The following is a 118,890-nucleotide window of genomic DNA, read 5'->3' as shown; positions in this document are numbered from 1 at the left end:
AAAGGTGTGAAGAGACAGTTTTTCAGAAAAAAAAAATCTTTGCTAACACACTCGATCTCGACCTAATCTCTCGCTCGCATTCACTTTTGGACTTGGCCAGAAGTGCCATACAGTGCCCCTCTTGCAGGCGCACAGGTCGTGATATGAATGTGAACTTCTTGTTGACATTTCGTCATTGAACTTTCAGTCAGTCCATGTAAGATGAACTCTGCTTCTCGTGTTTTAGAGTACTGTTTGTCAAAATATTGGTTGTTTATGCTTTCTCTGTTTTATTGTGAAAGATTCTGATGGTTTAGTCTTCTTGACATTGATTTAGGTGACTTGCAGTGACTTTTGGGTCTAGATTAAGATGCAAAATTCAACGATTGTGTCTGACTTTGTTTTCTCTGTTTCAAATTCGATGACATATTATATTTCGGTCACAGAGAAGGTGGTACAGATGCGAATAAAATCTCGCTCGAATTGAGCTCAATGAGCGTTCCTTTATCAATTCTATGTTCAAGACTGAAGGTAACTGGTCATGGTGAAATGGATCATGATTGCTCACCAACGTTTAATTTGTTAATGCGCCCCCCTCTATCTTTTTAATGTAAGTCTTCTGAAGTCACGCATGACAATGCTACGAAAAGGATAACGTTAACGGTGTGAAGATCACTTGAATTGTGCTCTTTGTGATTAGTTTACCCTTGTTTACCCCTTGAAAGTACCTCAAGAATCGTATTGAAAACATGTTTGAGGAATTTTGTTTGTTCGTTCGTTCGTTCGTTTGTTCGTTCGTTCGTTCGTTCGTTCGTTCGTTCGTTCGTTCGTTCGTTCGTTCGTTTGTTCGTTTGTTTCATTTTCCATCTGAGAAGATGGTTAGATAGTCCATATTCAGCTGCGCCAGCTGGTCTTCAATGGGGTCCAGTTGGACTGTTTGGATGTGAGGCGGGACCACTTCATCGGGTTATATGCACCCTTCTCTTTACAATGAATGAATGAAGCGGGATCTTTTCCGTACATGAGTTGGACTCTCTTACACACTGTTGGCCCTACCTCCATTTTTATGTCTTATATCCGAGGGACGGAGTGTTTTGCCTATTACTACATATAGAGAGGGACGGTATATGATTACACAAAACATTGCTCAGTTAGACTCGGGGTTCGAACCCGGGTCCTTTGGATCTGGAGGCAGACGCGCCACTGGCTGAGCTAAATCACCGTCCTACATGTGATATTTTAATCATTCATTTTCAGTGCTCATCTTTCTCATTTGGCTTCACTAGAATGCAAAGAAGAGTCATTTCTCTGTAATATATATGTGTGTAGGCCTATATGTATTTATCATAATTATATATATATATATATATATATATATATATATATATATATATATATATTATTATTATTATTATTATTATTATTATTATTATTATTATTATTATTATTATTATTATTATTATTAGAGTGTCAAACAATTGCAAAATCGGAGTAAGTATTTAGATCGCCCTGACACTAAAAACAAAGAAAATTTCCATCCCATGACCACTGGCTAGATGAAGAGAATGGTTATTGAATAAAACATAATAGATAAGACGCTACCTGGATAAATAAGACCTTATTATCATTATCATTATAGGCTTTCCGGTCAATTTTCATACTTTTGTCATTCAAGTTCCTATTCCGAGCATTCAGTTTCACGCATTCCATGCTCGCAGCACTGAATCAGCAATCAAATTCAAAATCTGGTCATTCGAATTCACTATCGGAGCATTCGAATTCACTATCGGAGCATTCAAATTTAAGAAAGGAGCACGCATTCCAGCAATGAGAATTCAAATTCATGTCAATCTGGCGACGGAATCTCGTTGGTCATTCAAATTAGTAAATAGGCAACTATGTTTAAAATAGCTGCATTCAATTTAAAAAGAGTCCTGAAGTTGCCTAGTTTGGGGCAGTGTATGTGTGTCTTTTTCATTTAGCTTTGAATATATTGGGATTTATGATGAAGATTATTTATTTTTGCAGTAAAGATCCAACTGTTCATTCTAAAATTGAACTCGGGCTTCACGAGAAGGAATATACAGGCACATTATATGTACTGCATAGGCCTACGGACGAGCATACTTAACACCTTCGGAAAAAAATCGACTACTTTGAAACTGCATACACACCAATGAAGGCTTGCATAATATAGTGTAATCATGATTGTTTAAAGGTAATTCAACATAGTTCTCTGTTCATCTCTGTTCTCTGTTCTCTGTGTATAAAGTGTAATCTTTGTTTTTCATGTCAATAAATTTTAAATTGTAAGGTTTAATCAACAGTGCATCCAAACAACACAATGACAGTCTATTCATATTCGTTGATGATACTGCATGCTGACAACGCCCCAACACTAACCACATAATGACAATGCATCAATTAAAGACAAACTGACACATAACACAATGTCATAGTCCCGCAAAAGTAAACCAATAAGATAGAAATAAACAACAAACAAGACGTATACAATGTTCATGTTATTGGTTTAAATGGAGTCGATTTTTTTCCCCGAAGTTAGCTTACATATCGGAGGGGGGGGGGGGGCATTGAGAAAAGCATATAGACGCAATCTTGAGTGACGCTGTTTTGGTTATTAAATCAATTAAGATTCAAGTCTCCAATACAAAAACAAAACTTTCGACATTTCATTCAATGTATTCAAAACTAAATCAAAGGATTTTATAAAAAAATCACCAACAAAAGCATGTCGACGTAATTCTAAATGACGCTGCTTTGGTTATACTGTATCAAATCAAGATTCAAGTCTCCAATAATAAAACTATACTTTCGACATTTCATTCAATGCATTCAAAACTAAATCGAAGGATTTTATAAAAATCACCACCATTCGAAGCAGGTTTACAATACACAATTAAAATCATTATCTTGTTCTTGATGGCAACCTTGGTTTCAATGAAAAGAGATTCTACTCCATCAACAGACAATTTAACATTTTGTAAAATTTGAACAGACAGATTTCTCTCACATAATTATAATGCTACTCCTCTGCCTCGGCCTTCAATACAAGTAGCTTGAAACATATAAGTAATGAAAAATGACTTGATGTATTGCTCATTCATGTCTCAGTCACTCCTACTATAGCGGAAAAGGGGAACTTAAGAACCTGTAAATCTTTGAACACAACGTTTATCAATTTTTTTATTCAAACTTCTTGGCAATATGATTGATCAGACTAAGCTTGTTCACCGACGCATTGATAGATACTAAATCACGAAACTGTTCGAAATCATAATGGTCGCATTCAGACATGAGGTATATCTTTAAGTTTTATTGATTGCCTGTTGTTTGTTCATGTATTGTTTGTTATTGTTGTTGTAGCTCATTAGCTTGTTTGTGTTTGTCTTTTGAGTTTAGTACATGTAAATCTTGTCATTGCTTCTCTCTATCTTATTCTTGCCATGGTCTTTACTGCCTTTCTTTTTGTCTCCGTTTATGTTCTGTGATTTAAACACAATTTTTAAAATGCAAACTTGTAAGATGCAGTCCATCAAGGGTTTGACCTTTGACAGGCCAATGGCCTTTTGTCATTCCCACACATCTGCTGCAGATCTTACTGTTTTTACTGTGTTTATATATCTTATACATCACTGTAACTGTCCTTGTACTGCTTATGCTTTGTTTTGTGTATATTTCTGTGTTCTGTTCTGTACATCTTATACATACACGTATGTCTATCATTGTGGATTTTTTTTTGAAAGATGTGAAATAAATTGAACTAAATTGAATTGAATTGACATGTCAGAGGTGTAATTTTGAGAATCGGTATTCTCATTGGCATCAGAATTGACCGAAAAATCAGTGCCTAGATTCTAACGGGGAGACGCCATGGTAAGTCAGTGATAATAAAGCTTTGATGAGGATTCTTAAAGAGTCGATGTCGCGTAGAGAAGTGATTAGTTTCTTGGTTCCATTTTTTTTTTTATTGTAAAGATTCTTCCGTTAGTTGACCATGTTTGTGTCGTGTTCACGTGAGATAATGCTTTGGCGTACAATTCTCGCCTATTACGGATCTACCATACCGAGAGACAAAACTGTTAGCAGTTGAATCTACCAGAGTACTAAACTACTAAACTATACATACTACATACTAAACTACACACGAAAGAGGTCATAAAGTTAGCCGAAATCCCTCAATTTGTCTGTAGAAGTAGGTCCTACACTAGGCATATTATATATATATATATATATATATGTGTATGTATATATATAATATATACATATATACACACTTGTATATTTTTTTAGTGTTTTTCCATGTTTGTGAATATCTGTAGGCCTATTTTTTAATTGGATTTCCATTTGTGTGTAACTTGTTCAGTGGATGTTGCATATTATTTATCATTGTAGGACCTATGTGTTTGCACTTTCCCTCTATATGGGGCCTTTATTCATTCATTCATTCATTCATTCATTCATTCAGTTATTCATTCATTCATTCATTCATTCATTCATTCATTCATTCATTCATTCAATCAATCAATCAATCATTCATTCATTTATTTTTCATTTCCAACAGAAGCATGTAAATATATTACAGAAATTGAATACATAGATTTCATCATAATACAAAATAAAGGATAAGTTTACAAAAAAATGTAAGTATACGGAAATGTTAGAAATGGGGAGGAATGCTAAAATGTTGGGCTTGTAGAGTGCTTTCCCCCCACTCGTAATGCAAGCTGAGCCCCATTTAAAAAAAATGTTAGGGTGGCAACTCTTGCTAGAATAGCAACTTCTCATAGAAACAGCCAACCAGGAAGCTGGATTGATGTCATTATCATGACACACTGCCGTTTCAGAAAGAGTTGCTATCATAGCAACTTTTTATGAAACGGGGGCCTGGTGTTCAGCTGGTGAAAGCAGGCCCTTAACCCGTGTATGAATAAAATAAACTCAACTCAATTAACTCAACTCGGCAAACCGGGTAACCATTTTACCTCTATACCACAATGTATCGTAAATATGTCATTTTTGCTTCAATTTCAACAAAAGCAAAACCAGAACAGTGAAGGCCTACAATTTATAGCCTCATGTATGGCAAATGAAGTCTATAATGTACCTGTGTGTCATTGTAGGAAATATTCAAAAATTTGGTATAGTCCAGTAGACGATGTCATAGACCATGTACATGACCTGGAAAAGTTTTTAAGTACAAAGTTTTTTTTTGTTGATTCGTGTTCTAGAAGGGTATTGGAGTAAATTTAGCTTGGTTGTCACCTGGGCAACCTTGGACAACTTTTTATTAGCCTAAGTATCATAATTACGTAATCAGCATATATAAAATATGTAATATATTACTAATTTTGATACAGGGAACCAGAAACATGGGAAATAAAACTTTTTAAGGGTTTTCTATATCGAGGAATCCATTCATAACATTAAATTTTTATTTCAAATTATGTAAGTGTCTTAGATATACCGTAATTAGCATAATGAGCGTATTTGCATACATATAATGGTGAAGTATATGGTAATATATATCATTGATATGACCTGAAAATGCTGTTAAGCCCAAGGTTTTGTTGGTGTTGTGGTTGATTCATTCTTAAGATGGGTACTGAAGTTATCTGAGCTTGCTTGGTACCTTGGCAACCTTGAACAATCATTTTTATTAGTCTCATTAGCATATTATTCAGCTTATTACCGCACTATGTCATATGTTCTTAATTTCACTGCAGAAAGCCCGAAAACACGAGTATAATACGATTTTCAAGGGTTTTTCAAGACCAGGAATTCATCTGTAACACTGGTTTGTACTTCCAAATTATGTAACTGTCTGAAATATTATAATTAGCATAATTACATAATTGGCATAATTATTATGTATGTACAGTGTACAATAGTCCAGTAAATGATGTCATAGTATGCCATGTACTGTATATGACCTGGAAAAGTTGGTATGTACAAGGTCTTTGTAGACTGGGGTTTTAGATGGGTACTAACAACGCAGCCATCCTCTCAGCCTTGGGTAAATATCTTTGATTAGCCTAATAAGCATATCAATGATTTATACCTAATTAGCGTAATATGTATCCTGCTAATCTCAATCCAGGACGCCTGGCTATTGAATTTTAATACAGGAAGCCTGAAAACACGCAAATTATAGCTTGTTACTGGGAATCCATTTGTAACACCTGTTCCCAATTTAAAATGATGCAAGTATTTTAAATATCATAAATAGCATATTAACCTAATTTGCATATGTACAAAAGTAAGTTAGAACTGAAGTAGATAAATAAATACACGATATGTGAATGATTAAGTAAAGGTAAGTAATTAAGTAAAAATGTTAAGTACAAGGCTTTTTATTGCTTTATTTGTTTCAGACGAGTATTGAAGTAAGCTAAGCTTGGTTACCACCTTGGCAACCTAGTGCGATTATTATCTATTAGCCTCATTAGCATATTAAGCAAATTAGTACACTTCGTGTTTAATATGTAGTTAAATTTAATGTAGGAAGTTTAAAAACATAAAAAACCGTTTTTCAAGGTTTTAAATGAAGAGGAATTCATTATAACATTATAACCTGCCTTAGCGGCCACCTCTCTACAGCGGCCACCTGTCTATAGCGGCCACTGAAAAATCCCCCCGAGAGAAAAGCAATGTTAAAGACCCTGTGTATAGCGGCCACCTGTCTAACGCGGCCAGCGGCCACAAATTTTGTTTCCCGTGGTAGATTTTAACCTGTCTATAGCGGCCAAAAACCCGATGGAGCCGCGGAGCCGAGCCGATAATTCAGCGTGTTTTTCTGCTTGTTAGCCGTGCCAGTCATTCCTGGGCAACGTTCAGTGATCGCCACCGTTGCATTCATCACTTATTCAGTCACAATAATGCACTAGTGTTAAGCTTTCTTCATGACTGTGTGCATGCTACATGTACTGTGCAACAATTTCATAAACACCGGCATTGTTCTATGCATGATACACACATGTGCATACGTACACACATACATGTACATGTAAGTATATATAGATGTATATAACGATGATACATGTTACCTGTCTATAGCGGCCACCTGTCTATAACGGCCGCTTTTCCCGTATCCCTTGGGTGGCCGCTATAGACAGGTTTGACTGTATTTGCAAATGGTACAAAGTGTCTTTAATATCGTAATTGGGGTAATGAGATTATTTGCATATTTCCTATAGTCCATTTTACGATACTAGATACCGTTTTATGTGACCTTGAGATGTTGTTAGATTATATATATATATATATATGAAATATATATATATATATATATATATATATATATATATATATATATATATATATATTGTCATGAATATGCATTTGTACAAAGTGACTGTGACATGTTCTTCCCACGTTGGAAAAAAGATAGATCGAGACTGGGACGATGCCGCTTGAGGCGAGGGAAGAATAAAGTTTTTGTTACATCATTGGTGGTGGTGATTTGTTTTGTTGTCAGAATGTGTGACACGTGTTGTTTCTTTATTATAAAGCGTAAACAACATATTCTATTGTCATCCTAATTAGATCTTTATGCTATTAGGCTACTAAACTGTAATTGCCTGATGTTGCCAAAATGGCAACGAAGTATTATCTATCCTTGAATACAAATCTCAAAACCTCGAAAAGTCATATCATATGAGTATTCACATTCCTGGATTAAGATTAGCAACATGCGCATTGCATATTCTAATTAGGTAACATCAGGCTAATTAGCCTTATCAAAGATAATTGCCCAAGGTTGAGAGAGTGGTAACCAAGCTTAACTAGTTTACTGCATTGTTAGTTCCCATCTAACATATCTGAAACCCAAGTCTACAAAAGACCTTGTACATACCAACTTTTCCAGGTCATATACAGTACATGGCATATGACATCGTTTGCTGGACTATTACACTGTACATACATAATATGCAATAAAATTATGTAATTACGCTAATTATGATATTTAAGACAGGTACATAGTTTGGAAGTACAAACCAGTGTTACAGATGAATTCCTGGTCTTGAAAACCCCTTGAAAATCGTATTATACTCGTGTTTTCGGACTTTCTGCAGTGAAATTAAGAACATTAGCTGAATATGCCAATGAGACTAATAAAAATGATTGTTCAAGGTTGCCAAGGTATTAGGCAAGCTCAGATAACTTCAGTATATACCCATCTTAAGAATGAATCAGCCACAACACCAACAAATTCTTGGGCTTAACAGCATCTTTAGGTCATATCAATGATATATATTACCATATACTTCACCATTATACGTATGCAAATGCGCTCATTATGCTAATTACGGTATTTAAGACACTTACATAATTTGAAATAGAAAATTAATGTTATGAATAGATTCCTCGATATAGAAAACCCTTAAAAAGTTTTATTTCCCATGTTTTCTGGTTCACTGTATCAAAATTAGTAATACATTACGTATTTTATATATGCTAATTACATAATTATGCTAATTAGGCTTATAAAAAAACAAGTTGCCCAATTAAGGTTGCCCAGGTGGCAACCAAGCTAAATTTACTCCCATATCCTGCTAGAACACGAATCAACCAAAAAAAAAAAAAAAAAGAAAAAAGAAAAAAAGATTGTACTGAAAAACTTTTCCAGGTCTAAAAAGTTTCTACTCGACTAGTAGGCCTATAAAAATCTTCGTCACGCAAAAAAAAAAAAAAAAAAAAAAAAAAAATCCTTATGATACTTGCATTATGAAACTGTTCGCCTTTTGGCTTCAGAGCTACCACTGTGCAAGAATGTTTATTCTGAAAGCATAATGTCACGATGTTGACTCTGCTGTTGAAAGTTACAAGAAGCTTGGGACCATTTTTATATGCACTCGATGCACAAAAGCTGTAGGCCTATGTGTGGCACGGGGGTGGGGGGGGGGGGGATCTTTTTTAATAGTACATAATACACAGTACTGTACTAGTAATACAGCGTTCCTATCCTCCGGCCCGAAAAGCGTGCGCTTCGAACTCCCGGTACGATATTCTGTGTACAGTCGACTAGTCTCGTTCGCGTTTCAACAGACATCTTTCGTGCATGCATGGGACCAAGCAAGCAAGACTGCAAGAGAGGGTGTACAAATAGTATAATATACTGACGTGAGCGATGAGGGTGGTGGCATTGATTAGGTAAAGTAATATTTGCTGTCGGCTTTTGTGATTGACTGGAAAGCGTTGTTTCCAGGGTTACACAATTAATGCGATACGAGTTACATAGATTTAAAGAACAGCCATTGCGCTCGTTTAGTCCCACGCGTGTATTTTTATGTTACCAATTCCCTAGCTGCACGTTGAAATTGACGAGTGCACTAACGTAACTTGTGATATACAAGTATAACGACATTAACGTTATACACCGTAGTAGGGTTGCATAATCTATGTCCATCAGTATTTTGGTATAGTATATGTGTATTAAGTGTACCAATCAGTAAAGAATACAAACAAACGAAAACAAAAATGGCTGCACACTCTCACACACCACAGTGCGTAATCTAAAGTTTACAAGACAGTGCGAGTTGTGTGTCCATTTGCAAACATAAGGTTTAGCACAGTTCTTAAACTTCCCGATGGAATCCCATTTTCTTTGCTCATTTTTCCACCAACAGTTCTAACTTGTTACATGTACTGTAGTGTTCTGTTCGTGGATTGATTTAAATGGCACAAACATACAGAAAAGCCGGCAAGTTAAGAAAGGAGAAAACCTTGTAGCACTACACTGTATTAAAACTATTGACTAAGATTGTCAGAACAGAAAAGGGTTAATTTTTGTTTCTGGTACAACTGTCTGTTCATACAGCGGGGGCAAAGACAGCTGCTTCAACATGATGCAGTGTGTCGCCGAAAGTCACGACCTTGTAGCTCTGGTCAACCTATATCCACATCATGTGGGTGAGTATCGAACTACTGTATACTATTGTGCTTCAGTGAAGAATAAAAGATTACAGAGACAGTGGACTCCCTTTAAAACTTGAATATAATGAAGTCCTCAGGACCAGCAGTTTTCTTTTGTTATATTGAAATTTCGTCATAACCGAACAAATAAACAGTAATAAACAGGAATTTTTACTTCCTTTTAACTGGAATTTCATTATAACCATTATACTTATATACGGTAGTACATTATCTCTTAAGGGTGTGTGTGTGTTCCATTATATGTTTGTGGTAAGTGTTTGTGGCTGTGTATATCTGTCTGTGTGTGTGTGTTTGTGTGTGGATGTGTTCAGATTTAATTCAAAATTAATGTGTGATGTTGAAGAGTGATTGAATGTACATGAATGTGAGCATTGCAACTGATTGACCTACGATATGTACATCAATGCAAAAAAAAAATTACGTAGATGTAATTTAGGGCAATTTGTCAATCAGTTGCAATAAAAACACCTCAATGGAAGAATTTCATGAATTTGAATAATGTGAGTAACGGTATTGTATTGATTATGTATGTGTGTGAGAACTTGTGCACTGTGTATTCAAATGGAATATGATTGCTATTGATTTTTATGGAATGAAATCCAAGATTATGAAAGAAAGAAACATGTAAACAGGAGGGGTGGCGGTATGAAATAAGTGATAGCTAGTACTTGTGTAATACTCTCAAAGAACAGTCTGTAAAGAGGCCTCTTACAATGATATTGCGTCTGATCTTCATCAACTACTGCTGCTGCTACTGTACGTACGGAATATTTCTTAGTGTGACAATGCTTGAGTAAATTTTGTGTACAACTGAACTAGTGCAAAAATGATAACATGCAAATATTTGTGTGACATAATTATGAAGATAGTACACTGTATACTCTTATCCACAGAGTGAAGTTTCTTGAACTTGATCCGGAGGAAAAATGAAAACAAAGCTTTAGAAGATTGTACTTTTTTACAGAATTGGACTTGAACCAGGAACCAGAGACTGTTTGATTGGCCCTGTGAGCCACAACAAATAATCAACAGTATTTCAGCAAGAATATGAGAAAGGAATGAAGAATTGAGAACGAATCTCGTCAGCTTGCTTTAATGTTTGAGTTTTAAAGGTCATCATTCATTGAAAAAGCTCCCCTGAGATTGCTTTGATCCTTGATCTGTTGTAATGTGTTTGGGCCAGTTATCGGTGCTCACATGATACAAAGAGGAATATGAAAACGTACATCAGGCTTAACTATTTTGTTATGCCAGTCAGAAAAACAAAGTTTGAATGATGCAGTACGATCCTCAGTATCAGTAGGAGTGACTCACTTGAAAATCTGTTCAAACTACATTGTAGTATCCACTGAATAGATGTACTTCCTATGCTGGATTTTAGTGATTGATATAATGTGTAGAAAAGTGTTAAAACCTCCTAGTTTTTGTGTGCAGGTACTAACTCCACTGTACAATGTGTAGCTCTGAGAATGACATTTATAACATCTAATTCAAATGTCTTCTGATCTGATTGTATGTGATGTGCTTGCCTCTGTCCTCATGCATTGTTATCATCAATGGCATTTCCTCTTCAGATGAGCTGGACAGCTACATGTTTCAGACTGTGGGTCACCACGCCATTGACCTCTACTCACAGGCCATGGGGCTGCCCCTGTACAGGGCCCCGATCAAGGGGGGCTCTGTGGAGCAAGGGAGGGACTACCATCCCACTGCAGGAGACGAGGTGGAGGACCTCCACCAGATCCTGAAGAAAGTAAAAGTGAGTCTCTTAATCTCTATCCATCAAGTCCTTGCTCTAAGCTTAAAGGCCTAATTTACACTTGTGTAGATAAAACAAAAACCCAGCATTAATGCTTCAAAATAGTTCTAAACTGTGAGTTAGGGATAAAAACAATCGATGCAAAAGTTTGAACCATTATAATCGATGTTAGTAAATATTGTTAGATATACAAAATGTGAAAATAGTTATAATAAAAATGTTTCCAGACTAGACAAGACCATCTATGTTATGGTTTAATGAGAAAATAGTGATATCTCCTTATATTTTAGGCTTTATTGCAAAAATTTTATATGTACAGTAGCATGTTTTGTGATACAACTGACCTACACATATGCATCAAAAGTGATATCTTGAACATTTTTTAAATCACTGCTCCCAAAGGTAAACAGGACCTCGTAATTTGTGTCAGTAATACAGTGTATTGTAAACATCCTTGTTTTTGAGCATTTAGATTTTCATGCTGATTTGTTCAAGAACCTATCATGGGTTCCTAAATTCATCCTGCGCAATTTCTCACTAATACGTTTTCATCCAGGTCACACACACAAAATAGACAGAATTGGCTTTGGCATTTTCAGCAAGAAAATCAGTGTTATGCCTGATTGCTTTGAAAACGTAAATTGAACCGACAAGTAGATTAATGTTTGGAGAGGGAACAGACTTGTGAAAATCTTGTACAATGTGTGTCAATTTTTTTCTGTAGCATTGGCGACAAAGTAGTACTGTATGCGCCAAGCATTTCATGGGGTTCTTATTTTCGCGGATTTCGCAAGTCAGGTGCTATTCGCGAAATTAAAAACACGCGAAAACATTGACTCCGATCCTGATGTGATTGTGACGTATGCATGTACATGTACATTTCTCTGTTCAGTATAGAACTCCACGATCGCGAATTTAACCACTCGCGAAATCGTCGGGAATTCCCGATTCGTGAAAATTTAGACTTGCGAAATATGTGGCATATACAGTATTAGCATTGCCAGACCCAAGACCAGGGTCGTGATCAGCCATGCTTTGAACACTGAGCATCTTTAAACTGCTTCTAATCTGATTTGCTTTGATTTGATTTGATTTAATTTGATTTCTGCATTTTTCACGAAGTATATACCATGTAACAAACAATTTTCCAGTACTAATCATGTTGAATCCAACACAAAATCAATATTATACAGTATATAATATATATATATATATATATATATATATATATATATATATAAATTATATATAATCATATAATTATAATGTACCAATAATAATATATTGTAAAGGTGTCGTATAATCATATGCAAACAATTGGCAATGGAAATTATTGATTATTCAGTGAAATTATTACAAACAAAATGCAGGAGACTGTCATCTTATGGCTGAAGCATGAATTTGATGACTGCCTCTGAAATGCATTTCTATGGCTTTTATTTCATTACAGATCTGATGCAAATTCTTTACGAAATAAACACAAAATATTGATTATGTGTCAAGCAGTAAATATTGTTAAATGTTGCATGCATTACTGATGGTAGATTAAAGTTGTATTAACAAGGTGCTATTGGTTTACAAGCTGGTCATTTGTTTTTTGTTATTGGTGATGAGGGGGATTGTACTGTGTGTCATAATCAGAACAATTGTTATAATTGTTGTGATTACCAAAGTATTGCATTTTCATTGACACATGCAGGGACAAAAGGAAAGGGTGTTGTGGGGATTGCTTTAATAGATGCTTCCAGATTTGTTGTATCTCATTCCACCAGTTGATTTCATATGACATAATTTCTGTCCTGCTTTAAAGGAAGACCTGCAAATAGAGGCTGTCTCGGTCGGAGCCATCCTATCGAACTATCAGAGAGTTAGAGTGGAAAATGTGTAAGTTTCTCATTGAATGGATTGTAGAGAATGCATTTCCCCTTTTTTGTATGTCTTTCTTCTAAACTTTGCATACCATTCACTTAGTTGTCCTTGCAAAAAGATGAAGTTCCTAAGATGAATTCAAACTTTGCATCTACTCTTTACTTAGTAGTCCTTGCAAGAAGAAGAAGAAGAAGAAGAAGAAGAAGAAGAAGAAGAATGAAATGAAATAGACTTTAATGATTGAATACTTTTAAAGATTTGTTCTCAAATAGGCCAAGGGTGTACACTGCCTTGGAGTGTCTTGAAACATAACAACTGGAGTGGAATCGTTGCTTACATACCCTCCTCCAGGTCACGTGTCCAAGTTATGAATGTCACATATGGCTTCATTCATTCATTTCATCCCTTTCAAGGCATGATTTATGACATTTACAAGTTTCAGGATGAATCAACCGTACTACTTGTACATGTACATCTGAAATAGTGTGATCTTGATAAACACACAAGAGACTTGTTGGAAATGATTCCTCACAATTTGAGCAGGATGACTTTGAGTATAGTGAAATCCGAAATGACATGATGATGCCACCATGCTAAAAACTACAGATTTTGTTGTAGAACATTGTAATTACGGCAGATTTAGCATGAATGTGGAATTTGCATAGGATGAATACTGTATGTACCCTTTGCCAAGAGACATATTGACCTATTCAGATTATGACATAGGCCATACTAATACTAACTAAAAGCTGTCTGGAGGCATATGTCCATCTGATATGAAAAAGTTTTTCTAAATATTTACTGTAAATGCACAGGTCTCTATCAACAAACTATGAAGTCAGAATCAACAGTGATGGTAGAAGAGCCAATATTTGTTTTTTACCCTATGTCAGGTGTTCTCGTCTCGGTCTCACATCCCTGGCCTACCTGTGGCGACGGGACCAGACAGAGCTGCTGGGGGAGATGATTGATGCAGACATCCATGCCATCATCATCAAAGTGGCAGCTTTAGGTTTGTATGTGTGTGTGGTGTATATGTGTGTAAGTTTGTTTGAGTTCAGACTAGATTTTTTTTTTCCAAGGAACAAATGGATTTCACATTTCGTTTTTGGTCAAAATGTTAAGATTGACATGTCTCTGTACAGTGGTTGTATGTGATGATGTTTGTCTTTGTACAATGTTTTGTTTTGTTGTGTTTTTGTGAATTTCAATTTTGTGGCAATAAACAAAATTTGAATTAAGGATTAAAAAGAAATTTACAGTGTACAGCACATGCATTATGTAGTAGAGCAGTTCTGTAAGGTTAGACGTACATTTTGGACAGTATGAAGGCCTGAATTTTTATTATCAATGGGGGCATCTGTGTTTCTAAGTATGCATTTTATGTGTAAAGGTGTTGTACTATAAACTCACTTAGTATTTAAGTGGCACCTTGTTTCATTTTGCAGTGATGTGTAAAAACATACCATGGTGTCAGACGTATGTGAACGAAAGGACTTTTTCAGACTTAAAGATTCATGTTCAAAACTCTGTGATGTGTGAGGGCTTATAGAAAAACTAATGCCAGTTTTGATTGCATGAAGGACTGAACTTTGTAACATCTACCAGCATTATGTATAACTGTGTTCAAAAAGTTGAGTATATTATCAAAGTATGTCGGTGTCAGATGTACATTTTATGGTGTTGGACATACCTGTGTGAAATTTCCAGAGTGTTGAATACATTTAAAGGCAATGTTGAACTCTTCCATTTCTTAATTTCTTTTTTTTTTTTCAAATGCACATTGATGTAAATATCCCCCCAAAAGTTAAAAAAATCCACAATTTGGAAAATTTACTTGCATTATCAAAGATTAAAAAGATGATCAAAACATTGAATACATCAAGAAAACAGTCAATTTCAAAATCTGTATAATTATTTTAAAAAAAGAACTCACAATCAAAATAAAACTTGTGACATTTTGTGTTTTAAATGCCAGTATATAACAGTAAAGCTACAGTAAGTTACTTCACAAGGATCAGTGCCACTGAACAGTGAACAGTAATAATGAATTTAACATTAGGGTTTGTTCAAAATAACATGAGTTCTGAAAGGTGAAAGAATGACCAGAATGTGCAATTACTACATTACATATGTATACCTACTTAATGTTACTGTGGCCTACACAAGACATGAAGAATGATTTGAACAAGGCTACTTACCACTCATTACATGTAGCTAGATTCTATAGCATCATAGCATTCTAAAAACAAAACAAAACAAAACAATGATATGTCAACCTTTAACACATTTTTTATCATAACAATGCATACATGCTTTCTGTTTACACCAGGGCAAGTCCAAGATAAGGTCCCCTCAGAAGGCAAAATTTCATCTTTGCTCAATATTGACATGTTTGGTATCATTTTGAAGCTTATGAGTTGAAGTTTTGATTTCCATGGAGGAAAAAATTATATTACGTAAATTTATGCAAATTTCAAGGGCTTCATTTGCATAAATGTGAAACACAGCGTTACGTATGGGACATTTATAAAAATTCATATTAATTCAAAGGAAAGCAAATGATATTTGATTAATATGTGGACATAAGAAGTTCATCAAATAGTTTAACTTGGTATGAAAATTTAGGGATTATGCAAATGATTATGCAAATTAGCTCGTGTCCTATCATGAGATATCCCATACGTAACAAATTGAGGTCATTTTTTTAGGTTTTTTCTGAAATTGCTAAGGTTATGTTAATGCCCTTTCGGAAAGTTCTAATTTATTGTTTAGAGAAATCAAATACCACAGAAAAAAGAAAAAACAGTAAAAGGAATATTTTTTATAAGGCATTGAAATAATGTTACATATGGGACAAATGCGTTACGTATGGGACATCCTCATACACAATGCATGTGAATGCATGTAGCTAGCTGGGAAGGTCTCTCAGTACACAAATGGTCAATCATCCTGAAGAAAGCATCCCAACATTGTCGCTACTTTTTGAGTTATACACACTTTAAACAATACATGTACTTGACTGAACAATTTTCAGAAAGGGGGAGGGGAAAATGGCAAAATACACAATGAAAAAACAGCATTAAAGGGATGGTATAGTTTTTTGTAGAAATGGGGATTCAGTTTTCAACATTTAATGAGATGATTGGAAACCAATTATATAAATTACTAAAGAGCATACAATCCTAAGACTAGAGGAATTCAAAGTTTAGTGATGGAGATCCAATTTGAAATGGTTGTGATATAAATATTTAAAAAGAATATAAAGTAAAATGATTTTTTTTTTTTTTATTGCAAGTGATACACAAATTGTCCTTATTCAGGTTTCAATAATAGCCACGACAAAATTCATGGGTATACATACTGAGGTGTGACTCGAATCAATGACCTGACTGCTAGACAGACATCATATGTGACCGTGCACCTCAAAACGAACATAAAGTCGCACACACTGATTTTGCGTGAGGACTGAAAATAAGTGAAATGGGTCAACCTAGCCGAACTTGACTTTTTCATATTTTCTGAAAGAGCGGGTCTTCTTTTACATTATGCTAAAATTTGGTATCATAAAACGGGCAGGAAAGTGTGTTTTTTTTTTAGCAGTTTATCTCGAACATTTTGGTAGAATAGTGTGATTAGGTGTGTCTTTAGAATCCCTTTTTCATTTCTGAAAATCCTTGTCCACACTCTTCATTTTCAACTCTAATAACTTTTGAAAGGATAGTGCTACTGCTTTGATAGTTAGCATTCATTATGGACAGAATGTGTTAATGAGGCATGCCTAATTTCAGTTTAATCTGATAATCCCTTCATTGTTGTAACTCTGGTGGTTTACTTCCTGTTTTTTGTCCCATTCATCGCACAGCCAGCACGGTTTTGTAAAGATTAAGCGCTTGAATAGACACTGTACTTCAGAGCCTCTTTTCTCAGTTCACACTTTTCCTGAGTTTGTGTTTTCTTTCCAATATTCAGATAGGTTAGGAGAGTCCATTTGATTTGAGTTATACATCATTTTAAAGCTTAAAGTCTGCTCTTTTAGAATATGGTCTTAAATAAAAATTCATGTCTGGCGACTTTTTGTTTGTTTTGAGGTGCAGGGTCACATATATCTACTCGATCACAGGGGTTCCACGCAGCAGGTATTGCTTATTTATAAAAATTAATATTTCTTGTGTCAAGTTGTTTTTTATTGAAACGAAATGGCAAACTGCCCTTCATCAATGGAAGTAAACACTTTAAACTATTCAATTTTTCAGTAATAACTATCCTGATAAAAATAGGGCATACCCCATACTCAGGTTGGTCATGAAAATATAGAATATGATTAAATATGATTATGATGGTAAATATTTGGGGAATATTGTTCCCTTGTCAATCTGGATCAGTATTTGAGTAGTTTCAACTGATTCCATTTCAATAATTGTGCAAAAATTTGTTTATGGGTATTTTGCAAATATTTTGCAAAATTATTTTGCAAAATTATTTTGCAAAATACCCATAAATGTGTCTCTCCACACACTAAACGAATGGGGGACAAAGGGCATGCATACTCAGGTTGGTCATAAAAATATAAAAATATGATTGAATATGATTAGGATGGTGAATATTTGGGGAATATTGTTTCCTTGACAATCTGGATCAGTATTTGAGTAGTTTCAACTGATTTTACTTCAATAATTATGCAAAATACCCATAAACATGGTTCTTCACACACTTAATGAATGGGGGACAAACTGTCCCATACGTAACTGTCCCATACGTAACACGTCATGTCTGTCTTTAATTAGAACCTGTAATTAGAGCTTTTTACCTAATGACACGAAACTTACCTATGATAATCTTGAGTGTTGTGACTTTCATCATAGTGAGTTACAAGTTGTAGAATGAAATACTTTCAGAGAGTTTTGAGTTTGAAAAAAATGTTCAAAAAAACAAAATTTTTCTGGTCCCATACGTAACGGCACATATTTTCTCTTCTAAAATATAATTGTGAAGGTCATTTTTCTCCATTTTTTGCATGATTATACTTCTCCTAGATATCAATCACCATGATAAAGTTTGATATGATCAAAAGCCATTAACACTATTTTTCAGGTCATAAAAGTCTCTGAATGTCCCATACGTAACGCGCGTGTTATCTTGGACTTGCCCACCAATCATGAAGAAAAAAGTTTAGTACCATGATTAATTATTGGATCATGTAGCCAGGCATAACAATTTTTGTGTAAAATATTTCAAAGATTGTTCGTCGAGAAAATAAACTTCTTCAGGAATTCAATCTTCTCTGCAAATAAAGTGCTCAATTCTGCTTCCTGTTGAATACTGCTGCCCTTATTAGAATTCTAAAAAACGATGATTACATGTATCGAATATTGTAAGGATTCTTGTAGTTTGTCTGACTGGAAAGTGATGATACCTTTCAATGTAGATCAGTCTTTTCCAAACACAGTTTGCTATTGGCTTGAAACATAATTAACTGTAGCCTTTGTGGGAGAAAAACCTAGAAAGAGTTCAAGTCATCCCAGTTCAAAAGTCATTTTCCTAAATTTGAAGGATCACACAATTATCTACTGGTAGCATTATGAAATGAGTGTGCCCCAAAAGAGCTCATTCAGACAAGAATAAAAGATGATGATTAAAATGTTCAATGTAGATCAGTCTTTTCCAAACAGTTTGCTATTGGCTTGAAACATTTAATTGTGGCCTTTGTGGGAGAAAAACATAGATAGAGTTCAAGTCATACCGGTCAAAAGTAATTTCCCTTAATAATTGAAAGATCACACAATTATTTACTGTTAGCATTATGAAACGAGTAAAAGAGTTTATTTCAACAAGAAGCAAAAAATACAAATAACCTGTTTTTGGCAGTTTTGTAGTTTCTCAGTTTGACATGCCTCATCAGTTTGAACAGTTTCAACTAAAGATAAACTCCAAACTCAATCACATGGTGAAGGCCCAGATACTAATGCTAGGATCAAATACAAAGTGACCCCTACTACCAAGTGGCATGTGGGGGGGGGGGGGGTTGATATTTCTGGATGACATCTCTTTCTGAAGTGGAATACTTCATCTGTCTTATCTGGCCATTTCCTCTCAGTTGTACCAGATCTGTGCATCGCTTTGACCCTAATCTGGGGTTCTTCTTCCACAATATTTGTGATTTCTCCTGGATACATTGCATTGGAATACTGTACAACCAACTCATCGTCATCATCACTATTTCATTTTATTTCATTGAATTTTATTTATTTTATTGTCCATAAAATGGAAAGTTTTTATAATTCAAGTGGCATACATAAATACACATATATAAAGTGCACATTTTAAAATAAAACACAGAAAATAATAACACACATCATTAATTCATATAACATAACACAGAGAAACTTAACACTCAATAACAAAATATATATCCACAACATCCAATATTGCACCTGATTCTTCTATATCTAGTCTTGATAACTTTAAACCCAAGTATAATATATAACAACAGTTGCAAAATACAGCTGTAAAATGAGGCTGATACAGCACATGCAAACAAAAACATTGACATATCATCCTATAAAAATCTGAAACTACACTATCAATAAGAAACTTACTACCTGAAATAAAACTTCCCATTAATCTCAATAGAAAATTTGAACAACATCCCACGGAGAAAGTGGCTGATACAGCACACACAAGAATGTGAGTGATAAAATACACATAGAGGTGATTTGCTCATGAGACAATATACTCAGCCTTCCTAATAATTCTCTGTCTACAAATATCATCTCCATTGATATTGATCACTCAACATGGCTGTAATTGGGACCTTCACCATGGCATCTGAGGTATCTCCTACAAGCAGGGAGTATCTCTCATATGGCATATCAAAGTGCGATTTGTGGGTGTCTGGAACTGGTATGGCATCTTTCTGTCTTTCTTCCAGTAGGCCCTTGTTCTGGTGGATGAAGGTGGCATCCATGTAGTCAAGATGAATTCCTGGGTTTCTCTGCACAGCGAGCTCATAGCAATCAGCTGGGGTTGTTGCTTGGCCTTTCCCGCTGCAGCGTATCCGGGCAATTACCCCCTGAGGGCAATTACCCCCCTGGCTAAGTACTGGTTGGTGGTAAGGCTAGGGTAAAGATTAGGGTTAGGGTTAGGTTTAGGGTAAGGAGTTTGGGTTTACATAGGGTTAGGATTAGGTTCAGGATTAGGATTAGGGCAATGGGAAGGGTTCGGGGTAATTGCCCAGGAGGTAATTGCCCTAGGCCCCGCTGCGGATGTAGCACCATACAGACCTGTTGGCTGTTCCTCCAAGGCTGTCAACAACTCCCTTACCATGGGGTGTTGCGAAAAAGTGCCAGCGCAAGCCTACACCAAATTCTTGCTCCCATGGATGGAGGTTGGAAAACAGATAGCGCTGTTTGTATTGACTTCTTGCCCCATCAGAGAATATGTCTATTTGTCGGATGTTAGGGTATTTGTGTTTGAGCTCTGAGAAGATATGAGTTATGAAAGCATGTACACTGACTTTAGTGTGCTGCAAGTCGTCTGATATCAGCACAATGCTCTCATTAACTCCTGGACTGATCCATGCATGGGCTGTGAAGATTGTTTCTTGTTTGTGGCACCAATGCCCAATGGATTTTGTTTTGGTATACTAAAGAAGCATTTTCTGAGAAGTCCACTTGTACCAGGACATTGACACCATCTACAGAGTTCTTCAGCCTATCAAAGTGGGCAGCTTGTTTCTGTTTGATGTATACGTAGATTTAAAAAAAACCTTCACTTGAGATTTGAGCTCAGCAAATATTTTTTTCACTGTACACAGGATCTCTACTTTTTCTAACTGACTATCATTTTACCATTGTTGGTACTTGATGTTAACAGATCTTCATGTTCCTTATTGGGTGCAAACTTGTAAATTTTGTCCTTGCAATCAGAACATTCCATGGCCATGCACTCATTGCACCCAGTGTCACACACTATTCTTTTCAGTAAAGGATGAGATGTCAGTTGGTAAGCCTGTGTGCTCATGAAGAGCTGCCAGCAGAAGTCGTGTGTTCTCATGGTGAGGACATATGCAAACATTATGGGGAAGTTCATCGTATAGCTTCACATATTTGGGCCGGCTCTCACAGAATTTGCTGAGACTGATAATGTTCCCTTTTTTGTTGCTGAAGAAGGTGTATGCCTCTCGAAGAGACATCATCAGAAACCTTGTCTGGTAAATAACTTTCACTTTCTCTCCATCTCATCTCTCATTCGGATAATCACATGATCCTTTCTGCCAGGTGCTTGCCAAGAAATATCCTCTTTCAAGAAGAAAGATGTCACTTCCTCCACAGTTTGAGGGTCTAATCCTGGTCTGCCCTTATCTTTCCCTGGGAAATTGAATACATTCTTCAATCCAGCTGACTTTGCAACTTCAGCAGCCGCCATTTTTTGCTTTGTTGGTGCGTACGGCAAAGACTGCTGGGCTCGTTTCACTGCTTTTCCCAAAGCTTAGGCAGTCTTGTACAGTTGTGTTTGGATGATCCAATGTGCCAGTGCTGCCATCTCGAGTCTGCCTTTCAGTCTGGCCACCATTTTGCTTCGCACGCTTTGCACGACAAAGAACTCTGATCCGTCTATTTTCAAACGCACAGTGTTCATCCAATTCATTCTTTGTCATGTTTTTCATTCTTCTGGCTCTTGCCTTCCCTTTCCATTGCTTATCCTTTTGAGGATGTTGCTTGTACAAGTTTTCATCATTTCGGATCTTTTCCCTTCTCCGCTTACACTTTTCAGCGTTGGATAATGGCATTGTGCTAGAAGTAGATCGAGAGAGAGAAATTTCTGATTAATTGAAATTGTACTGAGTTACTGGTGTGACAATATGGTGTCAGACTTTCACCATGTCGGAGGTACATTCAAAGTGTAGGTCCAACATCTTAATATCTCAGTTCTGACAAATCATACAAGTGCCCTTTGATGATGGTTACATTGCCCATGACATACATTGTATGTACTTTGCATCCTAAGTGATATGCTTTATCTCTCTTCAGATTCTGGATATTAAAAAATGCATGTTTACGGTGTCGGCCGTACACCAACAAAGTGGTCGAACCTGGGAAAACTGTCAATAAAAACAAAAACAAAAAAAAAATGGAATTTTCTTTGATCAATAATTGAAAAGTGTACCTGTCAACCTTATTGGTAAGATATATGTTGTAAGAGTTGTGTAGTTTTTAATTCTTCACGAAATAAATCAAAAGTATATTTTGGCTAATTTTTAGCTGAAAATGAGAGGAAAATTAGCCTCTGACTTCAACACCCTTAATTCTTAGAATATGCATAGCAAATTGAAATTAGCAAAACTCCCTGAGAATAGAATCTATGATGATTGATACAGTATCTTACTTGCAGTGATTTAACAATTTTGACATTTTTATATTGAGGTTTACTATTTTACTGAATTGCCTAGTAATTATAAAAGTACAATATATGCAATGTCAACAGTGACTGATATTCCTTCCATAGGAAGAAAAATAAAACAAAACCAAGAACAAAAACAGATGAATCCCTCTCAGTTTCTAAAGTACATGTCTAATATGTATATTCAATTGGCATGATGACAAGATGAATAAATTTGTATAGTCTGAAAAGTAGGGTATTTCTTCCACCAAAACCTCACAAAACCTTAGTTGAATGAGGGAAGAAGTTTTGATTTCAATGTAGATTAGTTGCACCTATTGTATATCCTTATGTTGATACATATCTCATAATACACTCTTGTAATTTCTCAACAGGTTTAACAGCCAAACATCTAGGGAAGTCCATCAAAGAGATACAACCTCACATGGAAGCTATGGTAAAAGTCAACATTGACTTCTTCAATAGTTTTCCTAGATAGGGCTGCAATTAACTAGCCCTACTCCGCTATTATTCCTCAGTTTGTTTGTTTGTTTTTACATTGATGAATCCTGTTATCATATTTTATAGATCCTCCCCCCCCCCCAAGAAAAAAAAATGGATGCAAGAAGGAAATAGATGTATAGTGAAGAACTTATATCGCAACTGACTGCTTTTTTTAGCAGGCTCCGCAATCCTCTAGATATCTTGTGGAGATCTATTTCTGGAAGTCTTTTTATGCCTCCGCCACGAAGTGGTGCCGGAGGCATTATGTTTTCGGGTTGTCCGTCCGTCCGTCCGTACGTCCGTACGTACGTCCGTACGTCCGTACGTCCGTCCGCTTTCGTTTACGCGATAACTTGAGTAATATTTACTGGAATTTTACCAAACTTGGTCCAAGTATGAAGTATGATGGGGCAACGATTTGATAAGATTTTGGGTGAAATCGGCTAAAGGTCAAAGGTCAAAGGTCAAGGTCAAATCATGAAATTGTATCCGTTTACGCGATAACTCAAGACTGTATAGAGCAAATTTCACCAAACTTTGTTGGAGGATGATATTTGATGGGACAATTACTTGATTAGTTTTTCAGTGAAATCGGACAGAGGTCAAAGGTCAAAGATCAAGGTCAAATCCTAAAATTTATCTGTTTATGTGATAACTCAAAACTGGATGAAGCAGCTTTCACCAAACTTGGTCCAAGGATGATGTATGATGGGACAATTAGTTGAGTAGATTCTATTGACATTGACAAGAGGTCAAAGGTCAAAAGGTCAAGGTCAAATGCTAAAAATGTTGCTATTTCCCCCATATGCAATGCCCGCAGTTATTTTCTTGAAACTTAGTGTAGACATGTACTACTGCGTAAGGATTCTCCAGAGGGAGTTTCATGTCATAAGGTCAAAGGTCAAAAGGTCAAAGGTTAGGTGAAAATGTTGCAATATCACTTTTCTCGCAAATGGTTCAATGTATATCTTCATGGAACTTGGTACATATGCATGTACTGACTGGCAGGGATTATCTAGGGAATTTAAGGGTCATGGGTCAATAGTCAGGGGGTTCAAAGGTCAAGGTCAACTCCTCAAAATGTTACTATTTCTCTCATATACTAGTATATGCAACGATTGCATTATTAGTTTTAAAATTTAATATATGTACATGTATTACTTGATGGAGATTCTCTTGGAAATTTCCAGCCAGAAGGTCAAAGGTCAAAGGTTAAGGGTCAAAGGTCAGGTTTGAATAAAAGATATATATATTTTGTACTGTAATTACACTCTTTCTTCATACCTTGAAAATTATACTCAATGCATAAACTTATAATAAGGTCGGTCAGAAGTCAAGTAAAAATTTTCAATTCCCCAAATATGTGTACCTGCACTCTTTAATAGACAATTATAGCAAACCCAGTTCGTGGAAAGTGAACATTCAAGATATTTTTGACAAACCTGTTATTTCGATATTTTGCCAGTTATGTGAAACTGTCATCACACATTGTGAAGACATCGTACTATACACCTATTGGGAGAATCATGCATTATGGCGGAGGCATCAGTCGCCTTAGCGACATTTCTAGTTTACAAGTACATTGTATTTGATCTAGATGGAAAATACATGTGGAGATACCATGTGCATATGGCATATCACTTAAAGTGTAAATGAACGTAATTTCATGGCTGTACTTTGGGCACCTGTTAGCTCCTCTAGTTCTGATGGAGTGATCAACATTAAGAAAGTAGACGGCTAAAAGTTAACCCGTTGAGGACAAATCCCGTGTATACTCGGGCAGGTGTCTATGGGAAATGTGTGTTGTGGCAAAATCAAACCGTCCTCAACGGGTTAAGACATTATCCTGTGTGATGACGTCTTGTATTACTACTCAAGAGTGGAGTGCTATCAAAGGTAACAGCTAGGGGTACATCCCCCCCCCCCAAAAAAAAAAGAAGAAGAAAAAAAGACAAACAGAGATCATAGTATCACACATTTTTTTTTTGAACTTCCAATATTGAATGATATTGTGCAACCATCTATGCCATAACATAATGTCTTGAGTTTCATGATTTCATGCATTGAAAAGAATTGTGAATATGTACCATGACTTGAAAACATTTATTGATATTTTCAATTGTTGTTTTCCTCTGCAGAAAACCAAATACCAACTCAATGTGTGTGGGGAGGGTGGCGAGTACGAGACATTTACGTTGGACTGTCCTCTCTTCAGCAAACGCATTGTCATGTGAGTATAGGTACATTGATGTATTTACGTTTCAGTTGTGGAATACATGCGACAAAGTGTGGCACAGAAGTGTTTTTGAAAGCAACACATCAGATTGTATTATGTCCTGGATTGCAACATATCATCAACTGTTAACCCTAAAGGGGCCGGGCTTTTTTGGCTATGCTCAGACCGGGGGGGGGGGGGGGGCCATCGGTGGTGCGATCGCGATGAAATTTTGCATGCGTGAGACCCGCGTCATAATCTACAAGATTGTGTCATAAGTTTTTTTGAAACAATCAATTTCTAATTTTAATTAATTAATTATGCAAATTAAGCTCAAGATCATATTTTAGCCTAATTAAAAGCATTGAGAGTCTGATTTTTGATCTGTAAATCTGTTTTAGCATATTCAACAATTGTACATCACAAAAACTTCCAAAACTCATTTCAATTCTTATGTATTTTATTGTTTTCAGAATTTCTTATGTATTTCCTCGTTTTTCAACTTTTGTTTTTTCTTTGTTTTTTCATTGGAAATTGTCACTAACCACTTTTCTACCATAATTAGCACAAAACTAATCAATGAAAGTGATTAATTGTAAAAATAATCAGGTTTTTATGACTTCCATTACATAGCACTGTTTTCCATAGGAAATGTACACAAAATCACAAAATTGTGCCCGTTTCGGGGCGACATTCCGTTACAAAAATGGGCGTGGCTTCGCAAAAGTATGCGCGGACGTCGCAAATTTGGTCTCAAAAGTTGCGCGAGACTTGAACAAACAAAGTCAAGAAGTCTCGCGACGAGGCCTCCTCGCGTTACAGAATTATAGCGCGAAACGTCGGCCCTTTTAGGGTTAAAGTGGAAATTTTTGTGCATCGACCTGACAAGATTAAGTTTGCGTAATTTTTACTGACTGTCATGATGTTTTAGTAAGCACTTTAAACTGCTCACTGCTGCCAGAGCTGTGTAGGACTTTGGCAGCACATATTATAGACTACAGTAAAAGGTAATTGGTTTGCAGTATGTCAGCAAAGTCACTCACCCTAGAGGACTAGTGAATGTGAAAAAAAGATACAAATACCAAAACAGTCTTACCCCTACAATATACCTACTTTGAAATTGAAGATATGAAATGATATTACCTAAATGTAACAAGCAGAAATTGGGGAACGTTGGCTTTTGTCCTAGTAGTTTTATGTTGCACGAAATGCATGAAAACTTCCACTGAACAGATTTCAATTAAAGAGTGCTACCTCTCATGCTTAGACAGTACATAGATGTAATTGTACTTTGGTCAAATGTGGACTCTTTCCATGGTGATAGGTTCTAGCTCTGGTGATTTACAGTTTAACAAGTTCAATTCTTTCCCAACGATATATTTGGAACACACTGATCCCCAAACCTGTGAGTAGGTCCTTTTTGTTTAATGACCTTGTAGTATACTCATCCACAAGAAACTTTGAAACAAGATGAATTGCAAATCACTGGATCCAAGAAATTAAGATTGCCAAAGTTCAGTTGACACCATGATGAATGTACAGGGTACACTTCATTGGGCAACTAAGAGGAAAGCTACTGTACTCATCATTGCAGGCATTTGTGAAGTTTGCTTACATTTTACTATTCATGTACAGTGTTTTAATTGAATGGGTTTTCTACTTAAACATCTGTGGATGTTAACCTCTTGCCATGTTCAATGAAACTCAGTGCTGTAAATTGACAGTGATGCAGTTCATTTTCTCTCCAGTAGGGGCATATATAGCTATCTGTGGATGGAAAACAGATGTTAGTTGCAGTGTCACCATGTATTGTAATATTTGGCCTGGTATCCTTTCTTTCTGTGTCATGCTACATGTGCAGTGATGACTTTCAAGTTGTGCAACATGACGAGGATGACATTTCACCTGTCTTCTACATCCACTTCAACAAGATGCACCTTGCAGCGAAAGACAAGGTGCCACAGTGTACTGGAGATTAAAATGGAATGAAATTTATTATGGTTTTAAGTCCCTTCCAAGCCATTCTTCTTCCCCAGATGTTTAAAATGACTTTCGTGTCTATCTTATAAAGTTCAAGTTGGTAGTGTTCATCCTAATGTAAACTTGGAGACTGTTGTGAAGGTAGAGCTGATTTTCATGCTGTGTTATATGTAATGTGCAATGACATCTTCTTTTTTTTTTTGAACTGATGTTGCGAGATGCTTGCAAAGGACAGCCAGGATGCCCAGAAGAAGAAACAAAAATTCTTTATTCACAACACATCTTTAAAATCATTAGTGATGTTATGATATAATATATACTTTCATAGTTAGGTATGTTGTCAAAGTCTGGCGGTTGATAAGTAGATCAGGCACACTTTTTTTTAATCGTAAAATTAATGCTCTCTTTTTTTATTTGTCCATCTCAAACACCATAGATTGTGGAAGAGAAAAGTTTTGCGGAGAGAATCAGAGACATCAAGATGAAGCGGGGAAAGTCTCTCTGTAGTGACCTGGACATTCCTGATCTGACTCCAAGCAAAAATTCTGCTCTCGAGCATCCCATCATCAACATCAACATCAACTGCCCATTCAACGAGGGTAGGAGGAAAGCCATATTTCCTGGGTCTTGTCGCATAGAAGTTGGAGTTAAACATAAGTCAGAAAAACAAACAGAAGTCTCAGAATACTCAATCCTGATTGGCTGATACTTGACTTATGCTTTATTTTCTGTCTTATGTTTGATTGCATCGTTTTTTATACGACAGGGGCCAGATTTCCTTTGCATTTGTACTGCCATGTTGAAGGCTGATAAGTGCCCTCAAATGCTTAATGTATTTTGTCCTAAGGACACTTATATATATATATCTCTTCTCACTTCAAGCTCATGTGCCACTGTACCTTTCCATTCTCTGTGCACTGTTGTTCTTATCTGTCCTTGGTATGAATACGTATCCTTACATGTGTTTATGTCTGTCTTTGTGTATTGATGTGAGTGCATCATAAGTGAGTACACATGTGTTTTGAATTTACTCAGATGTGACTGAAGGTATTTGAAATGTGATTTATGGTCGTCCATCTCTTTTACTTATAAAAGTTCAAAGTTCATTTCTAGTTTTGCCATAATGTATGCAGAGTTGCTCAGCAAACGATCATGTTACATGTGGCATTGATTTAATCCATCTGTGAACTGAAAAGAGTTTAACCATAGATGCGTACCATGTTTCCATGTATCATGTATACAACCAGCTCGCAGTCACTCTCCATGCCCATTGACTGTGGCAGATTGCATGTTGGAATAATTCCATTTTTTAGATATTTTCCCAGGGTTTCTGTCCAACTTTTTGCATCGGCCCTTTTAGGGTAAAAGTCTTCTTCTTTTTTCCTTTTTGTTTGTCGGAGTCAAGTGCTGTTTATTCAAACTCTTTGAATGAATTTGCCATTGGTGGACAATCACATTAGCACTTTAATGCTTAAAATTTAGTTTTAGTTTTCTTTAATTCAAAGATAAAGAATTGAATGTGAAATTGAACTATTATCTTTCTATTGTGAATATTGTGGACCCTCTGAGAATAATATTTTCTGTGAACTCTTATAGCAGTCATTTTCAAATTCTGTTGTTGGATGATGACATAAAGTTTTGCCTATTGTTTCAATATGAAATGACTTCTTTGATTCAGTTTTTCTTGCCATTATGATGTCTTATTCATTGAGAGGCAGTCATTGAGTCTTCATTCTTCCGTAGCAAGAAACCATTCTGTTGACTAAAGAGTGTTGAAATGAAAAGATGCATATTCACACTGTCTACCTACATTTTCAGAATTGGAAACTTGCCAGCCCCCATTGTGTAACCATGGTAACCAGGGCTTTGCCTGGGTGTCTGGTGTGAGGGCATCCAGCGAAACAAATTGCGGTAGTGACTCCTCTGTCCTGCAGAGCACAGAGGTTGCCATGGAAACACTCAAAGGTAATTTGGGACTTAGCAAATGGTGAATTTCACACCCTGACTCATCCAAACATGTGATTTTTCTAAAAAGAAAACAACAAAATTTTTATTAATCACCTTGCTCTTGCATAAAGAAAAACATTTTATAAAGTGAATGCAAGAATATATAAAGACATGTAGCTTTTAAAAAGGACTTGAGTAAATTTATCACTCCTTGGCCAGTGTATATTAATACCTGTCTGTTGATATTGTCTTAAAAATAGTGATGCATAACAATAGTTTTAATGGAAATGATGGTACTGATAATGATGGGAGGATAGACAATAATGATAATACTTGTAGTAGTAATGTGATATTATCGTTGATTTAAAAAGAAAAGTCATAGGAAATGACATCACCTCTGTTCATTCTAACTCCCATCCAAAAAGAACAGCTCCAGAGTCAGGGATATGGTCTACAAGATGCCGTACTGATTCACCTTTATGTCAGAGACATGGCTGACTTTGCCCACATCAACTCCATTTACTGCAAATACTTCTCACTCAATCCACCAGCAAGGTAATCCATGCAGCTTGATTTTCTTAATTCTGTTACAATGTAAAATCATAGAATGATGATGCAGTTAATTGTACCCTGGGGTACCAATTTGAAACTAGCCATGTTTAAAATATTTTTATTGTTTTTTATTTCATCATTTTTTAAAATATTTTTTTCCTTCAATGCAGTTATGCTGTCATCTAATGTGTGTTCTTCCTTTGCATTCCCTCAAAGCCCTGTAGCTTTTGCAAGCTTCCTTTGCCATTATTATCAATGATATATGTAGGGAAAGATTAGAAATTACACTTCTTGCACAGATCTTATGGGGCAGCCTCACTCTTTCTACTGTATATTATTCCCTTGATAGTGATTACAATAAAAAAGGAGTACAGTATATTATTATTGTTATCATTATCATTATTGTTGTTATTATGCTAGGCAAATCATAAACAGTGCTGAATTGACACTTGGATATTTATTTGCCACTTGCTAAAATTTTGCTGCCATAATTAGAGCAATGTATAACCATACATAATTAAAGTACATTTCACAAACATAAGATGGCACTACACAACGCTGTAACCTGCTGTATGAGAATAACCTAGGGGATGGTGTGATACAGCAAATATTTATTTGAAAATAACCTGTTCCCATCAAATACTCTGTATGTTTGTATACACAGGGTGTGTGTTCAGGCCAGTTTACCAGAAGGCACAGTACTACAGCTGGACTGTCTAGCCCACCATACACCACCCCCTCAGGGGCAGGGCAGGGGTGAGGAAGATAGGGATCCTGCTCACTACAGGAACACCATGCATGTTCAGGGCTTATCGCACTGGGCTCCTGCTAACATAGGCCCTTACAGCCAGGCCGTACAGGTGGGTCAGTAAAGGTTACTTGTTTAACTTTGTTTGTAAATGTACCATTGGTAATCAGTTTTGCAGCTTAATATGATTCATTTAACCCATTTGTGTGTCATTGTAGTGATTTATATAAAAGAAATCAAAAGATATCTGTACCTGTGTGATGGTCTTAAAAAATGTCACGTCTCTTTTCTTTTTTCATTCTTTTGGGTTGATTTCGTAGATTGGGAACTTAGTGTTCTGCGCTGGTATAATCGCCCTGTGCCCTAGCTCCATGGGGATGATAGAGGGCGGTATCAATGCAGAGAGCAGACTGTCCCTACGAAGCGTAGCCAGAGTCCTAGCCGCCATGCAGCGCGGGCTAGGCCTGAGGGACGTCGTGGTGGCCACCTGCTACCTGACGCAGCTGGAACTGGAAGGCACGGCCAGAAACCACTGGCTGAGATCTCTGGAGGAAGAAACGGTTGGTAACATAACCTTTAGTCTTTAACTGTATACTCTTAGGTGCCATGACATTTGCTCCTGCGACAAAAACTCTCAGGTAGTATCTGCACACCAAGCCAAACACAAATTCTACCCACAAACATAACCCTAACCCTAATCCTAATCCTCACATCGAACAAAAGCTGAAATCCTATCACAACCCTAACCCTATTTAAACCTTAAGTCCTTGGAGAAAATAAGACCGGAGCAATTGTCACAGGCGCAAATGTTGTGTTACCATACACTTAAAAAGTCTACTTTGTTTGCAAATTGGGACTTCCTGAAAATTTCAGAAGTGGTTATAAATTTGCGATCATGGAGTACAGCAAGTAAATGGAGTAATAGGTATCAGTCACTCATTTTTGTCAAGAAGTGTACGCATCCATTCTTTCACACAGTAGGCGCACCAAGACTTCAGCCTTCTAAACTGCATTACCACGCACCATCTTTATGTACTATGTACCTGTGTACCAGTACATATAGGCATGCACATCACATTCTGGTCAGGATAAGAGTTGGTATTTTCTCATCTTGTAAAATTTGTGAAATTTGCAAGTATTTGTTATATTCGCAAGTTGCTGTTATATTGCAGTGCTGTCAGTATAAGCGAGTCAGAGACTGGTAGAGACCATCTTTATATCAGTCTTTGTTTTTGTTTTTTTAAGAGCATTCTTTGTTAAACTCTACATGCATCTGCCTAAACCATAGGGAGAGCAACTTTATTTAAGATTTTAGAATATTGTATAACATTCCATTTCCTCTTTCATTTCTTTTTTTGTGTGTTTCCATGGAAAAAAAAATCATATTTGCTCTTAGAATTATTGACATATATCAACAGTGTCTTATACATCTTGAAGATTGTCACTTCTTGGCATGAGAGAATATTTGGCTGTCAGATATCAAAACCTATACGATTACTGATACATGATCATTTTTAGGACATCTTAGTCGTCAGTCCAATTTTTGTTGTCATGTATTTGGCACATTTTCTGTGTGCATTTCATGTATGATAGACTGAAAGTCAGGTCAAAAGTATTTGACACAGATGAAACATGAATATGAGAATATGAGTGTCCATGACATTTCTCTTTGTAGGCAGCAGAAGAGCATCAGGAGTTATGCGGCGAGCATCCCAGCATTCCTTGCCTTGTGAACTACGTTGTTGTTCCGTCCCTACCCAGGGGAGCCCTGGTGGAGTGGCATGTGGTTGCTGCCACAGATAAGCACACATGGCAATGTGAGTAACTGATGGCAACATTATACAAATAATGAATGGTCACAAGTTCGATGGTGCAAGATTTTGCATGAGGTGAAAGATAGAGGCACTCTATTCAATGAGAAGATGATTGTTAAAGGTTGAAGTTGTTGATGGTAAAATGCGTGGTTGTAACTGATTTATTGTGCATGTTTATTGTGATGTCGGAAGCGTGCAATGGTGCAAAGTAAAAGCTACGAGCTGATCATGAGTTTAATATGGAAGTCAATGTAAATTGGTGACGTCACCCATGCACTACTGTAGACGTCGATATCTTCGCATGATTAATTTTTCACGCTGAGCAGCTCAAAAACATCTGCGGGTTGTTTAATTCACACTGTGCAATTGTCAACCCATTCAAACTGTCCAGAAATTTTGTAGGTTTTAGAATTCGCACTAGCCAGAAGAAGATATGAGAAAATTAATGTACCCTGAAAATTTCTGCATTTACGGTATCCATATTTGCACAAAAAAGAATTGCCCAGCTTAACAGCGGCAGTGCGCTTTCAACTGCAAGTCACAAGATGAGCTATCAGCCAATTTGACAGGTAGAATGTCTTCAGGTATTGTATGAAATATGCTACTCTGCGGTACGTAAGAGCTCCATTTCACCCTGTTATGTGAGGCAGAGTGTGACTGTTTGGCATCCACTGCAAAGTTGTATGCTAATGAAGATTTCTGTAATCCTTTGATCACTGTGTCACAGGTGTTTAAGTGACCTGTTGTGTGGAATGTTACAGCAGTATTCCATGTAACATGAGAAAGAAGCATAAAATGTCCATCAAATTCTTACTCTCTAGATGTCACATACACTTTTGCTTGTTCTGACATAATACTGACACTGCAATACGTTGATAAAATTTATTTGTTTACACTGGTTACTGGTAACAGCTCTGCCTACAGATGCATTATATTTTCATGTGTCAAATTGATCAAATGAAAACACACATAGACAGCATATTTTTCTGCAACACAGTTCTTTAAGAAATCATTGAGAAAACTCTGTGGATTGAATGGTTCACTCAAAAGTACCTGATCAGTGTGGTAGACTTCATCATGGAACTTCAAATCTTTCACCACTAATAATTTGGTAGAATTGGCAGCCTATTTGGTTGTCCTTATTTTTCACTTGATTTCTCCTCAGCAATGGATGTAAACTTCTCTTTGAATAACATCAGTTATAGATTGTTGCTTTTCACACTCAATTTGTGTATCATATGTATGGTGTGAATATTACCTCCATAAGGTTAAAACTTTGTATATAATTGTTATCAAATTGTCTTGTACTGATGTTCCCCAGTACACATTGTACCTCAAGAATGTGCCATAGATCAATGTTGTTACTACAATTGTACCACTGCTACTCAAGTATTGCTGCTACTACTACGTGTATGATTGCTATTATTACTGTTACTACTACTACTTTTACTACTACTACTAGACTACTACTACTGCTATCTGTACTACTGCTACTACTACTACTACTACTACTACTACTACTACTACTACCACTACTACTACTACTACTACTACTACTACTACTACTACTACTACTACTACTACCACTACTACTACTACTACCACTACTACTACTACTACTATATACTACCACTACTACTACTACTACCACTACTACTACTACTACCACTACTACTACTACTACTACTACTTCTACTACCACCACTACGACTACTACTACTACTGCTGCTTCTACTACTACTACTACTACTGCTACTACTACTACTACTACTACTACTACTACTACTACTATATACTACTACTACTACTACTACTACTACTACTACCACTACTACTACTATCACTACTACTACTATTACTACCACCACTGCTACTACTCCCGTGTGTTATTACTACTACTACTACTACTACTACTACTTCTACTACCACCACCACTACTACTACTACTGCTTCTACTATTACTAACACTTTTTCCTGCTACTTCTCCATTTGATTTATCAATTAATTGTCCATTGATTTTATCTTATCATCCTATGTCAAGATTCTGAGGCTGTATCTTCCGAAGAAAGTGTTACCGTGGAGCTGAAAGTGGCATGGTGCAGTCAGTCTGGAGTGGCCTTCATCTCTGCAATAGTTGGTGAGATGTGTTCACTATTTTTCTGTTTATCTTTTGAATCTTTTTTGCTTGATTCAGACTGAAGCTCCTTGTATGCAAAAAAAAAAAAAAATTAACAAAAATGTTGACTCTGCTGGAACTCTTCAGGAGTACTCATGATGATTTTCATTTGACAGGAAAGTAAAATGATGACAGAGATTATATAAATTTTACAATTCTAAAATGGCAGTTAACATAATGAGAATCATGCTTTGAAGAAACTTTTCTTTCCTCATCTGAATAGCATGTGCTATCAATAATGCTGCAGCATATAATTCGTGTTTAGAATGTGTAAATAGAAAGCCTTAAGCAGTTTTATCTGAAATCATTGCAAAGTACACTGTAGATGTAAATCTTTATGCAGTATTAGTTTTGATGGACTGGTCATGTGTGTAAACAAAGCAGCAAAAACTGTATGAGGGGAAAACATAAAATTGCATGTGATACCTAATCCTTTTAATGAATTTCTTACACAGGTGAAGGCTAGAGTGTACTCTCAATGGCTACCATATTTTTGTACTTTAGATATTAACTAACCACATTAAAAAGTACCTTAGTGCCGACAACTGTTTAATGGAAGAATGAAATAGTTTACTTGTAGTATTGTGTGGAGCTCCTTTGGGAGAGTTGCTTCTCATCCTGAGATGGATGGATGGATGGATGGATGGAGGGAGAGACAGGTGGATAGATTGATAGATCGGTAGATAAATTCGTATATGATTATTCACATATTCATTTCATTTATCTTTGAATGTATGTCTTGGTAGTCATCAATTTTAATAGTCAGAGACACACCCTCTTGGCTCCTTCACAGACCCCCAGCCAAATACCACTGAGATCAACCTCCACTCTGCCGTGAAGGCGCTTGTCTCTGCAGTCTCCATGGAGATGAACAGCCGAGGATGGGACACCGGCGACATCCTGTCCTTTAAGGTCTTCCACGACCAGAGTCAAATACCTCAGTCGAGAATCAGCGCAGGTGTGCTTTAACACTATCTTAACTGGGGGGGGGGGGGGGGGGGGGGAAGAAGGGTCAAATTCCTTGACATTTCATGTGATGATCCCACAACACGCAAAGATTTTGCAGTGTCATTTCATGACTTTATTCTTTGAAGTCTCCCGCATATTGTGAGACCAAAGTTGCGACATCCGGGTACACCGCTCTGAAGTTACGTAATGTTTTGTGCATGCATGTCAAATTGACCCCCCTCCCCCAAATAAAAATTGATCTCAAATAGCCCAATTAGAATAGGGTTAAGTGCTCTCCATCTCTCTCCCTCTCCCCTTCCTCATCGCTCTTTTGCCCTTTTTTCTCTCTCCCCTTGCCCCTCTCCCTCTCCCCTGCCCCTCTTTCTTCCACCCCCTCTCTGCCCCCTGTTTCCCTCCCTGTCTCTCCTCTACCTCCCTCTCTCTCCTTCTCTTGGCTCTCTAGAGCTTAATTTTTTCCTCTTTCAGGCTTTAAGGCAAATCAGAATCCCCCGGGAGCATTCGACCAGGCACCAGACTTCATTGTAGTGAGTGGGGTTCTTTGGATTCATGCGTTAAGGAGGCATTTTATTGTCCATATTTTTCAAATGACCGCATTAGTGAATTTGATGTCTTGCACACTATCATTATGTATGTAAACTGCAGGAAAGGTAGGTCAACCTATCCATATGCGATAGAGCCTGCAAGGTCCGAAGGATACATCCAAGATTCTTGATAGCGGGTGCCAGGTTTAGGTGGAATTTAAAAAAAAGTACCATTAGCTGTGTGATCACCAGCAACAAGTTTTCTTCTTAGAACTAACCTGCCAAGGTAGGAACTGTATGTATGTGCACCAGACATTGGATGAACTGTGCATCCTGTATGATCCACTCATTACACCTCGTGTTATTGTGGTAATTGTGTGACTACTGCAAATTTATTGAACTTTATAAAAAGGATTAATTCTACTCTGTTTTCAAGCCAAAACCTTCAGAATATCAACTGCTATGAAAGCAAGCACAAAAGAAAGAAAGATGATGAGCACTGGATGTATTTGTTGTGTTGTTGCAAGAGAGCAGATAGCAAGAGAGCAAGGAATGGAGGATGATGATCAGATGTCGAAGAAATAACATTTATCTTGAATATTGTCCTTCCCCTTTAATGCCTCCCACAGCTTTACGCGCTGAGCTGACACAGGGTCGAGACAGGCCAGTCAACTTCACAAGTCTCCCTGTGAAGTCACTGCCACCACCTTGCATCTTGGATGTGTGTGTTTGGGTCCAGGCCCGCCCCTACCCTACCAACGACGATGCCGACTTATGATGCCCAGAAGCATGGAGATCGATTAACCCCTTGCAGTGCTGTATGTGCTGGTCAGTGCATTCCCTTGCAGATATGCTGAAGAGCAATGTTGTCCTAAAACTACTTGTGCATGAATAAAGTGTACATGATTCCATTTATCTCTGTTGAATTACACTGGCCTCTGTGTGTGGGACTGTTGCAATGTCATACTCAGCGATATTGACTGGTATTTATTCCATACAAGTTCAAATCCGATAAACCTTAAGTTGATTTAGCCCAGCAAGTATATGGATGCATTAGGGGTGAACTTTACAGTGCAGTGCATGTGTAATGTTCTTAATTAAAGTCACTCTTTACTGTCTGTGCTTTATCTGTTATGGAGTTTTTAAGTGATGGGGGGATTGGGTCAGGAGGGGGGATCACATTGTGATTCTGCAATGTTTTCTGCACTGATAGACAATATCACAAATGTTAAAGCTTACATTTCAGTTATATCAGTTGTGCAAGTAATGAATTAAAATAATGTACATGATTGTAGTGTACAGTGTAATAGCATTTGTACAAGAGGGGGTATGCATTGATTGCATAAACAAAAATTGCAACTTTGATTGAATATAAGCAAGTACAACTGTACCTGAAAGACCATCAAAATGAACTACATTGTACCTAAAAGTACTTTTTTAAGGGCTGTGAACATGAATGTGTATCGACTCTATCTAGGTACTCCCGACTTTCCCCCATACCAGTCCGCTATGAAGTGACGTCAGTTTCCTCCAGCTCTAACAACTACCCTTGTGCCGAATTGTTGATGAAGTAAAAATAAGGGGGCCCTCACAATAAGGACCCGACATCATGACAGTTACTTGGCTATAATAGGTTTCTCTATTACAAAGTACAATTGTAGTAAAGAGAATCCGAATGGAGACCTGCACAATCACCCTCTTATGAAGAGGTTTTGTTGTATGTGTCAGGCCCATTTTATATCGAGTTTCCACTGTATGTTGCTCTCCAAAGCCTTCAGTCAATTTTAGTAGACCAAAATTTCCCTCCCAGAGTTAACACCATGCCTTGCTTTGTGAGGGGACTTCTGAAGTATTTGGTGCCATTCTAATATTAAAGGTCCTGTTTACCTTTGGGGGCAGTGATTTAACAAATGTTCAAGATATCACATTTGATGCATATGCGTAGGTCTGTTGTACCACAAAACATCCTACCATATAAAATTTTCACAATAAGGCCTAAAATATAAGGAGATATCAGCATTGTTCTCAATAAACCGTAACTGTAGACGGTTTAGTCTGGAAACATTATTATAACTATTGTTCACATTTTATGTATTTTGCAATACTTATCATTGATTTTTACTGATTCAAATTTTTACAGTGGTTTTTTTTCTATCCCTAACTCATACTTTAGAACTATCTTAAAGCACTTATCCTGTGTTTTTGTTTCATATGCAAATGGTAAATTATGCCTTTCCTGAAATTTTTTTGGTGAGATAATGAAAAACTTCTTATGAAATATGAAAGAGCAGATAATTCCAAGAGGATTCAACATTTTTTTATGAAAAGTGGTTATGAAATGGCTGAGATATCCCAAACAGAGCAATCAGCTTTTATTACGATCGCTTTGTTTTACTTTGTTTTTGATGTCTCGGCCATTCCAAACCCGATTTTCATCAAATAAAGTTTGAATTCCTCTTAAAATGGTATGCTCTGTACTATACATATTTCATAAGTGGTTTCTTGGTATCTCACAAAAAGTTAGAAGCCTTATCCTCATCTCCATCAATACTATACCGTCCCTTTTTGTACAGGAGATGGAAATTGTTTGTGCCACAGTGAGAGAGAATTTGAAAGCCTCTGTCACCAGTAGTAAGTCTGTGCGGAGTCATTGTAAACAAATGAGTTCTCTGATTTGGGAAGTTTGCCTCGTCCAGCGTCTGGAAAAAATTAATAAATTCTGGTCCTGTCAGGGCTGATGACCCCGTTATGGCCGACACCCTGGCCTTGCACTCCAAAACCTTGACCTCATTAGCACAACAAGCAAGCATGAAGATTGTATGTGTATTTGGCAAGTCTGAGCAATACATGTGTCCAATGTGCAAGGATCTTGCAAGATAGTACACTATAAAGTTTGCAGCTACACCTATGCCTGGATGGCCGTGGCCGAATTACTAAAAATTGTTCCAAGTGACCCAAATTTTTCTTGCCTGAATCGATTGTTTATTGCATTATCAATATCATCATTTGTGTGTGTGTGTGTGGGGGGGGGGGGGGGGGGGGGGAATCATTCATTTTTTTTCCCCCTAGAAAGTCTGGTTTTGTTCAGTATGTTAAACTGAGCCTTCACCTTGGCAGTAGAGTGGGCCGAGAGAATAATCATGAACCGTGTAAGAGGGAAGTGCCAGACAAATTTTACATTTCAGCAAAGCAACACATTCACACACATAGTCACACCCAGCCACACACACCCAAGCTAGCAGATAGTAATGTGGTGATAGTGTGTTTTGGTAGGCCAGAAATTGAATAAAGGAGACACAGAAAGTAGACGGCATAAAGTTATTTCCACTTGTAATTTATTGACAATAGTGGAAAAAAAAAAGTTGAAGGGAAAAAAGTTGTATCACACAAAGCAAAACTGAAGTGGATAATTGAAATCACGTCAAAACACCCGCAAAACTGTTCCAAGAGAAGAGAGCACACTAGGAGACATAGAGAAAAAAACAACAAAGGTTCATGGAGAAACGGGATTGTGTGAGACTTAGAGAAGAATTCAATGTCAACATACAAGATCAGAAACCATATTTAGATTCCTCCAACCTATCAATGGCTGTACTGATGAAACAATAAATACAAGCTTGTTTCTCTTTTGCGTTATTTCCTAGTGCAGCGTGCAGTACATGAATAAGTCAAATTCCAAGCACTAAACTAATGTGCTTCTACATTTTTTTTTCGTCTGTCATGAACATCTCATAAAATATACTTGCCACTATTCTACTTGTCCTATTGTTTTAATTAATTGAAATACAATGTTTTATTTAGATAAATTTGAAGTATATACGTGCTTGTGTTGTGGTCTATTTACAGATTTGTCAGTGCGAGATTTTTTTTTCTTTTGTTATGTTTTTTGTATTTTGCAGCACGTTGGTTTGCGTGAAGACTACTGCCATTGGGCAATTTTTGGAAATGAATCGTCTGAATCTGTATCTCTGCTGCGTTGAATCTTGCGAGCAGCGACACTGACGTTTCTCAGACAGCGCAGAGAGAAGAAAATTGTCCAATTTAAAACAGCCTACCATTTACAATCCTACACACTGCCGTCATTCCTTCGTATAATTAATAATGTTCACATACATACACAAGTCTGGTATTGTCAGAGTTTGCTGGTATTATACCTCCCTCCTGCTAATCTGTGTCTATACATTGGAAAAAAAGAAAGAAATGTCTGCTTACCATTGCTTTTAGTAACATCCAAATATATATTCATCAAATACATTCCCACTCTGAATTGGCTATACAGGAGTGATCCTAAGTATATCAGCTTAATACATATCCTATCGTAGAAAAAAGTTTTACATTTCAAAGTCAAATATGTATACATGGTACACGTACAATAAACATCTTGATTACCCATCCACATATTATTATTTTTCTGTCCTATTTCTGTTTGAAAACGGCTAACTTGCTATAAATAGGCCGCGTCGGAGACAGGAATTTCAGAAGATGCGGCTAAGATTCTGCTAGCTATGCCTTGATCAGAAGACTAGCAGAGTTTGATTTTTCTTTTCTTTTCAGAGACTATTCAGTTCTAAAGGAAGTTGATACAAAATGAGAGCTGTAGAGTAATTATTATTGCTCAGCCTGGTTTCATTGAGGGTCTAAAAGTTAATATGCAAATTTTCCTTGCCAACAAGCCCAAAGAAAAAGCATTTAGAAAATAAAAGGCAATCACCTTCACTTTTGACATTTGTTCACTCTTTGGCTAAAGTAGTCATAATGGGTGGCATCCCTAGGAAAGCAAATTTGACCTTGCATCACAAAACCAACACATAGAGACTGGAAGATACTTTTGAGTCTGGGTGAAGAAGGCATTCTTGGTCTTAAAAATAACTTATAACTTGTCCAAACTGGACAGCTGTCCACCTGCTTAGTTTTTACGAGAAAGAAAGACCAAACTACACATGTACTAGAATGTTTCTGAGAGGATTCGAAGTCCAGGATTTTACTGAAGCCTACTATCCCATACATTGGGCAGAAAAGGGATTTAGAACTATATGCTAATGATTTAAGGACTGTATTACCATAGGCAGTGGCAGATCCAGAGGGGGGCGCAACCGGCGCACGCCCCCCTTTATTTTTTGTTAAAAAAAAAAAAAAAAAATGAAATGAAACCCGGAAGTGGCATCAGAAATATTAGTTGTGCCTCCCCTTTACAGAATTCCTGGATCCGCCCCTGATAGGGATTGTCAGATAATCCTGAATCCTTTTGTACTTGTTAAGCACAGTCTATTCATGATCATATTAGAGTGTCAGAGCTACCACTGTTTATTTTACTTAGTTTTTGTGAGTTTTCATTAACACTTTAATGCACCATGACCGTAGAAAACAAGGAGGAAAAAGTTCAACCCTAAAACATGGCATTGCAGAACAGTGACTGGTGAAAAAAACTTTCCATGTTTCCGAACATCAGATGCAAGTAAGGAAGGGTTACCCTTAAAGAAAAAACAACTAAAAACTAAAACTGAAAATGGACATTGAAAAATGGACACTGTTGACCCAAAGTACGGCCATTCTCAAGCCGACTTGAAAATCAACCTTTGTCACTTTTTGTGGGTTTTGTGATGCACGGCCACTATTACGGTTGTAAAGTAAAGCAGGCATGTTAGCTTCTTCACTGAACATGACCGATGAATTTGAAAATCGTCACTTGCAATGAATCATGTAGATGACATTACACACACAATATAAGTAATGAAACTGTAAAATTTTTTGTAATATTGACCAAAGCCCTTGCATACCTTCACACATCCATCATTAATCGTGCTCACGTCAGCTGTATCAAAATAATGAGAACATCAAGATGTGAGAACAAGTCACAACAGGCGAGTGTCAATATATATATACCCCTTGTAAAGTTAAACAATAATTATCTGATCCAGGTTTCCCACCCCACCCTCCTTCCCAATATTTTTACAAGAGCATGTTCAGCAACTTCAAGCCAGAAAATAACCCCAAAGGATCTTGTTTCACGGCATCATACACACTCGCAACTACCGGGATAAGCAACCAGAAATGGCACACCCATTCCGCATACCAGCCACAAATGTTGTGGGGGGGGGGGGGGGGGGGGGAGGAGAACAATTTGAAAAAGCCAAAGTACCCCCCTATAAGGCATAGGGCACATCTGTTACTACTGCTGTCAATGGTCTTAATGGTTTTGCTGATGTGTTCAGTGAGAGATAACTTGTTATTCTTTGCCTCCTTTCTCTCTTACTTTGTTCATGGAGACATACTGCAGCGTAATTGTGACGTGCATTTCATGGACCTATCGTGAGCATTATCGTTTGGGAAACTTTATCTACCAAAGACCCCATTTTGTTCTACTACGTAGCTACTTTTGACGCAGATCCCCCATGCATTACTAGCGATAATGATGATACAGTTTGAAACGCAACAGAGCTGCAAATGGCGAGGACGCCATGCTGCATGCGATAGATACATCTGAAGGTACTACTAATGCAGAGCTACCAAACACTCATGAAGTGATTAATGAATTAACAAATCAATCTATCAATCTGTACTTCTGCCATAGTGGTGGCTGTAACTGCTTCACAATGTTGGACCTAGAAGCAGCTACCACTTCCACAACTGCACCGAGTGTCAAAACTTGCTACTGGCTGAGCCGAAAAAGAAAAAAAAAAGGTCGGCGAATGCATAAAAAAGAACAACCTGAAGAAAAAAAAAAGATGAATAAATAAGAATACCATAATATCCCTCAGTTGAGATGGCTGAACAGAGGTAGTAATTTGTACACCAGCCCTTCTCATGTCCACTAAAAAAAGGAACACTTTGTGCTCTCACCAATTTACATTTAGTACATGCTGTCGGAAGAGAGAAAAGCACATGTTGCTTCCCACGTGATTTTCCAAAAATGATCTTACATATGGAAAAATTAAACAAGGATAACCTGAACATGTTTCAACAAACAAACAAACAAAGAAAAAAAAAACAGGTCAGATGAAACATGCCTCTGGCATACTTGTCATTGGATACAACATGAAACACATAAAGTAAGTATGAGTAGTGAACATATCATATCACTGCAATTCAAATAGATACAGTACCAAAACATTTTACCCTTAAATTGCAACTACAACATTCTGGATGTGTTGTCTGAAAACAAATCCAGAGTCCGCAACATACTTGATATTAATTTCCACAGTGTTCAGGTCGTTTTCATGAGACCCCCTTTCATCTCTTTGATATGTTTTCTGCGCATGCCAGAATGTGACTCCTCTTGGATTTATCTTGTCAATTCCATCACCAAAAAGGAAAAAATGAAAAAAATATGCCGGTACATAATCTGGGTCTGGCCATGCTCTTGCTGCAGCTAAACTTGATTGGACTGTGATCGCTGGATGCTGTGCAATTTTTGTTTTTCTAAAGACCGGAATGATACCCTTGTCAAAAGCTGCCAATTGTTTCTCACTGGAAGATGCCTGAAGTGCGAAAGCAAAATGTCTAGATTCTTTGCATGCTCATCATGCTTCAACATTGTGTTGCTTAAAGCTCACTGATAGAATTGCTTGCCTTTTTCCTTTGGTAAACAGAGAAGCTGATGTAGTTAGGCATAAACTCGGCTTTATGTCAGAGATAATTGATATTATGAAACTCTCGGTGAAACGGTAAAATCACAAATCATTAGTGTCATTGGTGATTGTGGTGGGTGATAATTTCTCAGCACTTTTTCCCCCATATTCATGGAATGCATCCAATAAGTGTGTTTTCTGTACAATGAAAAGAAGGAAAATACATCCTATTTTTTTTCTCAAGGCTTCTACACGAGCAACTGCTTGACGCAGTTGGCATGTGTGTATCATTCATCTTTGCCTACGATTTTCTTTTCATCGCTCACATCCTGCTTGTTTTCACTGAAATTTTTGAATATTTTTATCAAACAGAAAGTAACACTCCGACTTACCTAAACTTTCATGTCATCCCTAGTGCCTGGGATTGTATGTACATTTGATGCATGGGAATACAGCTATTTACACAATGCAAGTACACATATGCACACACATACACACACGCACACACACACACAAAAAAACGAAAAAAAGAATACAAATCAATCATGTACGATTCGCTCATCTTTTCCCCACAAAAAATATAATGAAAGAAATGTCAATTATGAGGGAAATTCACACAAGAATTGGACAATCTTTCAGTGCACACGACATGAACAGAACAGATAGTCTGGTAATAATTACAGTCCAATATGGAAAAGAAAAAAATAACAGAAGTATTGACAATGTATAAGTTACATAGTATATCACTATTTTTCATGTGGTACGTTATAAGAGTATAAATTGCTAGAAATATCTTTCATCCAACTGCCACTATTGAACCAGATCATTACATTTTTGAAAAAAAAAATGCAAATACATTGTATGTCAACATCCAACCAAAGTATATTGTGGTGTTAAAGGGCAAGAGCAAGTTTGGACAGTGCAATAACTCGACATGCCTTCTCCTTCCCTTGCAAACTCTTTGGATGTATATAGAAAAGACAAAACACTCCTCACATTTTAAGTGAGGCCAGTCAATAGCAATTCCACACCTCTCTTTAAATCACAGTACGCTTTGAGCAGCACACATCACGAAAACCCTGAATATGGCAGTTACCTGGTACAAAAAGCACTACCATGTTTGTACATTCAACTGCTGGAAATCTAAAGATTATGTTGGCATACTCACTAAAAAAGAAAAAATAAATTGCACTTCAAAGAAAATGTTAGACCCACCTACAAAGGCCGAATACTTAAAATATTCCATTATAATAAATAACAATATATTATGTCAATAAATAATTGCTGAAACTGCATGTACACTGGCATTAATACTTATATTGCAAACCAAGCACTGAAAATTTGGTACTGATATAATTTTTTTTCCCCTGTTGAACCATTAAAAACAGTCCATAGTTACAGAAAATAAAACATCCAACTTTAATACCCGAAGTCACTTATTTGTCAACCATAACTCCCCAAAAGTGATTGTAATGCATTTGGCAGGAAAAGATTTAATGTATTAAAATCTAAATTGAAACACATGTTGATCCAAAAACTGTGGGTTTACTGTAATATTTCACTCTGTTAAAGGACAATATGATGAGGGTCAACAGATTGCTTGTAGAAATACCTAGAACCATCCTGTCCATTGCTGTGGGTTTTTTTTTTTTTCAGGTTTGCATATTTGTTACCTCTGCTAAGGAGGTTATGTTTTTGCCGGCACTGGTTTGTTTGTTCGTCTGTTTGCATAATAATTTAAGCTGGTTTATTCGTCTGTTTGTTTGTTTGCACAAAAACTCAAAAATTTATGGACGAATTGGGAGGAAATTTTCAAAATTATTTGATAGTGACAAAAGGAATCAGATGAATAAATTGTGGCAGTGATCCAGATCATGGTCTTGATCCAGAAATTTTTTGTACATCAAAATGGGGAATGGACTGTTTATCACTACAATCCTTGATTGATGCCTGGAAACACAGTGCGTAATTCCTGTCCGAATTGCCATGGCAACATCTGATGCAAATCATGGACGACTGCAACAATCTTTATTGGGATGGTTTCCGTGCCAAAGAACTTATAATTATGGTGGTACAGACATGAATCACAGTAGGGGTTGCCGTTTCTGTGAGAATACTTCTAAAGCCACATATGATACCTTTCCCTAAAGAGTCAAGTGAGTGGAGCGCAGGCTTTTGAAAAGTAAGGTGAACCTGCCGGCAGTATTTATTCATTAAATGATGTAAAGTTAAAAAGTATGCGGTGCAGAGAAAGTGACAATACAGGTACACATGAATCTAGCAACTTGTGTCTCTGTTATTTCCATGGTACACAATGGCTAGACACAGTAATGTCTGCATTGTTCCCTGTGAACACAAGCCTTATGGATTTTTACTTTGTCCCCGTATCCTTTCTACTGTTGGTGCATTAGCTTTCGTGCGTACTTGTTCATGCATTCCCAGCTATATTCGCTAAACACAGATATAAAATTGTTCCACTCGGTACAAAATGTTACTTTTGCCTATACTTCCAGCAAAAAATCACACTACAATACGAAATCAGAGAATGGGGATGAGCAACTATGCTCCATTTCCGGAGAGATGTAAAATTTTGAAAGGGACAACAGTGGAATTCAATGGAATTACCAATTTTGCCTTTCGCTGTGACAGAAAGAATGCTTACATTATCAAAAACTTGTATACCATACGGCACCTGGTATCTCTGTTCAGTAGCAGACTGGTCTGTAATAAACTCTTATCTAGTGCAGTCAAAACTGGTTACTGGGATACTTGTGGTACTATGAGCAATCGATATTCTAATTATTCAGGTCTGCCACCTGTTCCAGCATGGCCTAGCTGTCTATCTGATCTAATCCTAATATACTTCTTCTACAGGCATTCTATAAATGTCTTAGACTTCCGATAGGTATTGATTTCTGAAGCGGGGTGAACCAGTGTATGCCTGCCCTTGAGATAAAGATAACATCCACCTGTCCTTTCCCTTTGCTAGTCAGATTTAATTTTGTCTCACACATCGAGCGTCCTGGTTCCCAAAGCAAAACTTGGTTACCATGACACCATGTCTCTCCTGGCGAGACTTTCATCTCGCACTGACCACTCCTGCCCACCACTCCCGCTTCAGGTTTTCCCAATATGCATAGATCTTGATTCCGTTTTTCGGTTGCTCCACCTGCCTTGCACCAAAACACAGGCCCATCAGACCACACATGGAGTCTTTTTTTTGTGGGATCACATTCTCCATGTTCCAAATCAGTCTTCTTCATCTGCAAGTAATGGTTAAGGATGCTGGGGCTGTTGTCATGGTGACCGCATCAACCTGTCCAAAGAAAGGTGGCAGAGAGACAGGCTATACCCAGCGCTTTCCCCACCGGCTGGCATACTGTGCATTATTGTGCCAGTCAAAGCACATCCAGTCTGTGCGAGCATGTCTTTTTCTGTAGAGCGACGGAGAAGGAATCGGAGGCTGGCAGGAGCTCAGAAGCCCTTGATGAACCCATACGCTTCCAGACTGGACAGGATTAAGTACAGCAGCCACAGAGTCACAAAGATCGCCGACGACACAATCTTCGGGGTGCGGGATCCCCCGAGCTCGCCTCCTATGCCGGGCAACCGCCGCCGGAGCAGCAGGATCGCTATGGCTATGATTGCAAACACTGAGAATATTGTCACAGAGAACCCCAGCGAGCCAGGTTCCACTTTGAAGGTTTTATTGTTTACAGCGTGGTATATGGCAGCAATGGTCCACGCCACACCAATACCCAAAAACACATTCACTGCATTGCTCCCCGTCACGTTGCCTACACTTGCATCTGCGTATTTGTCTCCAACAGCTGCTGTCTTGCTGGCAAAGGTATCTATGCACAGAAAAACAAAAACAAAAACAAAAGTAAAACTGAGAACAGTTATGCTATATTAATCTTTACATAAAACAATGGCCAGGGTGAGAAAAGGGCAATACACCTAATGGACGATATGTTGTGAGCTTGTTAAATCGTTAGAAAGAGGAGTCACTACTGTGGACATCACTGTAAAACTTGATATATTCGCGGCATGAAATTTTCATGAATTGGAGCTGACAGCCTTTTTCATGGCATGAAATTTCCGAGAATTGCCATTGGCGTTCAATGCAAACAGTGTAGACAAGAATTTTCGTGTGCATTTTATTTTTGCGAATCTTGGCACTTGCAAAATTTGCAAAATTAAAATGCACACGAACATTCCTCATTTTACAGTAAAGCCCACCAGAGGTGAGGGGAGACTAAGGGATCGCCTGCGGCGTCTGTCCGTCCGTCGTCTGTCCGTAACGCTACAAAAACTTCAATAACTCTTTACTCTGGGCTTCAATTGCAATCAAACTTTGAGGGAAGAGGGGTCATACAAAGTTTCACATTTTACCATATATGAAGGTCACCTCAAGGTCAAAAGTCACAGGCAAGGGTCAACGACCTTTTAGAGCCCAATGTTAAGTTTTTACGGCGCGTTTCTATTATGGGTCATAGCTTTTGATCCATAACTCCATTTGTGACCAAACTTGGATGGTAGATGTCCCTTGGGGAGTGGATGATCACCACAAGGTCAAAGGTCACAAGTAGGGGTCAACGAACTTTTAGAGCCCAATGTTAAGTTTTTGTGGCGTGTTTCTATTATGGGTCATAACTTTTGATCCATAACTCCGTTTGTGACCAAACTTGGATGGTAGATGTCTCTTGGGGAGTGGATGGTCACCACAAGGTCAAAGGTCACAGGCAGGGGTCAACGAACTTTTAGAGCCCAATGTTAAGTTTTTATGGCGCGTTTCTATTTATGGGTCGTAACTTTTGATCCATAACTCTATTTGTGACCAAACTTGGATGGTAGATGTCCCTTGGGGAGTGGATGGTCACCACAAGCTCAAAGGTCACAGGCAGGGGTCAACAAACTTTTAGAGCGCAATGTTAAGTTTTTGTGGCGCGTTTCTATTATGGGTCATAACTTTTGATCCATAACTCCATTTGTGACTAAACTTGGATGGTAGATGTCCCTTGGGGAGTGGATGGTCATTACAAGGTCAAAGGTCACAAGCATGGGTCAACAAACTTTTAGAGCCCAATGTTAAGTTTTTATGGTGTGTTTCTATTATGGGTCATAACTTTTGATCCGAAGGTCCGTTTTTGACCAAACTTGGATGGTAGATGTCCCTTGGCCAGTGGATGGTCTCCACAAGGTCAAAGGTCACAGGCAGGGGTCGTCGAATTTTAAGGGCCCAATGTTAAGTTTTTATGGCACGTTTCTTTTTTGCCTTGAATTTTTACCCTTTTATATCTCTTTTTTGAATCTGTTATATCCCATTTGCTTACAATTTCTTGTACGCAAATGGGCGAGACACATTATGGCACTTGCCTTGTTGGATAAATCATATGGTGGGAGTATCAAAGCAGCATCTCTGATTGCAAACTTCCTTCAGCCAAAGCTAGAATGATGACCTTTGATATTTTTTTCTCTGTTAATCTCAGAAATATTACTGCGTATTGCTTTGATAGCTGGAATGTATTAGGAAGAGAGTTTTATGTACGGACTGTGGCGGCAAGGTCGATCATGAATAAAAGAAACTTGGCAAAGGCTTCTCCTACAGGAATCAATGGCTTTACAACTTTGATATGTGCCATGCACTCCATATTTCAAAATAAACTCTGAATTCCAGATTTCAGATTCTGGATTGCAGGTTCCAGATTCTGTGAAAACTCTTTGCTTGCCTTTGTGACAAAATACAGGTCTAGATCCTCAGATCCCCCAGATGGTTTAGAAAGAAGGGGGATCCTGGTCCGTCACCAAACAACAAAGCAAGTTCATTGTACAATGTGTGAATTAGGCTGTGCTAGCCTCACTGCTGAAGGGAGCGATATCACGCAATGCATGTCTCACTACATAAACAGTCATACTAAAGTACTGCAAGCTAATGAAGGTGCATTTTCACCACACAGCCCACTTTTTAATGATTGATTTGTGTGTGTGTGTGTGTGTGTGTGTGTGTGTGTGAATGTTGTTCTAGAATGCCCCATCAATGCATGAGAATACACGGCTGTTGACTTTTGCTGGACCTTTTGTAAAAAGGGGGGGGGGGGAAACAAGAGATTTGTGAATTACCATTCCAGCTTGCTACCTTTGAATTTCTTTCCAAGTCATGATTTACATAAACCAAAGAAATTGGAAGTGAAGGGGTCAGTGTTTCCTGTAACAAACCCTCCGTAACTCCCAGAATCATCTGTTCCCTTCTATTTTCTATAAGTGAATGAGTGTATATTCCATTCCCTCCTTTCCAAAGAGTACACTTTTTACGCTATAACAAAACAAAATGCCACTTAGCTTGGAAATTGCACTCTCTAGATTGACAAACAACTACAGGTTTGATTGGAAGTCCCCCATTTTTGTATCTCTCTCTATGACCTGTGGCAGGTATATTAGGGAATAAGGTTTAATCTGTTCCCCCCTTATGTATTGTTTCCTCTACCCTCTAACTTCTTCATGCTATGAGACTCTACATTTGGCAGCCTTCAGGATTTTTTGCATTTGTGCAAGGCTTGGGATATGATTCAACGATACTGTCAGCAACAAGCATTTGTAATTATAGGCATTTGTACAAAGCAGAGAACAAAATGAAATACAAAGAGTCAAATTGTCCACTAATGTCCAATAGAGGACACCGTACGCTGGCTCATTCGATCAGGGAGCTAACCTGGCACGCTCGTTCCCAGGGCGACGAACGAGATGGCCGTCACGCTGTCCTTCAGGCCGATGGTGCAGCCGAAGTGCGAGGCGAGGTCACCGATGACGGCGGTCAGGCCGCCGATGATAAGGATGGAAACGACGAAGCACGCCCAGCCACCGCCGATGTCGGTCGGCGGGACGAACGCGAACAGGATCTTCCAGAAGATGGTCAAGAAGTGCATCACGTAGTCACCGCAGGACGGCAGCTTCTCCTCCCCATCTGCATCATCGTCACCTGGTTTCCGGGGGCAACAACAGGTACATCATGAGAGTGAGGGAAAAGATTCAGACAAAGTTCAACAAAAGTTCAAACACTACCATGCACTGGATCAAAGTGACAGACTGAAAAAATGGCTATACTCAAAGAGGGCACCTAATTACACACATACACACACACACGCACCATTATTGTTCTGGACATAATTTCTGTTACCCTTGCTGTTTAACAGGCTTTGATGCACCTACGGTAACTGGAATGGACTGAGGATCAACACAGAAAGATGCTAGACCAATTGCAGACTAGTTTTTCTGTGCTGTAGTTTCCTTCGTTGCATTTGAATAGCTGCAAATCTTTAGAGACTAAAATTTCAATCTGGACTGTAAAAGTACATGGCATAATATTGGACCCTTCTCCTTGAATTCATCATGCCACAGAGAAAAGCAGAGATTGCAAACAACAAAATAAATCATGAACAGAGGTTCTTGCTGTAGCTCATGCCAGTGAGATCACATGTTTGATCTGAATTTGATAAAAGATCTATTGAGAAAGGAGAAACAAGCCTGGAATTTACACCAATCATGTTCTGCTCACTAAACATGTCTCTCTGGGCACTCATGAATTATCAATTGTGACTGTGCATCACAAAACAAACAAAAAGTCGCACCCCTTGATTTTACGTGAGGAGTCAAAAAAGGTGAAATGGTTCAACCGAGTCAATCTCGAATTGTTCATATTTTCTGAAAGAGCTCTCCTTCTTCTACATTATTCTTTAGTTTGGGATCTTAACATGAATGGGAAAGAGTGTTTTCAGCAGTTTTTCTACAACCTCTTTTCGGGGGAGAGTAGAATAATCAGGTATGTCTTACAGGCTGCTTTTCATTTCTTGAACTCCTTTGCACACTCTTCACTTTCAAGTCTAATAACTTTTGAAATGCTTTGAAAGTTAGCATTAATCATGGATAGAATGCATTTATAGAACATGCTCAATTTTAGCAAAATCTGATAATAACTTTATTGTTGTTGCTCCGGTGGTTTACAACCTGTGTTTTGTCCCTTTCATGGCACAGCTAGCACAGCTTGGTAAAGATTATTAAGCGCTTGAATAGACCCTGTACTTCAGAGCCTCTTTTCTCAATTCACACTTTTCCAGAGTGTGTGCTTTTTTTCCGGTATTTACGTAGGTTAGGGGAGTCCATTTGAATAGAGTTATACATCATTTTAAAACTTAGAGTCTGCTCTTTCAGAATCTGCCCGTAACTAAAAATCCATGTCTGGCGACTTTTTGTTGGCTTTGTGATGCACGGTCACAATTAGACCAAAGAGGAAACAGAAAAATGGTGGAGGCATTGGTTATTTGTTTCCAGTTCTTCATGCCACTACCACCAACTGGCTTCAGCTAAGAAGGTAGCACCACAGCCTAGCAAGCAGTAGGTGACAGGCTCAAATTTTCCAAGCTGTTTCCTCCTTTTCTAATTTGTCATGTGAGAATGATAAGGGTGTTAAGTAGCCACTAAACCCATAGTGTTCAAGACAACTGAACGCCCTTCTCATTCTCAACCGACGAATTAATCTAAGGCAAACACAGAATGAAGAGGCGATCTTGCTCATGGAGAATTGAGTACAGCAGAAACCTCTCTTTGTGTTTACACAAGCTCTTTGTGAAAATAATTCTCTGTTCATCTACATGCCAAAAACAACAGGAGATTCAGGCTTCTACCAACCTTTAGTGTACAGGGGTGGTATTCTGAACACCGTTTTATCTCTGTTGTAACTTGTGTTGTAACTTGTGTTGTAAGTCTGTGAGTTACAACACCGCTAAAACAGTTGTAAATCGGTATTCTGAAAACTGTTTTAACGGTGTTGTAAGTCATGATAACCACGCCCATCGCAATAATCATATCCAATAGGAAATATTGTTAGAAGTAGCATCTAAGACATTTCAACCAATAAGATTGCTCCCTTGGGCAAATGCGCCTTGCTTAACTCTGCGCGTTTTAACAAGCGCTCATTCTTTGGCGTGCGCACAAATAGGACAATAGTATGCGCAGGTAAAGAGAGCCAGAAATAGAATAAAGTTACAACAGAAGCTTGATCATTATGCCTTCTTACCGGTTTTGACGTATAGTTGGTGCGGTAGGGGATTCGCAAAGCTATCTCAGATTGAGTCTTTTTATTTGAAATTTTGTTGAAAAATAAGAAGATATCTGGCGTTCATAAGAGGAACCCAAATTTCATGGTTTATGGGGAACTAGACGCTTCTAAATTAAGTTAAGCCCTTGCAATGCCATGTTATTATTATCATTATTATTATTGTTGTTGTTGTCACTATCTTCACAAGATATCTCTTGGAGATCATTATCACGTAAAGTTCCATCATGGAACCTTAGACTTCTAATACTTTTCTCAGAATTCGCGCCATCTCTAGCAATAAATATTTTTGAAACACCCAAAGGTACTGATAATGAATTCCTATTGGTGAAGATAATGAAATCATATTAAAAAAAAATCTAATATTTCGAAAGATATTTTTGAAATGAATAGTGCTTAAAACAAGATACTGCCGACAGTGCCGGTAACCTTTCTGTTCATGTGTTTGTGTTTTTATCTATGTGCATAATTATGCTACGCGTATGTACTTGCAATGTTACTGTTACCAAATTTGTATTGTGGAATGAGTTTACATTTTGTCAAACTGCTATATCATTTGCCCTTCTGTACATACATTGTTTTTATTTTTTGTATATCTTTTTTATTTTGAACTCGCATACCACAATATTCAGTTGATGAATAATCTCACTATCTAACATCAGTTAAAACGAAAGTTACAACGGAGTTATAACACCCTCCACCCTGTTTTATCTCAGAAGCATAAATTTGCACGGGGCATGACTTACAACAGAAGATAAAACAGTTTTCAGAATACCGTGTAATCTAATGGGTGTTCAGGTTTGCGCCCACTGTTACGCGCGTGCGCATACCCTAAGACAATGGTATGCGCAGGCAAAGAGTGCGCAAGATAATTCACTAGTTACAACAGAAGTTACAACAGAAGTTACAACAGAGATAAAACGGTGTTCAGAATACCGATTTGTTACAACAGACTTACAACAGAGATAAAACGGTCTCAGAATACCACCCCAGGTTGGTAGAAGCCTGAATCTCCTATTGTATGATCTCCCCAACTGATGAAAGTTTTCTGCATGTCAAAAACAACAACAGCCACAACAACCACAACAACAACAACAACAACAACAACAACAACAGCCACAACAACCACAACAACAACCACAACAACAACAACAACAACAACAACAACAACAACAACAACAAATCGTATAATCTCTTGGCCAAATATCACAGATAACAAAGAAAAGAAAGAGCACCTGTACCAGTACATGCCTTCTTCTAACCAAAATGACTACTTAAACATCATTTTCATCTTTGTTTTGTTTAGTTGTACTTTCCTAAAGTATACTCCTAAATTCTGCAAAGGGAAATAAGAATAGGGATCACTAGCTGATAGACAGCTCAGACATAAAACAGAGAAAGAAAGAGGAAGAAGAGATAAAAAAAGGGCAAGATATTAAAATCATCAGGTGTCTTTACAGAAACGCATGCCATTGACAACTTGTCTTCTCAATAATCACAGTCCCCCCCCAAAAAATATTTTCAATGCACATTCCATGGGTTAACATGTTTCTTTAAGAGCAGGAGAACAGCTACCACGGTAACATCAACCTCAATTTCTACATCTCGACAAGCCGCATCTACATGCGAATCGAACGACCCCATCACACCGGTACGCTCAGACGTTCATAAATTTTCAAATTGCCAATTTCAATCTGCTCTCCCTCCAATTGACCTGGAAAAAAAAAAGAAGAAGGGAGGGCCGATTTTGATACTGGGCTGGTTGTAAGGGGCAGGATGGGGGGAACGAAGAGACAATAACATGTGGTTCAGATACGATCTTCCAGCCGAGATTGGATGTAATTTAATAGGGGGCCAAAGCCCTCTGACATTTGTGTAGAAATAGATGCTAGAGAGGACTCCGATACATATTTGTCTGTCCACATCTAGAAACCAAGTGTTGAACAATACCCTCACTAGAGCACATGACGCTTGATTTCGAGTGATTGCATATATATACATGTAAATGTTGTACTGCACTGGTATACACTTGCAGTCACATTCTCCTACTTCCTACTCTTCCTGGTTACCCTCTCCCTTTTCTTTCATGACCTGTTTGCGAAAACTTATGTAATACTCCTCACCCTGGTGTGAGTAGAGCATCCACTACAGGTAAAGGGTTTATGTTATTCCTCCCCCCCCCCCCCCCCCCCCAAAAAAAAAAAAAAAAAAAAATGATGATAATGAATTTAAAAAAAGAGAAAAGAAATATTGGCAGTACATGCATGGTAACTGTCACTGTGAAGTACACATTGATTTGTTATCCAACAGGAAGCTATGTTCAAAAAAAAAAATCATCAACACTCAATATTTGCCTATATCATGGAGTTTCCAGCAGGTGACAAGTGGTGGCAATTGCATAGATCTGATATTTCACATCTAGTTATGATGAGTTAATCATTAATGTGTGAATCTAGATCTGACCGTTCAGCATCATTTGCATTGCTACACTGTACTAGCATGGCTCTGCCCTCGTGTGCAACTTTTGGGGTCCTTTCAAATGAGGCATGACTTGTTGGTGCAAAGGAAAGCAAGCTCAGTATTGGCAATGCCATTATATTTTACATCAACCAGGGGGGGGGGGGGCAACTGACTGTCCCATTTTCTAGAACATTTTCCCTATAATCCACAGATTGCCTTTATTTATCATTCATGTGTTTATTTATTCATTTATTTATTTATTTATTTATTTATGTATTTATATATGTATTTATGCATGTATAATTCATGTATTCATATATTTATTTATGTATGTATTTATATATGTATTTATGCATGTATTCATGTATTCATTTATCTATTTACTTATTTATTCATATTTATAGTTATTTATTTATTCATTTTTGAGAGAGGTAAAAGTGGCTTGATGACAAGAACAGTTGAAGGTCAAAGTAGAGAAATATGACTTCATCAGACACCATTCTGGACTGGGCAGCAAGACAAATAGAGATGTGTGGACAATTTTCATTGGTCTGTCAAAATGTCAGGTGACATTGAACCTTAACCTTATGCCTCCTTGATTACATTTCCATCCAATTGCACATTACAGAAATGTGTTCTATGACGTACAGTCCATATCTTCCCCAAAATCAGGTATTCCCCCCCCCCCTCCCATTTTAAAGCTAAAACCTAGTTTTCAGAAGGGCTCAAAATTTATCTTCCACTATCCAGAATTTGCCTGCAATATACCGGTATTGAAAGACTCTGCCAAAAAATGTGTCTGGATGATGAAATTTTCCAGGTTTACCTTCACATGGTCACTTTTAATCCTTAAAGAAACAAGGAAAAGTAGAAATTACGCGGTGCGTAATATATGTCCCCGCCGGAAGTAGCATTTTGTAACAAAATGTGCAATATAGGTAAAAAATCAAGGTCAAAGGTCAAAGAAGTCAAAGGTCAAAATTCTCTGTACAAGTTTTGAAGCCCTAACCTAGTGCCATCACATAAAGCAAATGGAATCGAAATTGGGTTAGAAATGGCGAAGGAGTAGCATTTTGTAGCCAATGTACAATATAGGTCAAAAATCAAGGTCAAAGGTCAAAGACAAACGTCAAAATTCTGTGTAGAAGTTTTGAAGCCCTCACCTAGTGCTATCACATAAAGCAAACGGAATCGAAATCGGGTTAGAAATGGCGAAGGAGTAGCATTTTGTAGCAAAATGCACAATATAGGTCAAAAATCAAGGTCAAAGGTCAAAGAAGTCAAAGGTCAAAATTCTGTGTAGAAGTTTTGAAGCCCTCAACTAGTGCCATCACATAAAGCAAACGGAATCAAAATCGGTTTAGAAATGGCGAAGGAGTAGCATTTTGTAGCAAAATGTACAATATAGGTCAAAAATCAAGGTCAAAGGTCAAAGAAGTCAAAGGTCAAAATTCTGTGTAGAAGTTTTGAAGCCCTCACCTAGTGCCATCACATAAAGCAAACGGAATTGAAATCGGGTTAGAAATGGCGAAGGAGTAGCATTTTGTAGCAAAATGTACAATATAGGTCAAAGGTCAAGGTCAAAGGTCACAACTGAAATTCTGTGTAGAAGTTTTAAAGCTCCCATGTAGTGCTATCATATAAAGCAAACAGAATCAAAATTGGCTCATAAATGACAGAGAAGTAGCAAATTGAACATTTTGATCACACACGGACGCACACACGGACGCACGGACGGACGGACGCACGGACGGACGCACAGACACACACACGTACGGAGCCCGTTTCATAGTCCCCTGCTCGAACTCGTTCGGCGGGGACAAAAAAGAGAAAAAAAGGAAAAGATGTGTGACATCATTTGCTGAAGAGAAATTAATCTCTTCATGTGCACTGTGTATATGAAAGTATGTCTTTTCCTTTTCTCTAACATATTCCACTCCTCCTCCACCCTAGCCCCCTTCCCAGACCAGCCCTCCCTTTCCTTGTGGCGCACATGCAGATTACCCTACTCTATGCAGTGTGAATGCTGTCCTCCACACTTGGGGTGCGTTCGAGAGCTCTCCTGAAGCGAACTGACCTGTACCAATCCTGCGCCAAAGGAGCGCTCAAACTGAACCAAGCCAAAAGTGGACCACTTTCCAAAGTGCTCCAAAAGTGTACCCAAACTTAGTGTGTGAAGAATGTGCTGAATATGCACATACGTTATAATGCACAGAGTTCATTCTCTTTGTTCAGGACAACTAGTTTAAGCACGCCAGGTGAATGACCCTCTTGCTACAAACTGCATGACCCCCTCTAAAAATAACTCATGAGGTACGCTTTCTCAACAGAGTGCTTGAACGCTCCACCACTGGCACAGTACATCAGTTCGGTACGGTTTGGTTCGGTTCACTTTGGTTTGCTTTAGAGTGTTCAAATGCACCCTTGACCTCTATGTTTCCACCTCGGATGTTGGAGGAAGAAACTCCCACATTCCAGTTTCTCCTTACATACGTACCTGCACTAACGGTGAGTGCTTCAGCAAACTGTTCCCTCCAAGATGAAGTACCCACCACTGATGAGACATTGGTCTTCTTGATCAACTTGTCAACCGTGTTCTGCAGATAGAGTGAGAGACAGGAGTCGTTAATTTGCATTAATTAAGTATTCCATAGAAGGCGCCATCCGTGAAAAACTACACTTTATGCTCTATATAACATTAAAAAAGATATTGCACATACATGTACATTTTACATATAGACCAATCTGACCAGGCAGTAAAATCAGCCATATGATGTCCCATTCACACACGCGTACTCTGAATCAACGATATATGTTGCAAAGGGCGCCAGCCAGTTGCAATACATATCATGCATTTGCATACACATGTGTACATGGGACAACTCAGTAATGGCGAATAACACTGCCAGGTTGAATCGGTCTATGATATCTTTGATTTTACTTGATTCAAACAGTCAACTTGAACTTGGGAGTGGAGCATCCCCGTACATTGTATATATGTCAAAACCCGTATCCGGGCAATTATCCCCAGAGGGCAATTACCCACCGGCTAAATACTGGTTAGTGGTAAGGTTAGAGTTAAAACTAGGGTTAGGGTTAGGTTTAGTGTTAGGAGTTTGGGTTAGGGTTAGGATTAGGTTCAGGATTAGGATTAGGGCCAGGGGAAGGGCCCGGGGTAATTGCCCAGGGGGTAATTGCCCTAGACCCGTCAAAACCATCAAAACCACACACAACTTTGTGGCATAATGTGTCAATGAGTCCTGGAAAGGTTGAGGCTGCTCAAAAGCAACAGATCAAGCACATACACACACACACACACACACACACACACACACACACACATACATACATACATACATACAGAATCCTAGTGAAAGAGAGATATTAGTTTCCATCTGAGCATGGCACCGATTCGCATTCTGCTTCTGCTAAACATAAAAGACAAAAGTTTTCTCGTCAGCTTCATCCTCCTACATGAAGGTATGTATCGGGCACAGCTGTTATGATAATCAGTCCATACTCCAGAGATGGCATGGATGGAAAGAGAGGGAGAGAGAGTGGGAGGGAGAGAGATAGGAGATACATGAGTCAGAGATAGATAAATAAACAGATAGAGAAAGGAGAGATAGAAATATATAGAGAGAAGGAGAGAGAGAGAGAGAAAGAGATACTGGAGTAAGAGATAGATAGATATATAGATAGATAGATAGATAGATAGATAGATAGATAGAGAAGGAAGATAGATAAATAGAAAGAGACAGTGAGACAGACACACACAGACACAGGAGTTAATGACAGGCAAAAAAAAAGGAAGAGACACAGGAGTCAGAGATAGATAGACAGGTAGATAGATAGACAGATAGATAGATACATAGATAGATAGATAGATAGATAGATAGACAGACAAACAGATAGATCTATAGAAAAATAGAGAAAGAGGAGAGATAGCTACATGTATAAAGAGAGGGAGAGAAAGACACATAAAATACATACTTAGATGCAAGAATTAATGCTGGGCAAAGAGCATCGTGAAGAGACAAAGAGAGAGATGGGGGAGGGGGATACGGAAGGGGAGGGATGCTGAGAGAGAGAGAGAATGATCGAGTGGAAGAAGTATTAAGGCCCCACTGCCCACTCTCAACAGAACAACGGCAGGAGTCGGCATGCTAAAGCCCCAGCATTACACTATGGGACACACCTTATTTGGTTAAGATGATGAACAAGCAGGAGATAGCTTGGGTCATGGGACGCTCAAGCGCACAACTGGGCACAAACTCATCAATGAATTGCAGTATGCCACAGTGCATGGAAAGCATCATAGCCATATGTAGCTTTGTCATGAAATTTACATCACAGGAAAGCTTGCAAATTTTCTCGACAACTTTGCCGTACTGGATTTCCAGCACAACTGCTTCGAGAAAAAGTTAGACGACTTTGGAAAAACAAAATGTTTTCCAAAAGTGCCCATGCCCTGTGGCTTCAGAATAATGTGGCATACGGGGAGTTTACATTGTGATGCAGAAAGAGTTAAGGGTATCTCATATTGTCAACTTATTCTCATCCCCCCTCCCCCCACTGTCACACAAACATGCCCTTCTTTCCATGTAATTTCATTGATGAGATAGCTTTTGGCAAAACAAAACAATACCAAAGTCTCTACAATGGTGTTTCTCGGTTTTGATTAGAAATGTACAAACATTAATCAACTCAAACTTGGGAAGCAAAAACATAACATGTCTCTTAAAGCAGAAAATTTCAGTTATTCATCCAAGTGTTTGTGTTTTTCAAAGTAACTGAGCACAAGCAACATTGAAAAAAATTATGACAAAGGACATTCATTTTTCTTTTATAAAATTTAACTTTTACTGAGATGACTGTATATGATAGAAACTTAGTCAACCTGGAAAGCACTAGGTGCATCTAAATGCACCCCCAAAAAGCTATGTGGATTATATAATCATGTTATCAAAAAGGCAGAACTTTCTAATCAATTTCCTCCTGAATAACACTTTCATTTGTAGATATCAGATGAGATTATTACTTTGAGAAATGACTAAGAGGCAACAAAATAATCAAAAGTTTTGGTGACACCAGGCCAGTGCCTTTAAAGTGAAGACACATTTGAATGTCAGAACACAACACAAAGGAACCTCAATGAACACCTCTAAAAAAGTACTATAAATCACATGATTGTGGCATTCCCCATTTAGCATGGGCCCCCAGCAGGCTTGGTGTATCAAAGGACCAAACTAAACAGCTTGTCTTTCTTCACTTGGAAAAAGAAATTCACTTCTATTGCCTTGAATGATGACTCAAAGTACAGTGAACTTGATGAAGAGTTAGTAGATCTATGAATGGCTCACTGAACTCCTACACATAAATGGTCTATATGTGCCACTTGGAAGTCTTCTTTTTCATTCTAAATTGAATAAATTGTCTTTCTGATTTGAATGAGTAAATACAACTTGTTTTTATTAAGAAGAGGAATAATGACGGCTTCATCTCATGTCTGGCATAGTGCAGGGAGGGCGCTATTTACTTCAGGAAGTCTGGGACAGTATTGTCCCCTGGCATAGACAGCTTAAGTTAATGATAATAGTAATAGTAATAAAGATAATAATAATGATGATAATGATAATAATAATAATAATAATAATAATAATAATAATAACAATGATAATAATGATAATAATAATAATAATAATGATAATAATAACAATAACAATGATAATAATAATGATAATAATAACAATAACAATGATAATAATAATAATAATAATAATAATAATAATAATAATAATAATAATCATGATAATGATAATAATGGTAATGATAATAATAATGATAATAATAATAATAACAACAACAACAACAACAACAACAACAACAACAACAACAACAACAACAACAATAATAATAATAATAATAATAATAATAAGGTCTTATTTACCCAGGGTAGCCTCTTCAGTGTTGCCACTGCTCCACCAGAGGACCCTGCTATTATCATTACCCCAGTGTTGCCAGGTACCCATTTATATACCTGGGTCGAGAGGGACACAGTGGAAAAAAAAATCTTGTCCAAGGACGTAAGCACTGGGCGGGATTTGAACTCGGGTCCTCCGATCGGGAGTTGGGAGTCTTATCCACTATGCCAAAATGCCCCCCAAAAAGTTGTGAATACCTTATTCATATTTTATTCTGACCACATGCTTTACCCCCTCCCCCCCCCCCCCCACTTTAACCGTACACTAATCCCCTAGCCCTCCCTGCTCCCATCCCCACCCCCACCCCCACCCTCTCGTCACTCTGCCATCACACAATTGGTAGTCGGACCCAACACAAATACTCCCACACATGTAAACATTCTACCTACAGGCATTTTGTGCCTACTTCCTCGGGCAAACCCCAGGGCCCCAGCGTTTACAACCCCAGCAGGCACCATAGAAAAAGGGCCATGCTTTGCCATGCTTTAGTAGAGATATAAGACTAGCTGATGAGTCTTTGCAAAGTTTTTGTGGCATGGAACAACAAAACAAACCATATAGAGAGATATATACTGACAATAAAATGGATTGACACAATTTTTTTCTTTCTTATTTTTCAATTGGATGCCATGCTGATTATGCGGTAAGAATTCAGATGTATTATTTCTATTCCACACTAGTCACCTTCCATATGAAAATACTTAGTAGTATCAGGACTGGCTTGCAAAAAGGATGGGAAGCTGTATTGGTATAAACATGCTTTATGTTCCTTTGCTGCAGGTGGTCCAAAAAAGCTACCTTTGGGCATCCATGATTGTGCACTGTATAGGGGTGTGTGTGTGTGTGTGTGTGTGTGTGTGTGTGTATATATATATATATATATATATATATATATATATATATATATATATATATATATATATGTGTGTGTGTGTGTGTGTGTGTGTGTGTGTGTGTGTGTGTGTGTGTGCGTGCTCTCGTTAACAGCTTCAATCAGGGATATTGTAGTGTTTCACTCCAGGCAACCGGGTATACATTGCACAAGGGGCATATATGAGTATCTAAAAACAAATGAAAAAGTGCCCTCTTAAGGTCCTAGAGGTACCTTAGGCGTATACAATGGACCTGCCCCATTCTGCATATTTCGGACCTGTATTTAGGTGAATAGATTTCATACCATTCAAATGGGGAAATTGTAAAATATTTACATGTATCCTCAATCACTGTGTTTGCACCTAAACTACATGAAGCCTGATTTTTTACTTATTAGACTGAATTCAAAAATTATTTTTTCTTTATTGGTTTAAATTTCAATCAGTCAATTTATCAGAAAAAAAAATAAAAATGATTTTTGTCACAAACAAATAATGGAATACTGTAAAACACGATATTTACGCGGCATGAAATTTTTGTGAGCTGCCTCTAACATTCAATGCATATAGCGTAGACAAGAACTTTCATGTGCATTTTAATTTTGCGTATCTTGGCTTTCGCAAAATTCGCAAAATCAAAATGCACGTGAACATTCCTCGTTTTACAGTATGCCCAGTTACCTTGAGTAACTATCATGTCCCTGGTGGAAGCATCTTACGAGAATGTGTTCGTGTGTGTGTTTTTTTTTTTTGTGTGTGTGTGAGTGTGTGTGTGTGTAAGTGAAGGGGGAACGAAAAAAAAAATTGGGTGGGGTACGGGGAAGAGGAACATATCATGCATACCCCCTTGAGGCAATCGCTCATTAGATATTCACAGTATGCTCCGCGCATTTGTGGTTTCGCCACCAAGAATTCCACATCCGTTGGATAATATCCTGTTTTCCGTTTGAGCACTGCTCACCCATTCACACTGGTCTGCTGTACAGACCTCTGGTGAAACATGTAAAATACGTATACAGGCATGGACATACTAAAACACATAGAAAAAACAAACAAACCCAGAGTATTTGAAAGGGAGGGAGGGTGATAGAGGAGTGTGGGTTGACATCATCCATACCTTCAGTGCAATGTGATGAAAAATTCCACTTAATTTCCATCTACAGTGAGACATCAAAGGAATCTGTATGCTGTCTCCGCTCTATACGCTCCCCCGTAGAGGGGGATGGCAGTTTTTTGGGGGGCTTTTTTTCTCTTTCAAATGCCGATGCAATAAGTCATCTGTCATGCATTTTTCACAAAGTGCATCGCATAACAAGCGAACCTCAGCTGTGAGAAGGGATAAGCTGAGATTTACTTATTATAATACATACTCGAAGTACAGCTACACCCTCCCAGGCTCAAGTACGCATGCTTAACCCGTTGAGGATGAGTCCCGAGTATACTCGGGCAGGTGTCTAAGGGAAATGTGTGTTGTAGCAAAATCAGTCCGTCCTCGACGGGTTTAAAACACAGAACGTTGTGTTACTGTGTATACTTATGACTATCTTTCTATAATGTCTGTCATCCATCTTTTTTTTGTCCCTCACTTTTCAATGAAACATATTTAATGTGTGTGAATACGCATGTCATTTTTTCCTAAATACCTCATTCACTTCATATATCAATTTATTTGCATTCCTATCTGTGTACGTGTTTGCCTTTTAATAGACATTTTGCTATCAAACCAACACAATTCTCTGTAGTGATATACTAGTATTGTACAAGCTGAAATTTTTCGTGTAAAGACATACTCGCGAATTGCTACTTGAGGACATTTTCGCGTGTTGTTAATTTCGCGGTTGCGAGGTTCTAACTGAACTTACTATTTGCGCGTTGTTATTTTCACGTGTTGTTATTTTCGCGGTTCAAAGGCGATTTGCAAAATTCACGAAAATAAAACCACCGTGAAAATTTCAGATCCTTCAGTAGTTTGTTCAATAATGAGTACAAAAAGTGCATGAGCAAAGTGCAAATATGACCATTGTATGTGGAAAAAAAAGTGTGCTAAATTGTAGGGCAGTTCTTCATATCTTCGCATTCACAAAGTCATATCAAAATATTACAAGGTTTGCCTGTGACAAGATCAGCATCTTGCTCCTCACTTCCCTCCACCCCTCCCCTTACCCCCCCCCCCCCCCAATCCTCCCGCCACCCTGTCAAAGATGAGTCATACAAAACTCGTAATCATGCCTTTTTTTCTGGATGGACAATTCCTACAAACCTTTCACTAGCCTCAATGCTGTCTACAGCCAAATAAATCGGCTATACAGAGACTTCCAGCAGTGAAAGGAAATATTCATGACTGAAGTTCACATTTGATGAATTGCTCCAGGAGAAGGCTGGTCTGTTCCGCCTCATACTGCAACATCACTTCCTCCAAATTAGTATGCCAGCTTGGAAAATCAGACAGGTGTTTGTTACGCCACGACACATGAGTCACTGCTTGCACTTGCATCAGTATCATTCATTGTACCGTATGTCCCCCCCAAAAAAATTACAACGGGACCCTCCACAATGATAACTTTAAAAATAGTGAATCAATCCAACTACAATTTAACGGTATGAAACTATGACTTATCACCCACATCTTACAGAAAACCCCATCTGATTTGCTTCAGTGGTCAAAGAGAAATGAGGATCTTTGTAGAGCACGTCAGGAATCCCTTCCTTCCAAGTTCTGTCCATTGTGTTCACACATTAATATGCAATTCCAAGAGCATCCAAGTGCTAAACTTGGAAGAAACAGACCCATGACATGCTTTACAATGATCCACACTTCTCTGTAACCACTTAACCAAATTGAATGGGGTTTTCTGCAAAATATAGGTAAGATGTTATAGTTTTAGACCCTGAAATAGCATTCAGACAGTTTAATCATATTCAAAGTTCATGCTACAGAGGCTTCAAAATGTGGCAGCATGCATCATCACACTATCCAAGAAGCACACTCATATCACCCCTATTTTGAGATCACTTCATTGGTTACCAGTCAAAGATCGCATTATTTTTAAGATTTTACTTCTGACTTTTCATTGCATTCAGGGTGCTGCTCCTCAGTATAACATTGACTTACTCCATAAATACATCCCTGCTAGATCTCTACGCTCATCCAACTCCGGTTCTCTGATAATTCCAAGATTCACTACAATATGGGGCACACGTGCCTTTGGCCATGCTGCTCCCACCTTATGGAATAATTTACCTTCAGCCGTAAAAAATTGTTGTTCTTCATCAGACTCCTTTAAAAGCAGTCTAAAAACTCACTTGTTTAAAGCCTCAATTTGATTACTCATTACATGTACTTGATATTTGTATGTCCTTTATCTCCTTCACTTTCTCTTCCTTCCGCACCTAGAGCACTCTGCAGAGTGGATTTGGCACTATATAAATCATATCAATTATTATTATTATCATTAAAGTTATCAATGCGGAAATCCGGTTGTAATTTTTTTGGGACATAGTGTACACTGGCTGAACTTGGCAGTATGTATGTACGTACCATCTCACTGAGCTCTGGGCATACCTGCAGGAGGACTCAATCACCACCCCACCCCCTCCCCCCCCCCCCCCATCCCATATATTTACATTAACCTGTCAAAGCAAACTCTGCAAATCTATCAATACATTCATATCAACGTATTCTTCCATTCCCTGGTTTGTATTCCAAATCTACAGACTTTGTAGTTCTCAAGTACTGACCATATTTGTATGTTTCTCTCATCTCTCTTTATCTTCTCTTTAGATGTATTTATCTCTCCATCCAAGAATGCATTACTGGATAATTTTGGTACATCGTTGTTAGATATCAATAATAATAATAATGATAATAATAAATAACACTTATAAAGCGCTTAATACTGATGCTTCCAAGCGCATTAATACAGAAAAAATACGAGTCACTTAGCAAAATTGTACAATCTGTATATATCGTATGTGTGCTGTATAAAATTCATGCTTGATGCAATCATGCATAGACCTCATAAAGTCTGCCATTCAGAGGCAGATGTAATTTCTAAAGTAATGACACACTACAACGTTAAGTGCCACTAACCCTATGGCGTTAGTGGCACCTTAACGCCCTTATCTTTCTCAACCAACGACATCATGAAAATGAGTATTCTCCAGTTATTGTCAAATCGGTATTCACGTTTATCTCTCACTAGAAATATTCTAGTCAGATTTCCATTTCAGCCGTGCTAAATATAAAGATTCATAAACGTCATGAGTGTCTGAGAGTCTGTTTTCCCTATGGCCTTAAATCATTTCAACATCTTGTAATTTTGATTGGATTTATTTTCCCCTATTACTTTCCCAGAAAATGCCTTTATTTAGAGAAGTAATACCTCTTTGTCTTGATGCATATGCCCTGAGGGACCTATCAAAAGCTTATTACCTTTTGAGTAGGTCCCCCACTAAGAAACGTAAGATCTTGTAATTGCAAAGAAACTTCATTCTTTTTTTTTTTCATCTCCTGCACTATTATGTCATATTAGGCGCGGTCAGACTGGCAAAAGATTGAGAAGTTTAAGATCGTGAAGTTTGGGCCATTCGTACGCGCACAAGAAAGAGTGTGCCGTCCGATGGCTAGTGATTGTGATGTAACAATGCACATCTGTACATGACAATGGCCTCGCACTTCGGAGACACCGCCCGCAAACAGATCGAGAAGTTTCGCGAGAAGTTTCGCGGGAAGTTTGCGGTCACACTGGCAAAACTTCGAGATCTTAAAGATCGCGATCTTAAACTTCGCGATCTTTTGCCAGTCTGACCGCACATATTGAGTATCATATACCTTCACACTGTATCTATTACATCGTGTACTTTTATACTGACTTTAAACTTATAATCTCTACTTGTAATTGTCTGGTGTACAACTGCATTAACAAATAGTTTGTAAGCATTATTCATTACCAGTTACTTTGAACAACAATTTGTTTAGTTTGTGTCATGTGCATAAGTGAGGGATATAAATGTGCATTTTGATACTTGATTTGCATTTTTTATGCTAGTGCGATGGAAGTAGGTCCCCCTATACCTCATTGAAGGCATGTACAGGTACTTGTCGCAGATGTCATTAGAAACACTACTTTCATAGTTTATCTCCACTATCTTGCTGGCCTTCCCTATCTGGACCTTGCCTCACATGATTCGCAGGTGCATAAGTTGGGCAGAAGGTACTCTACCAAGGCGTGCAAAGAGGGGTGCCCATTTTTACAGATCAAAAAAAAAAAAAACAGCTTTAAAAGTGAAAATAAGGAAACTGCATAAATTTAACACACTGATTCACATTTCATAAAAAGAACAAAAAGATAACTTTTAAAAATATATCATTTTAAATTTCCTATACGCAAGCTACTGGGGAGCTTTGTTGATGCATGAATTACTTCAACTCATGTAGTATATTTAAGGAATTTGCGATCTTGTGCAATCACTGTGCATTTCATCAGTTATTATAGAGGTTTGGTAAAAATCATGTTTGTTGCCAAAACTACAGAAGTGTTGAGACAGGGAAGCATTATTTGAATCTCATCTTGAATCTCATGTTGTTCCCTTTCGACACTTTGGCATCTCCATGTCACTTTGGCTTACAAAGTGAATTTGAGCATAGCCAGTTGTATAACTGTAGAACTGTGTTTGACAAATCTACACTGACCTGCAAGGAGTGATACAAACATTTCATTCCTTAAACATGACTGATGAGATGCCACGAAAGAGCCAGTCATACCATTCTACACCCACGACTCATTTCCCTTCCCTTCCCTTCCCCCTTCTTTAAGCCCTCCCCATCCACCTCCTATTCCCCTTTCCTCCCCTTCCTGCTCCTCTAACCCCTCCCCATTCTCCTCCAATGTCCCTCCCTTCCCCCTCCCCCTCCCCCATTCACCTAACTGACAAAGAGTGAGATTGTCAACAGCTACTGTAGCAGCTCTTTTGACAGCCACAGCAGTAACAGTCAGTAAACGTGCAGAGTCAACAGAAGTTGCCGGGCAAACAGCTGGTGTGAAGAGTCAAGGCAAAGCTTATCGTTATCTCTGGTAGATGTGGAAGTCTCAGGGAAGAGAAAGAAGGAGGAGGAGGAGGAGGAGGAGGAGGTGGACGGGTTATCATCCAGTCTTTGGGTGTCCTGCCCACACTGTCTATCACTTCAACATCATGTGCATGGAAGAGTGGTGCTGGACTCACAGGATCCAACGCTGTACTTCTGCACACTTGAAAACAATATTAACCATTTTTGGGTGAGCATTTCCAGCTGTCCTGCGCATTCAGCAAAGGGGCATTTGCAGATATCGGCTGGCTCCCAATAATGCGACGTACACGTACATCTCAGCACATAAAGTGACCTAGTATGCAATGCATTTGCACAGGTGGCCAAGTCTAGACATTGGTGTATCTAGCAAAGGGCATGGGATTTGGAGGCATGGCCGGTGGGGAGGTTTACGGCCGGTGGGGAGGCCTAAATGCACTGCACCACATTCATGATTCTAACACCTTTAACATCAATCTACATGATTGTTTCTTCTTTCTGTTGAGCCAGCTGCATTGATTTCCTGGAAATGAGAGTGACAGAAACCATACTGCTACACACACACACACACACACACACACACACACACACACATGCACACACACACACATATACACACACACACATGCACACGCACACACACACGATATCTTGAGGATTCAAACGAAAGACAGCATGTCTGGTCATACCTCCTGTCCCCCCCCCCCTTCATTCATCCCTCCATCAAAGCCACCTGCCCACCTGCTTTTAGCTTGTTTCCCCAGTAGAGACCTCATTGATCAATTTCGATAACAGACTCTGTAAGCAGCCGAGTCAATAAGAAGAAAAAAAAGATGGGCACAACATTCCTGGCTCCCTAATGATTCCTATGCTAACTCCCTTTTCTTGAATGTCCCAATGTTGGAAAGAAGACTCCAAGTCTATAACATTGAAATGGAGGGCATGTATCACATAATGACTGCAAGTACAGTTGAACCTCTCTTATCCGGCCTCCCTTTATCCGGATCTCTCTATTATCCGGACGCAATCTCGCCGTGATTTTTTTTTATAATTACGGGAGGAAAGGGGGATTCCCAACTCCTTGACAACTCCTACACAAACACACATGAATTACATATTACTTCCAACATGATTAACATACATTATATCAAATTTCCTCCCAAATTGCTTACCTTCAGACATTTTAACATCCCCAAACATCCCCAAATGTAACAATGAAAAGGTTGCAGTATACACATCACTACATGTGGTACTACAGTGGGCTACATCAGTACATGTGTATGTATATGTACATGTATAAAACATTGAGTCTCCAGTATCCGGCCAAATCCCTTATCCGGATGAGCCCCGGTCCCGACTTGTCCGGATACGAGAGGTTCAACTGTACAATGAACCCTACATAGGCATTTAACAAATGCATAAATATGCCATGGCTGTGGTGATACACAAAACTCTGCTAACAATGCAATTCCATATAAATCCCATACACAATCGTAAACCCAATTGGAGAAATGCAACTGCAAGAGTTCTGCTTCGCATTGTCCCATATGGACACAAATGACATACTACCATAACCATAATAATAACCTAGGTTTATGGAGTAAATGCATACGGCTCCCATTCTTATCGGTCATTCTCACATTGCAATTCTACAATACCTATCCACAGAGCCTGGCCTACACACACACACACACACAAACAAACAAAAACCGAAAAAGAAACGAAAACAAATCCAAGCCATCAAAGACTGCTCCCGCAGCCGCCTCTTGTTCGGGAAGCAACACAGCTTCCATATTCCGCTGGCATTTTGCACAACCGACAATTTCGCTTTTGAACGTGACGAGGCGTGCTCCATTTTGGCGATTAATCATTGATCAAGTCAATGAATTTGCAAACATGTTGACCTTAAGCTGCTTATTACCGACGGGGGAACCGAGGGGGAATGTGGGAGTGTGTCTGAAAACTGGAGTCGATTACCACGGATACAGGCCTTTCCGGACCAGTCTGCAACTCATCTGAATATGACAGAAACATGTCTCACTCTTGATTCTCTATGCTGCTTTATTTCATTTGTTAATGGGGGGTGGGGCGATGGAGTGAGATCCAGGAGGTGGGTGGGAAAACATGGACATGTGTCATGGATTCTTTGCTCTTACTTGTGTGCGCTATCATCTGGGTTATGACTGGCAGGGAGGGAACATTACAGAATATTAAATGGTCTGCATCAATGCTGGCTGGTGATTCGTCTTAATGCAATAACGTGACAAACGCAGCGAGGATCGAAATCATTACATTGCAAGTAGTGACATCATATATTCCACAATTTGACTGGCTGCCAACAGGACTAGAATAAAATTATGTGTAATTAAAGACCATACAAGATAATATATTGCCTTGTTTATCATCGTAATATCATACATGTACTTGACAGTCCCCTTGGGAGTTGTATTTTCTCCTCAAGGCAGTATTTTTTCTACGCGCTGCATGCTTCCAGGAGATGTAATCTCTTGAGGGGGGGGGGGGGGAATGGAACTACTGGAGCAAAGTCAAGTGTTTTATTGCATCTCCAAAAAGACAATATCTGTATCATGTTCAATCATAATGGTTTGAAGGGCTATTGATGGAGGTTGTAGCTCCCCAAATTAGCATCTGAAACCTTTGAGATTGGAATATTCCATATATTTCCGGTCAATGGAAGTCATTGTCTGTCATACATCTCGTGCAATTTTATCAGGATGTGGAAATAAATGATCTAAAAAAAGAATATTACTTGGAATATGTCAAAGAGCTTGAGAATGCACAACTTCACCTTAAATTTTCCTTGAGAGCCAACACTGCAGCATCTACAGCACCAAAGCAAAAAAATGCACTCAGAGCAGGTGTTTTTGCCTCAAACATGAAGTGTGCACCCAATTTTATTATGCAATGCTTCCCGTAATAGAAATCATACTGGGAACATTTCACAAACTAGTTTTTAGAATGCAAATTCACCCCATTAATTGCGCTAAATGTATGATTATTCTTCTCACTGGTATCAGTTGCCACGGACAACAAAGCAAAGGTAGGGTATAATAAATTAAAAGTGGTGCATGTTTTGCTCATGTTTTCATTGGCTTTTCAGATCACATACATGCCCATGCACACTCACACACACAAACATATTCTTTCAGAGGCATTTTGACACAGCCATGCCTGCGAATCAAAGTGACTACACTAATCCCGACACACTAGTCAGTTTCGGCAAGCCCACTGAAACAGTCGGCCACTCTTGAAATAACAATTTTTGCCAATTCAGCACTAGTACATCCAATAATCCAATATCAACCAGCAAACTGTAATCAACATCTCAGCTAGACAGGGCGTCATTTGATGAACTGCATTCTCTCAATACTTCATGTATACATTTGTGTGTGCTGCACAATACAGCTTCATGTTTTGCTCAATTACACTGTTTTTCTTTCCCACTGTTCTGTGCAAATATTTTTATCTGTAAATGAAGTGTTTCTGTACATCTTGAAGGTATCGGCAAGTAGGATTCTACAGCAGATGCTGCATACAGGTCATAAGCATGACATTGTTTACTGGTATACATTTGGTGGAAAACCTTGTAGTCCCATACATAGTGCTGTGTGTTGGTAACCCTCTCCCCCATTGCTCACTGGCATACGGAAATACAAGGAGGAAGAGGTGGAGCAAATGAGGTATAAATAACTGGATCATGCTCAAAAACATGTCACGTCCATACACCATCTCTATGAACAGTCTCAATGAGACTTACGAAATATGATGATCATTTTGATCCACTTTGAATCACGTGATTTTTTTTTGGGGGGGGGAGGCAAAGCCACTGAGGAGGTCGTGACCTATATTTCTTTCTCTTTCATTTTTGCCCCGGCACGTTTCCCAGGTCATAATTAAACATAACACCTAAATACCCTTTAGGTGAATACTCCAATGACAAGATAACACCTACACTTGCTAATAATTGGCAACAGTGTGGATCACGTAAATGACAGACGGTGTTATCTCCGCAGCATCTCTCTTGCCATACGACAGATGAGGGAGGTCACATGACCGACACACTACCCCCTGTGATTGCTAAACATACACCGCATGTACTAGAGGGTGCGGCGCTGTAACTGTTCCAATTACCTTTCCCAACAGTCAAAGGGCTGCGGACTACACAAACTCTGTACTTCATTTCTGCTTCTTCTCTTTCAACTGTAGAAACTAGATATGGCAACTTCTGTTTCTTAAATATGAATACTTTTAATGAGTGAAATATCCATGTACAAAAAAAAAAACAATAATGGCCAACTGTTACTGAACTTCTCATTTTGTGAAAGGAAAGGTCTTTAACATAATCATTTGGACAATTATACTTTGCTTAATTTTAAATGCTTTTTTTTCTTTATCCACATTCATACTGCTGATTAAAGCCTTTCACTTTAAAATACGGCCATAATGCGTTTTCCAATGCATTGCAGAAAGAGTTCTGTGAGATATTAAACTGACTTTGCATTCTGTCCTGCACAACAGAGAAATGAATGCGGCAAACCTGTTACGTCTTGCGCACTTAAGTGTTTGATGGGCTTCATTTTTTTGTACGACAGTTCACACCTGAGGAAGGTGAATGCTCGGCACGATGCTCATTACTTACATTACCCTGACATGAGTGTGGTGTATGAGAAATTACCAAATTACAAGTGCAGCATTAATGCCTAATAGAGCTTGTTCCCAAAGACCACAGCTCGCTGTCAACCCCGTAAATGGCTGCAATTTAGGGTACATTATTCAGCTGTGACAGTGACTTTAATGGCCACGTTTTGACGTCAGCTAGGATTGGCCAACACACAAGGCAGTTCACATGCATCGGTCTGCAAGAACCTCGACATCCATAGATATTTTTTGTCCCTTGATTGCAGCGCAGAATTAAAGGTGCATAGTCCCGGTAGTGTAGAGGGCGGTGTTGATGATACTGCCGATCACCACTAGCATTGATACGAAGACTACCGAAGTTGAGCTGTCATCAAGAGTAAAGTGCGTAGGTGTTGCTAAGTAACGTTGCCTTCATTTTCTTCTCTGCGCATCGCGCAGTCTGTAGTAATGCCAGGGTGTGTGCATATGTGCTTGCTATTATGACATCACAGAAGAAGTTTGCTAAAGCTGTCACCCCCCTCAGCCGAATCATGAGCCGAACTGTGATCGGACCACTGACAACAGTGAATCGGACTTCTTCAGACTCGGGGAGGTGGGCCAAAGCATAAGCGCCAAAGAGGAGTCGATAGCATAGGTCTCTTTGGGAAACTTGCGCCGTGCGCCCGCGTACGCATTTGACTAAAACACCGGGACCATGCACCTTTAAAGTGTAATTCCACCCCACTTTCAAGATGGCTTTCTTGGTTAACCCTTTGAGTGCTCTGGATGCTAACTGGCACAGAAACCCCATAGAATTCTACACTCTGTCCAAAGTCCCTGGTACAGAAAGGGTTGATGAATGTGAGTGACATCAAACTGAGAGAATCACAGACATATATTCCTCATAAGTAGATCTGAAAATGAGACATTTCTGCTTTTTCAAAGTTTCACACAATTTTAGGTATCAGGTGATCATACTAGAAACAATGTTGTGGTGATGAAGTAATGGCCTAACAAGTCTTCGCTTAACAGATCTGCAAATTTTCACTTCAGAAATTTTCTTCTTTGATAAAAGTCACAAAGAAAAAGCATGCATCCCTCACATCTCATTTTGTGTTTGTTGCTATCAGGTAGCAATGTCTTAACCCATTAAGGATTAGCTGATTTTACTATAACATGCCTTTCCCATGGACACCTGCCCAAGAATACTTGGGACTACATTGCAGTCTTCAAAAGGTTAAGGGAAAGATACATTGTAGCTGCCACTTTCACATCACTGATTTGCATGATTTGAATGACCTTTTTGAGCACAAGCCAAAGACAGAGTTTTGAGATGATGACATCAAAACCTAAATTTATATGCAGTGGAAGGGTAGCATGTAAGTGGATATGAAATGCTTTATTTTTGGTGAAACGTTTCTTCTTAAAGAGACTTTGTCTATGTATAAGTATATCTGCTAAATATCCAAGCAATATTCTGCATACGTATCTTGTCTTCTATCTGACATTGGAAAAAAATAAAAAACGACTCACAAGTAAAACTGTGTTCCAACAAGTCTATTTGCTAAGAAATATAATATAGTATGCCTTGCTAAAAGGAAAAAAAAAGACAACAATTGTAGTGCTGTAAATTTGTGTCAGAAGAGGGCAGCAAATATTGACCAAGATGAGACAGCAACCAATGAAAAATAATGACATTAATTATTTCAACAATATGTCTTAGCTAATAATGAAGTGTTCAAACACATTATGTGCTGGCAAAATTGTTCATGCAGCATTGCTGAAAATTATTCTCCCTCGTATCCGAGTCAATCCAGAAATGGGAGGGGGTGGGATTTCTAGAGTTATAAATATTGTAGGATAAGTGTTCTATTCCATTTTTTGTGTGGTGCTTGAGAAGGAGGTAAACTGCTTTTCTGATCACTTTTTGCTCTGGCGCCGATGCACCTGCTGTTATCTAGCCCCCGGGATAGAAAGTAAACACAGGGTCGTGGGGATGGGGTTCGGGCCAGCAGGACACCCTTAATGAAAAATCTGTTCAGATTGCTCCCCGAGTGTCAATTACATATTAGATTATTGACGAAGAGCAATAAAGAAAGAAAACCGACATTATGAGTCAATATCAATCGGCGTCGTGGAGAGAAAGAGATGGGGAGAGTGCTTCGCCGCAACGCACTTCAAGAAAATTAAACAGAGCGTGAACTGTGACTCGCAAAATATGTCCTGTAATCTTTTCCCGGGGAGAGGGGATACTAAAGAATGATGGTGATGTACAAGAAAGCTTCGACTGTACTGCCGCTACAGATGGAGTGAAATGCAAATCAAGACCAAGCATCACAGAACTGAATGTGTACGCATACTGTGATTATGAAAGCAAAAAGTAAACATTTTCTGCTGACTGTTTTTGTAGTTCTGCTGGGAGCCTGAAAGTGAGGCTATACTTGCAATCAAATGGATATATGCACCATGTGAGTTCCACGCTCAGAGATTTTCAGCTTCTATCGGCCTCCTCTAAATTGGCCTTTTCAATCTGACAATACACTGTATATATACATCACATAAGCTGAACTTAACCTAGCATGTCCATATAAGTTTCTATCATTTTTTCATTTTTCTCTTTTTTTTTTTGAGGGGGAGGGGGGAGCGGGAGGGACACATCTCAATACCACTTGTATAATTTGACGCATTGTATTCAAGAGTATGTAGAAAAGTGCATGGCTTTGGGGTGCTCATTAGGTCAGGTAATTGATAGCCATCGAAACGACTAGACTCCCAGAAAGAGGGAATTGCCAACTATCCCATTTGAAAGTCCAAGTGGCCACTGATGAATGAGCAGACCTGAAGGACCCTGCGATGTCACGGGACTCCACCGCGCTTGTCACCCCTGCTCATAAAGAAGATGCGTTGAGCCGGCGGCCATGTACACAACCGGCAGGACGGATGACCACCCCCTGCTTTCATCACGTCCCATAATCAGGGTCAGAAATCTCTGTGTAGTCTCCTTCACATCCACTACTCCTCACGCGTTGGTCTGCTCTTGCGAGAGGCACCCGGTACCAGCAAATGTTCGTCGACTCGTGGTTCTGTCTCGCGGAAAAGCGAATATCTCCCTTTATTTCTACATTCTCACTTGCTGTTTGCCCGGGGCCAATCATGCATCACACTGTACCCCGGGGTGCCATCATATTCCACGTTGCTGCATTGTGTAGCGCCATCTTGTGGTTCGTAAGGTGTACAGTTAGATACCGCCATCAAGGCAGCCAAATTTCAGCAGTCAGCAATAATGAATGATCTCAATGCCAACCCTGTCATGCTATGACTTCTTTTTTTACCACAGTAACAATGATAATAATAACGAGACTTAGAAATTTGTCAAGAATGACAAATTAGGTGATGTGTTCAATTCGTGATTGGGGGCGATCGGAGAATGAGATGCAATTTTTGAGATGTTCATCAGAGGACAGTGCTTCAAATATGACAGCAATTCAAATTTAACATCTTGTGGAATATAACCTACAGGTTTTGACCTTACAAGATGTTCATTTTACAAAATTTCCACACACAAAAAAAAACCACCCAAGTTTTAAATTGAACCCTATTTTCAGACATAATTGCAACATGCAATCAACAATCAATGGTCATGTGACAATAGCCAAAAGTATCAGCTACAACATATTGAAATCTGAGAGAAATTTAGCCAAGGATAAGTGAGTTACTGCTCAGTAAATAAAGTCATGTCAATTGGCATTTTAACTCCCCCCCCCCCCAAGAAAATGATTCCTATATACCCCCTTCAAACTTCGTTTGGCGGGGGTATAAAAAAAAACACACCAAAAAACACACACAAAAAAAAACCCAACAACAACATGATTGCTATAGGATAACATGTAAAATGGTCAAATTTTCCAAGAGATTTAGTATTTCATACTTTTTGAAACATATTTTTACAATTTCAGTCGTTAATTAAGAATGGCATCATATTAATCCCTACACTTGTCAACTGATTTTGTCTTCCATGGATAGTAATCATGCACGGTGCGGTGCTGCTGTTTGTGTGTGACACTGAGATCACTGGTATAGTGTGTGTCATGAGAGCTAATGTTACGATGCTGCTGCACTGCTGAGCTCATTGTCGCAACACAATTTTCTTCCATAAGGCACTAAAAATTATTTTCATGGAATTTTTTTACATCCTGGGATACTATGCTGGAAGGAAAAAAAAATTAACAAAATGGCAGATTTTTATTTGGTACCCCAGGGCACCCAAAACCACATCGAATTAACCCGTTCCTTACGGGAACTTGTTGGCCTGTATATTAAGTCTATGGAAATTTCAGAATTCAGTATAAAATGGGTTAAGATTACTGACAGGCCAGACATAGTAACTGACCACTTATCAGTAAGAAGGGTGGGTGGTCCTTACCAGAATGCCCATTCAGGAAGAGTGCGCAATAGTCATTTTGTAATGCCCTGCTATTAAAGTCTTAGGTTTGCACATGGTTGTTGTTGTTGTTTTTTTCCTGTACAATACAATGCACACCCATGACGAGGCATCTTTGCCTGTTGAAAGGGTGAGTGGAGAAGATCAGAAGAAAGATGGTGATGTATTAATGAAGCATTATTGCTCAACCACAATACTCTCAGCAGGATACAGCGCAGATAAGGACTGGTGAAAGATTTTTTAGCTGCGAGCTGGCGCATAAATAAATGAACGGTGAGTGGGCTCCAGCATCAATTTATGATCAGCTAGTTCTTGAGAAAGGTCTCTAACACACACACAAAAACAGGAATGTATATGCACCACCCCCCCCCCCCCCGAAAAACATTTGGGTGGATGGATTGATGGATTAATGGCTGAATGGGAGGATGAGAAGTACGGAGAGACAGAAGGAAAGAAGTGAAAAACGAGTGAGTGAACTGAAGTGGTTGGTAGACAAGACAGATTGATGCATTGTAGAGTACTCAGTATTACAACAGCATGCAAGTATATGAATATAAGACCTTGGTTAGATGAATGAATGGATGAATGAATAAATGGATGAATGGATGGATAAAGGAATGAATGAGAGATGTTTAAACAAAAATTTGAAGCAAAATCTATCAAGAAAATGTTTATGGTAGGGCACACACAAGAAATATAACATGGCAGTGGCTTTGACACAATAAAAGGCAAAATATGGAGGCAGCACGGCCAAAACTGCAACAGGTCAAGATTTTATAATGGTACACCTCTGTTAACAAAAAAATGATTGAAATCAGTCAAGGACACCCTATAAAATCAACCATTTTGTGTATAAAGATGGAACAGGGTGCTAACACTAATGGATACAGGTGGCCAGATTTTCAAATAACACACTACTTATAGAATTTGAATAAAATCCATCAAGAAACATAGTTCAGAGGGCACACACAAGACACTTACCAAAATATAATGTTTTACCCTGTGAAACATGGAATACACGGGGTAGCATCATAAAAAACATACAAACAAACAAACAAACAAACAAACAAAAAAGGTCTAAAGCTTCATCATGATGCACCTCAATACAAGCTTTGAAGAAGATCAAAGAAATTAATAAGTGAAAGAGAAAAAATAAACTGGCACTACACTTAACTATCATATGATTTGTAATCTCTGGTAGATGTGGAATTGTTCCCATAATCATCTGCATGGTTTATACAACACTCTGGCTTTTAGCATCTGGTGATTTTGTACTTGTCATGTGAAACACAATCTGAACATTGAAAAGAAAGTTGTTTTTTTTTTTTTCATTTCAAGGGTCTCTTTTACATATTGATATTTAATACCTAAGATGAAGAAAGGTAACTTCTCTACTTTTAAGTACCAAAATTGATGAAAAAGATTGTACATTGTAAATCAACATTTTGACATCACTCAACCCCCCTCAATCCCACCCCAAAAAGATAAAAGAAAATTACATCCTGATATGACACACTCTGTATGAAAATAAAAATTAGTGAAATTTTGTAATACAAATCAAAAGAAGAGCTGCTCAACACCTATATCATACAGAGCTGCCAATTTGTCTTACTCTCTAAAAGAAAAAAAAAATCATAACTTTTCCTTGTGTCTGAATTTTCTCCCAATTTTTCATGATTTACTTTTCTGACTTTTCAGTTTTCATACAAAGCAACATAATCGCACGATGGAATTTTCCCTTTAAAGTCCCTGCTACTTGCACCAGTACCGGCAAGGGGGGGGGGGGGGGGGGGAAGGAAGAAGACAAAATTGCCCACAACACATCATTACCCTATTCACAATCCATAACTCAACAGCTACGGGGAAAACATTTGGTGGCAGCGGAATATAAACATTCATGAGGAGACTGATCAGTCCAGGATGTAGTCTTGAGACGTGAGAGGGAAGACATTAATCACACCATCTCACTGGGCTGTTTAACCCCTCGAGTCCCAGAAACCAAATTTCAGATTGCTTGGTGCTGTATCTCTGTATTACAACATACAAATAAAGGGTTTGATCGCAAAACATGTTAAGTGCATTTCTACAGAAATTCTAAAGTAAGGCTATTATCAGAGGCCTATCTGCTACATGTATCTGCTATTGTGCATCCTCAAGCACCTGCACACACATTTACCACCACCACCATCACACACCAGAGTTTATTTTCCCCTGCTACCTTCGCAGCAGAATTTATATTGTTACGAATTTAGTACGTCCTTATCTTTTCCACGGGCCGGCCATCTTTTCAAGCAATGCTTATAATGGCGGCCCTCTGCATAATCATTTCTTAACTATAAATGTTATTCTTATCACTGCTGCATAGACATGCATACTGTATATCAAATTTCTTTCATATCGTTTATGCAAGCAAAAAGACTGTGTTAAATTCATTTTACATATATCCTACATGTTCATGATTATGTACTTATATGTATCGTGGTTTATGCAAGTCAAACGACTTTGCGTTGAATTTACTTTGTATATTTCCTGCATTTTCATGATTATGTAACTTATGTATATTGATTTGCAGAAAATAAAGTATCTATCAAACAAAACAAACAGATGGAGCAAAATAAAAGCATTAAAATACCCAACTTGTTTAATAACAAGGAATACTCTTGATGTCATGATAGAAATATCCCATAGTTTCCTATATTGTTTTCTTCTTTTTTTTTAAAGCAGATTTAATCGCAAATATCTCAGACTGACAGTAATGGACTTATCTCATTTTGCAATGAAACACTTGAAATGTACTTTCCCTTGATAGTTTCTGGTTAAAACTATGTGCCAATGTGACTCCAAATAGTACTACTGGAGGCACAGAGGCCCATAGTTTTAATCAGAAACTCAAAATCAGGCAGAGTTTATTTGTTTTAGATTTTGGAGCAAAGCTTAAACAACAGAAAGAACAATATTTCAGGGCCTGGTACGAAGTAGGGTTATAAGACTGTGTCGGCACAAATATAGGACAACAGAAGATGACACGGTGGGGGGGGGGGGGGGGGGGGGAGGACAGCAAGCTTGCTCTTGCTTGCAATGGAATCAACCGGCATAGAATGCAAGCACACAGTATTTACCGGGTGGGACGGAGCAAGAGAAATGAAAAAAGTGGGTTTATTGATGTCATGCAAGCGTGGCTACGGCAATGACTGAGAGGCACGGCAATGGCCCTTGCTGGGGCTGACTCTTCATGCGCCGTTTCAATTTAGCTTTCTAGAGGGGCACAGCTGGTTTTTGATTTGGACCCATTCAACATTGATGTGCAAGGGACTACCATCTTGCATTTAGAAAAAAAAAAGAAGAAGGAAGAAAAAGGCAGCTCTTCTTTGGCATAACCACACAATTCCCATTCCAGTTCACCCTGAAGACGGCATCAAATATCAAGACGGCATGTCTTCAATTTCAGGTAGGATCACTGGATCATTTAGCTGCATGATATCTTAATGCATTCTTTGATCATTTTTCTATTTCATATTGAAGTAAATGTATTCATCTATTTTGTTTTGTCATCAGTTCATGTAAGCTCATTTCAGAGAAGATTTTCCACAATGTTTTGCCAATAGAGTCCGCAGCTTTTAACCTTCACCACCCACATTGTCAGATCAATAAGAAAAGCCTTCCTGACCTTTCTGGGTATAAGCCCCGATTCGAGACTCAATGTGAGAATTGAAAATACAAGAAGTCTTCTTACAACTATACAAAAGCAGCAAATTAGTAACAAATCCAGCACCGTATCATACAGTCCCCGGTCCCAGTGTAGTATGTGGTATACACAGTGAATTTCTCCTCTCTCTCTCTCTCTCTCTCTCTCTCTCTCTCTCTCTCTGAATTCTTGTGGTTGGAAGAAATACAAGGTAATTTGCTGGCTGCTTCAAGAAAAACTCAGCTGTATCTTGATAGGAAAAAAAAAGATAACTTCTGCAAAACTAAATACATGGCCAAGCCAATATATGACAGCAGTGTGCATCATACAGTTGTGGTTTACACAGAATGAAGGACTGGAGTTGAGGAACACATAAATAATTGTTGTTGTTGTTGTTGTTGTTGTTGTTGTTGTTGTTGTTGTTGTTGTTGTTGTTGTTGTTGTTGTTGTTGTTGTTGTTGTTGTTGTTGTTGTTGTTGTTGTTGTTGTTGTTGTTGTTGTTGTTGTTGCCCTCTGTCTGCAACAGGTGTTCTCTATACATCATTTAAGTCATACTCTTGCACAATTCATTGTTGTCAAAGCATCGTTCCTCCTGGAGCCTTCTCTCAAAAAGTTTCACAAAGTTTCACAGCTTGCAGAAACAATCAGAGATGGACAGCCTTGGACAAATCTCAAATGCTCTCGTAAGCAGGTATATACTTTACTTTGCTATTCAAGCTCTTCTCAGTAAATGCCACAAATAGTCCCAAGAAAACTTCACTTTACTCACACATACACACAAAAGACCTGACCACAGAATGTCATGTGTACTAATATGCAATACAAGAGAGTAATGAATATATGCCATGATTAAGACAGATTTCTCTTGTCTATCAAAGTGGAGTTCATTCCATATTGTTCACATTATCTTCCACATACTGGACTGAGCAGTCTCGACATAGAAATAAACAAATTAATAAACTAAGGTGGTGCGGATATACATAATACACACATAGACATGGTAATTGACTATAAAAGATTTCAAGGAGATTCGTTTTTTAATGTCATATCTCAACGGTGACACATTTTGGAAAATGAGAACAGTTTTTTTATCATTCACAATAACCATCAAAGAACATATTGGTTTTACATGCATTATTTCCTCCAAGACCGAAGATTTAAAAAAGAAAGAAAGACAAGATTATATCTTTTCAGCCTAGAGGTCAGCATGCTGAAAGAGAAAAAAAAAATCAATGAAAATTATACTTTGGAGGTAGGGGCAAACATCCAATCCCTTCCCCCCCCCCCCCCCCCAAAAAAAAAAGGGGGGGGGCAAGAAGGAAAAGTCATAAATGCATGTGACACTCATATAATAGAAATAGCAGTGCTTTCTTCTCTGTATCTCTCTTTTCCAATTGCACTCATGTTTGAAATTGAATATGATTTGCTTTTAAGTACGTTGGATGAGTATGTAATGTGAATGAATTTTATGGGGGGGGGGTAGGAGAACGGCGTACGGTAGTGTTGTCCCTACCTTGAACTCCGTGCTTTCATGGACGATGACCTCCAGCGTTCGAATTTCACCCAGTTGCGGCTTGCCCATGTCGGCGATGCGCTGCTCCTCCTCCGACATCAGTAGTTTGATCTTCTCGTCCTTCTCGCTGGTGATGGACTCATCGTCGCTTCCTGTGGATGGGAGGGGTGCGAGGAAGGTGAGAGGGGGATGGAGGGGAGAGACGGAAATGATGAACGTCAGTTGAGCAAACTTTCTGCAACAGGTGATTACTATTGGCAGAATAAATGTACATCCTGAGCCAAGTATAACACCAAGAAATGAAAGCACATGGTCAAGTCTTTATTGCAACTGATAGACAAATAATTGCCCGACATCCAACACAAATAAGCACTGAAGTAAATCAGTGTTTTTTTAGTAGCCATGATAAAAAAAAAAAAAATCATGGGCATACATACTTGGGCAGGATTTGAACCTATGACCTCCTGATCACTGGACAGACATCTCATCCACTAGACCACCAAGCTCCCAGCCGATAGCCTATATGTTGGTTCTAAATCCTTACAACATGCAGTGTGTACTGCATATTTATTTAAATTACTGAAATTCTTGCATCGATCAGTCAATCGGTTGCAATACAAACAACCCCACGCAAGAATTTCATTAATTTGAAATGGTCACGTTCTTGTTACAAGCATCACTTAAACTTCAGATTCTCTGCCAATGTGATTTAATCAGCCTGTGTATAGGCCTACTCTCCTTTTTGTGGTAATACAATATACATCACAGTGTGGAAGGTGAGGCATGTACTTTAAGTGCAACTCTGGGCCAGTCAAAAGTTTGTTCCACAAGAGAGAGTTAAATTTTATTAGCACAGCAGTGAAAATTTGATCAAAATCGGATAAGAATTATGGAAGTTATGAATCAGATTAGAATTAGGGAACTTATGAAATTGTGAAGTTTTGCTTGTTTTCACAAAAACAGTCCTTGAACAATCAATATGAATATGCAAATAGTGAGTTAATGGTGTCATCACCTCACACCTTGCCATATACTTTGTCCATAAAATCTTGAAATTTTCAAATTTTTGTTTGAACACGATTATTCCACAGTCTCAAATAATATTGTCTAACTAAGCATTATTTTGAAATCATCTGCATCTAGGAATAACATGATGTTGTACATTTCTATGGCAGAAAAATTGAACTTTTATCATATTTGTGTACATGATCAATGAAAAGATGCGAGGTGATGACATCATCAGCTCACTCATTTGCATATTCATATCAATTCTTCAAGAACTGTTTTGCAAAATTTAGTTAATCTTTCAACTTTCATAACTTCTTTACCTTTAATCCAGTTCTACACAAATTTTCACTCCGACTAACTTGTAGCTGGCACGGAATTCCAATTTAAGGCTTCCCCTTCTTGCATACATCAATGCCAGGTACCATTTTAGTTGGCTCAATGTTGTTGTTTTTCTTTGTTTTCTATTCCTGACTGAACATTCCATGGGATGAATTAACAAAAATATGCTTCCTATAGCTTTACAAGGACAACTGATAATGCTAGTGGAGTATAAGGTCAGTTTCATTGTCAGTACATCTTAATTAACCAACGAGCTGCACATATCATTTCTAGGCAAACTGGCACAAGCCTCAAAGACTTCAAGAGAAGAAAGGAGATGCACATTGTGACATATTTATCTATCTTTATATCATGCTGCTGAGTATTAGTTGCTTGGGCTAAGTTGAATCCAATGCTTTTCTTATTCAAATCGTTGTGGACGAGTCCCGGGTATACTCGGGCAGGTGTCTATGGGAAATGCATGTTGTAGCAAACTCAGTCCGTCCTCAACGGGTTAAAGTCCAGCATCCACAAATCACACAAGAGAGAAAGAAACTTTTAATGCACGTCTGTCGTCATTGAAGTTGATAGATATACATGGACACTTTGAGAAACGGAGGAACAAATTGCCCATGTCGCACTGGCCGAAACTCAGCCGACCGTCACACAGTGTCTGAAGCTGAAAGACTGTCTCGGCATATTTTCAAAGTGGTGCATTACCATATTCAGATCTTGTGAAGTAGATTATACTGCAAGGAGAAAAGACTGTGTGGGTTGGTCTCAGAGAGTCAGTAACGGTAATTGAAATCTTCAGTTTCCTCTCTGAGTATTTTTGGCAAGGTCTGATGTCTTGTTTCAAGTAAAGTGAGCAATCCTCCCTAAGAGCAGATCAAACAGAAAATTACAAAAAAAAAAAAAAATGCCCTAGAAGAAATGTATGTGCATGTGAGGACTGTGAACATCTTGGAAATAGGAGAAAAACCAACAACACTTAATTCAGAAGAGTAATCCCAAGTGATGGTTGACTATACAATTAGCCTGCCCCCCCCCCCCCCAAAAAAAAAAAAAAATAATAAATAAATAAATAAAAAATAGATAAATAAATAAATAAAAAATAAAATAAAATAAAAAAAAATATGTACACTCTTTTGGGGTAACATTTAAAATCAAATCAAGTATATCTTTGTACATTTCCATGTACAAAAGTAGAGGAAGGGTATAAAGAATCTATCTTCAGAGAATTTGGCATGATTTTGTTCACAATAGCTGCTTGCAATTTCATCATATCCCTATCACCCTATCAAAGTTGCACCGATTCATGAAAACAAGAGAGATGTTTAACATGTTATCATTCTGTTCTTGAGTCTTAAATTTCATTGTAAATTGCTTATAAATATCATTGTCATTTTGACTTCTTAAGTTATGTTCAGATGGTGATTCTTAACTTTGAGGATGAGCTCTATGGTGCACCAAGTGTTGGACTGTCAGTATTGTTATGAAATCAGTCATTTTGTTGACATAATGGCCGTTTCATCACAAATCGACTGTGCAACACTTGGCACCCCATAGAGCTTATCCTCAAAGTAAGCTTATCCTCGAGGTTAACCCGCTGAGGACGGTTTGATTTTGCTACAACACGCATTTGCCATAGACGCCTGCCCGAGTATACTCGGGACTCGTCCTCAACAGGTTAAGGATCATCGTCTGAACATAACTATTCTCTCTTTATCAATGTCAACTCAAACACAGCATGAAATTCCTCTCTTAATATCCCAACTGCAGGTGCTATGCTGATATCATGGACGATAAAGAATACACGTAAGTTAAAACAAAGATGTGTTTTTACTCGAACACCTGACCGGCACAGGGGACAGACCAAATTACAATGCAGGATTCTCGTAAGATTACACCGACAGTTTTGGGCTTAAAGGAATCATGACATCAGCAAAGACACACACACCCAAGTTCACAACCTTAGTGAAGGACCTTTTTCCCATCCATAATTGATAGCTGCAGTGCCTTTCACTCACATGACTAGAGCTTGATGGAAGTTCATCACCCTACCAATATGTCATACTCTTCTTCAGTTCAGGTAAACACATATACGCAAACATTTGCAGTCACATTCACAGCAGCCCACCCCGACTGTTGACGGAGAGGAAGGCATCCAACTCTTGTGTATTGAAATATTGATCTCCAGCAGGAAAAACATTGCGCCTTTTGATTGATTTTATTGGAGCGATAGGAACGTCTAAACATCAGGCAAACAAATGCTTTTTTCCCCTCTTTCCCCAGTGGCGTGAATGATATTGAATTTGGTTTCATCCAGCAGGTGGCTGACTCTCTACAACTTCCTGCAGGTGTAGGGGTAATGCGAACAGAACAATGAGCGACAGATTTTATGTGGACTTCGCTGACTTGCGGAAACGGTTGCCATAGTGATGCTGGAAGGCAAGATGACATCCTGTGCACTTACCCCCCCCCCCCCCCCAAAAAAAAAAAAATGAAAGAAAAAAAGAATCAAATGCTCTCAGAGGGCATCCATAAATTGTTGAGGGACATCTAAAATCAGCATTCGCCAACAATTCAACGTGCTGGAACAGAATAGTCAAGTGTATCTGAGGGCTCATCGCTTCTGTGGAAAACCCCCCTGCCCCGTCACTTCCTGTTTATTCAATTCAGCAGCGACGACAGAACAAGCCATCCACATGTAATATGGCTGTCTGTTGTGATGACAACGCCAATTTACAGAAAGAGAAATAATGCTACAGACAAATAGTCTTTGACGTAGCTTGCCTGCGATGTCGGGACAGTCAATGGCCACTCTTTCACGTTGACACAGTGGGACGAAAGTACTGTGGTCACAGTCTGGGAAGTTTCCTGTTGTGATACTGAAATGACCAGCCTCCTGGTCATTTCATACACCACATCACCATTCATAGCAGTAAGTGTGCCAAGTGTATGCTTGCATTCACCAGGTACAATGCGACGACTTAATTTCCATGAGGCTTGAAAATGTGCACTTTGGCTGACCTCGGATGACATAGGAGCTTTCGCTCTTCAGTGTAAGACCTGCTTTTAAGAGTCTTTGTATACCGGTAGTCATTTCTGTTTTTTTTTCCCTGTCCTAAATTGGTATCCTCCATATTTCATCCTTGGTGTTCCCTCATTCATTTCGTTGAGTAAGGATAACCCATGTTTCGATGAGTCATGCACATTATTCCAATACTGAGAATGTCCTTCTTCAGACTTTGGCATTATAAATCCATAAAACTGTACCTTTGAGTTTTTGCTGTTTTGTGATGCAAGGTCACAACTAATATGGCATTCCATGGGAGAAAACAGAGCTTTTGATACGAGGCATGATGGACAGGCTCCTATATGTGGGGCACATCTGAGCCAAGGATTCAAACACCCAGTATGTATTTTATAATGCATAATAAATTGAAAAATAAAATGTAGGTCAAAACTTTGTACAACTGCAGCGACAGAGTGCTTCTACAAATTAATCTCCTCAAACCAATTCCACTAATGAATAATATCATATAAACTGAGCAGAATGATTGCCATAATAAATATCTACGAAACCAGCAAGATCTCTTCCTAGTAAGAACACCTTCTTGTACTCTGATAGCAACACAACATGCAAATCAGCCAAAGTTTCCATGAAGGAGCAAATCAATCACGCAGTCTGTACGCAGGAAGATACTAGTTTTACATAATTGCATCTTAACATGAAAATTGAAGAAGCCGACACATAGTCGCTTTCCAGCTAACACCACGAGGCAGCCTCCTGAGCCACTATCCCTTCCCCTATGATGATGCCATGTCCTCTTGGGATTAATATCAACATGTGACTTACTTCCAAGCTCATTCCTAATCAACGTTGCCGATGCCGCAGATTACAGAGCTCGGTGGGAGGGACCGACTTTACCTTCTTGTTTTTTCCCTGAGAACTTTATTCATTTCCCGTAAGTAATGACTCACATCGCTCATCTCATGTGCATGCTCTATTAAAGTGTACACGCCTTCATCCAGCAGGGAATACATGGTCTGCTCGACCTGATGCTCCATGCATATAGGAGGAAACAGACAGATGGAGAGAACGTGCAGACAAGGGAGAGACAGAAGAAAAAATAAAGAAAAAATAAAGAAGAGATAAGGAGATTTTACTGTCACACATCACAGACAACAAAATACACACACAAAAAAAGGAGAAGAACGACTGATATGGCAGAGAGCAGGAAATAATGGAATGGAATGGGGCATGAAAAAAGAAAGATGGAAGGAGTATTAACCCGTTGAGGATGAGTCCCGAGTACTGTAAAAGTGGAAATTTTCGCGGTGTTGAAATTTTCGCGCTTTTCGCGCAACCAGAAACTAAAAGCACACAAACATTTTTGCGTGCTATATGTTCCAGTAGTTGAGGTCTTGATTCCGCGTAATTAAAAACACACGAAACTCTTCTTACCCTGCTGAGCACGAAAAATTAGTCACACGAAAATATCCACTTTTACAGAATACTCAGGCAAGTGTCTATGGGAAATGCGTGTTGTAGCAAAATCAAACCGTCCTCAACGGGTTAACAGAGATAGGGAGACAGCAAAAGGGGAATGAAAGATACAAAGGCAGGGCAGATGATTATAGGTCACATGACTGGGTTGAAGGCTGTAGACTTCCATTTATGTATTGTAGAGGATGGGACGTCATATTGGAGTGAACCATGTTAAAATTTCAGTTAGAAGGATATACATGTACCTGTACATTCCAGGTGGGGGGATACTTTTTGTTGAACTGTCTCTGTTTTCTGTAAATGTTTGAAAGACAAATTCTTTCCTTAGAGGAATATAGATACTATTTGATAAGTCATGGCTGTTTGAATCCCAGTGCCCCATCTCATATGGCATTCTTACAGGTCATTCAAGCGATCATATTGGTCAAGTTACAAAGAAGTCTTTTGTGTGTGACCCTCCATTTGCTGTGTCCAGTAATACCCCAAACAATTTTGTTTTTTGAAAGATGTGCCAAAAGGAAGCAGTGAATAGAGTAGAGTCTTAGGGATGTTCCTTTTAGGAAATGTTTGTTTGCGATTCCCTTGTATCTGAAAAAGAGCAAAATTCTGACATCTCATATTCTCAAGCTGCAAAGAATAAAAGAAATGATAACATGACTTTGAACAAACGACTGCGGTACACATCAACAATGGAAGTTGGTTATCTGAAGGTACAGGGAGCCTCTTTCTCTTCAGCTTCCAGACATGTAAGTGAGTACTAACACCTCTAGGTGTGATCAGATGTTCATTCTTCTGATTAGTTCTCTCTGCAGTTTAATTGTCATCCCACCATACCCAAATGGCAGCAACCACAGACCGGTTCAACTTTGATCTCTGAACTCACCACTTCTCTTCCCTTAATGAAGATGCATTTTGCACAACTCATGCGTCGGCTTCTTCCCCTGCCGATGTACTCCATGAACAGTCCTTGTGACAAGTTTAGGTGTGGGGCACTCAAGCATGTATGCCTATTAACCCACTCACTGCCACGGGTGACCTCCTTATATACATTGTTAATGGCTATTTTAGTTGGAGGTCCTCAGAGGGGTCACCCTTCCTGCGACGTAATTTCCATTCGTTCATACTTATGAGGTTTATAGCACATTGCTTGAATGATGACAGCCTGTGATGGATCAAAACTGTCATCATTTTTTAGTCTGGTATCACTTTCTCAGTCTAATACAGAAAAAAAATGCATATACATTGTATATGATCTACTCACATCACCACATTCAAGGAATATTATTACCTTTTTTTTTTTTTTTTTGGGGGGGGGGAGGTAGCACCTTTATCCTTTTGAACTCCTCTTGTGTTTTAAAGTGAAAGCCTTTATCTGACTCTGGGTTGGTCCCTGAACCACTGATTCAGTCTAGCTGTCCCAGACTTCTCTCCCTATCAATCCCTGAGTGTTGTACACACCTTCTGTGTTTGATGCAGTGACAATCTCAGCTCAGTCCTCCACCATGTCATCTTCACTTCTCCATCATTCCCACTCCGCATTCCCGCACCCCTTTTCTCAACCTTGCATTTACAGCGGGACGTCCGCATCCGCAATCTATCATCAATTTCAAAATGTCTCACGCTCGTGTTGATATGATGCCAGTCTACATTCCCAGCAACTTCTTCTATCTGTGCTCTAAATACCTCCCATTTCAGTTGTCACCTTTTCACTCACTTTAACAATCCACTGCCATACAAAACACCATGACAATGTTTCTGTTCTCGTAATGCTAACATCCACCAATGTCCCTTTATGTTTCCTCCTCCATGCTCAGTTTCTCCTTAAAACTTCATTTAAAAAAAAAACCCTTCACTGCCTCTTCCATCATTCTCTTTTACCTCGACCTTTTACGACTGTTCCTTCCACAAAGAGTCCACTACAATCCATTTGAAAATGCATGCTCTTCCTCATCTTCAACATCCATTATGTTTAGCATTTATTACCAGCCCACACCCTCCTCAGTGGTTCCCACTCTCCTTTCTCCTATATATTAAAAGCCCAGCCTCACGTAAACTGCGACAAGTCCACAGTGACCCGCATCTCCATAATCCATCGTTGCCATGGCGATCTCATCCCGTATCAATTCCCCCCACACACCCACCCGTCTCCGCCCTTCTCCACCCTTCTCCACCCCTGTGGCTGCAGCTAGCTCCCTCTGAAGGATCTACGGACTGCACGTTTGCATATACAACTGTATACCATGACAGAGGAAGAGGGCGTGGGCACGCTCTGATAGTCTCCTGACTTCTACATCGAGAAGAGGGCACTTTGCCGCTGGGTTTGCCACATAAAAAAATCTGTCATGCGGAGATGCATCCACTCCTGTTGCGACAGGGCTCCGAGGGGGGAACCGGGCATTTGAAGACACTGGGGGCACGTTGCAACATGCACTGTTCACATTTTAGCCTTTTTCACCTCCACGGAGTGATGATGAAAACAAGTTTGCACAGATGAACATTGGTGTGGACAATTTATTATAAAAGTGCTTATTTCTTGAGCATCAATCAGTTCTAAAATATTGTCTGTTTATTAAAACTTACATTAGGGCCTACCATATTCCAAGTAGGTGTGTGCGTATGCGAATTTCATTCATCAGAGTCAGAAAACTTCTAAAACTGGATTATCCTTCAATCTCCTGCATTTCACGCCATTCAATGTTGCTTTGCATTGCATTGCACTGGATATATGATTTTCTTTTTGGTTACACAATAAACCTTTTATGCTGCACCAGGATTTCAAAGCATGCCATTCAAATTGATTGAATAGAGAGGAGTGAAAGTATGGATCATATTAGATCCCCCGAAGATATGCTGCAATTTTCAAATTTCCATCTCTCGTCTGACACGTCATTCGGGAGCCACTGACTCAAAGTTGAGTGATTCATATCTTTATCAGATGACTCAACATTCATTCAGCCATTCTGTCTACTTGAATCACAATCTATGTAAGTATGTGAGGGCTGGGACAACATTGCCTTTGCTGCTGATGTTGTTGATGCTTCAAATAACAAACTCTCTTCATTTAGCAAAATTGCACAGGACAGTGTTCTTACTTTAACCCGTTGAGGACAAGTCCCGAGTATACTCGGGCAGGCGTCTATGGGAATTGCGTGTTGTAGCAAAATCAAACCGTCCTCAATGGGTTAATGTCTCACGTGCATTGTACTAGCTCACCAATGAGGACAGTAACAAGTTGGGGTAACAGGAAAGCTTGTAGATATGGGGATGACCTTTGAACTTTTCACGCTTGCTCGTCTCCTTGGATAAGGCAATGTTGGCAGCATGTTATCAGACTGTACTTTTCAACACTCTGGGCCATTTGAGCAGAAAATGTGGTGTAATATGCCGTGTTAATCCTCCTGGGTTTGTGCATGCAGAGCTATCAGAATGCCCTACAATTGTTCCCCCCCCCCCATTCCTTTTTTCCTTTTTAAATGTATAAAATAATGAAAAAGTGGTGCCATAGAAATAGCTTTCAGGTGGGTTGAGCATTGTTTTCAGAAGGTAGAAATAGCACGCATTTACTTCATGCCAGATGTGACATTCATTCCGATAACATTGCTTCTGCTTTGAAAATGCACATACACACACATAAACAGACACATACACATACACACACACACACACACACACACACACACACACACACACACACATATAAACACACACACACACACACACACACACACATATAAACACACACACACACACATATAAACACACACAAACACAAACATACACACACACTTTAAGTGTATACACACACATATTGACAAATACCCACAAGAGTAACTGAATGATGGTGAGACGGACGTAAGCTTAGGTGTAGACAGAGTTCTCAGCTGTTATAGCTGCAGGACTCCTTCTCATTCTGGGTCAGCGTGCTAATCTTAGTTGTTAGATCGAGAGGAGCCGCATTCGCTGCAAAATCCGAGCCCGCAACCAGACCTAACCCATCCCGCGAGGCTGCCACTACGACTCATCTCCCCCAAATGACGCAACAGTCTGCGCAGCTAACGAATGCCTGCCGGTCCAAAAGTAAACGATTGGCCTTCTCGGTTGGCACGCTATCAGTGTTGGCTACAAGGGATGGCAAGCAGAACAGACACAGACAGACAGACAGACAGATGAACAGATGGACAGACAGACAGAAAAGGCAGACACACAGATAGAGAGATGGCAAGGGGAAGAAAAGGGTTGCATTTCTTCATTGATGGTGTGTATCTTGATGGTGTGTATCTCGATTGTTGAAGGAGGGGGAAAAACAACTTGGGGGAGTGTTAGCAAAGAGAACACCACTTGTCTTGGTCCTTGCAAAGTGTTTGATTAACTGGGGCTTCTCAGGGTGCTTCTTTGTTTCTAACCCCTGGAATACACACTTCAGGGCAGCTTCCATTAAAGGGTAGCAAGAATATTTACATTCTGAGGATTAATTCAATGAGAATATGGTTGTAAATATATCTCAAAATGTACAGATGTATACTTGCCCAGTGATAGCAACACATGAAAACCAATTCGATCAACTACAACACTCAGATGTCCCAACATCTGTGGGCCATTTCTCCTTGAAGAAATAAGAAACAAGACACAGGCTCAGCATACCACCAATCTGTGAATAACACAACTATTAAATAGGTCAAAATATTTGACAGATCCAAAATCTCTAAAGTCAAAGTTTTTCAAGAATATATACATTAAAAAAAAAGAGGAAGCGGCAGCTCACAACAGCAAACTCCACTTCTTGAATATCAGGTCTGGCATCACACTGCCTATCTTTATCTTAACCCGTTGAGGATGGACTGATTTTGCGACAACACGTATTTCCCTAGATACCTGCTTGAGTATACTTGGGACTCGTCCTCAACGGGTTAATGAAAGAGAGGGAGATATAAGCATCATTGGGTGTTTCTTAGCAGTGGGGTAAAGATCTAGAAAATATGGAAAAATCTCAGTCATACTTTGCATTCATCAATGTGAACACAAACACCCTCAAAGAGTTGAAATGAGATTCATCCTTGTTTTGTGTCATATTTTCAAGAGTAGCCGGTTAATTTAGAAGACGTATTAAACGTGACACGGAGCAGACCCAAAACAAATATGGGCAGAACTGTCCTTGTGAGAGCCACTGGGGCGTGTTATACATGTCTGCAGCACAAGTTGATGAGCCATGTCTGTGTGTAAGCAGTATGTTCCATATTTCTTTTCTTTCACGATGTACAAGTTTCAAACAAGCATCGAACGCACCCATGCTGTCCCCCATCACGAAGAGACTCCGTGAGGAATAGCGCAGGGACTTCATCGTAGCGTCCCAAGCACCAGCGGCACGGCTCATGGCGCCCTAACCCACTCGGATCCAAGGCCCCAAATCGGTATCGACACCGCGCACAAATAGGCTGCCGATTGGTATTAAAAGGCTTCATCATCAGAGCTCACAGGGTATCAGTCGATATACAATCTAAAATTTACAATGACGTAGCTGATTGCCAGTATCAGCAGTAAAAATCCAAAATACATGAAAGATGAAATGACTGATGCATTGATGTATTTGAATGCACATTCTTATTCATACAGAAAAGATAAGAAATGTTTTTGTCCATGTCAGTATCAAGCAGGGGAAGTTTGGTGATATGCTGTTTGGGTGAATTACCCAATTTTTCATTCTTACTGGAATGTGGAACTATCACTAAAAGGAGATCTTTGTTTGAAAAGTGTATTCACATCTAAGCCTGATGTGAGGGGTTTGTTTGTGCATATGACTGTGTATATGCGAGTTTGTGTATTCTGTACGTGTGAATACAAAAGGCAAAAACCCATTATTATAAGTCCTTCTATTCCATTAGAGTTTACTCATATTCTTATTAACAATGCCTGCTGGCTGAAGTTACCAACCAATGCACAAACACCAGCCCTTCCACCCCCCTCCCAGAAAAAAAAATGAAAAAAAAACAACAACAACAACCCAGCATTGTGGGTTTGTGGATTTCTCCCTTTCCGATGTAACTATCCTCAGATTTTCCAATCAAACACCATCATACAGCTAATGACTAATGGGCATGGGTTATATTTCTTTCATAATAACTTCAAAAAGGTAGTTAGCAAGGTAACCGCCACCCTGGGAAGACTTGTTACCTTCTGCCTGGTCATTCAACTCTGTCCCATTCCCTCCATACAAAAGGAAGTTTGCCATTCACCTTAGCGACTTACGATGCAAACTTCCCTGACCATCACAGGCCCATCCGCACAAGGTGCTGTCTTACACAAACACCAAGATCACATGATCACACATCCAGAACTTCCCACTCATTCTTGCATGACCTAGAAAAACCACCAGACGCTGTCGCTGGATTGAGGGCGTCGGCATGAAGTCCAGTCTTCAACGCATGCACAGAAGGTCTCCAGGCCAATTTCGCATCAGAGATCATGACAAAACATTCACACCAGAAACTTTCCGTCATCTCGTCTCTCTCAGAGTCTGCCTCGGGAGTCTTTGACTATTGAAGCGATTGATGCAAGGGATGGTAGTATCACAGCTGAATATGACTAGCACACCTGATAATCACTATTATCAGCAGCAACAGCAGCAGCTGTGAACTAATTGAAAAGTAAACCAGACATCTTACTTTCAGCCTTTAATTTGCTTCTTTGTTGGTATTTGTGGACAGTCCTCATACCAAAAGTTGTGATTTTTCACACTTTGGAAATGCAGTCCTGATTAAAGACAATGAGAGTCACTAGTATTATATGGTTTTTTTTTTCCATTTTTAGCAGAGCTAATAATAGCAAGAGTTTTGGAAGAAGTGTCATTTTGGCACTGCCAGTTATCCAGGTGTGCATGTGTCAGACGGAACTGTGTAAAACCTATGGTAGGTATGAGGACTCGTCTGGCAGGTAAACTTCCTGTCTGAAAGCTTGGCAGCAAAACTTGAATTATTCAGGGCTTTAGCTGCACGGTGTGAAGCTCCTCCACCAAAGCCACAGCTGTTCTCAGAGTGGTTATTTCATGGACTAGATCAGGTCCAGAAGCCAATCAGACCCACTCGGTAACTACTTATAGAAATTAAACAATGATCAGAAAGAGACCCCCATCCCCCCCCCCCCCCAAAAAAAAAGTAATTAAAACATAAAAGAAAGAGGAGCTGTTTGGGTCTCTGCAGATTTTCACTCCATTTCAATCATGGTGATAATATGTTATTTGTGACAGACATACACACACAATTTATCCAGGGCCTTTTTCAAAAGTATAATCTGGATGCTACAATAAATGAAATATTTGCACAGATGTTGCAAATAAGGTTGGAGTCTTTTAACTGAGCAGCACTCAGGAGCAAAATATTTACAACATTTAAAGATTCAGGGAATGCTGCTGGAACCTAAGGTAATGCTGGTAAAAAACTTGCAGCCCACAACTAGGGGTCCTGCCTACCACCACCACTATTCTTACAAACTGTAATCCCCTGTTATACAAAACTGATGATTCCTGCTAAGTTTGGTCAAAATGGAGCCACCTGTTCAAAAGGAGATGAAAATGTACAAAATCATGAGCTACTACATTGAGATATTTTGGTCACAACCCAACACAAACTATAATCTCTTCCCTCTATTGATAATTCCTGCAAAATTGGAAAAAAAATCATTCAATGATTCCTCACCAGTTTTGTAAACAAATAAATCCAATTAAAAAAAAATGAAATTGTAAAAAGTTGTAAAGAACTATCTACTTTTGCATACTTGGGGCCCCATCTGGGGTACTGTATGCCACCATTGGTACAAACTATGATCTGCTACCCCCATTTGATGATTCCTATCAAGTTTGGTCCAAATCCAGCAACCAGATTTCAAGTGGGCTGTTGATTCACATCATTTTTATTTCTGGTGGTGCAAAACAAATATATATCCACAACAAGAGACCCGCGGGTCTAGCGCTCACCTGAGTATCGCAAGTTCACCTTTCACGCAGTCACTAATCTAAATTATTCACAGCTCTACCAAAATTTGACGAGGCATTCTCAAGTGGAAGATGAAAATGTACAATAAGGGCCCAATTTTTTCAAGATTCCTTAATTTGGGGGAATTGGGGCCCCCTGGGGCCCTCTGGGTGGGGCATGGTGCCCAGTTTGATAAATTGAGATCCTGACCACCTAGGGATGCTACCTGCCAAGTTTGACAAAAATCCATCATGAGGTTTTCAGGAAGAAGATGAAAATGTACAATTCAGGCCCCCATTTGGACCCTTCCAACCACCCCCCTCCCCCCTACCCCCAAGAGGGGCACCCCTGGATCTCCTATGAACAAACTTGAAACTACAGTCATTAATGTACTCACTCATAGTATTATCTCAGCTCTATAACTTCTGATTCTAGAGAAGATTTTTAAAGATTCCTTCATTTGGGGGGTTTGGGCCCCCTGGGGGCCCCCTGGGCGGGGCATGGTGCCCATTTTAACAAATTGAGATCCTAACCCCCTAGGAATGCTACCTGCCAAGTTTGGTGAAAATGGGTCATGGGGTTCTCAAGAAGAAGATAAAAATGTACAATTTAGGCCCCATTAGGACCCCTCCTCACCCCCACCCCCCCCCCCCCCCCCCCCTGGGTCCCAAGGGGGGCACCCCTGATTCTGCCATGAACAAACTTGAAACTACAGTCATCAATGTGCTAACTCATAGTATTAACCTAGCTCTATCACTTCTGGTTCTAGAGAAGAAGGTTTTTGCGGATTCCTTAATTTTGGGGGGTTTGGGCCCCCTGGGGGCCCCCTGGGTGGGTCATGGTGCCCATTTTAACAAATGGAGTTCCTAACCCCCTAGGGATGCTACCTGCCAAGTTTGGTGAAAATGGGTCATGGAGTTCTCAAGAAGAAGATGAAAATGTACAATTTAGGCCCCATTAGAACCCTTCCCCACCCCCCTCCCCTGGGTCCCAAGGGGGGCACCCCTGATTCTGCCATGAACAAACTTGAAACTACAGTCATCAATGTACTAACTCATAGTATTAACTTCGCTCTACCACTTCTGGTTCTAGAGAAGAAGATTTTTACAGATTCCTTAATTTTGGGGGGTTTGGGCCCCCCTGGGGGCCCCCTGGGTGGGGCATGGTGCCCATTTTAACAAATTGAGTTCCTAACCCCCTAGGGATGCTACCTGCCAAGTTTGATGAAAATCGGTCATGGGGTTTTCAAGAAGAAGATGAAAATGTAAAAAGTTTACGCACGACGCACGACGGACGACGGACGACGGACGACGGACGACGGACGACGCACGACGCACGACGCACGACGCACGACGGACGCCGGACGAAGGGCGATCGCAATAGCTCACTTGAGCCTTTGGCTCAGGTGAGCTAAAAACAACAATTACTGCAGCCACTTGATATCTTGAATTATTTGTTTGGCATTTCTTTCCTCTTTCTCTTTACATTTTTGCATGGGTTTGAAGAAAAAGGAAAACAGCTGACTATTAAACCCTTAGTGTGTTTGTTTTGTAGGTGACACAACATTTGCTCCTGCAACAATTGAAGAGTTTGTTTGCAAAAACCGATAAGTCCATATTTGCCAAATGGAGATATTTGCGATTAAAGGTCAAGAAATATAAAGAGAATAATAAGATTTTTTTGCTTCTTTTGACCATAACTTTAAAAATATACCTTTATTATGTAGTGACCAATATATCATTTAAAAGGTATTATTTTGTACTTTATGACAGAGATCGTACTTCAAAATCTTCAAAAATGGACTTATCGGTTTTTGCAAACAAACCCTTCAATTTCTCTGATCTAATTTTCTCAAAGGACTTAGGGTTAGGGTTAGGGTTAGGGTTGTGATAAGGTTTTAGGTTTACTTTGATGAGAGCATTAGGAATATGGTAAGGGATATGTTTTGGGGAAGAATTTATATATGGCTTAGCGTGCAGATACTGTATAAGCTGTTACTTTCATGAGGGTTTAATTTTCACGTATTTCGGAAATCACCATTGGACAGCCAATTTATCAACACATGAAAATGTCGCCCATGCGCTGATGTAACAGTGCATTTCCAACAGCTTCATGTCAATTCCCCAAAACAACATGTCATGAAAATGTCTGTGACCTCATAATTTGCAAAAATATCTGTATACGAAGATCAAAAGCTTATACAGTATTTCATGGGAGCAATTGTCGCAGGAGCAAACGTCACGGAACCGCTTTGTATGCTGATTGGCATGTCCGATGGAGTGCCTTCTTCACAGATTAGCACGAATTTTTGGAAACTAATTGCCTATGGTGTCACCACAGTCTCCCCGTGGGACAGGCACACTGCTACGTCTGACTAGGCTTGCTAACTTAAAATGTCAAGTTTGGAAGGATAAACTGAATGCTGATGAGAGTGCAGGGAAGTTATAGCTACCCTTGTGGGTGCCTGGACACAGAAAGGATTAATGACAGAGCACCATCATTGTTGTGGTAAGAAGTTACGAATGAAAATTGCTACCATTAAAACAATCTGGCCCGAATTCACGAAGGTGGTACAAATGAAACCATGGTTTAAACCATGGACAAAAACCATGGAGCGTCAAGTGCCGCACAGAATATTTTGTTACAAAATCAGTCTTTTCGTCGATGAAATGATTGTTTTGTAACAACATGACAACATTTTATAACTAAATGAATATTTCGTCCACGAAATGGTAATATTGTTCACGAAACGGTCATTTTGTTGATGATATGACCAATTTCATAATGAAATATTCCATGCGACACTTGGCGCTCCATGGTTTTTGCCCATGGTTTAAACCATGGTTTCATTTGTACCACCTTCGTGAATTCGGGCCTCTGTGTTTTAAAATCTGATATCAAGCACTGCTAACAGGAGCCAGCTTTCAGTTAACAAAAAAAAATGTCATATCTGTCATATTTCTTCCCTCACATGCATCTGTGCACAGATACTGGGCATGTACATAGTAGAATATTTTGTATATATATACATTTCAGGGACATTCAAACAGGTATTCATAATTCACATATTCTTCTGTGTTTTGGCCACAGAACATTGAGTACTTTGCAAGGAACATCTAGGCCCTGTTGCATAAAACCCTTACCGTTGGACTTACCGCTCCTTTCTAGCGGTAAGTCTTCAAATCAGCGGTAAATTTTATAATCCTTGATGCTGATTGGCTGTGATGCCTAATTTTGACGGTAGTTACCATTGAAATTCAATGGTAAGTTTTATGCAACGGGCCCCAGGAGTACATTGTGTTTTGTTTTTTTTTTTCAGTTTGACCCATACATGATTTGTTCCTAAATTTTGCACTTTCTCGCAGTCAGATGCCGTCCTGTAATGAAATCACAGTCCTAGGTATCCAATACCAGCATCCCTTTTGTTTTTGTTGGTTGGTTTCTTAGCAAGAAGGTGTGTCCATTATCAAATAGATTTTTCAGTAGTTGCTCTTTTCTCATTCATTTCACCTTCAAGTCCCAGACCCTTAAAAAAAAAATCACACCTTCATGATAGCACACAATGGCCAGTTTACAGCCACTGAAACTCATCTCTTACTGACACCGGCCAAGAAGTGTGACTGGCAACCAGTAAAAGCTTTTCAAGTCAGGATGCAGTGGAGGAGAAAGTGAATTCAAGTGCATTATTTGTGTGTGAAAGAGAGATAGATAGAAAGAAAGAATACGAAGAATATATGTCACCTTGGGAGTTTTCAATGCCCTGTGTGCATTTTGTATTAGCTTGTTTCTAGAGTCCCAGAAGCAACGTGTAATTCATTTGAAATGCAAAATCTTCCATGAGATCTATAGTGTCAACTTGCGTCTTATTCCCACTAAAAAAACAACAACATTAAAAGATATGTCTGTAAGGTAACATGTATGTCAATCTTTGCTGCTGTGTTACTCTAATATATATGTAGTTTATTATTATCTGCACTATATCAATGTGTTATATACATTTGTTTTTGTTTGTTTTAGTTCCTCATTGTCATATGGTTAGGAGGTGTTCTCTGGCAATTTAAACTTGCACAATTATCTCCTTCTCCTCCCCTACTCCTACTCCTCCTCCCCTCCCCCCTTTTTTTCCTGGCATTGCTATCATTTGATATAATGTTCTTCAAATAAGCACAAGTGCGTTGCTTGTATCAAATAATGTCTGAAGAAGATTACACCAGACTGAAAAGAAACACTGACAGGTTTGTGGAGGAACATCTAGGATGACGTTTTGGCTGGAATGGGCTGACAGCAAGAGGGGCGGATCTTACCTCCGGCCTATTTCTTGTTTTTGTTTTGTTCGTTCCCGATAACTTCGTCACTTACTTGAACTTTCTCTCATCTATCTCCTTTCCCATCACGTCTCAAGTACTTTACCAGACTGCCTCACACACAAAGACAATATAACTTCTTCTTTTTTTTCGTGGCTTGATGTCTCAGACACTCGCGTCATATCACCAGCCTCAGTAATAACATGGGGGAAAAAATTCAAAACATGAAGGGGGAGTTAGAGGATCACAACCCTTTATCATCCAATTTCATGAAAACGGCTCATACAATATCCGCTCTGTAAGCCCAAATATCTCGCTCCAATATTGCTCACAAGCTCCCCTCCCACTCTGCCCCCCCCCCCTTCCCTCTCTCTCTCCCATCAACAATGTTATTCATATTTCTGGCTTTTCCTTTTTTTTTCCTCCATTACAAGCACATACACATACATATCCCTAGGCACACACACACACACACACACACACACACACACACACACATGTTTAGCCTTGATGGCATTTACCCACCTACCCTTGCCCCAGTTCCACATCCAACAATCTCTTCCATCCTGTAACACTAATGCCATACACTCCAGTATAATCACAACATATTTGCAGGTAATCAAACTTTATGACACAAAGCAGCATGGCTAAATGAAAACAGCACTCGCCTAGGTGTGACTCCTTTGGGTGCGATTGTGTGTGTTTGTGTGTGTGGAGGGGGGGGGGGTGGTGATGGGATAAGATAGGGTTTGGGCACTCTAACATACCAAATAATACAGGATCAACAAATCTCTATTTTCTACCTTCATATTAACTGACTGTGGTAAAACAATGCATACAGTAAAGGTCAGGGGAGTTGTGTAAAGTGCAGGAATTGCTGGATGACTGACCCCCCCCCCAAAAAAAAAAGATTATGAGACATTCTAGCAGATACTAGATCAAGTATTGAGTCTCGACTTGTGAACACATAAACAGATAGACAACACACACAGAACACACACACACATATAAACACACACACATGCACACACACACACACAAACACACACACAGAAAATTAACGAATGCCGGGCCTAATACTGTTACTAACAAGGGCCCCTCGCGTGAATAACACGTTTTGCAAATCCACCCACGGTTCCGCCTCAACGGACGAAAGCCACATTGGATGCACGGCTCTGCCCGAGCACACGATTACACACAAACTTTGCTGACAGCAGCTGGCCCTATTCGTACATTAATGCCCTACTGGATGTTTGCGCGCCAACTCACCGCTTGCCTTTAAAATTCCTGGCAGCAATTATGCAAATGACCATCATTCAACGCAATTCATTATCATTATCTCTGAGGCCGGGCAAATACAGGAGTTATGAAATGGTCCCGGCTTTCGGTGGGGCACCGGGATTGATTTTGTGGATCAATGGGAAGGCAAGAATGCTTTTAGTGGCAGCATGGGGCATATACATGTAGAATCAATTTGGGTATGTGTTTTGTTGAAATTACAACTGCACTATCTCCTTCCGCATCTCTCTCTCTCTCTCACACACACTCATCTCCCCTCTATTACTATCTATCTTCTCTCCCTTTCTCTCTCTCTTTATATACATTACCCATACATGTTTTTATATATCTTTCTCTCTGTATCTATCTATCTCTCTTTCTTTTTTTATATCTCTCTCCGCTTTCTCTCATATCATCTTTCTGCTTCAACTCAAATTCTTCTGCAGTAAAGCCTTTTACACGAAGGCACATCTGCCAAACTGAATGTACCACTCAACCACAGAATACATTTGTTTTAAAGCATTTATTTGAGTTCTTGGGAGATCAGTTTCCACTGTCTGCAACAACAATGACAAGGGCGGTGAGTTGGCTCTGTCGGCAGCGCATCTGCCTCCCAATCCAAATGACTCGGGTTTGATTCCCGAGTATAACTGAGCAATGCGTTAGAATCATACCGTCCTCTCTAGTCATGGTCAAAACACTCTGTCCCTCGGATAGGACATAAAATGGAGGTCAAGTGTGTAAGAGTCACAACTCATGCACATTAAAGCCCCACTTCATTCATTCATCACAAAGGGCAGGGTGCATAGCCCAGTGAAGTGGTCCACCTCACATCAAACTGGACTCCCATGGAAGACTAGCTAGTGCAGCTAAATATGGGCTATCCAGCCATCTTCTTAGATGGGTATAAAATACTGTATACGCTATATATTTCGCGGGGGTTTTATTTTCGCGAATTTCGCGAGTCGGGAGCTATTCGCGAAATTAACAACACGCGAAAATATTACCTTCCAAAATGAATTCCTTGCCTTGATGATACGAACATTTCAGTACTAGAATACCATGTCACGGCTTACCGAACAGACCATACTGGCTAAGCTTGTTTACGCACGTCCACGTCTACTATACGAATACTGTAGAGAGCCAATCCATTATCGCAAGGGGACCACTCGTCAGAAATCTAGCGCGATGGACTTAACCGCTTCAAAAATGTTGAATTCTAACTTACTAGTTCGCAGAGTTTGGCAAGTCTTTTTCATGCAGTGTATAACTAGTATCATTCTTATATGCTAGTAAGTTGAAAATTCACACTTTCTTTACCACTTCATATTTTCTCTGGTCCCCCAATCGCGAATTTAACCACTCGCGAAAATGTGTGACAGCGGCAATTCGTGAAAATTTATGTACGCGAAAATTATAGCGTATACAGTAACCAGAACACAGGTATAGACATTAAGGCCAACATTTATGTGGTCAAACACCCACAGAAATTCACTCAGAGCACTTCAAATTGCAAAGGCTCATCTGCATAGTCATAGGATTTTGCTTAACCCGTTGAGGACGAGTCCCGAGTATACTCGATGGGAAATACATGTACGTGTTGTAGCAAAATCAGCCCATTTTTTTTTGGGTTAAAATACACTGATCTCTGAAATTATTCATTCACTCATTCCTCTTTTATTTTCATTTCCAAACGATATACAATATGAATATTACCATTGGCAAAATTATAGTGCAATGCAGAATGGTGAGGTATACATGGTATGAAACCAGACATACAGTATGTCCCCCCATAAAATACAATCGGATTTTGGCATTAATAACTTTCAAAATGATTAAACAACTGAATGCTATTTTAGGAAATGAAACTACAACTTCTTACCTACATTTTGCAGAAAACCCCACTCAGTTTGGTTAAGTGGTAATAGAGAAATGTGGATCATTGTAAAGAATGTCATGGGTTCATTTCTTCCGAGTTCAGCACTTGGATGCTCTTGGAACTGTGAACACAATGAACAAAACTTGGAGGGAAGGGATCGATTCCTCACATGCTCTACAAAGATCCTCATTTCTCTTTGACCAATGAAGCAAATCGGATGGGCTTTTTGGTAAGATATGGGTAATAAGTTACAGTTTCAAAACCTCAAATTGTATTTGCATTGATTCCACTATTTTTAAAGTTATCGTTTTGGCTGGTCCCATTGTAATTTTTGTTTTTTGACATAGGGTACAGTTTTTTTACACGTTCTACATGTGAGAGAGACAGTGATTGGTTTCTACTATATGTTCCCTGGATGATATTTTAACAGATTTACCGACAGGGTCAAAATTAAGTAAATCAAGTGCATCTGGTTCCAGTAGTACCAACAAATTTGATCACTATAGTTGCACTGTCACTCACATATTGAAATAGTATTAACCTTTGCACAATACATATTTTGCACTGGGCCACTTTTCAGTGATATTTGCTTATCAATACACATTCACATACAAGTGCACTTTTGCAACAACAACAAAAAATCTATAGAATATGTTCCAAATGTACGTTCTTGACAGTAATTATTTCTGCATAGATGTTAGTGCAGCATGAAAAATTAAAGAAAATAATCACATTTACAGTGTGTCATTTGTATTATCAAGAGCTGGTTGCCTGTGGTTGCAGAAATCCATGTTTAACATTTTTTCTTTCACACCAAGAAAACACCATATGCCTCATTCATCAAATTTGACATTAACTCTCTGGTTTTGTTTTTAATTTTCTTTTTTTCTTTTTTTTTTTGCTCGTGACAGAGGGAAAAATTTTCTTGCGGAATTTCTATTCAGATTTCAGATTTGCTACAGTAGGCAAGACACTTTGACTGTTGACTGTTCCATCTTTCTTCCTGGAACCAAAAACAGATTTGAAATTTAAAAAAAAGTCATAAAGCTATTAATGGAAATATGATTTGCTTTCCATTGACGTCACGATGCATTACATGTCAGCTGCAGACTGAGACTTGACTTCCGTAAGATGCCTCTGATAAATTGTATCCCAGAGCCGTTAATGCGGTCACACTCACAGGAAATGCTGCAGTAGGGGCATGATATAAAAATACAGTATGGTGGTGGTGGGGGGGGGGGGGGGGGGGAGGGGCACAGGCTGAAAGCACCCCAGAGTCCAAATTGATAACGGAAATGCCGTACAGTCGTCCATGCATGGCCCGCTATGTCATTCTGATCAATCAATCTGATGCAAGTGCTGCTATTCAGCGAGCGAATAAAAATTCAGACAGAATCCCTATACCACAGTGCTAATCAACATTTTTGTCCTTTTTTTTTATAGCCATCAATATGCTCCTGAAATCATGGGTAAGGAATACTATTCAAAGAAGTAGCCCCCCAGTCCACGTCTATTTATAGGAATAACTCACAAGGTCCCTGTAGCTGACTGAGACCAATAACAACAAACATGGTGCCATGGTCCATGGTCCTGAGCTCATGGAATAAATCATTTGCAATATGTGGCCCTATCTAAATCTGGTACAATATTCTTTGGCAGCCTGTAAAATGAAATCCGGTGTTACATCAATGCAGTTTAGCACTGATTCTCATACACGTAGCAAGTCTACTTCAAGGGAAGCAAATTCAATGATACTACTTTAAAATCACATTACTAACAAAAAATATTGAGAACTATTTGGAGAAAATTGATCAAAACTTTAGATGAAAACCAAATGCGCCTGCATGGTACACACCACATTTTCAATCTAAAATGGACTTGAAGAACCGATTATATGTTATACATTTATCATCATCACTGTCTCAGTCTGCTATTGTGCTTTTGTGAGCTGGGATACCTCTTATGACCATGAGAAGTACAATGATAAGAGCAGAGGGGGGAGAGCAAGAGCACGCTCGCTTAAGCGCTAAACGAAGCTGCGGAGGGAGGGCCGTGGGATTTGGGTGATTGAATGCCCACTGGGGTCCACTCTGCTGATGGACGCCGGCGTGCGTCTGAGGTTGATGCGTATTTCTGGTCCTCCGACGGGACGCAAACAATGGCATGATTACCTCCATGCGAGTGGTGATTTACTGCCCACCGCTTGAGAGGAGCTTTCGGCCGTCTGCGGGGAAGTGGAAGGTCGGATGCAACTTTCAAAAGGGTCGGATCGTATGTATAGACTGTGCTCCTGCAAGAGCACAAGACTTTAAAAAACACTTATCACATATTGGGGTTGTGCTTTCAAACTTTCAAACATATCATTTCATTTTTTTTTTTGCTAATAATATGAAACTGTCATCTCAAATTTTCGAGATGTACTCTAGACCTATTGAAAGAATGACACGATGCAGCAGACGCATGCCACTTCCCTCGGTGACATTTCTAGTTTTCTTTTTCTTTTTTCTGCTGATCCACTAATTGATGAGAAATTGTCAGGTGTTTAGGTATCAAATAGAGCAGCATGGATGTTCCTATTGATGACAGCTGCATCAACGCTATCTACATTACTGCAGAGCCAGACACATCACTGTGTGCTATTTTTATCAGAAAGCTCCACAGCGTACACACAGCCTACCATCATAAGCCATTCAACTCAGAGCTGTACCATCTCTCTAGAGGTACAGCAACACACAATGTTTACGTCTACTGCAAACATCCCCACTGAAGAGCTTTAAATCTCTCAACAAATCTAATCTGTGTTGTGAGCAACCAATACAAAAGCCCAACCAGATTGGTTATCATTGACATTCTGATTTTGATGTTAGTAAAATTTTTAAAGACTCAAAGCTTTCCAATGATACATGTGACTTGTCTCACTTTTATTGCTTCCCTTAGCCCCCCACCCCCACAAAAAAGAAAAAAAAATGAGAGGAAAAAGTAAGACATCAGAAGACCAGGGGGGTGTTTCATAAAGCTGTTCTTAAAGTTACGAATGACTTAAGAATGACTGGTGATCAGTTCTTGTGCTGAATTATTGAAAATCTGATAAGTATAGCACACCAGACCTGATCACCAGTCGTTCTTAAGTCGTTCGCGTAACTTTATAAGAACAGCTTTATGAAACACCCCCTAGATGAACAGTGCTCTGGAAATTGGCTCTGCCATGTAGTCTAGAAAAAGTCAAATATGTAGGAGATAATGTACTTTATAGTGATCAAAGACCTAGTGGTGTGGGGGATTCACAGGTCACCCAATTCATTTGCTGCCAACTGGGGGTACATAAAAAAAAACCACAAATAGCACCAGTCAGTGAATGTGTTCATCAAAGGGAACGCTTATCGGTAACAGTCGACTCAAGTCGAAATTCTTCCACTGTGTGTGTAATTACACAGAGATCAATGATGAAGTTATACACAATTCATTACGAGGATTCTCAAAATAAATCCGAGTCGGGCCAGCCTTACCACTCCATGGTACTCCCACACTACTGGGTCTTGATATCAAGTCCGAACTAGTCCAGATAAAATGTTTTCTTTCTTCAACCACAAGCAAGCTTTGCAGTTATCTCTGCTTTGATGTCAGCATCTGTTTCCATCAGGGCAGCTAATAGAACCGAATAAATCACACATATGCACAAAGATAGATAAACTAATGTGCTTGGATTCAGATTCACACACGTAGATAGCCAATCACGTGTAAGATGATAGTAAATCTTTACCATAACTCTCTTGACAATATTCCTCACTTTTGCTTGCAATAATCAGGCACAATGAAAAAGACAAGCCCAATGCAGATGAGAAAGGTAAAATTCAGAATTTGCAAGTAGAAAAATGAGACAAACAACTCCGTCCTTTCAATTTGGTTGCACTTATTTCCCCAAAGATTTCCAACTGAGAGCATCAAATAGCTTCAAATAAACAAGCCTGAGACCAATGAATATGAACAGTAATGATTGAACATAAGATGCAACAGCTTCGACTGGACGGAGCTCAACTCCAATTTTGTCTTCCTCCACGCCCACTGGGATGTACATGGCTTTGAATGCAAAATATACAGACCTGAACAAAAGAACCATGATATATTTGGAGTATATACACAAGCAAAACCTTCCTAGGACTACCTGGGGTAACTCTGTGCTGGCACTTGTTTTGATTTTGTACACATGGGTCCAAATCATTCACAAAGGTAGTTTGAGTCAAATCTGTGGTTTGAATTTAGTCCAGGGACTGTTCAAACTAATACAAAACTGGGTCAGACATTTTACAGATGTGTGTCAGCACGCATTCACCACAGGATGTCTATTGGCATGATATGTCATGTACACACATACAGAAGAAATTTGCAGAACCCTTGGAACAAATTTAAACTACTTTGGTGAAATTTGGCCAGTAAATGGGTCCTCCTCCCTTCACATACCACATTAATGTTTATTTGATCCTGAATGAGAGCTATGCATGTAACTATCACACAGCACTGTGCCAAGAGTGCATTTAAAAATCTTTAAACAAAAATCTGCATACCATCACCAGTCAACACCTAGTGATCTTAGGGGATAGGATTGTATTCATGTGACTGCTTCTGGCATCCATATCATTTGCCGTTTTGCCAATTAATTTGTTTTTTGGCTTTCCAGACAGAACTGCTGCTAATTTTCTTGTAATGCGACTCTCCAAACAAGTATGGTCATGAAGAATCAGCACCACTCTTGTACTTGTACGTAAATTTGGCACAAATCACAAATCAAATCACGCAAAGGACAATGCACATTGTCTAACCAGGCATTAGTAAATGATCACAAGTCTTCCATTAATTTGGTGCAATAAAAATATTTTAATTCAAAATCCACACCACCTTTAATATTCAGTAATGTTATAGAGTCACTTTATATCGATAATTACTTTCTAATAACTCTCCCCAATGTGTATTATTTCAACACTACGTCATGTATGTCAAACAAATTCACACCTTGGAATACAAACAACCAATACGTACGCACTTTGCACTTAGCACTTTCTTTTCAGAATATGTGATTCATCACTGTAGAGGTTTGCTGCTTCATATTGTGCATTATTGCCGTAGCAGAGAATTCCACACCATACAGCGCTCCAGAATCCAAGTTTCCGGAAGTTCCTACTGCCGCACAAACAATGGCCATCCTGATTACATTCTATTGACTGTGCAAACACAGAGGAAGGTCCTGAAACCATAGTCTCATCTCACACCGTCCCATGAGCTGTAACCTCCATTAGCCTTTTGAGACACATCGAAGCCCCAAAAATACCAGCACTTTGAGCCGCAGAAATACATTCCGCAGTGCAAAGATATGAAGTCGATCAATTCGATGCCACCTTGGTCCTGTACCAGCATCAGCATTGATTGCAAACATTGCGGGAGACTGTTGAAGGCAGGAGCAGAAAGATTGATTCACACATGCCCACAAACTGAGTTTCACGTAAGCAGACATCCCTGAGCCTGCAAATCCGTATGAAGCTCAACCCACTCCCCCATTAATCACGTTGTTTAGATATATGCCTGACCATGACGTTTTTCAGTCGATCTTACAAAATTTAGCAAAACAAGTCAAGAAAACAAAGCAGATCAGATCAGATCATCAAAAGTATATTCATATGCACAAATTCAGAGCACAAAGCAGCAGGACTGGATGGTACTTTCAATTGCCACAGACTCTGTATCACTGGTACCACTGAGACTACTACTGGGACCATTGAAACTACTTCTGGTGCAACTGGTAAGACTACTGGTACCACTGAGATCAATTCTGGTGCCACTGATATGACTTCATATACCACTAAGACCACTACTGGTGCCACTGAGATGTCTACTGGTACCATCGAGACCAATATTGGTGACAATGAGATGTCTATTGGTACCATTGAGACTTCTACTGCGAACATATCACTAATTAATGACCAAAACAACATGCCTTTGATTATGAAGCATGATACTCTGGCCTTTGGCTTTTACAAGGCTGATTGCAAACTGATAAATTTGATGCTTCAATACAGTGTAAGAGATCATTATCCATCCCACAAATCATTTGCAGCTTAAATACAGTTGAACCTCTATTATCCGGCCTCCCTTTATCCGGATCTCTCTATTATCCGGACGCAATCTCGCCGTGATTTTTTTAAAATAATTACGGGAAGAAAGGGGGATTCCCAACTCCTTGAGAGCTCCTACCCAAACACACATGAATTACATATTACTTCCAATATGATTAACATACATTGCATCAAATTTCCTTCCAAATTGCTTACCTTCAGACATTTCAACATCCCTAAACATCCCCAAATGTAACAATGAAAAGGTTGCAGTATACACATTACTACATGTGGTACTACAATGGGCTACATCAGTACATGTGTATGTATATGTACATGTATAAAGCATTGAGTCTCCCGTATCCGGCCAAATCCCTTATCCGGATGAGCCCCGGTCCCGACTTGTCCGGATACGAGAGGTTCAACTGTAGATACATTACAGAGTGTCACACATGCCCTCTTTGCAAGCAAAATATCAAAGCCCAAATTTATAGGAAATATGACACAATTAAAATGCAATGTGCACCACAAGAAATGAAATAAAAACTTTGTTTAAATGAAAAAAAAACAAGAGACCCGCGGGTCTAGCGCTCACCTGAGTATCGCAAGTTCACCTTTCACGCAGTCACTAATCTAAATTATTCACAGCTCTACCAAAATTTGACCAGGCATTCTCAAGTAGAAGATGAAACTGTACAATAAGGGCCCAAATTTTTTAAGATTCCTTAATTTGGGGGGGGGGGGGATTGGGGCCCCCTGGGGCCCTCTGGGTGGGGCATGGTGCCCATTTTTATAAATTGAGATCCTGACCCCCTAGGGATGCTACCTGCCAAGTTTGATGAAAATACATCATGAGGTTTTCAGGAAGAAGATGAAAATGTACAATTCAGGTCCCCATTTGGACCTTCCCAACCAACCCCCCCCCCCCTGCCCCCAAGAGGGGCACCCCTTGATCTCCTATGAACAAACTTGAAAATACAGTCATTAATGTACTCACTCATAGTATTATCTTACCTCTATAACTTCTGATTCTAGAGAAGATTTTTAAAGATTCCTTCATTTTGGGGGTTTGGGGCCCCCCTGGGGGCCCCCTGGGTGGGGAATGGTGCCCATTTTAAGAAATTGAAATCCTAACTCCCTAGGGATGCTACCTGCCAAGTTTGGTGAAAATGGGTCATGGGGTTCTCAAGAAGAAGATAAAAATGTACAATTTAGGCCCCATTAGGACCCCTCCTCACCCCCCTCCCCTGGGTCCCAAGGGGGGCACCCCTGATTCTGCCATGAACAAACTTGAAACTACAGTTATCAATGTACAAACTCATAGTATTAACTTAGCTCTATCACTTCTGGTTCTGGAGAAGAAGATTTTTACAGATACCTTAAGTTTGGGGCGTTTGCGCCCCCTGGGGGCCCCCTGGGTGGGGCATGGTGCCCATTTTAACAAATTGAGTTCCTAACCCCCTAGGGATGCTACCTGCCAAGTTTGGTGAAAATGGGTAATGGGGTTCTCAAGAAGAAGATGAAAATGTACAATTTAGGCCCCATTAGAACCCCTCCCCACCCCCCCCTCCCCTGGGTCCCAAGGGGGGCACCCCTAATTTTGCCATGAACAAACTTGAAACTACAGTCATCAATGTACTAACTCATAGTATTAACTTAGCTCTATCACTTCTGGTTCTAGAGAAGAAGATTTTTACAGATTCCTTAATTTTGGGGGGTTTGGGCCCCCCTGGGGGCCCCCTGGGTGGGGCATGGTGCCCATTTTAACAAATTGAGTTCCTAACCCCCTAGGGATGCTACCTGCCAAGTTTGATGAAAATCGGTCTTGGGGTTTTCAAGAAGAAGATGAAAATGTAAAAAGTTTACGCACGACGCACGACGACGACGGACGACGGACGACGGACGACGCACGACGGACGCCGGACGAGGGCGATCGCAATAGCTCACTTGAGCCTTTGGCTCAGGTGAGCTAAAAATTGACACCATTTACAGTAATTACAATATAATCGTAGGTCCTGTCCTCAGAATAATTTGTCATCATAGTGATGAATTTTCTCTATTTCAATTTCCTGTTTCCGTCCTTTCAAAAGGGTTCATGGGACGAGGGAGAATACATCTGGGGTCGAGATTAAGATGCGCTCTTAACCGTTCTCTGACCCCTTACGTACTGTAGTCCGGTCCCAATGGGAGATGAGCAAGCCCTCCCATCTGTCAATGGGGATGCACAACTCCCATCGGCCGGCTCTTCCCCTCCACCGATCAATGCTAATTTGACACTGATTGGTGATACTGGGTGCATTGAGCGGAGGCAATAGGGGGGAGGCCTTCAAAATGGCACACACAGAGGAGTCCACGTCCAGTTTGTTTAATCATGCAAGGGAGTACCTGCTGGGGGCATTTGTATGCACGGCCCATTGTTTGCGCTGCCATACCCAAACGGTATTTCTCGTACTGAGATGAGGTTATGGAGTATTCCAACGGAGGGTAAACATATTTGGTACATGGGGAGACAAGGCAGGCAGAGTACCCAGTAGAATTGCGTCATACAATGAAGTCCACAGCGGGTTTTTCTCATCGCGCAATTGTGCACTAATCCTACTGGCAGAAGTTCAACTTGAGACCGGATTTTACATCCTAATCTAAAGGCAAGCCCCTACTTCTTACCATGCAGATCTTACCTGAACATAACATCACACAGCATGGTATACCATATCGCAAGTGAAACATAGTATGTGGAGCCCAAGACACTTTCCTGCATCAGACTGAATATCTGCAAGCTGGTGCAGCGCACGAGTCAAAGAGGATCTTAGTTAAGAACATTTCATATTGCCAATGGAATGAAAGATATTAATGGAATGTATATATATCGTCGCTGGGGTGACAAGACCTTGTATCTGCAATTTTGATGAAAATGACTTTTTTTGATCAATGGGCAAATAATGGGTTAAGTGATGTCCTGTAAAAATCCCAACTGTCTTACTCCAGGGATGAAGCCACCACAGCATGTCAAAGGAAAGGCTATCCCATTCGCCACAGTGGTTTGGCCCCCATGTTTTTTGGCTCTCCTGAACATTTGACATTTTGTAGATACTAGGTCTTTTCGCCCCAGCCACGATATATATATATATATATATATAATATATTAATGGAATATGTATATTGCACATATTCCAAACGACTGAAAAGTAGACATTTTTCATGAATTTCATGTGACCAGAAACTAGCACAAAATCCCGATAGCAACAGCAAAGTCAAAGAGACAGTCTATTTGGCTGCTACATGTTAAGGCACAAAACTGGGCCCAAATATGGCCATTAACCTGTTGAGGACGGTTTGATTTTGCTACAACACGCATTTCCCATAGATGCTTGTCCGAGTATACTCGAGACTCATCCTCAATGGGTTAAGACAATACAGTAAGTCAGCACAGAATTAATTTCATGCTTCTTGAGTAGTTGAGTACTTTTTTTTTTCATCCTTTCCATGCCAGGAACTTTGGGCAGTGTGTACAATCGTATGGGATCTTCTGTGACACTCAAAAACACATAAAGGGTTAAACGCTAAGGGTTGACATGCTACTGGCATGCCCTATAGCCAAAGACATTCACCTGTTCTTGCCTTTTTTCATACCACACATATAAGAGATATGCTATTGGGCCTCAGTGGATTGGGAGCAAAATTTCCCAACATTATTTTATTTTTTTCCTATTGACATATAACATAAAAAGGAAGCGGGGGGGGGGGGGGGGGTCTCATCTCAGAGGGGGAAAAGATGTCCCGTGTCACAAAAAACACCTCTCTCTACTATTTCTGATAACTGATGAAGGCACAGAAAAACCACTAATGGCCGACATGAATGGCGGCAAAGGGGCAACATCACTTCTCCCTTTCACATTGGTTTACTGCCGTTTGAATGCTATACTCATATCAACATGGAGGCATGACTCTTCCTTTTGCCTTCCTCTTATCATGTATGGTTTCTACCCTTTCTCCCTCTTCCCTCCCCCCCCCCCCCCCCCCCCTCTTCCTCTCTTTAAAACTATCCTGATCCTCCTTCAACATCTCCTTGTGTATTTGGGATTGCACAGCAATCCCAAATCTAATCCACAAAATTGTACATCTCAAACTTGGGACCCATGGGGCCCCTGATGGCGCACACACCCCTAGAGTCACACGCCAACTCGCGTCTCCATATCTAATTGTCTCGGCGATGACTTCAAATTTGCATTGCCACTCTACCTACGCCTTTTCCGGGAATGCGCGGAAGCAGAATCAATTGCTGCAACGCGGTTTATGAAATGGTTTTGGTGCTGCGTAATTGCGGGGCTCCTGCTTGCAAATCTGCGATCACGGGATTTCATTAGACTGCAGCTGATCCTGTAGTTATTACAGCACAGGAGGGTGGAAAACGAGGCCCTCCACGATGGTGCTCAAATGAACGCGACAAAAGCTGGACATATGTTTGCGTCTCTCACATTGTACAAGCTGCACTATAGCTTATGTGCGTGAGCCAAAAATAGAACCAATCACAGGTCTGCCCATTTTCGCTCTGGTTATCACTGTTTCCCGGGCCACTGTTTGGCAATATGTTCTATAGTACGTGACATTTATGAGCATCATTCCTGAAATCGTGTCCAATTAGCTGGCACTGGGTAGTTGATGTATACTTTATGACAAATACAGAGATTTACGGAAAAAGTAAGGGCATTCCCTATCAGATTCCCAGTGCCAGCCTCTCCTTCCAAGACAGAGGCAAAAATAAAAAATAAAAATGGAATTTTATGGTTTATAATTCATAGTGAATTCCACCACTAATTTGTAAGTTATAATCACTGTGTTCACCCATCAAAAATTTATGTACCACTGCAATTTGGAAGTATATGTAGAGCTTGCTAGCATTCCTTAATACAGCAACCCCTCCCCTGCATAAATGGAAAGCAAACAGATAGAGTAATAACATTAAAGATATTGATTACCTGACACTTACCTTTATGTAGTCTTATTCAAAAGTGGTGCTGATATTACATAAACCTAACAGTTTCACATCAGACCAATATAGCAATCGTTTACATTACATGGACCAGAGTACACCCACTATCCAGTCTTTTCATTTCAACTACTTGCTTTGGAGGAAAAAAGTTCAAATCATATTATCTAACTTAAAATAGATGAATTTCATCTTAGATTTAAAAGGTTGCTCTGTTGGCATAATCTGCTTCATTAATTTGACAGGGATTCATGGTTGAATAGAAAACATAAATCTTTACTGCCATGATGGGCCATGCTTCACAGAAATCATACTATAAACACCCATGTCAAAAATGGTTCTGTACACAGTTCTCACTTTGAAAAAAAGATATGATTACGACAAATGTAAGAAATCAAAAGTATGGTCCAACCAGTAATAAATGCATCTACATTAAGTCACTGGATGGGAAATTATCTCCCTGAAAATGCATATCTACAAAAATTGACTTTACTGAGAGATGTTTAGGGTAATATCATTCGCCCTGCTTTCTGAAAATGGTACGCAAGTTCCATTTCATTGTAAGGAAATTGAAAATAAGTTAAATTTTCTATGCATTTCCCTTATTGATCATCCATGCATGACATCACAAAATGTGGTATCCTTCTCATCCAGCCATATAGCTGTGCACTAAAACTCCAGAAATTCACATCTTTCCAACGGACTGACTTATTTTCCTCAAAACTTAGTTGATATGTTCCACTAATATTGCTGTATTCCCTCAATCCACATTTTTCTTTGGGTTTCGCTCTCCTAGTAAGATGTTATTACATATCAGCAGTGGTAGTTGCATGTGCTTTATGGTCACATTAATTAATTATCCCGTTAATGAAACCGTGAATCGCCCAGTGCTCCTGCGCCCAGTCAATACCGGTAATGGCCTTCTCACGATGGACACAAGGTGAGCGTGACAGGCCCAGCCAACGACGACCGCATGGCAATCATGTTGGTGGTGCGCATCTATTTTTAACCTTGCGTAGCAACGCTTTTTATGATGTGGCAGCTACCGTCACGCACTACGAGAACACAAGGTCACAACGAAGCCCATACTTTGTTTTTCAGCCTTGAGATGGCTATACGCCATTTTGGATGCACATGTATTGAAAAATATAGTATACTGAGGCAGCCTCTTTTCAACCAAAGTTAGAGAAGCCATTGTAGCAAATCTCACTCATTTTAAAATATTTTCTTCATTTATATGCCTCGCTATAATCACCGATCTTACACTAGAAGGATATCACAATGAAAACTTTACATTTCACTTTATAAAAAGTCACCATCAGAACAAACGAAAATGTTTTAACAATTGGTTTATGCATGTGTGTATATGCCTGCTATTATTTTTCTCAATATTCCTTTATTTGTAACATAAGTAAGAAGGATCGCAATGAAACTGTCTGCAAGAACCTTCTCACAACACAAGCTGAGAAAACAGCAAAGCATCAATTCATTGAGAGGTAATACTCCTCCTGTACAAATGAAAAAGAGCCATGACTGTGCCACTAGGTACAACAGAGTCAGCTCATAACGTTGACAGACATCTGACTGTCAGTACACATTACGGGGTGTTGCCCACTCAAAAGAAAATCTAATATACCTCTGCCAACAAATCATACACCAGCAAAAACACAGCTCTAATGTTCATGTGTGCCCCGACCATACATAATCTGATCTCTGCACCCCCCCCCCCCACCTTGAATCCACTCCCACAGCTTAATTCCACTCCCAGCCCACGCCTGTCCTCCAACCACAATTGGTTGGAACACATAAATCGTCAGGATCTGGTGTTTGCCAGATTAAAAGCAGCTTCAGCTTGCTGGGTGGGCATTCAGCACTTGACGCATGAAATTTGAATATGGTTTTAAATGGGAGAGAGTGATAAATTCATGATCATATCATTCACTGATTCATGACTACAACTAACATAAGTGTCTCATTGCCACATTAACATATGAATTAACATCCTCATCCTTATGATAATTAGACCATATCTATTTTAATACCTAAAGTGAATTGCTACATTCTCTATCACGGTTTCAAATTTCACAAATTGTGTCATATGCCCAATTCATGACACAGAAAATAGAAATAAAGATTAGAAGTTATGAAACATTGACCTATGATCAGATTAAAGGACACTTTTTTTTTCTGAAATTGAAGGCATCTGCCTTGCAAATTATAAAACCTGATACATAGTTTGCTGCGTTAGCATTAGAGAATCCTCGAGTTACAACATAACACTATATGAATATTATGCTCATTGCACAGGGAGTTGGTAAGAATTATCCACCCAATAATAACTTTAGAATAGACAAAGACACATGGGCAAAAGTGAGTGTGTATTGGAATGTTCAAAACTGATGGTAAATATTAAAGTTTATTCACATTAGACTAAGCAATGTTCAATATTTGTTTTATAAAATGGTGATATGATTCAAATTTCCACGGCAGCTATTTTTGCAAGATTTCCAGGCTAGCACTAGCTCTCAGTTAAACTGAGCTGCACGTACAAACAATTGCAATGCATTTGTAATTCTTTTTTTGTGTGTGTATGCATGCATACATATTGTGCAGAAATCAAATGATAGATAATTGAGGTGTAACTGCATAAGAGATTTCCATATTAGGCTAATCAAGTGGTACGCTGCTGCTCAAAAAAGTAAAACTCCAGAAAAGCATGTCTAAAAACAAACAAACTACTAACAAAAAAGTGCTAGCTCTTGAATACTTGTATCAAGGAGTCAGTGAAGGGAGAAATCACGGCTGGAGTTCCATGTGAAGAACTATGCCCTCAATAGCGAGAGAGAGAGAGAGAGAGAGTGAGGGGAAAAAAAAAACCAGAACCAGTTTTACTGCACTGTTCTCTGCCAGTTTAACGATCGAGTTCAGGAAGTTCATAAATCACAAGTGCTCTCATAAGCCTGGTGATTTACCTACAAGAACACAATGAGTCATCCAGGAATAATATCACCATTTCATACAACATCTAATGAAGTTGATTTCATCATCGCTGCTACTTGTCAGATCAATTCAAAACTCTAGTCCAATGACTGGGGTCAGTGATATTTCATCCTCTTTCTGATTGAGAAAAGATTCTGAGCCAAATTTCTTGGAAATAGGTGTAAATAGGTCATCTAAGTCGAAAGATAGACAACTAAATTTAACAGACAGATGGGGGGGGGGGGGGAACCAAGCCTTTAACAAATGGGACATTCTGGTAGCAGAAATGAAATTATCCTCCCAACACACATTCTTCTTTCCTGACTTTTGTTTTCATTAAATGTAGAATATCCAAAGTGCATGAGCACTGATACAGGGGATCAATTTTGTTGGACCATGCCAGCCACATGTAGTCCTTTGTGGTAGAGTGCAGGAACATGTCTTTTTACGTAATTATTCCTATCATCATCATCATCATTATTATCATCATCATCATCTTTGTCTTCATTATCTTTATTAGCACTATCATCGTAATCATTATTCATCATTATTCATCATTATTGTCTAATTGTCATTATCATCAACCATGCATTCTCTGTTCCATCAATCCCATGTAGGCTGTTGTGATGTTGACAGGCTCATTCATCCATACTGCTTGGTAACATGTTCATATCTAATGATGATAGCTGTATTGTTACCCAGGATAGTGCACTTAGAAAAAATAAAATAAAACACATATTTCAACAAGATAGAGAACTTTTAATTGGTACCCCAGAGTGCTGTGTATGCCATATACAAACGGCACATTCTGTGGTGAGGTTTTTCATTTTCGTAAATTTTGGAAGTCAGGT

General features: G+C 39.1%; 2 protein-coding genes across 2 annotated transcripts; one reads left to right on the top strand and one right to left on the bottom strand.

Annotated features, from left to right (window-relative positions):
- Positions 1-9,127: 9,127 nt before the first annotated feature.
- On the top strand, positions 9,128-37,482 carry LOC139735679 (uncharacterized). Its single transcript, XM_071646427.1, has 17 exons — positions 9,128-9,150; positions 9,818-9,909; positions 11,508-11,692; positions 13,503-13,576; positions 14,455-14,573; positions 23,338-23,399; positions 25,585-25,676; positions 27,523-27,616; positions 28,078-28,240; positions 29,460-29,606; positions 30,014-30,143; positions 30,805-31,000; positions 31,209-31,448; positions 32,564-32,705; positions 34,744-34,839; positions 35,672-35,836; positions 36,998-37,482. Exons 1-17 carry the CDS (start codon positions 9,128-9,130, stop codon positions 37,144-37,146), a joined length of 2,169 nt encoding a protein of 722 aa, XP_071502528.1. The 3' UTR covers positions 37,147-37,482.
- An 8,804-nt stretch (positions 37,483-46,286) lies between these two features.
- On the bottom strand, positions 46,287-82,855 carry LOC139735678 (sodium/calcium exchanger 1-like). The gene is made up of 4 exons (XM_071646426.1): positions 82,706-82,855; positions 58,006-58,105; positions 50,649-50,915; positions 46,287-47,790 (listed from the first exon to the last, which is right to left on the bottom strand). Exons 1-4 carry the CDS (start codon positions 82,802-82,804, stop codon positions 47,411-47,413), a joined length of 846 nt encoding a protein of 281 aa, XP_071502527.1. The 5' UTR covers positions 82,805-82,855; the 3' UTR covers positions 46,287-47,410.
- Between the last annotated feature and the right edge of the window lie 36,035 nt (positions 82,856-118,890).

Source organism: Diadema antillarum, unplaced genomic scaffold (assembly GCF_040938485.1).
Source record: "Diadema antillarum isolate AM-2024a unplaced genomic scaffold, OU_Dant_1.0 seq00000590_RagTag, whole genome shotgun sequence".
NCBI classification, from domain to species: domain Eukaryota; kingdom Metazoa; phylum Echinodermata; class Echinoidea; order Diadematoida; family Diadematidae; genus Diadema; species Diadema antillarum.
This window is presented reverse-complemented; position numbering and strand designations above follow the sequence as displayed.

Excerpts from the sequence above, each read along its gene's own strand:
- LOC139735679 (XM_071646427.1), top strand. The coding sequence starts at position 9,128 with ATGAGGGTGGTGGCATTGATTAG. Across the intron at positions 23,400-25,584 it reads AACCTCACATGGAAGCTATG|AAAACCAAATACCAACTCAA; the intron begins GTAAAAGTCAAC and ends TTTCCTCTGCAG. Across the intron at positions 27,617-28,077 it reads ACCTTGCAGCGAAAGACAAG|ATTGTGGAAGAGAAAAGTTT; the intron begins GTGCCACAGTGT and ends CAAACACCATAG.
- LOC139735678 (XM_071646426.1), bottom strand. The coding sequence starts at position 82,804 with ATGTCGGAGGAGGAGCAGCGCATCGCCGACATGGGCAAGCCGCAACTG. Across the intron at positions 58,106-82,705 it reads ATGAAAGCACGGAGTTCAAG|AACACGGTTGACAAGTTGAT; the intron begins GTAGGGACAACA and ends CTCTATCTGCAG. Across the intron at positions 50,916-58,005 it reads AGCACTCACCGTTAGTGCAG|GTGACGATGATGCAGATGGG; the intron begins GTACGTATGTAA and ends CCCGGAAACCAG.